Genomic DNA, 144,179 nt, shown 5'->3' with positions numbered 1-144,179 from the left:
GGAGTCGAGAATGACCCCTAGGTTGCGCGCGTGGTCGGTGGGTGTTGGAACTGTTCCCAGTGTGGTCGGCCACCAGGAGTCGTTCCAGGCCGAAGGGATGGATCCGAGGATGAGGACCTCTGTCGTGTCCAAGTTCAACTTCAGTCGGCTGTTCCTCATCCATTCGGCGACGGCCTTCATTCCTTTGTGGAGGTTGGTTTTGGCTGTGTGGGGGTCCTTGGGAGGGAGAGGATCAGCTGGGTTTCGTCGGCATAGGAGATGGTGTTGAGGTCGTGCAGTTGGGCGATATGGGCGAGCGGTGCCATGTAGATGTTGAACAGCGTTGGGCTGAGGGATGAGCCCTGGGTTACGCCGCAGATGGGCTTTGTGGCTTTGGAGCGGAAGGGTGGGAGGCGGACGCTCTGTGTTCTGCCGGAGAGGAATGAGGTGGTTGTTGTAAATGAAGGTAATCGATCTAGGTAGATAGATAGAAGATATTTATTAGGTACTACAGAGGATAACTGGTGTTCCCATCAGAAAGCAGGGAGCTAACTGACAAGACAGAATACAAAGACAGTATGACATCAGAAACATAGAATGTGGGTCTTAAAGCAATACAACAGAATAGGAGAGATGAGAATACAACATATCCTCTCTCCTTCGCATAGAGAAACAGGCATAATAAAAAAAAATAAAAGAGAACTCATGCTCTTCAATACTGAACCCACATCAATGAGAAACAAAATCTTGTAAGTAGCTAGGAGGCCTCCTTTCCCTCTGACTTCTACCAGCAACAGCAGAACCCCCATTGACTGGTTCAGACACACGGTTAGATTGAGGCAACTCAACTTTTTTCTCAGCTTTCTTATACAATGCTACCCGCCTCAAGTTCCAACTCTCACCATTAAATAGAGTTACAAACCTTTTATGAACAGACTTAACTTTAAACGGACCCCTAAACTTCGTCATCCCAACACCAACTCTTCCCGGTTTCACTTTCACCCAATCATTCACCGAAAGATTGCACTGACTCTCCGACACCTTCCCGCCTTCCAACTTCTCCAATACCTTTCTACCTTCGTGCTTCTCAAACACGCCAGTACTCAAACACTCCTTCATCCATGCAGCAACCAGTTTGGTACCAGCCGAACGTCCTCTCATCATGCAAAAGGGGATCTTCCCTGTCACACCATTCTCGGTAGTCCTATAGGCCCAAACCAAGTCATTAACCAAATCTCTCACATTCGTTCTGGATGAGAGGGCCATTTGAATCGCACCTTTAACCATGCGGTTTGCCCTCTCAACTATGCCATTACCCTGTGGGTTGTAGAGTGAGGTTCGTGAATGTACAATGCCACATTCTTCCAAAAAACTAGCCATTTGTACGGAAGTCAATTGCGTTCCATTATCTGTGATAATTCTCATGGGAAAACCATCTTCTCTGAAAATATCCTTCAACGCAATGATTGTGCTACTGGTGGTAATTTCCTTCATAAACTTGACTACCAACCACTTTGATGAAACATCCACAACCACCAGACCAAACCTCATATCCTGACTCAACTGATAAAAGGGGCCAATAAAATCAAGACATATAGTGTGCCACGGACACCCTGGGTCTTCTATCGTACCACAACCGGTCTGACCACCCACCTTAAGTCTCTTCTCACTCTCCATACAATCTGTACACCTTTCCACGCAGTCAGAAATCTCGAGGTCCATGCCTGGCCACCAAAAGTGCTCCCTCACTCTCCTCTTGGTAAGAGACTGCCCTAGGTGACCCTCATGAGCTAACTTGAACAAAGTAAACCTCACCTCCTGTGGTGGGATAAACTTATCTTCTTTCAGGATGACCAAGCCCTCCTTGTCCAAAATAGACAAATCTTCTAAAACCTTCAGATATGGACGAAGGGCAGGAGAAACACAACTCTCTCTCCGTGAACCCTTTACAATAAGGTCTTTCACTCCTTTCAACACCTCATCCTTCACCATAGAAGCATTCCACCAACTCCTACTAATCGCCCCAGCACACATCTCTACCAGCTCGTCCACAGCTGCTACAGACCCTTCCGAATTGAGTGATTCCACTCCTAGCTTATCTACCATCTCCCAAGGTAGAGGAAGTCTGGAAAGGCCATCAGCTTGGCAGTTTTTCCAACCAGGAATATATTCCACAGTGTACAAGTACTCCTGGATTCTTGCAGCTAGTCTGGCCAACCTCGCTGATCCCTTCCCAGCCCCACCAGGTGACAAAATCTTAACTAGAGGTTTATGGTCCGTTAACAGTGTAAATTTGAACCCCCACAAATACATTCTATAATACTCGCAACCCCACGCCGCAGCAAGGGCCTCTCGCTCGATAATAGAATAATTCCTCTCTGTGGTTGTGAGAGTTCTTGACGCAAAGGCAACAGTCTTCAACCCGGAGTCATGCACCTGAGCTAGCACTGCACCGACTCCCACAGCACTTGCATCCACTGTTAAAACAGACTTACGACTGGTGTCAAACGGTGTCAAGATACCAGCCTCACATATTTCTCTCTTGATTTCCTGGAAACAATTCTCTTGTTCCACTTCCCACACAAACTTGCACCCTTTTCTCAAAAGGACCTTAATCTTCTCAGTTTTTCCTGCAAAGTCTTTTACAAATTTCGCATAGTACTCGATGAGGCCAAGAAAAGACCTCAACTGATCTTTGTCGCAAGGAACTGGTGCATTTCTGATGGATTCCAACAAATCCCTTTTTGGTCTAACCCCATTAACAGATAATGTATAGCCAAGGTATTCCACTTCTTCTACTGCAAACTTACACTTCTCCTTCTTCAATGTCAACCCTGCCACTTCCATCCTTTCCAAAACAGTCTTCAAAATCAGGTCATGTTCCTCTACAGTCTCCCCAAAGATCAAAACATCGTCTTGGAAGTAAACGACTTTGTTCACCCCCTTTAACACAGCACCCATCATTCGTTGAAAGACTCCTGCCGCAGATGCGAGTCCAAAAGGCATGCGAGTGAACTGATAAATCCCTTCAGTGGTTATGAAAGCAGTCAGTGCCTTGGAGTCCTGATGTAATTTAATTTGGTGGTAAGCGCTGCGGAGATCTAACTTAGAAAAATACTTCCCACCCTTTAGCGACAGGACCAACTCATTGATATTAGGCAATGGAAAATTGTCTACTACAATGTTCTGGTTTAAGGTACGAAGGTCCACACAAAATCTGAAATTTCCGTCAGGTTTGGTTGTGATGACGACTGGAGAAATCCAAGGCGATGTTTCAATTTGTTCTATCACCCCTTGATCTAACATCTCCTTCAGCATCTTCTTGACCTCCTCACGTGCAATGAATGGAACTTTCCTGACCCTGTGTTGTACAGGTATGGCATCATCACGCAGTACAATTTTGTGTACATAACCTTTCAATTTGCCGATGTGTTCATTAAACAAGCTCGACATTCCATTAACTATCGACTCAGTTGTTATACTGTCCACCACCATCACTTGTGGTACAGCCCTGGGGTTGATGACTATACTGAGATCGTACTGTTGTTCCCAACCTAAAATTGCAGGACCTGACTTGGCTACGTAAACCTTCCCTTTCGTGAAACGATCTTTGAAAGAAATTTCACACACCATGTATCCAATCAACACTATACTCTCCCCTTGATATCCACACGGACTAATATCGCTAGTCAACAGCTGTACACCTTCCCAATTTTCCAAGTACATATCTTTTGGAATGATAGTCCAGAACGACCCTGGATCAACCATTAACTGGACTTCCTTTTGATTGATGAGGAATTGAGCTTTGGGTCTTTGCCTCCTGCCAGGTTCTACTTTACTCATGCTTTGTCCACCCAAGCACAATAATTTATTGATGCCCTCAACCCCAATGTCATCTCTCATCACTTCCCGCTTTTCCACAACTGCTACTTTATCGCCAATCACCCCTTTACACATTTTAAAGAAATGGCCTTTTCTCCCACACTTCCTACACACCTTATCTAGGGCAAAACATCTCTTGTAATCAGAGGTATGGAATGTGCTACCACACCTGCCACACATTCTTGCTTGGAATCTATTCCTCTCAGTACTTTGAAATCCACTGCTAAATCTCTTAGTGCCCTTCTCTCCAGTGTCTGCACTTTTCCTATTCACAGCAGCAACCTCCTCCTGTTCCACACAAGAAACACCATTCCCATGACCACTCTCCTTCACACCATCCTTTTTTTCCATCTCTTTCATACATGCATTCGATTCTTCAACTACTTTAGCTATGTCAATAGCCATTTGCAGAGTGGGGTTCTTTGCTGCCCACAATTTTTCCTGCATTTTCTTATTCCTACACTGTACTATCAGCTGGTCTCTTATCATTTCATCTCTTATTTCTCCAAAATTACATTTGATAGATAATTCACGCAATCTGGTCACAAATTGATCCACGGATTCTTCTGCTCTCTGTGGTTGGGTGTAGAACTTGTGTCTCGCCATGACGATGTTTACTTCTTTTGAATACTGTTTCTTCATCCGCGCTTTTGCCTCAGTATACACATTGGACAGTGTTCTACCATCTTGGTTCAGACCCACTGGTAAGTACTTAAAAGAGTGCTGTCCCTCTTTCCCTAATGCACTTAATAAAAGAGCTTTCTTCCTAGTTGCGCTGAAATCCTTCCCATCAAGTGCCTCTATGTAGTTTTCAAAAATATCAATCCATTCATCCCACTCGATGGGTGGATCTCCAGCTGACTGTAAGAACATAGGCGGTGTAATGACATTAAGATTCTCCATGGTACCAGTTCCTTTGTGAGTAGTACCTCCTCGTAGTTTCTTTAATTTGTAGTGAGAATGCTAGTTTATAATGGGGACATTGCTTCAGTGAAGTGTGAAAAAAAAATTAAAAAAAATACAGAAATACGTGTAGTGTTGATAATCCAGATGAAAATTGCTTACTTGTAAAACAAAACGTTATCTTGTTTTAAATTCGGCACAATTTGCTGCTTCAATCGCTTCGTGTCGGAATGCGTCGCTCCGGTAGAAATTGGTTGCTTGGTAACGTGAAATAGACACAAAATGGCCGCTGCGTAACGTCGTTTCGTCGCTTCCGGTAATGACGTTGTTCCTTGCACGTCCAGCTATGTGACACTAGCGAGCGAGAAGAACAGCTCTGTTCCGAGGAAGATGCGGAGAGAGAGTTCTAACGGTGAGTGATCACGCACACCAGCGATCATGTAAACTTCTTTTTTTTTAAAAAATGCTGCGCTTAGTTGAAACGGCTTTGTGATTCCACCCAGGCTGTAGGTAGACCTCAGAAAACGCCCATATTCACCGGTGTGGTTCACTACGTTTGCGCAAACATCCGCACTGCTTCCAAACAAATATACGCTTTTGCCACAGTTTTAACCCCAATAGAACGGAAAACGGCAAGGTCCGTCAAACTCACCGGTTGTTTGGGGCACACTTGACGCGTCACAGGAACCTCCGTTTTATCGTTTCATAGCGACAGTCTTTTTGTCCTGGGCAAATGCGGGTGGGATGTAAAATATCAAATATCGCTGTGCTACACTCACAGTTTCCTTAGGTTGAAGTTTGCCTTCGGTTAAAGTATATTCTTCGTGTCTCGCTTTCGTAGAATTTCTTCAATTTCTCTCTTTCCTCAGCTTTGCATTTCCTCTTCTTGGTAACCAGTAACAGCAACTCGTTTCCAACCTCTTTACTAATTGGAAGTATAACCAAGAGAGCTTGCGTGGTTCTTTTCTCACCAGTGGAGTTTTTCCTCTCCCTCTGTAGTTGTTCAGCTCCCTCTGCTCATCGTCGCCATGTGTTGTATTTTTTTTTTTTTTCTGCGAATATTTTAGTATTTATTAAGTGCAGAGACTTATTTTTTTTGATCCTTTTTTTTTTTTTTTTTTTTTTAAATTTTTATTTTTTCATTGCAAACCAGTCAGATACATATTGCACAAGCATAATCAAACAAAAAGAAACACAGAAGCAATAATGAGAAATAGTGAAAAGTACATTTCAATTCTTCAGATATTCCAGTCCAGGGAGTCTACTGTATCCCTCTTTGCCGCTCTTTCCACTTACTTATTGGCTCCCATATTCTTCTCCCCAAACATCTTCCTCTCCTCCCTTTTTGAGCATAAATTTTTTCCTCTATTTTATATGCGTACAAAATATTTGCCAACCAGTTTTGCAATTTCGGAGGATTTTTATCTAACCAAGCCCTGGCTATTGTCAGCCTGTAGACAGCCATTACCACAAACAAAAATTCAGTGTGCAGATCCTGCTCCCGATCAGCCACACCTAGCATAATCCAAGCTGGAGAGAGAGAGATCACAATGCCCAAAGACCTTGCCAAGAACCCCTCAATCTCATTAATCAGTGTTTGTAATTGGGGACATGTTGCAAAGATGTGTATGCTATCTGCTTCCAGCGCATTACAGCCATGTGTTGTAAATGAAGGTAATCGATCCAGGTAGATAGATAGAAGATATTTATTAGGTACTACAGAGGATAACTGGTGTTCCCATCAGAAAGCAGGGAGCTAACTGACAAGACAGAATACAAAGACAGTATGACATCAGAAACATAGAATGTGGGTCTTAAAGCAATACAACAGAATAGGAGAGATGAGAATACAACAGTGGTCCAGTCTAGGGCATTCTCTTGGATCCCGGTGTTGTGGAGGCGTCTTACTAGTGTGTGGTGGCAGACCGCGTCGAAGGCGGCTGACAGGTCCAGGAGGATGAGGTCCATGGTTTCTCCATTGTCTAGCAGGGTCCTGATGTCATCGGTGGCGGCAATGAGGGCAGTTTCGGTGCTGTGGTTGCTGCGGAACCCGGACTGTGATGGGTCCAGGATGCTGTTCTCCTTGAGGTAGCAGGTCAGTTGTTTGTTGACGGTCTTCTCGATGACCTTCGACGGGAATGGGAGCAGGGAGATGGGCCGAAAGTTCTTGAGGTCCTTGGGGTCCGCCTTGGGTTTCTTGAGTAATGCGTTAATCTCGGTGTGCTTCCAGCTCTCCAGGAAGGTTGCTGTCTCGAAGGAGATGTTGATGGCTTTCCGGAGATGGGGTGCGATGGCGGTGCTGGCTTTGTTGAAGATGTGGTGTGGGCAAGGGTCTGACAGAGGTCCGAGTGGACGGTGTCCATGATCTTGATGGTGTCGCTATCATTGATGTTGGTCCAGGAGAGTAGGCGGTTGGTGCGGATGGTGGTCGTCGGGGCGGGGGTTTCAGTGGTTGTCGTGGCGGTCGTGTTGTTGAAGCTGTCTTGGATGTCTGAGATTTTGCGATGGAAGAAGGTGGCCAGCGAGTCCCACAGGTCTTGCAAAGGTGGGATGTCGTTGGTGATGGATCTGGGGTTGGTGAGTTCCTTCACTATGTTGAAAAGCTCTTTGCTGTTGTGTGCATTGTTGTCTAGGCGGTCTTTGAAGGAGGCCCTTTTGGCGGATCTGATGAGGTTCTTGTGGGCTGCGTAGCTGTCTGGCATTTGTTCACGGAGCCATTTCTTCTCCAGTTTTCGGCAGGTTTGTTTGGAGGCCTGGAGGTCTTCGGTGAATCAGCTGGCTTTCTTGCTGGTGTGACTGTTGGAGGGTTTCTTGAGCGGAGCGAGGGTGTTGGCGCAGTTGTTGATCCACTGTCTGAGGTTGCGGGCAGCGGTGTCGGGTTCGGTGGGGTCGGCGGGTGGACTCTGGGCTAGGGTGGTGGTTAGCTGGCCTTCGGTGACTTTGCTCCAGAAGCGGCGAGGCATCTGTAGGGTGTGGTGGTGGGCTTCTTGAAGGTGAAGTGGACGCAGCGAAGGTCGGTCCAGTGGAGTTCCGTTGTGTGCTTGAAGGAGACGTGGGGGCTTGCGGAGAAGATTTTACATGTTGTTTACTGTGAAGAAACGTGTGTGAGCTCAGCTTGACCTATACATTGCTCTATCCAGGTCGCCTGAATATACAAATGGAAGGAAAAGCATTTTTCTTAACAGATATGATTGAGACATGGAATTGGATTGAGAACTATGATGCTGGAGATCGAGGTCAGACAATGTAGGACCCAGACAAGCCAAGTGTGTCCCATGAAATTACAGGTTGAAGCAGAAGGTGAAAAAACGGTGGCAGCTGTGGCAACTTTGAGCAACTTAAGCCGAAGGCTCAGTCACTGGGCCTGAGAGCACAGGCCACTCTGACACTGCACTGCCTAGAGTAACGCCCAACACAGCAGACAAAATAATATGAAATTGTGCTACTTATCCATTGTGATGGAGATGCACACTTTGAGGTTGCCTGAATTGTGCTATATTCTTTGCTATTGTTTTATAGAGCAGCAGAGTAGCTGGAGGTTTATTGGCCACTATTCAACCAATCAATCAATCAATCAATCATCAGGGGTTTTTAAGCGTGCTACTCACCCGTGAGGGTCCCAAGGCATTGGAGGGGGGGGGTTGGAGATGCAGCTCCGGATCAGTCGAAGAGCAAGGTCTTGAGGCTCTTCCTGAAGGTGTGCAGAGTGAGGGAGCATCTGATGTTGACTGGGAGTTTGTTCCTGGCCTTAGCTGCAATGTAGGAGGAGGCTCTTCCACCTGCTCTGGTTCTGCAGATGCGAGGGCTCTCAGCCAGGGTGAGGTCGGCGGAGTGGAGGTTCCTTTTGGGTACGTGGAAGGAGACTCTTTCGTTGAGTTATTTTGGTCCAATGTTGTGGAGGAATTCATAGGCATGGGTGAGTAGCTAATACTGTTGTATTAGGTGGCTCTATATTTTTCTACCTCCTCGTAGTACCTTCTAGGGAACCTACAATGGGTACACCAGAGGTGCAGAGATAGTTCTGTTTATTACCAGTTTGGACAAGATGCGTTGTTGTCACAGTCCTGGGAGAGTAAAGTTTGGGAGTAATGTAGATGTTGTTTTGGTTATATGTTGGTTGGATGTTGCAAGTTAATATTGGAGTGAAAGGCTAGGGAGTGGTGCTGAGCATGTGTGCCCCAGGAGGGGGGGGATCCTTTTGTATACTTCTCACGTTATTGATTGATGCGTATGTTGGCCCAAATGTTAAGTGAGATTAAGATAATAGATGAATGTGAACACTTCAGCTCTCCGAGCAAGCTATAATGTACAACCTTACATTAAGAGACGGGGAGGCATCATTGCATTTCTTCAAGAGATGCATATTACACAAACCAAGTGGCAAACATTACAAAATAGAAGGTGGGTCTTTACGCATTTCACCACATACTCCGCACTCTGACATCAGTGAGTCCAGTAAAGACTTTTCAATCCTGGGCAAATATAATTGACCCAGAAGGGAGATATATCATAGATACAGGCAGGTTGGAGGACAAAGATATGTCATTGATCAATGGCTAGCAAATAGGGAGCAAAGGACTACTCAGATCCTGCATATCCATATAGAAGGGGCGCAAGTGGTATACTCTCAACTCAAGATGAATTCAGGCTTTAAGACTTAATATGCTGGCATTTACTTGGCTAGAGCATCCACCTGCACCCGAGATGTATTTTATTAGGTCATGCGCACATTACCCCCCAAGATCACAAAGAGGAAACAACCAATAAGGTGTTTGAAATAACATACAGTAGGTGAAGGCAGCTGTGAAAGAGCTAGCTAGAAGGAATGTGCCCAGGTCTGATGGGTTACCAGGTGAATTGTAGGTGGGACACATACATCTTTGCCCACCAAATTAGCAGAGGTTTTTAATGATTCTAGGAACATGGGCACCTTACCTCAAACATTGAGGGAGGCTGTAATTTTCTCAGTTCTGATTATAAAATCCTATGCAAAATTGTAGTGAATAGAGTACTCACTAGAGTAAGCAGCATTGTTCACCCTGCCCAAAATTGTTTTATCCCTAGATGCAGCACCATGTCCAACCGAAGGAGAACAATACAGATGCCCAGCATTGGGAGACTAATACAAGTGCTAGATGATCCCTTCACTGCCTGCCCGTCAGCTTTAGTGTTATCCAATGACATTGAAAAAGCTTTTCATTCCATTCAATGGGACATTATGTATACAGTTGTGTATTGGGCTGGGCCATGGTTTCTTCAAATGGACCAAATGTATACTGACTATTTGTCCAGGGTTAAGACAGGCATGGTCGTTTCAGAACTCTTCATTGTGCTGAGGTATATGAGGCAGGGATGTCCTCTTTCCCTTGTACTATTTGCCATGGCAGTAGAAGCACTAGCCCTGACGATCTGGAAAGGTCAGTGCTACCAGGGATACACACAGATATGTGTCCCATATATACATCTTGCTATACTTGGATGATATGTGTGCTTCACTTGTGAGGAAAGAAAGCATATGTGTGGGGTGCAGTATGTGCACTACAACAGTTTGGGGATCACTCTGGATAGAGTGTAAATTGGGATAATTCAAGTGTTTTGGGTAGGGAGACAGAAGGAATGGACAGACCACAAGCACTTGGTACTGTCATTAAGAACTCATTGTCAGGTGTATAGGTCTCAATATAGACTCCTGGAAGGGAATATTATGGTGGTAATTAAATCCTTAAGACAGTCTATTATTTTTTGGGAACTCATTGTCAAATTCAGTTTTGGGGAGAATAGCCCTTTCAAAAATGATTATATTACCAAGATTATTATATTTCTCTGCTTCTCCCCCATACATGCATTATAGAGAACTCATACAAAACTACTCTATGCAAAGCAAATGCCTATATTCTCCCTTATGGCTTAGCCACACCAGGGGAATTGGGAAGGGCTGCACTGGTGGGCAGGGAAAGGTCTAGTAGTATTGGGCAGTTTATTTGCAGGAGATGAAAGCATCGACTTTCAAGAACTTTGAGAAGAATATGATTTACCAATGGGTACTTTCTGCTGCAGGGGGCCTTATAGGGATGGTACTTAGATGATGGAAGAGGAGAAAGGAAGAACCTCCCAAACATGAGTGCCTGCATTACATTTATATAATTGATGGTAGTACTAGAGCGATTACGTTCCTATATCGCTAATTTTTTAAAACTGTGTTAGGAGACTTATAGGTGCTACACTGTAAATAGGCTATGAATATGGGTGTGCCAATTTCTGATAATGATAGGACCACCACTTTGAAGAGCTCCTATAACGACTCCAGAAATGCAAGGTCTAAATTAATTGAACATTATTACTTGCACCATGTGGACATCACTCTCAAGAGAATTAATCTCACGGTTTCCGCTGCACAGGTAGGATACCCCAGATGCACTGGTGTGGTGCAGACGTTTATCACATGGTCTGGAGTTGTTTTTTACTTGGCACCTTTTGGGCCACATTCCACCAATAATCAAGGGCACCACGGATCTTTATATTGCCCTCACTCTGTTGGTATGTATATTAAGTAATTTCCCTAGAACTAAGGCCTACTTTGTGAAAATAGATGTATAGGATTGGCATTGGTGCTGGCCAGCCACAAAATAGCCATGAATTGGAAGAATTCAGGGGGCCCCTATTGATTAAAATGGAAGAGAAAACCTGGGACACTTGCTGATTGTGCAAATGTGATCCTTAAAGGGGATGAAGGAAGGGGCCTGTGCCACACTGCCGTAGCACAACCCTGGATTGCAACTGTAGAGTCTTGTCCACTGGTTGATCGCAATGGTCACCCGCAAGCACCACGGAATGATAAAAATGATATATCATTGACAAAGTTAGCAAAGAATATTTCACAACATAGCTATGAATTATGTTCACACTGGTCAGGCAATACGCTGTTTTCGTTCCTGCCACTTGTAATGTTTTGTTTTATTTATTTTTTCTTTCGGTTATGATTGAATCCAGACATGGGGCAACATGTTGGTTAGCAAATACTACTGGTAATTGAGATTTATAACCTTTCAAGACACACGCTAATGTCTCTTCAATCTGATCTGAAATGTACTCTTGTTCCTTATTTTTTAAATACTTGGCTTAATGTTTACTGTGAAAACGGAAATTTAAAAATATTAAAATTGTTTTTTTTTAATTACTATAGAGCCAGCTTTATTGGTAGGCTTAATCACTTAACTTTGGCCATTTTTAATAATTGTATGTTTCCCATTCTAGTAGATTTTTTTTTTGCCTTGGTTTTTAGATCTGAAGGGCAACTTCTGTACCTCTTTCAAACCAGTTTTTCCAACAGATAAAATATTTTACAGGTACCTCTGCTCTTTATTTTAAAACGCTTTCCCACTTTTTCGGGATACTTTGATATTGCTACCATTGTTTAGTAAGCCATTTGAGAGTATAGGGATTAACAGTATCCCCTTAACCGACTAACTGCCTTGGTGGCCATGGAACACACAACGAAGAATACCAAGACAGTGTCTTTAATGGGCACTTCTACTTCTGTGGTTGCTAGGGCCCCGAGAGCTGGTAAAATAACTTCAGTGGTTGGGGGCAATTTGGATAAAGTTAATCTCTGAAATAACTGGGATAAAATAGTAGAAGAAGAGTAGAGTTCTAACCTAAGGAGCTCTCTCTTTTGGTCTAAGGAATTCAGCCCTGCCAAGAATGATCATTAGATGTAAACAGTCTGATTGCTAAAATTGACTCCTGTCTAATACAAAAGCTGAGAGGAAACATTCTAGCCAGCCTGGACCTTATGATGAACTACTGTGGCCAGAAGAATCATGTACTTCAAAGCCAGGATAGTTTGGAATCAAAAGACATGGATCCTATAAAATCAGCTGTTCAGAAGAACAAGGAGCCATACACCTTTTTGAAAAAGCTTGATAATCCATCTACTTATTTGAACTAAGTGCTATTTGGGAACCCTACAGGATCTGTTTTGTGAACAGGTTGAATTTGTACTGCCCTACAATGAAGATGACTTCAGTCTTCGTAGGCACCAACCAGGACAAAGGGAGCAGTGATGGCCTTCACAAGCTGCTGAACGGAATACTGAAGGACGGCCCACTGAATAGAGTAAACCTGTTTCAAGAGCTGACACCTGAATAATTTTTTTCTCGGCTAAATGAACAATTTAGCTGTCTTCAGTTCTAATCCAAATAACCACCTATTCTCCCACAGGAGTTTGGTTTTCTGAAGTCTTTGCAGAGAGCCACTTTGACCATAAACATATGAGGTGATAAATACAACCAATGACAGGAAACTCTAGATTATGGCTGAAAGAGAATTTGTGGAAACAAGTCATGTAATACTGTGCGTTTAATTGATGGTGACACACGTTCAACCTATATTACTAATGTCTACAAATCTATAGGCTTCCATACACCAGCTAATATCATTTACTCTAATCCTTATGACGTTTGTAAATTATTGATTTTAATTAGTGTCTCTAAGTTTTCAAATGCTGTTTGTCCAAAAGGGTGATCCATTAAAATTCCCAGGTGGAAACCATTATGGAGGATTCCAATAGTCAGTACAAAAAAATCAACATATCTGTTAGAATACAGCAGGTATTCAAAAAAGGACATATTGGATCCAAGCAACTATTGCCTATAAGGTATGAAAATCTTTCACACCATATTGGCTACATTTCTTTTTGGAAGATTTTATAATATGACATAAAAAATAGCATAACTCCACCAACCGACAAGGATTCAGAAAAATGGCATTACATCTGGTACAATGAAATGCAACTAGAACTCCTAACCAGTCATGCAGTAACTATTGGGTGCAGTGTCTTTAAATTAGCATTTATTGATTCTAATAAAGCATTTGATTGCTCAAATAGTGCCCTCTTATGAACAAAATTGCTAAGAATATGATATCCATGCACTGTTGTGTACATACGTTCTATGTTTTACTCTAACACCTAGACTCTGGTCTCACTGAAAAGTCTGAAATTAATCTTGAAGGGCGAACTGGGGTAGAAAGTCTATTTCAGACTCTGGGCCTTATTTTGATGTTGGGTGGAAGGCCTTCCTACAGCTCGTTGGTGGCGTTCCACCTGACATCTGAGGCATCGGTCCGACTGCCGTATTATGAAAAAGGCGGTACGATCGATACCTGTAGGGGGGATTCGGCTCCACCTCCAACATGCTCCAGGAGTCTGTCGGGCGGAGGGCAGATCATAATCACCAAAATTGAGGTGGTGCCTGCTCAGGCACTGCCGTGGGGATTGTGATGTACGTTTCTGACAGCCTTTTTATGTTGGTTCTTCCATCATGAAGAGGCTGGAGGATATGGTCCTTTGGGACCTAGCATCTGTCATCCATGCCCTCATCTTTTGGGCCCTGGGGGGCATCAGGTGCCATCCTAATCATCCATGCATCGTGTGGCATGTATCGCATGGTGCCTGCCACATGGTGCATGATGTTTAAAAATAATATTTTTCAATTGTGGCCTGTGCTGCAGCCCGCAGCACAAGCCGATATAGGAGATATACATAATCCGATTGCCGTGAAGGCGGTCGCATCATAATTCGGGAAGCTGGACTGCCGACTCCTTGTTGGGCGGTCTCGTTTCTCAAATGATGACAGTTGGATGCTCGTCTGACCGGATGTATGACAGTACATCGCGGTTTTCACAGCGCTGGATTGAGGATTAATATGATTTTCTATTCCAACTCCAACCCACATAACAGTAGGGAAGGTGTTAGAATAGAATATCACACTATTCCTTAACCAAGAGCGCCATCCAGCGCAACTCGTAGTAATGACTTGCATTGTAATGGCTGCGTGGTGAAGGTCGTACGGTGTAAACACCGTGTTGTAAACTATGTTTTCCCATCTGACCGCATAGTCTTGAGGCCCTAAGTGTGTATATCACTTGTAATAGAATGTTCAAACATTGTTATTCTTTTTGTAAAATAGAAAATACTATTATTATCATTAAGAAAATCTACCTAGAAAATGTAATAGGTTTTGTGTCTTAATAGCATCATCTGATTGCAAATCCTAAATTAATCTGTAACTTACTATGTTTTAGACTTACAGACATGAACAGATATTGTATTCGCTGAGATATTCTCCAATTATTAGCAAGCATGATGCCTGCTTTCAAGTGTTTGAGTTATCACAGTTCGATACCTGACAAGTAAGCAGCACTGCAATGTAGAGATCCTGAAAGGTACTGTCATGACAGTGACACGAGCTACAGGCGGGGAAGCACGGCACAACAAGCAGAGGAGGAGGTGGGTACAAAAGTTGGTCATTTAGGGGTGTTGGTAGAGGTAAGCAGCATGTGCACTGGTAGCAATCCCCCACCTCAACAAATAATCCCTATACATTTCTGATCATTGAACACTACTGATATAGTCCAAAACCTAAAGAAATACCAAAATGTGTAATTTATGGTAATCTCTGCAACCCTGACTCCCCAATGTGCTGCGCATGGCATCGCCCATTCAGTGTTGTATTAAAGATTTTTGGGGCCCTGGGCAAGACATAATTTAGGTGCTCCTGTTCACAACAGCTTTGTATTTTATTGCCCATTTTAGCACATGACGACTAGATGTCATCACAAATTATACTACCAGTGATATCCTTGATGCCACAGATACACCATCACCATTGATGTTAACAATGTCATAATTGGACCTACAAACATTTGCTGTTCTGCACATATTTGATGACAATTCAGATACACAATTAGTTATTTATCTATTTATTTCAAGATCTGTGTGCCTCCTGACAGGGTCAGTTTATTTGTTGATTCATGTTTTGTCCAGCTCCATTCAGGAAGTGGAGGGGATAAAAGGTGAAGATCTAAAAAGGTGTTTTCTATTTTAATTCCCATACAATGCAGTAACATTTTGAATGGAATTATGCAAAACTTGGCTTCAAACTAGAACTTTACCTGAATATAATTCTTGAAATTCTTGTGAGCTATACAAACTGTTTTCTAATTTCAAAGCAAAAACATGGTATATGGAATACTTTGCCCCTGAGAAAAACTTTACATCTCAAGTCCAACCAATACATTTGGAAAAGGATCTGTCAACATAAACCTCTGATCATATGTGCAGCTACTAGCATAAACATCATTTCAAATGGACTGTATTTGGAGTTCTATATCCTAACCCCAGAGAGGGCGACATAGACTGACTACTCTTAAAAAAGTAGCCTTTATGACCATGACATTTGACAATGTGTGCACCAGACTGAATGAAATGTCATCGCTACATAACCTCTATTTGGAAAGCTGAAGGAAAATTACCATCTAAGGTTTCTGTTGGTCTCACCCATATCCTTTTGTCCATAGTCCATGGGTTCAAGAGTGAATACCACCGAGACTGTCAATCCACCTTAGCCCAACCCCTCCCTCCCCCATCTCTATAGATACTTTTCCTGCCATAGCAGAAATAAATATCACTGCATAGTTAATTAACTTGTCATCCGAGTACAACGGCATGAACTAACTCCGTTCCTCTCCTTTCCATTTCCCTTAACAGGGTCGGACCGAAATAAAATTGACCCACTTAAACTAGATAGCCAAATAAGTGGCCCATATTTGCAAATTAGGACAGTTTTGAACTAGCAAAGACTGTATGGGTATTTTGCAAGGTATGGGAGACCTCACGCGTTTGTGTTTGCAGCAAGCAATGTTTGTTTAAGTGTAGAAAGATGACTCCTTGTCTACCAAATATCCTAGTGCAGAAATAAATTAAATACAGTTATATTATTCAGTCACTCGTGGATAACATAATGCTCAGACTCCATCTTGGCTTTTCTTGAAAAATGTTTTCTTCATTCAAGATCTTCTTTTTTTAGAAATCATTCTTCTACTATGTTGACTTAGCCAATGTGTTTCATCCCCATGCAGAGACTTCTTCAGGGCTAGAAAAGGTAGATAATACATATTTGTTTTAAAATGACTACAAAAAATCATTATACACAAAACGCCAACAACCTACACGTAATACGTGCAATGTTGTGTTGAAAAAAAGAAAACATTATTATGCTGTACTGTGTTACATTGATAACCAGTTAAACTCCTACTATATTAGGACAAATTCACTGTACACAATGCAAATTTGTCTAAGCTTTATTTCATCTAAATCAGAAGTTTGATTCTCATGAGGCTTTTGAACATTGGGCTATGTCACCATAGTCTAAGTATCAAATTGTACTAAAAACATATTCATCCATTGCTGATTATGGCGTTATTTTAAGATATCTAATCAACCAGGACTGTCTTTCCATGTGCCCATGGCATTATGCGTAGACAATGCAAACACGCCCCTTCTTTTTGAATATTCATAAGGCATTTGGAGACCCAAGTTGTCACTAGAGAGTATGTTAAAGAATGCTACAAGTATATGTTGCAATTGGAGTTTTTTTGGTGTAAAATGAAGAACTTGTAGAGCTTCCTTGTGTCAGGGAATAGTGACTATGGACTGGAAAAAATAGTAGTATGACTCCACCAGGATGCTGGGCATATGGCTTCACCATTGGTGGGTGACAATAATTATATTCCAAAGCCACACCTGGATGCTTTTATAAAGCCATCGTAAGGAACACAATTGTATCTCTACACGGACCTTAGGTAGTACTAACTGCATGCATAGTTCTTAAAACTTATGGGTTCTTTTTACGACATGTACGTGCAGGGATGTAATCCTAAAGTACTGCATGAATGTAGAGGTGTTCTTTATGTCAATATATGTTACAGTGGGATGAATCCCAATGCATGAGAGCCACTACGAAGGGCCAGCACTGGCCCGACATCAGATTAGATTAATGTGGGTACAGTTAAGACATCATGGGCCCTTTTCAAGAAATTATGCAACAATTCCCTTATGTTTCATTGTGAACATTTATAATGTCTAATGTCACATACTTATGGAAAGACACATTATCTCACTTATTTTTGATTATTTGGGCACCCAGGTGATTTGGCCAGTAGCATCAAAGGTTCCTATGTTTACATTATATATGGGGATAATGCTATTAGTTGCCTGTTGCAAACCACGTCTCTTCTAGAATGTGGGGCACTGGGGTAAGCAGTTTACTGCATTGAACTAGATATATAATTTGTGATTAAATTAGGAATTTGACTGCGACCGTTGGATTGAGTGTTTATCATGATCGATTGTGAGGACAGTGCATGAAATTATAGGTCATATACAACATTTGTGGGTTCGAGGTTGTTGTTCTGGAATGCATGGATGATGTCAGAGCACTTATCTTTTTCTGAGAAGGTGTGTTTGTTATTTCTTTTAACAGATTCGAGTACCATCAGAGGTCCAGCCTTACAAAGAATGCATTATCCATGAGCATATGACATCAAGGAAGGGCACAGAACACTTTGAGTTTTTTAATGTATTTTGCTTTTTTTGCAGAGTTTTATATAGCAAACTTGGTCCGAATCGGGTATCAGAGCACTTAACATAGCACCAGTTGCGTTACATGAGGACACATTCATTTGTTGTTAGGCACGGGGAGATTAAGTGATTTGCCCAGAATCAAAAGATTTTCAGCGTTGTTGCCGAGACTCGGCACCAGTTCCGCAGATTCGAGGACGCCTGCCCTAGCCGTTAGGCCAACTCCCCTCCCCATATATAAAATATAAAAATATGTTTCATATCTCTACATACGGAGAGGATACATAAAATTAAGGTACATTTAGTTTACACTATTATGAATAGTTACATACGAACTAGGACTTTTTTTATTATGACTCATGACTTCAATATGTAGGCTCTCTATTTGTTATATGACTTGTGGACTTATCGTCACTCACCAATATTGAAGCCCTAGGTCCAGCATCTGGTGTAGTCATATTGCTCATTTTCCAGTCCATTGTCACTATTCCCTGACACAAGGAAGCTCTACATGGTCTTTGGTCTACGCTGACAAAACTCCAATTACAAGGCATACTTTTAGCATTCTTGAACATCATCTCTAGTGACAATCTGGGTCTCTGAATGCCTTATGAATATCCTAAAATAAGGCGAGGTTTGTATTGTCTACGCATAATGTGAAGGGAACATGGAAAGATGCTCCTTTTAGTTGGTTAGATATCCTAAAATCCCGCCATAATCAGCAATGCAACGACAACTTCCCTTTTATGATCTGAAAGTACAATACGTTTTTTCGAACAATTCGATACTTAGACTATGGTGTCATAGCTCAATATTCAATAGCCTAATGAGAATCGAACTTCTGATTTAGATTAAATATAGCTTGGATAAATTTGCATTATGCACAGTGAATGTGTGCTGAAATAGCAGGAGTTTGACTCCCTATATTCGTTCCAAAATTGAGGGCGACGAAATAGACCTTCTCCAACTGAGTGTATAAATGAGATGCCTGCCTCTACGGGCGTCTCTGTGTGTTTTAGGAAATTAAAGATCCTGTGGTGAGCGCTAGCCCCACCAATAGCTATGTGCAAGCAACCTTTAATTCTGGATGTGCTTCTCTAACAGTGTTAGCTGCCATCCAACACCAGTCTGGAACTGAAGTTTAGGTTCCCTATTGGCCAGGGTCAACAGTACACAAAAGAACCCATGTCCTAAAGATGGTCTTAGACATATCTTCACTATAAAGACCGAAACGTCCACTATCTGACCCATTTTTTTGTCATTTGTGTTTTAAGAAAAGTTCATTGATTTTGTTCCTATCCAATATGAGAAATGTGTTATGGCAAAAGTATTCATGATAGAAAAATATTTGTTTCAGTTTCTTTTGCCTTTTTGTGAATTGCAACATGTACCCTTTTTACCCAATACAACTATTTATATAAAGCTCATCTTTTTGAAGTATACACTTGTGTAACATAATTTGTTTGAGTGAATATCTTTCAGTTTAATGATTGAGTCGTTGTTTAAAGAATCAATTCATTTCCAACATTTGTTTCTATCAAGTCACCAATTGGGACTTAGTGTCAATAACTTTGTTAAATGTTGTTTTGATACCGATTCCAAAAAGAATCCCTTGAAGGCATCATTACCTGATGGCTTTCAATGTAGCACAGTACAGCACATTAATGATTTATTTTGTAACACACATTGTACGCATTACATGTAGGTTGTTAGCATTTTGTGTATATTGATTTGTGTAGTGATTTTAGAACATGTTTGTACTATCTATATGTTGTAGCCCTGAAGAAGTCCCTCCATGGAGATGAAATGCGCTGGCTACATCAAATTAAAAGAATAAAGATTTTTTTTACAGATCTTGAGTAAAGAAACCACTTTTTTTAGAAAAGCCAAGATGGGGTCTGTGCATTGTTATTCGTGTGTGACGGAATAATATAACTGAATTTAATTTACTTTTGCACTGATATTTGATAGGTGCGGAGTCATCTTTCTTGACTCAATTTACAGAGTTCTTCCAGACTCATACACCATTGTTTTCTACTTTTAAAACCCACTGAGTGATAGGTGCATTTTCATTACCTCAATCTCGCCTTGTAAATCAAATTTATCCTTTAGTATCAAAGAAATCTGCAGTGAAAACCAGCCCACCTAGCCATAAAATAGGCCCAGAAACTGATTTAAAAAAGGTCCTAAACTCTGATCTATGAGACCAGCTCATCAGACACGGCTTGAATGCCCTAAACGCCCGTCCGACCCTGCCACTTAAAACTCTCTTATTTCCATCAATACATCTCAAATTCACTACCAATAAGGGCCTTTGTTCAGTGTTACCGCCAAGGCAAATTTAGGATCACAATCCCCATAGTTTTGATCGACATACGCGACAGACAACATTTCCCAGGAAACCCATCTGGAAGATCATCGACCACTTCATGCACGCACTGACTACCAATCATCTAAATCCTTTCAAAGGCACTGCCGACACCCATTATGTGAAAAGGAGAAGCGTTTCAGAAATATCAAACAACTTATTTGGGACTTATTTGGGCCAGATTATCGAGTTTATATCACACGCTGAAACTGCATCATTTGTCCTAACCACATCATCTCCTTCCCACAATAAGTCTGACTGAAACTGGACTGCACACCCATGATGCAATAAAGCTACACTCTTATGCAATGTGAGCTTCTAAGCATCCATGCTCCATAGGTAATTTATTATCCGATTTATATACACAATTCTGGCACACTGCCACAAATCATTCGGATACGATTCTTGCACGGAATAGAATGCTAACTTACCACCATATCACCAGGTGAAGGTATGTGAATAGGCATTCGGTGACCACACCTTCCTAAAAGAACCCAATTACTTGCGACTAATGCACCCTTTTTGGTATATCTTACCTAGGAACGAACTTTGCCCATGTGATTTGACTACAACCAAGCTCGTCAAGAAAGTTCCAGAATGCTATTAGCAACAACCCCTTCTGTCCCTTCACCCCTCTGTGTAGGAACCCCTTTAAAACTTTTTACCAAGCTTTTCAGCAGTACAGCAGTCCTCATACTGAGAAGACCCTCAAGATGCTAGGAGTAGAAACGTGTTCACCCAAGAATACCAAGATGAATAGGACCTCACAAGTCATGAACATTAACCCCTTGCCTGCTTATGACGGAACCATGCCGTCATGAGCCACGGGCGGTGTGTGCTCATGACAGTGTGGTCCCGTCATGCGGCTGCCGCTCCGCCCACGCAGCATTAATTACCCCCCTGTGCCGGCGAATTAATGAGCAGGCGGGACCATGACGGAACCACGCCGTCATGTGCACACGCCGCCCGTGGCTCATGATGGCGTGGTTTCGTCACAAGCGCCGAAATGCCGCACCTGCCCCCTAGCCCCCCAGTGCTGCGACGGAATTCACACCACGGCCAAGGGGTTAAATGACATACAGACAACCAACTGCACAGAAACGATTAGGGTTGAGACTGACTTACAGTAGCAGCTCGTGGAGGGAGTGCCACGGGCAGTGGGGTGGGGCGGGGGAGGGGCAGGGTAGGGGGTAGTAAACTCCGGCTCGCGGCTGACCGGAGTAATGTAAAGAAAGAAATCAATAAAACGAATGTCATTGCGCGCTGAAAAGCCAAATGTGTTTAAGCGCGCGCAATGAAATTCCACGAGCCACTACTGCTGACTTATCAACCTATGGTCCCATCCCGTCCTTGACTAGTACAATTCAAAGTGAGGTCTGAATAGTTGCTGTCTATCCCAAATGACCTGCAAACCACTTACAACTGGAATCATTGGTTTGATGTTCAGACTACTGTATATACATCCAGAGGCCTCTCCATTTCTTCCAAGAAATTTGCTTAATTTCAGTTCACAAATTTCCGCTTCACTTGCCTTTTTCGCTGGTGAAGGATGCTTCTTTCATCCCCACTTTTCACAGTGATCAGATTGTACATATTGCTGACAGATGTACTCACACACTATATTCTCATTGATTTGTGATTAACTGCAATGTTAGCTATATGTTCTATGATAGCGGCAGTATGCTACTTTGAGTTTAAAAGATGAATTTAATCTTGTGAATTGAACAATAGTTATGTTATTGATTAATTTGAAACAATTTATTTTTCGGCATTGTTTTGAGAAGTGGCATTGAATGCGAGTAGCAGAGGTGTCATTAACTGCATAGGTCATGTTCGAAAGGTCTAACCTCTCTTGCTGTACAGGGACCAAACCCGATTTGTTTTTGCATTGCAGGTTACGAGGCAAAAAAGACTGTGGCATAAAAAAAATGACAAAGTGGCTAACATGGAGAAAGAAAATCTTCTACCCCCAGAGAGGATGTAAGAGATGCCAGTAGAGAAGATTCTGCCCAAAATTTAAACATTTCATTATTTATGCAGGGTTCATAGATCAAAATCCAGGCTGCGGATATGCAAATTCTCTGGTAGATCTGCAAATACTTAAATCAAACAAAAAAATACATTGGAACAATGTCCAAGACCAAGCACATTGGTCATGTACATTGAGCACAGCAGACCCATGGGCTCGCTCAGGACCTACCCATAGACACACTCTGTACCTAGAACCAAAAACTGTGCACAGTTGCTTTGGTGACACAGAAGCTGCCGCATGGTCTGGCCAGAGGTCATACCCTGCGCCCAGAAAATTCTGGGAATTGTAAAAGACCTTGCAAAATGCCTGAAAGACCATGCACAGCGAGATTTGGGTGTGCAAGATTTTGGGTGCAAGGGACAGAATACAGGCCAGACGTTGTGGACAAAGGTCGTGCACTGCACTGATTGTGTGGGTGGAAGGTTGGACACAGCTGTAGTGAGTTTTGAATGCAACAACATGCTATAAATTATCTCATAAAAATTATTTCCTGAAAAGTCTGTGTTAATGATAAGTTATGGCGTTTTCAGTTCAGAAGACATTAACATATTTCATGTTGGCTGAGCTGAAGTTTGGGTGAGCAGCCTTTGACCACTGCGCTCATCCATCGGCGAAGCACACTGTGGTTGGACATGCAAGAGGTTGGGTGCGGACAAACCCTGCTAAGCACAACAAAAGGCCACGTGCAGCCTGATCTAGGTGCACTGAAGGTTTGTGTAGGACCTGTGTGCAGCCACATTGGATGTTTGGAGATTGTACATAGAGCCTGGCACAGATCAGACCCCGAGCTCCAACCCTTGTCGGATAAGTGGCACAAGAAGGCTGCAAACTGGACTTGGCCATCCGCAGCACTGTTGGATCAAAGGGGTGTGAAGTACGCTGTTAATGTTATGATTTCTTCTCCTCACAAGATATTAAAAACCTTAGTAATTTGCTAAAACACATTTTAAATGAAGTTATTGTTACTAAGCAAAACTGGAAAACCCTGAAATAGCCAAGATATAGATAGCTGGGTAACTCACACCTCCGTGATGCACACCACCACGCGCACTCCAGATACAATGCTATGACCTTACAATGTGTATGCCAATGAATAACTGGACTTACCTTCACAGCATCCTTAAACAATGAGTACCCCAAAAAAAATGATACTTAATCTACAGTTATTTTATTGATATTGTCAAGATCATGTGGAATGTCACCAGTGATGTCATGGATGTTGTTTGTGATATTGTTTGATCCTTCAGTGCTAAGGTCACGAGCCTTGCATTTTGGGTGCGAGAGTGCGTTTAGGTGTGTGTATTTGAGCCACTAATATGCTGTGCTTATTTACAAGCCCCTTACGCCACCAGTACCTCACTTTTTAAGTGATCGTGTATTGCAGCGTGATGAGCCATTTAAACCAGTTGTTATCTATTTTCTCATGCTATCCAAACGCGAGCAATTGACACGGCTTTGTTACGGGGTGGCGTGCCTCGTGGCCATACCGTACGCCCCTTGGCAGCGCGAACGCGGGCACCGTATGGGCATTGGTGCTGTGGCATCAGGCATTCCAGTAAATCACTACGCAGTTACTTTTCGTATCCGCAGGCCGCGAACAGAACCTCGCTCGACTCTCAGCAGCATGAGACAGACTGCGCCGAGCTGCTCCCATCTGTACCACCCCGAACAGCAGCAGCTTTATCTTTCCCATAAAACTGCAGAGCCCCTGACAAAGGAGTCAATCTCTCGACTGCCTTTGTGTCTCCCCCTCGCGCTCCGCACTCTTTGCAGCGGGACAAGGAAAAGAGACAGCGGCTGATCCATCAACGTCAGCCGCATTCGTCACGTCAGCACTTTTGGGCAGCATGGCGGAGACGTGGCGGTCGGCGTCTTCCCCCGTGCACACGCCGCAGCGCTGAGGGCCCTCCAGACAGGCAGCCGGCCCCAGGAGTGCCCCTGACCGGGGCCTGCTTGATAAATGACCCGACGTGGACTCTCCACTGCTTGCAGAGTCCACAGAGAAGCCACGGGGATAAACAGAGGATCAAGCTGTTTCCTTTCCAGGCCTGCGGTGGGGCTTTGTGTGTTTTTAAGTAGGGGGAGGTTCACGAGGGGAGGGCAGAGAGAGAAGTTGGGGTAAATTAGCTGTAAAATGTAAATGAAACCCATTCTGCCGCCCCCACTCTCTCAAAAACAAATTTATAATTGAACTTCCACTGACATTTATATTGCTCGCAGGGGAATCCCTTTTCAGATGTCTGCTGTTCGCGGCTGTAATATGGTAAATGCTGCGCTCTTTCTGTGCGGGGCATGCTTCTGGCGGCAGACCTTGGGAATCTGTGCGTCATATGTGACTAAATGAGACCCCTTCGGATCTTTTGCCAAAACGAAAACATATAATAATTGGGCGTCAATCTATTATTATTTATCCAGTCTCGGTTGTATCCTTTTTCCTAAAATCCTATTTGCTTTTGCGAATCATCTATTTTGCTCATGATTTCTAAGGTAATTAAGATGTATTTGATACATTTCGATGATGTTTGAGAGAGCTTTTCGCCATTTACGTTTCTTTACAGTGATGGTGGTTTATTTCTATTCGCATGGATTCAGTTATAAACACATAGCATTGACTAATTGAAAGTTACCTGGCCTGAGAACAATAATAAGGTGCTAAGATTTACAGTTGCACCAGAATACACCTGTGTGAATATGGTACAAGCAACAGCCAAAAACCAGGTGTGTTCGCTAGGTCCTGGCCCCCACATGGAAAATTCATCCACAAAGGGAAGTGCCTGGTACGTGTCCGCCTCAATATGCTGCATCAGGAGTTCCATCACTTAGCGCATAATTTACACATTTACGTCACACTGATTGTCTCTCTTACTTTTCTTCACTGGGCTCAAGAACATCTGCACACCACCTAAAAGTAAACCCGGGCATCCAAGCACTCACTTCCAACTCACTAGTCAAACAGATTGTGGGACTCCAGGTATTTGTCCCACACTGACTTTTTCGATATGATATATATCGGTACATTATATATTAATATATATATATATATATATATATATATATATATATATATATATATATATATATATATTACCTACTGGCGGTCGCCAGTAGGTATATTTAGTTAGGATTTTTTCTCTATGGGATTTTTGAAAATTCTATGTCGAATAACTTTGGCGTTTGGAGACGGAATTGGCTGAAATTTTCAGGAAAATGGAACATTTTGTTTCTGAGCAGCCCCTGAAAATTTGGGGGGGTTTCGTCAAGCGGGGGCCGAGAAAAAAGTGGGGTCCCAAAACATGTTTTTAACATTGAGTTTTCCATAGGGCGGTTGGACTCACTTTTAGCTCGAACGGCTGAATGGATTTCCACAAAACTTGGCAAAATTGTAGGGACTGGTACCCCGATGTGCCTTTGCTATGTCTCAAGATATATGCTCCAGTGGTTTTTACGAAAATTAACTTTGAAAAATATATATTGGGCTACATTGGGCTATATATATGTTAGAGCCCAAATGTAGCCCAATGTAGCCCAATGTAGCCCAATGTAGCCCAAAGATGGCCACCAGAGACAAAAAAAAACAAATGTAGCCCAAATATCAGCCATATGTAGCCCAACTATAGCCCAATGACAGAATGTCCCAGAGTGTTCTAAAGAACAACTAGAACGCTAACAGTCTTACTTATGACAAAAGTATGGCACACCTGAAGTCATCTTGATTGGAATAAAGTGGTAACACTTAATACATTTAATTTGAAAAGGAACAAAATGAGGGGTTTCATTTTGCCATAGAAATGTTATATATATATTACCTACTGGCGGTCGCCAGTAGGTATATATAGTTAGGATTTTTTCTCTATGGGATTTTTGAAAATTCTATGTCTAATAACTTTGGCGTTTTTGGACGGAATTGGCTGAAATTTTCAGGAAAATGGCACATTTTGTTTCTGAGCAGCCCTTGAAAATTTGGGGGGGGTTCGTCAAGGGGGGGCCGAGAAAAAAGGGGGGTCCCAAAACGTGTTTTTAACATTGAGTTTTCCATAGGGCGGTTGGCCTCACTTTTAGCCCGAACGGCTGAATGGATTTGCACGAAACTTGGCAAAATTGTAGGGACTGGTAGCCCGATGTGCCTTTGCTAGGTCTCAATATATGTGCTCCAGTGGATTTTGAGAAATTAACGTTCAAAAAAAGATATATATCTGTAACAGCGGACCGGGCAGCGCTCCGGTTCGCGGACTTTACGCGTAACGGAACTTCGCGTAGCGAAGCTGATTGGCTCTCCGGCGTCTGTGAACATTCCAAACAGTCCGTAGCGGCCGCCATCTTGTCTCTCGGTAGGATCGAGAGACAAGAGGAGGCCAAAGCGAAGGGGCAAATGACCATAAGGGGGCATAGTAGATCCTCGCTGACCCCCTAGGTTTGATGTGGAGGTTTTAAAAGGGTCCCGCGGGGCAAAAAAAATAAATAATAATAATAATCGAACGGCTGAATGGATTTGCACGAAACTTGGCAAAATTGTAGGGACTGGTAGCCCGATGTGCCTTTGCTAGGTCTCAATATATGTGCTCCAGTGGATTTTGAGAAATTAACGTTCAAAAAAAGATATATATCTGTAACAGCGCTCCGCTTCGCGTACTTTTCGCGTTACGGAGCTTTGCGAAGCTGATTGGTTCTCCGGCGTCTGTAAACATTCCAAACAGTCCGTAGCGGCCGCCATCTTGTCTCTCGGTAGGATCGAGAGACAAGAGGAGGCCAAAGCGAAGGGGCAAATGACCATAAGGGGTCATAGTAGATCCTCCTTGACCTCTTAGGTTTGATGTGGAGGTTTTAAAAGGGCCCCGCGGGGCCAAAAAAAAATAATAATAATAATCGAACGGCTGAATGGATTTGCACGAAACTTGGCAAAATTGTAGGGACTGGTAGCTCGATGTGCCTTTGCTAGGTCTCAATATATGTGCTTCAGTGGATTTTGAGAAATTAACGTTCAAAAACAAGATATATATCTGTAACAGCGTTCCGCTTCGCGGAGATAAAATTATATCTGTATTACCTAGCTGTTGCTAACACCAGTTAGCGACAGCTAGTAGGAGATAGCGACCATCTTGGGCCCCACTTTGCATGTGAGTGATATTTATCACTAATGACATGCAAAGTGGGCATGCCAAGATGTTAGCGACTGGAAACAGTCGCTAACATCGCTATCTCCTATTATCAACTTTTGGAAATATTTGAGATAAGCGCGAATATCTCCAAAAGCTAGCACCTGCCCTGAGCAGTTCTTAGCCATGTTATCCAATGGGAGGTGGATAACATGGCTAAGAGCATTAGCTCGGTAATGCATGAATATCGCTGAGTTTTCAGCGATATTAATGCATTGCGGTCGTTTATTATCGTATTTGCGATAAACCTTGATAATAGCAAGGTTTATCTGCGATAATTTCTGATGATGCTTAGCAGTAAAAAAATCGTTGCTAAGCATCGTTAGGGATAAATATCGCTTAACTTTGGTAATATGCCCCAACGTCTGTTAACGTTCGATTCGAAGGAAATCAGGAAGTGTTGAAAAACATTGTCTGCGCCATCTTGTCTTTTTTCAAATGCCACACTTTTGTCGTGCACGGCAGCCATTTTAGATGCCTTGACCAGACCCACTCTGTGCACGCTGTCGATCCTTAGCATGGCTCCCCACCCTCGCAAGCATCTCCCCCAGGCAGTGGTCACCCCCGCTCTCTGTCTTATGCATGGGTAATAAACCTCCCCCCATCTGCGCTGCTCTTCCCTGAGAATCACACCCTGTGCCCGCCCGACACCTCCCTTTCGCCCTATTCACTACCGCACCCTCTGACACTCCTTTTCCTCTGTGTCCGATTGTCCAGGCTGGTCCTAGGGTATCAGCTAGCCCTGCAGATGTAGTTTATGGCCCCAGCTGTAAAGAATCACCCCTCTTCAAAGGAGTTATAGTAGATCAAGGCCCACACTCGATGAGATCCGTCACAGCAGAAGCGTTGCTATTATCTGAAAACCATCCTGTATTGTGATTGGGGAGGGGACCGAGCCTGAGGCGGAAGATTCCAGGGATGACTCTTTGTACATCAAAGTTTTTACAATTATGTGTCACATTAAAAATATATAGCACTCCGACAAAGTAGTAAGATTATAAAACTTTAATAATTTATAAATATATACAAGAAAACAAAAATAGTAATAACATATAAACATTTTTAGGGAAAAACAACGAAGTAGCGGTCGGCTGTGCGAATAGTCCCAACGCAGCACAACGTCCAGATTTCCGGCGTGGGGCGTCGCGGGGGGTGGGTCATCAGTAGCAAACTGTTGTGCGAATAGTTCCAAGGCAGCAGAACGATGGCACCAAGGTGATGTCCAGTAAGTTGCCGCACTGGTTTTGGTATCCTACAATGCTGCTCCGAATAACGGCGTGGGGCGCCCCGGGGGAGGCGGCGTGAACGGGCCTCTCCAGGTGGAGTGTCATCTGTTGTAGTGGGGCGCCCCTTTACCGTTTCAGTTGCCATTCCGTCCGTTTTTGGTCCACTGTGTCAAAAGCCGCAATTCAGCTGAGTAGCGCCCACTCTTGCGGTGCAGCGATAGGCGGCTGTCACAGGACTCTCAAAATGGCGGCAGGCTCTTTCCTTTTTGGGCCTGGTCCACTGAAATGGCCCTGGGACACCTTGGAAATCGGACGCTTGTCTGCTAGGTCTTGGACCCCATTCTCGAAAGCGTCCCCTCCGCCTTGAGGATTCATCAAAAGTTTTGGGGGCCCCCGACTCCTGGAGGCTTCTGGTGGGGAGCGGCTGCCATGATTGCTCGCGGAATGACCACGACGGAGCTACGAGATGGTGGTGCTCTCATGCTGACGCCAGCTTCAGTCTGAAACATCCAGAAACAAGGTGGGGCTTTCATCGTTTGGGAAAAAAAAAAGTTTTCATCCAATGAAAAGTGTTGTTTTTAGGTCATATGATCAAGCCTTCCATCATTAGGAAACCAAAAGTAAAATGAACCAATGAAAAGTTTTATAAACAAGTCACATGACCTGTTATGCGGCATAGGGTATAAAATGCGTAGAAAATACGTTGGCACGTGAGGCGGCGTCAGTAGCGGACCGATGTGCGAATAGGCCGAAGGCAATACAACGCGCCAAGATCCGGATGGCACCGAGGTGGTGTCCAGCAAGTTGCAGCACTGGTGTGGCCATCCTACAATGCTGAAAGTCGGCGTGGGGCGCCCCGTTGGCCTGTGAGTTTGCGTCAGTAGCGGACCGATGTGCGAATAGGCCGAAGGCAGCACAACGCGCCAAGATCCGGATGGCACCGAGGTGGTGTCTAGTAAGTTGCCGCACTGGTGTGGCCATCCTACAATGTTGAAAGTCGGCGTGGGGCGCCCCGTTGGCCTGTGAGATGGCGGCAGTAGCGGACCGATGTGCGAATGGGGCCAAAGGCAGCGCAACAATATTTTCGGAATAGAAGACACCACAAGGCGCTGAGATGCCAAGATCCGGATGGCACCGAGGTGGTGTCTAGCAAGTTGTGGCACTGGTGTGGCCATCCTACAATGGTAAAAGTCGGCGTGGGCGCCCTGTTGGCCTGTGAGATGGTGTCAGTAGCGGACTGATGTGCGAATGGGGCCAAAGGCAGCGCAACAATATTTTCTGACTGACACCACAAGGCGCTGAGATGCCAAGATCCGGATGGCACCGAGGTGATGTCTAAGTTGCGGACCGATGTGCGAATGGGGCCAAAGGCAGCGCAACAATATTTTCTGTATGGAAGATACCACTAGGCGTTGAGATGCCAAGATCCGGATGGCACCGAGGTGATGTCTAGCAAGTTGCTGTACTGGTGTGGTCATCCTACAATGCTGAAACTCGGCGTGGGGCGCCCTATTAGCCTGTGAGATGGCGTCAGTAGCGGACCGATGTGTGAATGGGGCAAAGGTAGCGCAAGAATATTTTCTGAATAGAAGACACCACAAGGCGCTGAGATGCCAAGATCCGGATGGCACCGAGGTGGTGTCTAGTAAGGTGCACTGGTGTGGTCATCCTACAATGCTGAAACTCGGCGTGGGGCGCCCCATTAGTCTGTGAGATGGCGTCAGTAGCGGACCGATGTGCGAATAGGCCGAAGGCAGCACAACGCGCCAAGATCCGGATGTCACCGTGGTGGTTTCATAGTTGAGAGGCACTTCATCTGCAGTGGGGCGCCGAGATCCGGATGGCACCGAGGTGATGTCTAGCAAGTTGCTGTACTGGTGTGGTCATCCTACAATGCTGAAACTCGGCGTGGGGCGCCCCATTAGCCTGTGAGATGGCGTCAGTAGCGGACCGATGTGCGAATAGGCCGAAGGCAGCACAACGCGCCAAGATCCGGATGTCACCGTGGTGGTTTCATAGTTGAGAGGCACTTCATCTGCAGTGGGGCGCCGAGATCCGGATGGCACCGAGGTGATGTCTAGCAAGTTGCTGTACTGGTGTGGTCATCCTACAATGCTGAAACTCGGCGTGGGACACCCCATTAGCCTGTGAGATGGCGTCAGTAGCGGACCGATGTGCGAATAGGCCGAAGGTAGCACAACGCGCCAAGATCCGGATGTCACCGTGGTGGTTTCATAGTTGAGAGGCACTTCATCTGCAGTGGGGCGCCGAGATCCGGATGGCACCGAGGTGATGTCTAGCAAGTTGCTGTACTGGTGTGGTCATCCTACAATGCTGAAACTCGGCGTGGGTCGCCCCATTAGCCTGTGAGATGGCGTCAGTAGCGGACCGATGTGCGAATAGGCCGAAGGCAGCACAACGCGCCAAGATCCGGATGTCACCGTGGTGGTTTCATAGTTGAGAGGCACTTCATCTGCAGTGGGGCGCCGAGATCCGGATGGCACCGAGGTGATGTCTAGCAAGTTGCTGTACTGGTGTGGTCATCCTACAATGCTGAAAGTCGGCGTGGGGCGCCCCATTAGCCTGTGAGATGGCGTCAGTAGCGGACCGATGTGCGAATGGGGCCAAAGGCAGCGCAACAATATTTTCTGAAGAGAAGACACCAAAAGGCGCTGAGATTCCAAGATCCGGATGGCACCGAGGTGGTGTCTAGCAAGCTATGCAGTTGAGTTGTGTGCGCACTTGCGGCGAATAGGTCGAAGGCAGCATAACAATGTTTTCTGAATAGAAGACACCACAAGGCGTTGAGATTCGGTTACCACCGAGGTGATGTCTAGCAAGTTGCCGCACTGGTGTGGCCATCCTACAATACTGCTCCGAATAACGGCGTGGGGTGCCCGAAGGGGGGGGGGGGAGGCGGCGTGAACGGGCCTTCCTAGGTGGAGGCTCGTCTGCTGTAGTGGGGCGCCCCTTAACCGTTTCAGTTGCCATTCAGCTGAGTTTCGGATGCTCTTGATGCTACAGCGACAGGCGGCTGCAACAGGACTCTCAAAATGGCGGCCTGTTCTTTGGATTTGGGCCTGGTCCACTAAAATGGCCCTGGGACACCTTAGAACTCGGACGCTCGATTTTTTTTTCCTTTCCTGTACATGCAAAAAAAGGTAAATGCCCGGTACGTTACACGCTTCATCTGCCACGATGAACTCTCCAGAGGAACCGAAAAAATATATAGTTATGGTAACTATACCATGCATCGTCATATGGAGAGGTGGCACCAATTAATTATAGTGCTGCATAAAAGAGAGATTTGGAGGAGAACCCCTGACCTGCTAGTACATTCATCAAAGAAGTGGCACTGACAGCATCAGAGGCAAGGGAAACGGTCCCAAATATTTAGAAGAACTTTGGAAAGATTAAAATGACATGTTTAGATTGTGGCAAATTAATTTCATGTGGACAGATGAGTGTTACTCTAATAAATACAGCATATGAACATCATCATAGTCGATGGTTGGTAGAGACATTTTGACTATATCCTGGACCTGCCCGTCCTCGCCCAAAATGGCGCCGGAATAAATGGGACTCGTAACTCCTTGTTGTGTACTGGTTGCAGAACCTTGAAATCACGAGATACGTATGCAGTTTTGAAGCACATGGCGGGCGGGGACGAGAATTGATTGAATATTTCGACATCCCTATTGATATTAAGTTCTGATGTGTTATTGATTACTGTACTATTGAAAGTTCGAATTAACGTCACCCATGGTACTTGCCCGCAAATGTATATCTAGATAATTTTATTGTAACTGGCCCTGTCGTATTTTAATTATAAAATGTACGTCCACCGATTCCGTAACTGTTAGACACCTTAGTTCTTGCAACCTAATGGCCCGCCCGTTACGTTCCTCTACAGTGTAAATGTCTACTCATCATATACGATTACAGTTTGCTCCGTGGCAGGCCCACGTGGTTATAGGCTCGTATTTGTATAATGAAATTTTCACAATAAAGGTTTTTAAAAGAAAACATGGTAGTAGTATATACATTGGTAAAGTTTTTAATAATAGTCACTGTTTTAGAATCATTAAAAGGCAAGTGAAATAAAGCAGACCAATTACATGAAGGGTAAAAGGTATAATACGAAGGAACGCAGTAAAGATAAATGGTCAAGGGCTGTTGTGTTTTCTATTCCTGCAACATAACAACGCAGGTCCAGAATATAGTCAAAATGTCTCCACCAACCAGCGGTCGGAACACAACCCCTTTCAGCAGGCTAAATAGTTCTGTTAAATGACAACAGAAGGGACAGGCAACAAGAACCATCAGTCAAAGAGGGGAGGGCTAGTTCTTCTCTACCGGGTTACATTGGGGCGCTACCGGAACTGATCGAATTGGTAGTCTACAGTGTTTCTGGATGTTTCAGACTGAAGCTGGGGTTAGCATGAGAGCAGTACCATTTCGTAGCTCCGTCGTGGCCATTCCGCAACCAATCATGGCAGCCGCTCTTTATCGTTATTTTGGGCGGAGTGGGTGGCGGAGCCGAGCTGTTTTGCAGCCATCATTGTGTGGAGTTCAGTTCATTTCACTAGTTTTGTATTTGTCATGAGGGGTTGTTCCTAATGTTTCTAATTTAGCGAGGTCAAAAAGAGATCCCGTTAGTGGCCTACGGATGTTGCTCGATTCCTTTTCTTTTTTTTTTACACGATTTTTCGTTATCTGCAAAGACTAAACAGAGTATTGCGACTCTGTGTTTGTTTGTAAATAGAGAATGAACCAAAGAGAACCAATTCTAAAACAGTAAATACTTGGATAACAATCAATCAAATGGAGAGAGAAGCAGGCACGACGTATTACAACGGGGGCAAAGGCCTGCGTTAACTACCCTTCACTATGTGCAAAGAGAGAGTACTCCTAATAGAAATGAGGGGGGGGGCACCATTCAAAGCAGATCAGTGTGCATAAACACGAAAATGTTTTCACTTACCACGTACTTGACATTCGACAGCTTATGATATTTGCTATTAAAAAACCATTGAAATTCACTGAAAAAACCATAGGTTATAGATCATATATAGTTAGGAATTAGCATTTACAAAACCTTGAAAATTCACTGAAAAAACCATAGGTTATAGACCATATATAGTTAGGAATTAGCATTTAAAAAACCTTATTTTACTCACACAAAACCATTGAAATTCCATATATAGTTAGTTGCACTAACTATATATCGCGCACCCGCAATCCACTGCTGATGATGTCACATATTACATCATTCATGACATGGTCAGTGACATCACTGATGACATCACTGATGACATCTCAAATGACATCACTGATGACATCACTGATGACATCTCATTTGACATCAATGACCACATCACTGATGATATCTTTCATGTGACAATACAATGCATCTCCTCATATTTTAATATAACCTCTGTTTCACCCAGTGTTAAATACAGAGTATAATTTTTGAAACCATTGACACACCAATACCAGTTACTACATATGTACTCACTGATTCCTACGTCTACACACACATTCACTCATTCACCCATACAATCATTCATACATACAATCACTCATCTTTACAACACTATCATATGCACTCATACACCTATACAGACACTCACACTCTGCCACTCATCCATGGAGTTACTCACACACCTAGTCAGTCCTGTAAAGAATCAATCACACTTCCATTTTCTTGTCTATATAGTTAAACATAGAGCACCTTATATTTTCAAACATATACTAACACATACTTACCTTGTTATACAATCATTGATATAAGTACACATTGATCTGCACAGAGTCACACACCTCCCAGCCAGCCACACACACACTCAGTCTCCCATACAAATACTTGGACAATCAATCAATAACCCATATAGTTACTCATATAGCTACTGATCAACACATGCAGCAGTTTACAGAACAACAGACATAATGATGCACAAATTAAGACAGTTTAGTCACTAACCCATGCACTCAGTGAGACACATTTAATCACTCAGTCATACAGTCAGTCATGCACCTACTAAATCCTTCGTCCAGACACTTACACATCCACTCATTCTTCAATATGTAAGACATATTTAAACTTTACAGAAACAAAAAATCACTGGATGTTGTTATCAGTCATGTCATCAGTGATGTCATTTGAGATGTCATCAGTGATGTCATCAGTGATGTCACTGACCATGTCATGAATGATGTAATATGTGACATCATCAGCAGTGGATTGCGGGTGCGCGATATATAGTTAGTGCAACTAACTATATATGGAATGTCAATGGTTTTGTGTGAGTAAAATAAGGTTTTTTAAATGCTAATTCCTAACTATATATGGTCTATAACCTATGGTTTTTTCAGTGAATATATATATATATATATGTAGATATTACCTACTGGCAGTCGCCAGTAGGTATATATAGTTAGGATTTTTTTGAATAGGGATTTCTGAAAATTCTATGTTGCATAACTTTGGCGTTGATGGACGGAATTGGCTGGAATTTTCAGGAAAATGGCACATTTTGTTTCTGAGCGTCCCCTGTAAGTTTGGGGGGGTTTCGTCAAGCGGGAGCCGAGAAAAAAGGGGGGTCCCAAAACGTGTTTTTAACATTGAGTTTTCCATAGGGCGGTTGGATTCACTTTTAGCTCGAACGGCTGAATGGATTTCCACAAAACTTGGCAAAATTGTAGAGACTGGTAGCCCGATGTGCCTTTGCTATGTCTCAAGATATATGCTCCAGTGGTTTGTACGAAAATTAACTTTGAAAAATATATATTGGGCTATATATATGTTAGAGCCCAAATGTAGCCCAATGTAGCCCAATGTAGCCCAAAGATGGCCACCAGAGACAAAAAAAAACAAATGTAGCCCAAATATCAGCCAGATGTAGCCCAACTATAGCCCAATGACAGAATGTCCCAGAGTGTTCTAAAGAACAACTAGAACGCTAACAGTCTTACTTATGACAAAAGTATGGCACACCTGAAGTCATCTTGATTGGAATAAAGTGGTAACACTTAATACATTTAATTTGAAAAGGAACAAAACGAGGGGTTTCATTTTGCCATAGAAATGTTATATATATATATATATGTATATATATATATATATATTCACTGAAAAAACTATAGGTTATAGACCATATATAGTTAGGAATTAGCATTTACAAAACCTTGAAAATTCACTGAAAAAACCATAGGTTATAGACCATATATAGTTAGCAATTAGCATTTACAAAACCTTATTTTACTCACACAAAACCATTGAAATTCGCATATATAGTTAGTTGCACTAACTATATATCGCGCACCCGCAATCCACTGCTGATCATGTCACATATTACATCATTCATGACATGGTCAGTGACATCACTGATGACATCACTGATGACATCTCAAATTACATCACTGATGACATCATTACATCACTGATGACATCACTGATGACATCTCACATGACATCACTGATGACATCACTGATGACATCTCAAATGACATTACTGATCACATCACTGATGACATCATTCATGTGATAATACGATGAACCTCTTCAGACTCTAATATAACCTTAGATACACTCAGTGTAAACAGACACTCACAGACTGTCACTCATCCATGGAGTTACTCACACACCTAGTCAGTCATGCAAAGAATCAATCACACCTCCATTTCCTCAACTATACAGTTATACACACCTTACTTATTCAAACATATACTAACACATATTTACTCTCTTATACAATCCCTGATACAAGTTCACAATGATCCATACAGCCACTCACACATTCACTGGCTCTTATGCACAGTTATTTATATATGTCAACTCTCACATGTACTGTGTTTTACATATGTACTTACTTTGACATGTAGCACTGAGATATCCATTCACTCACCAATACACTCATGCACACAGTCAACCGCCCATACAGCTGTTTCCACATGCACTTTTGAACCCATACATCTAGTGAATCAACTGCTCACACATCTATGCACAGAGTCATACACCTCCCAGCCACCCACACACACACTCAGTCTCCCATACAAATACTTGGGCAACCAATCAATAACCCATATAGTTACTCATATAGCTACTGATCAACACATGCAGCAGTTTACAGAACAACAGACATAATGATGCACAAATTAAGACAGTTTAGTCACTAACCCATGCACTCAGTGAAACACATTTAATCACTCACTCATACAGTCAGTCATGCACCTACTAAATCCTTCATCCAGACACTTATACATCCACTCATTCTTCAATATGTAAGACATATTTTAACTTTACAGAAACATACAGTCACTGGATGTTGTCATCAGTGATGTCATCAGTGATGTCATTTGAGATGTCATCAGTGATGTCACTGACCATGTCATGAATGATGTAATATGTGACATGATCAGCAGTGGATTGCGGGTGCGCGATATATAGTTAGTGCAACTAACTATATATGCGAATTTCAATGGTTTTGTGTGAGTAAAATAAGGTTTTGTAAATGCTAATTGCTAACTATATATGGTCTATAACCTATGGTTTTTTCAGTGAATATATATATATATATATATATAAATTCACTGAAAAAACCATAGGTTATAGACCATATATAGTTAGGAATTAGCATTTAAAAAACCTTATTTTACTCACACAAAACCATTGAAATTCCATATATAGTTAGTTGCACTAACTATATATCGCGCACCCGCAATCCACTGCTGATGATGTCACATATTACATCATTCATGACATGGTCAGTGACATCACTGATGACATCTCAAATGACATCACTGATGACATCACTGATGACATCTCATTTGACATCATTCTTGTGCTAATACGATAAACCTCTTCAGACTCTAATATAACCTTAGATACACTCAGTGTATACAGACACTCACACACTGTCACTCATCCATGGAGTTACTCACACACCTAGTCAGTCATGCAAAGAAACAATCTCACCTCCATTTCCTCTACTATACAGTTATACACACCTTACTTATTCAAACATATACTAACACATATTTACTCTCTTATACAATCCCTGATACAAGTTCCCAATGATCCATACAGCCACTCACACATTCAGTGGCTCTCATGCACAGTTATTTATATATGCCAACTCTCACATGTACTGTGTTTTACATATGTACTTACTATGACATGTAGCATTGAGATATCCATTCACTCATCAATACACTCATGCACACAGTCAACCGCCCATGTAGCTGTTTCCACATGCACTCTTGAACTCATACACCTAGTGAATCAACTGCTCACACATCTATGCACAGAGTCACACACCTCCCAGCCACCCCCACACAAACTCAATCTCCCATACAAATACTTGGGCAACCAATCAATAACACATATAACCTCTCGTATAGCTAATGATCAACACATGCAGCAGTTTACATCACAACAGACATACTGATGCACACATTCAGACAGTTTAGTCACTAACCCATGCATTTAGTACGACACATTTATTCACTCACTCATACAGTCAGTCACGCACCTACTAAATCCTTCATCCAGACACTTATACATCCACTCATTCTTCAATATATCAAACATATTTAAACTTTACAGAAACACACAGTCACTGGATGATGTCATCAGTGATGTCATCAGTGATGTCATTTGAGATGTCATCAGTGATGTCATCAGTGATGTCATTTGAGATGTTATCAGTGATGTCATTTGAGATGTCATCAGTGATGTCATCAGTGATGTCATTTGAGATGTCATCAGTGATGTCATCAGTGATGTCACTGACCATGTCATGAATGATGTAATATGTGACATCATCAGCAGTGGATTGCGGGTGCACGATATATAGTTAGTGCAACTAACTATATATGGAATTTCAATGGTTTTGTGTGAGTAAAATAAGGTTTTTTAAATGCTAATTCCTAACTATATATGGTCTATAACCTATGGTTTTTTCAGTGAATTTTCGAGGTTTTTTAAATGCTAATTCCTAACTATATATGGTCTCTAACCTATGGTTTTTTCAGTGAATATATATATATATAACATCTCTATGGCAAAATGAAACCCCTCATTTTGTTCCTTTGCAAATTAAATGTTTTAAGTGTTAACACTTTATTCCAATCAAGATGACTTCAGGTGTGCCATACTTTTGTCATAAGTAAGACTGTTAGCGCTCTAGTTGTTCTTTAGAACACTCTGGGACATTCTGTCACTGGGCTATAGTTGGGCTACATCTGGCTGATATTTGGGCTACATTTGGGCTCTTTTGTCTCTGGTGGCCATCTTTGGGCTACATTGGGCTACATTGGGCTACATTGGGCTACATTGGGCTCCAACATATATATAGCCCAATGTAGCCCAATATATATTTTTCAAAGTTAATTTTCGTAAAAATCACTGGAGCATATATCTTGAGACATAGCAAAGGCACATCGGGCTACCAGTCCCTACAATTTTGCCAAGTTTTGTGGAAATCCATTCAGCCGTTCGAGCTAAAAGTGAGTCCAACCGCCCTATGGAAAACTCAATGTTAAAAACACGTTTTGGGACCCCCCTGTTTTCTCGGCCCCCGCTTGACGAAACCCCCCCAAATTTTCAGGGGCTGCTCAGAAACACAATGTGCCATTTTCCTGAAAATTTCAGCCAATTCCATCGACAAACGCCAAAGTTATTAGACATAGAATTTTCAGAAATCCCATAGAGAAAAAATCCTAACTATATATACCTACTGGCTATCGCCAGTAGGTAATATATATAACATTTCTATGGCAAAATGAAACCCCTCATTTTGTTCCTTTGCAAATTAAATGTTTTAAGTGTTAACACTTTATTCCAATCAAGATGACTTCAGGTGTGCCATACTTTTGTCATAAGTAAGACTGTTAGCGCTCTAGTTGTTCTTTAGAACACTCTGGGACATTCTGTCACTGGGCTATAGTTGGGCTACATCTGGCTGATATTTGGGCTACATTTGGGCTCTTTTGTCTCTGGTGGCCATCTTTGGGCTACATTGGGCTACATTGGGCTACTTTGGGCTACATTGGGCTCCAACATATATATAGCCCAATGTAGCCCAATATATATTTTTCAAAGTTAATTATCGTAAAAACCACTGGAGCATATATCTTGAGACATAGCAAAGGCACATCGGGCTACCAGTCCCTACAATTTTGCCAAGTTTTGTGGAAATCCATTCAGCCGTTCGAGGTAAAAGTGAGTCCAACCGCCCTATGGAAAACTCAATGTTAAAAACACGTTTTGGGACCTCCCTTTTTTCTCGGCCCCCGCTTGACGAAACCCCCCCAAATTTTCAGGGGCTGCTCAGAAACAAAATGTGCCATTTTCCTGACAATTTCAGCCAATTCCGTCCACAAACGCCAAAGTTATTAGACATAGAATTTTCAGAAATCCCATAGAGAAAAAATCCTAACTATATATACCTACTGGCTATCGCCAGTAGGTAATATATATATATATATATATATATATATATATATATATATATATATATATATATATATCACTTTGTCTCTCCTCACCACAACTCTACATGGACGGAGTCACGGCACTGCAACAGGTTAGTTTTTAATATATTTTATTCACACACCATGTGAAAAATAAAGTGCATCAGCTAACGGTCTACGCGTTTCGGCTACTCCTAGCCTTCTACTGGACCATATATATATACACACACACACACACACACACATTGATACTGGTGGTCGCCAGTAGTTAGTTATAGTTAGCACCATGTTTCCAATGTAAAAGCGTTTTTTGACTTGCCTATATCTTTGGCGCTGTTTGACGAATCTTCACAAAATTTTCCAAACAAAGTGTTCTAGTGATTCTTGCTGTGCATGGAAAATTTCGGCGTGACCTGTCAAGCAAGCGCCGAGAAAAAGGGGTGTCTAAAAAGGTGCATTTTCCCATGTTAATTCCCATAGGACCTTTAGGCACACCTGCAGCTTGAACTGCTGTACTGAATGACACCCAATTTGCAAGAAAGCTAGCTTTTGGTCCGCATATTATGCTTTTTGTCATTTGGTGCAAATATGTTTAGTAGTTGTTGAGAAATTAAGGGTAACATTTAGTGATATCTGTGGCCGCAACAATTTCATGAAAAATAATGAGCTTGTGCAGGGAAATGCAGACCTGATTGGGTGTTAACTCTTCATCCAGGAAGTGTTGGCAGTCAACTTGGGACTCTGTTTCAACTGTGTCCCCTTCAAAAATGTGAAAAAAGGGGCAGGTGTTGACCCCTGATCCCGAAGCCTTGCAGCTGCGGTGTCTCTGGAATCCACCACAGCAAAAAAATAATTTTTTTTAATTTTTTGCCGTGAATTCTCAACAACGTCGCGATAAGAAGCAAAACATTTTTTTTAAGGCGTGGTCGGCCACACTTCTCTGTAATTGAGCCCATGGGTGGGCAAAGTCCCAGCGGCATGTGAGTTTTTATTAAAAAAAGGAGGGGGGCACATGTGAATCCCCTCCAAGGTCTTATTTTTAGCCTCAGGACCATTACCTCACCGGGGCCCTATATGTATACGCACGGGCCCACTGGCCCTGCCCGTGCCCCACGGACCGCCTCCTCCCTGGGGCAAACAATGTAAAATAAAGGTGGGGACCCGCACAGCCCCCCCTCCGCTGCCCTGGGGACCACATCCTTACAGGGGTACTGTATATTATGTATGTGGGTGGGTCAGCTCCCCGGGGCAAACAATGTGTAATTAATGCAGTGGGCCCAAATGCCCTTCCCCCCTCCTACAGCTCTGGGAACTCCTGTTACCTCAAGTAAATCCCACACAGCTTGATTGCTGATAGGTCTTCTGAAGCCCCGTCCCATTTCTCCACCACTCTGCAAACACACCTCCTGGCGCACTACTGGTTGGGGGATGAAGTCCCCTTGTATGCTGAGAGTACTTGGAGGCCAATAACCTCTCCTGTTACCTCCAGTAAGTCCCACACAGCGGGATTGCTGGTAGCTCATTTGAAGCCCCACCCCCTTTCTCCACCAGTCTGCAAATGCACCTCTGGGCGCACTACTGGTTGGGGGATCAAGTCTCTTTGGATGCTGATGGTCCTTGGGGGACAAGAACTACTCCTGTTACCTGCAGTATGTCACACACAGTGGATTTGCTGAGAGCTCATGGAAGGCCCTCTCCTTTTTTCCTTTAATTAGGAAATAGAATTTAAAAAAAACTTGAAATTCGCGAAAAAAACAAAGGTTACAGGGATGTTATAGTTAGGAAATAGATTAAAAAAACCTTAGAAATTCTCTGAAAAAAACCAAAGGTTACAGGGACGTTATAGTTATGCTTACATTTCACTCGTACAAAAACAGAGAAAATCAGCAGTTATAGTTAGCTGTGCTAACTGTAACTTATGCCCCCGCAATGCACTGTTTATGACCTCACATATCACATCGCTCATGACATGGTCAGTGACATCACTCTTGACATCATTGATGACATCTCAAATGACATCACTGATGTGGCTCGAGGAGTATATATATAAATACAGAAAAAAGGCAGGGAACAGCAGGGGGATGGAAAGTTAGGGATGGTAATAAAATCTTACTTTACATTAAAACACCCGTATAAAATCACTGAAAAAAACATAGGCTAAAGCTACCTTATATAGAGTTGAGCATTTCAATTACATAGAACATTTTATTGACAGCATAGAGCAAACTTGACAACAGAAAAACATTGTCTACATTGCATATTACAATTCATTTTAATAAGGCAACAATTCTTCTTTTATTAATTGCAAGACCTCTTTAATAGGATTTTATTGTACTGCACACATTTAGCCCCTTAAATTTGAAACAAATATGAAAATGCCATGACGTGTAGAGCTGCAGAATGTTATATAAATATTTATAACCATTGGCACTGTGACTCACTTGAGGCTTTGTGTGTCATGTCACATCCCCAAATTTAGCAATGGTGATAAATAGCATAGTACACTCTATGCATCCTCTTTGTAATATATAAACACTGAAAAAAGTGGGGCATGGCAGGGGGTTGGCAAAGTTAGGTATGGTAATAAAATCTTACTTTACATTAAAACATCCCTACAAAATCTCTGAAAAAACAAAGGTCAAAGTGACCATATATATAATTGAAAATCTCAGTTACAGTGTAACATTTTAAATTCAGAAAAACATTGACATCACCAATTGTAGGTAACTTAATTAACTTTAACTTGCGCCCGTCATGCACGGTGATGTTATCAATGATGTTGTTTCAGATGTTATTAGTGTTGCTATTAATGATGTCATAAAACATGTCATGAGTGATGTAGTATGTGAGCTGTGCATGGTGAGTGCACAGCAGTTACTTGAGTTATTAATAAGTTGTGAATTTCAGTGTTTTTTTAATTCAGAATGCACTCAAGTAACTATATCTTGCATCTCTACCAGAAACAATGATGTCATCAATGATGTAATTTCAGATGTCATCAGTGATGGTATCAATAATGTCATAGACTATATTATGAGTGCAATTTGATAAACCGGTTAATGTAATCAGAAATCAATTTCTGTGTTAGATTCTGTTCTGGGGCATACAGGAGCTACTGGGCCACAACCATCACAGCAGAGACCGTTCTCTACTGGTTTCCAGCCTATTATGGCTCTACAGAATGGGCCAAGAACAACACTTTCAATACATGAATCTCAAGTTAGCAAGGGCGAACAGTCAAAGATGTAACATACACACTATCAGTCAATGAGCAACTGGAAAGTACCTCAGTCCTTTGTTAAGAGATAAGTGATTATTTTATCTCTTAATCATCTGTATAGACTTTATTGTACTCTGTCAACTACCCGACCATTAGTAGGATCTTTGAAAAAAATGTCTATGTTCAACTTCAAGATAACACTAATGCTTACCATTTTCTCCATGACTGCCAATCTAGCTTCCATTTATGCAGGAGCAAGGAGAATGCTACCGTACACATCGTAGACTATGCCCTGCTGATCATAGAGCAAGATGAACCCTCTTCCTTGATGCTAATGGACCTTTAGTTACCTTTAACACAGTTGACAATCTGACCCTCATACACGCTGTGGTGTCTCACAAGCGATTCCCTGGTTCTCCTCCTAACTTTCCAACCAACCCCACTTTGTTCATATGAACAACTCCAGGTCCCAAAAGATTTCTATCACCTGCCCCCTGAATTCCCTACTGTCTCCTTTCATTTTCAAACTTTATGTGAAGCTATTTGTGCTCTACACACAGATATCAGCATCAAGATTCACCCATATGCCGATGATACACAACTCTATTTAGAAATCTCTTTTGCTTTAGACATCCAGCGCCTCAAACACTGCTTATAATTAATCCAGACCTGGATTTCCTGTGCCTACCTGAAGCTTATCCAACCAAGACAGATTTTCACGGAACACCAATTCACTTGGATTCACCCTCAACACATTGCCAATAAAACAAAGACAGCTGGGTACCAGTTCTCTCTTCTCAACAAAGTCAAACTTCCTTTTCCAGAAAGTGACTTTAGTACAGCTGTTCAAGCCCTCATACTCTTCCATCTGGATGGTGGTAATGCCCTACTCTATGGCTCCCCAGCCGCCACACTGGCACTCCTTGATTGCATCCTACATACTGCCGGACATCTCATTCAGGACTGGACATATCACCCCCATTCTGCTGGGACTCCAGTGGTTCCACTTGCTAGTCCACACATCTTCCAAACTGGCAGCATCATTTACAGTGTCATTACAACCAGTAACCCTGATTCACCTCTTTAAAAAAACACTACATCACAATGCATTAAACTCCCACAACTTAGCTTCCTCTCCTCTCATTCATGAACTATATGCTTGTCTTTGACCATGTATAAGAGCTCTGCTACCCTTTGGTTTGGTTCACTCTGTATAAATTGCTTATATGTAAATGTAAATGTAGTTGAGCTTATATAGCGCACAGCTACCCGCAGTGGGTTTCCCGGCGCTTGCTTAGGGAACCCTTCCTGGTATTCCCCTGTGAGATAGCAGGGTATCCACAAGGTGAAAGTCAGGCATCCCGCCGCGAGGGGCCGTTGTGGAGATTAAGCAAGCTATTGCCCAGAGTCGCAGAGTGTGAACCAGTGAGTCGAGGAGGCACCGGGGCGAGAATTATCGAGTCTGTGGAATTTTTAGCCCAAGACCCGCCGAGGCGGGGAATTGTACCCTGGTCCAGGACTGATCTCAGCTTCCGATCTGCTGCCTCTAACCCCTGAGCCACACTTCTCCACAGACATACATACTCTCACCACCACTTGTGATTAAAAACTCAAAATGGCATTCAAATAAACCTTTTGTCTAGTCTGTGTTCCCTCCTTTCCAAGCTCATATGAGTCAAATTGCTTCTAATTTCCGGAGCAGCTGCGACAGAATGCAAATTCTTCACTGATTATGCAATGATCAAGAGGTAGTATTCAGAGACGACCCTTACTCCAATAGCACCCTGGTCGGAAAGAGACGTGCCTCACTTACTGCTTGTGAATAAAAATGAATCAGCAGTTCATTTTCACAGGTCAGTACCTGGCTTGCTACATCAAAGTAGTGACTTGCCTCTGAACACACATCTCCACACCTCCCCCATCTCACCTGAATCACTGTAGCTCCATCAGGCTGCTTTTAAGTTTTTGAAGGGGAGGTGGTGTGATGTGTGGTGGCAGATGATGAGAGGTAGATGGGAGAGCAAGGCAGGGGGCGGAATGAGTGCTAACAACAGATATTGCAGCACATTAAAAAAATTTGAAGAAATTTAAATGGAATAGCTGGAGACAAGGATGAGGGGCTTTTACGTGTGTAGATCTTTTATGCAGAGAGTTCTTTTCACCCTCTAATGATTGGTACCGTGGACTTAGGCCCAGCTCGCCCATGCCTAAAGTCAGCCCTGATGGTATTATTAGTAGGAAACTATCCAAATCCTTCGGTTCCATAAGCATGCTAGTGCCCCTGTTTAAACTTAGCAACTGTGTCTCCACATTCATTGACATCCGCTCCCTTGTCCATTTGTGGCGGTGTAACAGCAATATATGGATTTGATGTCTTTGTAAATGTATTCATTGTGGCCTGTTCTGATCGCTACATGCCTACGTACATCAGTCGTACATCTGTCGTTGTAATGTCATGATGTCACTGTGTAACTATCGTTGTTGCCTGTTCTTATCGCTACATGTCTACGTATATCTGTTGATGTGACGTCTTGATGTCACCGTGTGAGATGCTATGTTGTGTTTGTTCTTTTCTGATCCCTCATGGGTTTACGTGGAATGTAAGCTAAGTCAATAGTGACCCTACCTGTCGATGATCAGTCCGTTTTCTTCTGTAAAATGGATAACTTTGTAAGATTTTAAACCATCTTAGAGAACCCATTTATATACAATTTGTTGCAAGCTCCAATCGGATGGTATTAGAGTAAAATTACATCTGCGTGTTCCCTACTCAGTATTTTTGGGGCTGTGACCCAGATGCCCAATCTCAATCTGTGTTGCACTGTAAGTCTGTTGGGGTATTCCTGTCCTGATGTTGTCTAGGGGTTTAATAAAAGTTTAATATTATGAAAGACTAGGCCTTCACTTGGCTCATTATTTTTCTACAACAGTCCACTTAATGCTGTTCTCTGTGTATCTTTTATCCCAAAAAGTGGGTCATTAGATTTTCCATTAGTCTTCCACATCCAATGCTGCTCTTCGGTTCTTGGGTTCTGTGTGTTGGCAAATATTGCATGAGCCACAGGGTTCTTTGTTTAGGTTTTTGGGGTAAAAGTCTGTTGTCTGGTACGCCTGACCTAATTCCTGATTCTTTTGCTTCCTTTGACCGCAATCATGGTTATTGGTGTGCGTCCTCTCTACTATTTTCCAATGTTCTTTGATAGCTCTGATCTGAGTGGAAAGATTGGAAAAGGAAGTATCATACTTTAGGTGGTCACTTTATTTTTGGGTTGAATCTCTAATAGATCTGGTCGGTTTTCTGATCCATTTAATCCAGATATTCAGTCTAGTGTTCCTATTTTCGTTAGAAGCTCATTGCTTCTGCTGGTTTGTCATAAGTACTCAAATCTGAACAATTTCCTCCTAGCCTGAGACATTGACCTTTGGGAGGTCTTCTCTTTGTAATTAGGGGTGGTTGCTTTCAAAACTAAGTAGGGAGTATTTGTATGTTGGTTTTGAGAAAACCTCTCTGTGCCATCTGCGATTCTTAGCCCGAATGTGTAAATCTAAGAATGAGACTTGTATTCTATCCATATCTTCTGAACTGCAAATGTGGTCTGCTTGGGGAAGTTGGTCACCTCTGTAGTTTGGAAGCTAGACCCACAGTAAGGGGTGTTGACACTGAATGAAGGATATGGAGTACCACACGAGGTGCGTTGGGTGGGCAAACGGATACTGAGAAAATAAATGCCAGGAGTAACCAGAATGTAGGCCAGAATTAATTAAATCAAATAAGGTGAATAAAGGACAAGAGGATATTATGAAAGTGTAAAATTGGGACCAACAGGGAAAGAGAGAAAGTTTGAAGAGATGGTTCTGGGTTGTCTGTGAGAGTAGAGGTTTGGCAGTGGTGAGGTTTTTTTTTCAGTTTGCATCAGGACTAATGACAACCACACAATGCCTGCATCTTGTGACAGAGAGTACGTGGCCTTGAAGCAGATCGGAAATATTCCAGAAATAAACACAAAGGGCTGACGTGGAGGTACAAAGGCTCATGGAATGTTCACACGCACCTTTCACACAAATATCGGCACAAGGACCAGATGCTGAAACCTCTGGACTATCTCGTAGGCTCGCGGTTTTCTCAAAACACCATGCACTGTTTTAAAAAATTTGCATATTTTGCTGACCGCGTACTAATGTAATTTACAGAACGACTAAAACACAAGCCCCCTTTGGAGACAGAGGTCAAAACATTATGGCTGGCAATAGTGGCAATTGTGCCTGAAGCATGGCCTTCAAGGCACCCTGATGTGCTCCGACTTACCCCTCGCTCTGAATGCCGGCTTGAGGAGCTGTTTATTCACTGACGAGGATTTCGTGTGGTTTCTTTATTGTACTTTAATGATACACTGTTTATTCTGGGCTTTTAATTCTTCCCATCTATTATGTTTAGACAACTCATTAACAATCATTTGTTATCATTAGACTTCAATTTTAAGCTCCTTTTCCCATGGGAGGCAAACCCGTTCTTTTAAGCATATTTGTATAATAAACACTTGAAAAAATACTGTGTGTTGTCTATTTCTTCCCCTCCCCTTTCCTGAAATTTCAGAAAGCCGTAACATTGTGCCTGAAAAATTTCAGTCAGTAATCCCGCAGCAGAATTTGGGTGTTTTTATAACCAGTGAAAAATAACTTAGTTACCAACAATTTAATAATAACCTATTAAAGTGAAAGGGTAGCTAGTGAAGGAGCATAACCTGTGAGCACTGGGAGATGAGAACTGGGATGGAGTATAAGGCAATAATGTGTGTTCAGTCCACCTATGCTGAGAGCCAATTTAAACGTAAGTGATATGTTTATCAGGTCTTTGGTCATGACAGTCCAGCACTTACTACCAAGAAAGAAAATTGTATTCACTGTGCGTAATGTGTGGGTAACATTTACATCCAGGGGAGACTATGTCATAGGTTGCCTTCTTCGTAATGCCCATCGTTTCATTTTACAGCCACCATGAGGCTATAAAGGGACCATAAAGTACAGGTATCCTGCAGCCACCTTCCTACAGCCAACAAACACCTGTACATCTAAGCCAGGTCCAAGAAAGTGCCTGGGTTTGACCTGTGGTGTCCCTTGCATGGGAATGTGTGGACTGACAAGTGGATCAATCTGGCTGTTGGTGGATTAGCCACCTGTTCGGGCAGTTCTTCGGCTGGTTTTGACCTTTTCACTGTATGTGTTTGCATACAACATATCATCATTTCTAAAGCTAAAAATCAGCCTCCTGTGCTGCAGCTCCTCCCTTCCTGCCACCTTTTAGATAAACAATTCCCCTTGATAGACATTTCTGCTCAGCTCCTGTTCACAGTGTAAGGGACTGCTTGAGTGACCCTCTGCCAGGCTGATGAGGCTTCCCAGTAGGCTGCAGTGCTGGACGGAACTGTCCCTTTGGTACATGCTGGAACACGCCTCTTGGCCTATTCACACAGCAGAAAACGCCCCTCAGTTCCTAAGGACAGCCACCGTTGAATAAATTACACTCTACAAGTAATGGAGAAACAAAGAACCTTCCTTATGAGAAGTGGTTTGAGGTTTACCTACACTTAGGATGTCCATAAATTTTGAGTACCACAAGGAAATACCTCACTGTTCACATTTCTGAGGCTCTATCTACCTCTGTTTATTTTTTTACTTTCTTATATAATGTTCCTGTACCACTTTACATATAACATGTTACATGACTTCAATATTACAAAAATGGTAGAAAGAGGAGCATTGTGCCACACGAATCTACAAGGGTTGAGCGTTGCAATGTTTCTGCATAACCACAGTTGTAATTAGTGCAGTCATTCAAGTTTGTAGAACATTACAATGGGATCTGGGTGAAGAAGTCTGGTGTTTGGATGTTTTATGAAGTAGTCGTACCAATGAAGGATTGCTTCAGTGTTGATGATCAGTAGTTATGATTTTATGTACCGATGGTTGCAGGATATTTATGCTTCTGATTCCTCCCACATCATTGAAATTGGAGGCAGGTGTTTGTACCGTAAAGTATTTTTGTGTGGATGGATGGCTGTGTATATCAAGCAGCACATTTGATCCTAGCCATGGTTAGTAACCACTGTCAAAGACACAATTTGACGTGAAATTATCATGTTTGCCTAAGGTGGCGATGAGTCTCACTGTTAAATAGAGCCCGGCTTTGAGTGGTGCAATAGTTAACTGGGAGGCACTGCAAGCATGACTTTCCCAAAATCCAGTACAGAGGTAAAGAGGATCTGTACTGCTATTTACAAACAGTCTGGAGGGGGTGAACTGAGCTACCTGAGTGTTTGAGTGAGCAGAAATAAAAAATAATGCTATTTTGTCACAATGTTATTGTAAAGGATACCAACCAGTGAGGGTCGTAGAGTAAACCCAAGTTGATTTCACCATTGATGAGTGTGAGAGACACAACTCTTTGCATTGCTTGCATTTTTCTATGGTTTAACCTAAGGAAATTCATTGGCATCCAATTCTGCAAACTTTATGCAGGAGTGCAGGGTGTCAATGTCCTCAATTGTTGTATTTGTAGGTGTAATGTTCATCGGAGTATTGGTGAAGAGTGACACATGCACCTGGAGGATCAGACTTGTGGGCCCCATAGACAGATTGAACAGGCAAGGGCTAGAATTGATACCTGGGGACTACAAGGCATTGAAACTTTACCCTAGGAATTGTTTTCATTCTTCACCACTTACTTTCTGTTGGTAAGGAAGGAGGTGAACTAACTCAGGACCCACTTTTAAAAGCTTAAGTTATCTTCCTTTATTCGGAATAACATGGTAAGGTCATCTGTGAAGATGGCTACCAATAACTAACATTGTCGACAGAGACCTGTAAATTTCCAATCAACTGTTTTTGACCTCCAGATAATGGAATTGTTAATATTTTCATGAAGCAGTTTTTGTCACTCATCACAAGACACCTTTTCAACTCAGTTCTACTCATCATTTCTTATACTCACGACATCAGTAAATGAGACCAGGCTTGCTAACTCAACATTGAGGTAATGGATTGGTGATTCCACCAAGTATACAGCTGGAATGTCCTGATTGAAGAAAAGAAAACTCAGTCTGTATTCATCTGAGATAGAATTTTTGTGTTATGCCCACAGACCATTTGTTTTCGTCTGTTTTCTTTTATTACTTCATTTAATTGTATATTGCTGTGAGATGTGGGGTGGAAATTTAGGATAAAATATGATAATCCGAACTAAGGGTTCAGGATTTTTTTGCCCAGTTTTATTTCGAAGTCTCTTGTAAAAGATTTGGTACGTATATCAGGAAACACAAATTTCAGTAAGGCCTGGAAAGATACTTTTCAACTTCTTGTGAGGTTGTCTCTTTTCCCCTGGGTTTTGACTCCACTTCTCTTTTTTCCAGGTTTTGGATGGGCTAGCATCAGGAAACTCCACTCACTGCGATATTGTATTGCAATTGGTGCCTTGATTAACCTCACAGAAATTTTATTTTTGACTCTGTTTCCGTAAACTAGAATGGTGGGAGTTTTAATTGCTTGGGTTGTGTACAACTATGTCCTTTTTCACGATTCGTTTCGCTCTAGGATTTATCTCTAACAACAAATTCCCTTTTTGGCCACAAAATCATTGTTCCTTTCTCTCATTCCACCAGCTAAAAGCGAAAGTAAAAGAAAGGAAGAGAGGAGGTAAAATAAAATGAGGGCGTTAGGAGGAGCACAGTACAAGGTGGTGTATGTTACCAGGGAGAAACCCACATGTGAAGCCACAACTCTCCTGTGGGCCGCGGCGGGTCCTGGACTCAAGGAGGCCAGTTCTCCTGACCTGCCTAGGGTGACCAACCGTCCATAAATTTAATGGACAGTCCGTAAATTGGACCTCACGTCCATTGTCAATGAGGATCCTTTTTACGGTCACCTTTTGTCCGTAATTTTAGCCATTGCAGGGGAACAGAGCTCTTCCCCTGCAAAAGGCCTCATCCCCCTGATGGGGCCACCTCACACTCCCCTGAGCACAAGAACAGCCCCATCTCGCCCATTGTCATTCTGTGTGGGGCTGATTGCCACATACAAAATGGCAATGGGTCAGTCTGGGCTGGCATGGCATGTGGTGGCCTCCTCCAGCCTCAGGGCAGGGCAGGGCAGGGCAGGGCATTCTGTCACATCGAAGTGCAAAAACGCCCATGCTGCTGCTAGGTGAGAATCCAGTTAACCAAAGGAAGGAGGTAAAAGAAGTTCAAAGGAAGGGATTTTAGTTATGTTATAGCAGCCATGGTTGCTGGCTGCTTTTTTATTTTATGCAACTAACAACTATTGACAAAGTCAATAGTTCTGGCTTGTTGTAGGTGTAACGTTACTTGTTCTAAGTGTAATGTTACTTGTTCTAAGTGTAATGTTACTTGTTCTAAGTGTAACGTTACTTGTTGTATTATATATCTGGATGCAATGACAGAAGCAACAAAAATACCAGTCGGGCGGCACATTATATTTAGCACAGATTTTTAGCTTATGTGCTTTAAGCCACACATGTTATCACATTAAGTACCCTTTTGAAGAGACCCCCCTAATGTTTACATCTCACTTAAAGCTCTGGAAACAACACCATGTCACAGTCACCCCATGTCCAGACACTGTGCATCATGCATGCCTTCCACTTTTTCATATTGCCTAAGTGCAGGGGCATAGTGAACCCTGCCCTACCCCACCCCTTGCTTTAGGAACTACAGTGAGGGTGGAGTTCTTGATGGGTCTCATAATTAATGTGAAAAGGCGAGTGAGTAAGTAAGTGAAGGGATGGGTGGATGGATGGCTGGATAGATGAGTGAAATGATGGATGGATGAGTGCAAGGGTGGATGACGGGCGAGTGAATGGGTGGATAAATGAGTGAAATGATGGATGGTTTGATGAATTGATAAGTGAAAGGGTGGATTGGTGAATTGATAAGTGAAAGGGTGAATAGATGAACGGATGAGTGAAAGGGTGGATGTAAGGCTGGATGAGAGAGTGAAAGGGCGGGTAGGTGGACAAAACGATGGATAATTGAGTAAAGGAGTGAAAGGGTGGATGGATGAGAGAAAAGATGGATGGATGAGTGAAAGGATGGATGAATGATAGGTCCAATGGATGGATTCATGAGTGACTGAGTAGATGGATGGGTGGGTGGATGGCAGGATGGATGGCTAAGTGAAAGGGGAATTGAAAGAGAAAGGGGGATGGGTAAATGGATGACTAAATTGGTGGAAGGATGAGTGACTGGATGGATGAATGAGTAAGTGAAAGGATGGCTGGATAGGTAACTGGCTAGATGGAGGAGTGAATGGATGGATGGGTGGAAGAGTGGATGGATGAGTGTATGGATGGATAGGGTGAAAGGGTCGATGGATGGATGATGGATGAGTAAAAGGGTGTATTGAGGGATGGATGAGTGAAATGATGGATGGAAGGATATGTGATGGATAGGTTTGTAAATGGATGAATATAGACATGGATGGGCACACAGTTGGAAGGACAGATTGAATGGCGAAAGACTGAAAGATGGATGAAAGTATGATTACACATTGTGTAAGCCCCATTATCTTAAGCAAAATTTCCTATACATTGTCTTTCACATTTCTATGAGTGATTGTCTCTATATAATATGTGGGTGTTGTAACACACACCAACACTCTGCTCCACATACTTAGGATGAGTAGCACTAAAGAAGAAATTAAATACACATGAGAAAGGGTATATGTGAAGATGAGGGGCACCATAGGAGGGTGGTATCAAGGCCAGACTGGCCGGACCGTGCATCAGGCGTTTTCTCTGGGAGCTGGAAAGGTTGGGGCGGCTTTTTTACCACAAAAAGACCTGCACATTTGCTTAAAGCTGTGCGCCTACTAACAAACCATGAAGTGCACAATTGTCTCAACCTAATATAAACTTATTTTCACTTGTACTTTAGTAGTTGTCTATTTTACTTACTTAAATACTATTGCGCAACCTTCTCTGATTTGTCTGTAAAACTTACCTTTTGTCCTGAATTTTGACCTCCTGTCCTGAATTTCTGTGCTGAATTTTGACCCTTTGTCCTAAATTTTTACACTCACTGTCCTGAATTTGCACCCATGCCTGTTGGTCACCCTAGACCTGCCTCCTTATCTTGGGAGCACGTTTTTGCCTCTGAGGCATTTGGACATGGTACCAGGGACATCTTAAGGATTTTGGGTGCCCTGGGCCAAACGTAATTTGGGGGTTCCTGTTCAGATCAGATTCGAATGTATTATCCAATTTCAGCTCTTTCATGCCTTCTTTGGCCTGGTCACTGACAGTGCACTGGCATACTTGTACACATTCTTAATGTGTTTAAATCAAATATTCAGGGATAATGACATGTTTTTTTAAATATTCCAACACAGAAGCAGCTCTCTAATGTTACTGCAAATAATCTCTGTGACACCGTCCCATTTCTTTTATGTGCTGGGCGGTTTGATCTAAAATAAACTTTTTTAATGGATGTTGCATGAAACATAAACACAATTTTCGGTAAAATGTCAGTAGTAGATTCTCACTCATCACCCACATTGAAAAAAGATTAACAGAAAATTGTATTTAAAACATACTGTCTAAGGATTATGCACGGTCATTATGGCAAGATTCTCTGCAGAACAGCTGGCTCTATCGGGGGCCCTATGAAAGGCTGGGGACCTGGGCCAGAGCCCACTTGGCCCATGCCTTAAAACGTCTCTGCATGGTGCCGCATGTTGATCGCAGCCCGGCTTGTCGCAGCACTCAATGTCTTTAGTTGTGTCTCCATCTTCTCTGGGTGGCATTCCCACTCCTTCTATCTTTTCTTCTAGGACACGCCCTGTTTTTTAAGAGAACATGATGTGTGGAACCTCTATTCCTTGCTTCCCTTACGCATTTACTTTCCGGCCCTCTTTCTTTGTTGTTGGTCTCATGTCTTTTTTTCTACTGGCTTTTCCTTGTTTCCTCTTTCAGATTGTTGTGGAGGTGAGGAACTCATGTGCTGCTGAGGGACTGTAACCATTATATCAGGTAAGTATACTTCACAGTTGCCTAATCCCTTGTTCCGGATGATCCATCTGTGACCCTCATAAGGCTCATAAGACTGTGCCACACCCTCTAACCAAAAATAGGCATTGACTAAGTTATTTTCGTCCAAATTAAAGGAATAATGGTGTCACTCATTAACATGGTGCCTAAGCCCAGCTCCCCACCCACTTACATGGGATTGGTCCTCTGACCAGTGTAGGTCCTTTTGGATTCTCCCTTGCACCTCGATGCCCCCACCTCACTCCTTCTGAAGCCCTCTCTCTCTTTTTTTTGCTTCTTTTGTGATTTCTTCTCTCTTTTCTCACTTCTCGCCTTTCAAGGGCTTTTTTCAGCTTTCTGCTCTCATTTTTCACTTCAGTGCCTCTCTCTGTTTGCCTCTTTAACGTTCTTTCCTGCTTTCTGCTCTTTTTCACCACCTCCCTCCCTCCACTTTTGTGTCTCTCTTTGTGCCTTTCCTCTCATGGCCTTTCTTTAATTTTCTGCATTTTCTCACTTCAGACTCTTTTTGCTTTTGTGTCGTTTCTCTCTTCGTGCCGCTTTCCTTTTGCCCCGCTTGCCCCTTTAGGCCTTTTCAGACCTTATGTGTTTTTTCCTCCTCTCTTCCCCGCTCCGTACTTGCTTCCCGCATCTCCTTTCTTCTTCCTGTGTCTACTTTCTGCCCGAAGTAGCCTTGCCCATGACTCCTACTCCCTCTTCCAGGACCTACTTAATGGCAGCCGCTGCATGCCAAAGGCAAGCCTATCGGTGCCCATACGCTCTGTGCCGTGCACGTACAGGGCCCAGCGCCATGACCACTGGTCCAATCAGCCACTGCCACTATGCAGCAAAATCCCTCCGATCACTCGTCCCAGGATGCCATCCACCTGCTGCTGCTACTCTGCACCCCACACCATGGTCAGACCATTCACCTGCACCCATTGATTTACCTGCAGTGTCACACCAGCACACACTTCCGTGAATCAACACCCCCACCACCCACTCAAGCTATCGCCACACAACACCTGCATCTCAGCAACCATTCACATGCAGGCTTCTCAGCACCCGCTCACTCAGGGAACATGCTACTGAAATCTGGGATCTCCTCAGCAACAGCACACCAGACCTCCCTTTCCTCATGGAACCCAGGCTCAACCCAATGTTGACTCCCTACATTGCTGTGCCATCCTGGCAGGCTACAAGATCGCATGCCAAGGCCACCTTCACAAAATCTCTATTGTGTACACTTACACCATCAAATGTGCCATATCCACGGACACCGACATCCCCTACATGGAACACATGCACTTCTGCATCCAAACAAACAACAACTTTGCCTTGAAAGGAACCCTAGCATACTGACCACTTGGACCACAAACCAACTTTGGCAACCACATCACAGAATTCATTGCTCCCTTCTCCATCAACTACAAGGACTTCATACTACTTGGTGACCTCAATTTCCACCTTGAGGACTCCACAGATCACTGCTCCTCAGACTTCCTCAAGAGCGTGAACAACATGTGACTCTCCCCGCTCGTTGCAGACCTAATACACATTGCAGGACACTTTCTGGATCCAATCTTCGCCACCGGCAACAAAATCAAGCACTACTCCACTTCACCGATCACATGGACCGACTGCTCCATCATACACTTCCAAATTGTATTGTATTGTATTGTATTGTAGGCACATTTATATAGCGCATGGCTACCCGGAGGCATCCCAGCGCTTGCAGTCGCAGCGAGATAGTGTCACTCAGTTTGGGAAGAGAAAGGTTTTCAAAGCTCTATGAAAGGATAAATGGTTGGGTTCTGAGCGTAAGGGAAGAGGAAGAGAGTTCCAGAGTCTGGAGGCATTGGCTGAGAAAGATCGGCCTCCACTTCTGGCCTTACGAATCCTAGGAGTAATGGCCAGATTCTTGTTTTCGCAGCGGAGGGATCTTTTTGGCTCATAAGGCTGGATAATGCCTTGGAGAATAGGGGGACCTGATTTGAACAAAGACTTATGGACAATGCATAAGCTTTTGAACTTCACTCTCTCATAAACAGGCAGCCAATGAAGACATTTAAGGGCTGATCTGGCTGACTGATGTTTAGGAATACCCAGTAAAAGTCTTGCCTCACTACAACCCAATGCACCCACTGACATCAACCTGCCTAGACACAACTTGTATAAAACAACAGAGATGAACTAGCCCTATGACCTCGAAACAGACCAACTCACCAACACCCACAACCTAGATGAGGACATCGCCAACTTCAACCAATGGATCGAGATTTGTGCAGACTCCCTGCACCCATCAAACTTCACAGACAAAGAAGAACCAAGAAGCAGGCTAGCTGGTATACAGCAAATAGCTCGAACGAAAATGGATATCAAACCACGATGACGGCGCCAAAACCACCTACAAGGCTGCATACAAGATCTACTATCATCTCCTGGACACCAGTAGAAGAGCCCTAACTGAACATATAGAAGCAAGCTCCAACAGTTGCAAAGAGATTTTCTAGCTCATGAAACAGTTTACCAGCCTAGAGGCCACAACCAACACCACCACACCATCACAGGTAGTCTGCAACAATCTATCCAACTTTTTTCACAACAAAATCGAAATAATTTACAGCAATTTCCAACAGCAATTCAACCCTAAGGCACTCATCACCAACCTGTTCACCACCAACCAAGACACACACCTAACTGGTTAGAAAACACTCACAGAGGAAGACACCACAACAATCATGAAAACAGTCCACTAGGGGGCCCCAGAGGACCCCTGCCCTTGTCTTATCTACAACCGGGAAGGACAACAGATCTGCAAAATCCTTACCCACATCATCAACTCCTCCATTAAATCAACCACCTCCATGAAGATTGGAAACATCCAGCAGACAATGCCCTCTTAAAAAACAAATCGGCTGACCCCAGTGACCTGAGCAAATTCCGACCCATCTTCCTGCTCCTGTACCCAGCCAAAGAGATAGAGAAGGTATCAACTAACAATTCACCATCCACCTTGAACTTCACGTCCTACTCAACTGCACCGAGTCGGGTTTTCGGAGCAATCACAGCACAAAAACAGCATTCATCAAGGCCAAAGACAAAATCAGCACAATAAAGGACCATGTAGAAACTGCTGCCCTCTTCATAATCGACCTCTCTGCTGCTTTTGATACAGTTTCACACTACACCACCATCAGAACATTGCACAACAAAGTCATCCAAGGACTACCCCCCCAACCCCCACAATATGCTTCTTCCTCACAGGAAGAACACAGCGAGTCAGACTAGCACCCCGCATGTCGGAACCCAGGAACCTGATCTGCAGAGTCCCCCAGGAATCATTGCTCAGCCCAACCCTGTTCAACTTTGAAATGATTTGACTTGCCAACATCATCGGATCACAAGGTGTCTCCATCAATTCCTGTGCCAATGACACTCAATTCTTCCTATCCCTGACAATTCAGCACCACTAGAACCAGCTTCCTGACTGCAATATCAATGTAGCAGATTGGATGAAAGCCAACTGCCTGAAACTCAAATCTGACATATTCCAAGTGTTCCCCCTGGGAATCCACCTCATGACCACCAGAGCACAGACCCACACCAGCCACGCAAGACACCTGGGAATCATCCTCAACATCAAACTCAACATGACAGCACAGCAACACAGTCAGCTCCTCCTGCTTCCTTACACTCCACATTCTTTGCAAGATCTTCAAATGGATACCCCGGAATTCCAGATGTACAGTCACACAAGCCCTCATCACAAGCAGCGCTGGAATGCCTCCGGGTAACCATGCGCTATATAAATGTGCCTACAATACAATACAATACAATACAAGCAGACTTGACCACTAGACTAGACTACGGCAATGAACTCGACACCAGAATCTCCAACCACCTCCTCCAATGACTTCCGACCACCCAGAACAACACAGTAAGATTCATCCTAGCCCTCCAACAATGCACCCACATCACACGACATGTCAGGGAGCTCCACTGGCTCCCCATAGATAAACAGTGCCAATTCAAACACTTCATTCATGCATACAAGGCACTACACAACATAGAATCAACATATCTTAACAACCGCCTTCACTTCCACCAACACACCCCACACCTGAACTCAGCCTCACTCTCACTCATACCCCCCTCATATCCACAAAAGCAGAACAGAAGTTCTAGTATTCTCCAACATTGCACTCAAGACCTGGAATAACATCTCACTATGCATCTGGGCATCCGCCTCACTTTTTGAATTCCACAAGAAGTTGTAGAGTTGGCTCTTCAACTAATTCTCTTCAACTAATTCTCAGTGGCTGAATAAACTTCACCCTTAGTCCCACTCGTACACACCTGATCCCGCACCTGGATACTTTACTGGGTGATAAGTCGCACTATACACATCTACATAGCATAACATATCAAGCATTAATGGATACATTAACGGTCAATAACCAGCCACGGCCGGTAGTAGGTGTAACTGCAGGGCGGTGACGTGGGGAGGGGGAGGGGCAGGGTGGGGGGTAGTAATGTATAGATTACGGACTGCAGTTACACCTACTACCGGCCGCGGCTGGCAATAACATTGCATATATTAACCACCATTATTTGCTCCTCTTAGTTACCAGCTTAAATGGCCCCACCCACTAACTAGTATTAAAGCATGTACTCAGTAACTAGCAGTATAGCACCTACATAGTACTGCATTTATTGCCAAATGTCGCAAGCAGTGATGACCTGTAATGGCTGGACACAGTAATGAACATTAGTTGCCCTAGATTCATGGTCCCACATATGACAGCTGCTGCACTATCTCCCAGTTATCTGCAGACACAGCCTCTCAGCCTGGGGCAGCACTGAACTGGACTGTGGAAGGAAATAGGCCATCAGCAACCACAGAGGTGCTAGCGTCGATCATGCCGTGACATGTCAAGGTGGCTCCTCTTTCGGTAGCCCTCGTGATGTCTTATCATTGCAATACCTCTGTTCAAGTGAATCCACCTAGCTCAAAGGCTGGCAGAAGTTGGTAAAAGTTATGTTAAGTCTCACAGTAGACTTCAAGAGTAGGGCTAGGTCTACCCCCAGGCTGCAGAAAAGAAGACACAGTCTATGTAAGACAGAGTTGTCTTTGGTATCTATCTCATCTCTAGAGCCAGAACTGTAGTTCTAGTCACCAGGCGTACAGTGATAATATCCTGACTGCAATTCATCTCATTCTTTGGTGCATTTCAGAGTTTGAATCACGTCGGCAAGTCAAAAGGGATTGCACTGAGGCATGGGCATGAAAAGGGAGTCTAGACCCAAGGAATGCTGCTCATGGAGTTTCACATCTGTAAAAAACAATGACCATAGCATTTCCATCCATTAATTTTTTTGCATTCTTAATTCAACTGGAATGTTTAGATCTCCAAAGATGCCCGCCTCTTTTTAAACAGAACTCGCTATGTTTAGTGCTGCACCGGCTAGCTTCCATTTATTGTGTTTATCTTCCCCGCAAAAAATGTTTAGGTTATATCTTCAGCTTAGAAAAATATTACAAGGCATTAGAACCTAAATTACCTTTTTACACACCTGAGAAATGTGAGGCATGTTGTTTAGAAGTGAATTAAATTCGTGCAACCGTTAACAACTTGGCTGCGCCTCTCTCTCAATCTTTTATGAGTCCAAATTGTTCAGTAAGTCCTGCCTGCAAAACTATTCCAAATGAGAGGTATCTCACTAACACACTCCTCACTGAAAGGTAAAAGTACCAAGGTGGTATATATGATATATCACATGACAATAATTTAGTATCCAATGCATCATCCTATTACTTAGTAAGGTAGGTATATAATGACAATGCTTAATTGCATAAATAATTAATTCCTAGGACTAGTATGGGCTGCGTCAAGAATAGTAAGTATATACCTACCTTACAATGTAGTGGTAACTCAAAGTACGAGATGCAATATTACTGTATGTCGATAATAAAAGAAACTTGATATGCTGTCATAAAACTGTGCCAACTGCCAGGGTCGGATTGGGAATGAAAATCGGCCCGGGCACACAAAAAAAAACGGCCCACATTTGCATAAACACTCCTCATATCACTGCTTTGGTGTAATCTTATAAAAAAACTTTAGGGGGGTTAAAAAAAATGCACGTGTTAGTTTACACTGGTGAAACAAGTGAGGCCACTTCTACTGATGCCCCCTGCCCCGCTCAGTATGTGCACACATTAATGGGCCGGCCAGCGAGACAAAGGTAGTGATACCTCTGCTAAACGGAGGTAATGAGCGCCCATACACCTCTAGAAAGGCCACTCAGACACCCACTGGGCCGCTGACTGTATCAGAAGAACAGAGACAGCGCCCAAATAGCCCCCCAGACTGCTAAAAAAAGCAGCCCACAGCAGAACTCGGACACCGGCCCCTTGGGCATTGCCCGAATGCCCGCGTTATCAATCCAACGCTGCCAACAGCCCACTTACTTGACTGTGAGGCAGTTGTGATTATAAATCCTGTCTTAAACTGATACCTTTTTTTTCAGTACCAAACACACATTAGAGGTGTTCAACAGCTTGCTTTTAGCTTTTTGCTTTTGCCATTTTGGTATAGGTTCCATTCACACATTCCATCAGCCCCAGCTCGAACATAGAAATTCCTGCAGATTTGGACTTAGAGAGCTGCACTCCTCTCGTTGTCAGAGATGTTCCACTCACAGATCAACAACCTATTTATGTTATTTATTTGCCCTATATTGCACACCAAAATCCAGCAGCTTCTGGGAGCTTTACATGAATCAGAGTGGTTAAATTCTATATTATGGTAGTTTACAGATAACTTTGGAAAGCTAATATATCATGTTGCAAGAAACATTCGGTCCTGTTTGAGTGGTCTAATACTACATTATTTTCTATTCTAGTGATGTAGAGCTTAAACCGCTGTTCATCTCCTCCCCTAAAGACTTTTCCCTCTTGGGTTTTTGGAACTCGATGGATTGTGGCTCCCCCCATGTCTCCATCTTATTGAACTTCAGCATGCTCGGAATATGAATAATATTTATAATTATAACATAATAACATCGTATATTTGATTTGTGATATCAGAGGATGGGATTGATTAGGCTCAACATATACACACAGATGATTTTTCTCTTTCATTCTTTTGAGAAGACGTTTCTAGAAGATTTGCTGTTGTCAGTGCCAAGGTTCTTCTTTGTTGGACGTTTTGATGTTTGATGCGTAAGGTTCGACAAAGGGTTGCTTTTCATGTGTCTCTCGTGAATGAAATCCTCCATCTCCTAAGTCTCTTCTTAGGCATGTTCTATTTCCCATTGTGCAGGTACTTTTCCTACAGCATAGTTTTAATTAGTGATGTATGTCAATGACTGACCAACATGACTGACCACAACAAATCTGTAGGAAGCTCCAAGTTATTGGATCCCTCCATGTTTAACTCTTGGGCGCACTTTTGCAATTAGAGCTTGCTAACACTGCCCAGCAGCTGTTAACATGATTGGTATTTCTGTGGTATTCCCTTTTCCATTACATGGGATGGCTTTCTTTCCATACTAAGTTCAATTTTAAGGTAGGTACATTGTGGTTTCAACATTTCCATTGGAATTGCCTGTATTAGGAGGAATAGTCTCTGCCACATCTTTTTATGAAGAACCTCATTTGCTTGTATGAGCCCTTGTGTTGTCCAGAGTTCTACTCCTTTGGCAGGTAGATAGAAGACCATTTAAAAATTCCTCTTTACATTTTGTTATGCCTTTCTCTTCAACTTTGCCCTCCATGGTTCTAAGGGACATGTGACAGTTCCATACATTGAATGCACAAAATGTGATGCCCAGGTAAGTGTAAGTTGACAATGTTTTAAAGGGTATTTATAAAACAATACTCTTGCTTTTTTTGCTGGCTTTAATTCTATCAATCCAGATCACAACCTTTCATCTGCAACAACTTTGTTTATTGTTATATGTGTTTGGTAGCAATTCTGTCCTACGTGGACTAGAATTTGTTTTAATGAATTTGATTGGCGAGTAACCAGACTGAATTACCAGCATGATACAGGCTCCAATTTGCTGGTCAGATCTTTTTTAGAAAATCATTGGATATCCCACTGAGGGCATAAGGAATTATCTTTCAGTACGTTAGAGAGAGTTGCCACTGAGCCATCAGCTTTCTCAATGAATCCCTGAGGCACCAAACCAAGCCAGGAATCTATTCTACAAGCAAAACGCTTTATCTAACTCTTTTCCTCTTAAGAACACTCACTGAAGAACACTGTGAGGACCTTCTGATGTTCATTCTAAATTAAACAACATATCAATTTCCATCTTCAGAAACCCAGGGCCCTCTTTGTATCTCCTGCATCACCCTGCCTTAATTTTAATCCACATTTAACACATTCACATCCCTTGACAGTATGGATGTAACTAAACTAGTCCTTAAATGTGAAGGTATCTTTTGAGCCGTACCTCATTCCTGAAACCATTCAATTTCTATCCTACTCTGCCACAGTAAAATTATAGAAAGGAAGATTATGAGACCACTTTAAAAATCTGTCAAACCTACCTGTTTTTTAACGCAATTATCAGTCTCAAAATGGCACAGAATTTGCCCAGTCGAACATTAAAAAAGAAGTCATCCTTATCCTGGATGTAACTAAGAGGACCCTATGACAAAGTAGATCACAACATTTATTTAAGTATTTTTTATTTTACATTTTTATATATATTTATATACCCACAGAGGTGGATGTATTGTCTTATACAGCTTGGAGCTGTTGTAACATTATAGTTTCCATTTTTAACTTTCTAGTTGTGGAGAGCACTGCCAAGGTTATGCTGTAGAATGAATAGATATTCGCTTTACTAATCTCCTTCTTTCCTGGTCCTATTTCTGCATCACTACTACCTGGTACTGAGAATTTTCTATACTACAAACTTGACGTGGAGGAAGGGAGGTTGGGTGTTTCGCTAGAGAGTATGGATCAAGAATCCAGGCTTGTGGGTAATGGTGCCAGAGCTACTGATGGTACTTGAGTCTGCAGTATACAGTGAGCCAACAAGGTTTGTCCCCTTGATTTACTTTTGGAAGGAAATTGGGCCTGGATTACTTCACTGCGATGGCTGTTGATGGCTGTACCTGTGCGCATGCAGCTTCATAACATTCTTTGTGGAGCTTGCACACTCTGGTCTTACTCTGGCATACCCGTAGTGTAGCAAGGATGCTATGGGCCCAGTGCAAGCAAGCAAAATGTGCCGTTTGATTGCTGTTGAGGTAGTAAAATACAGCACGTATCATGGTTCAATGGGCCCCAGTTCCACTACACCTCCTGCACCAGTGGTACTCACACTCCTGGTGGATCTATGTCTTCTCATCAGGGGAAACAGCAAATACAATGACCACCGAACAACACGTTGCCTTTGCAATGCGGGCGGAATAACAAATGTTTCTGAAAAACGCTTTCCATTTACAACACAAGTCGTTACACCAACACACGTTAGATCAAGCTGCATTGGACTTTAAAGTCCAATGCTTTCCCTACTGTGAAGGTGACTGGAGTTGGAATAGTAAATGATACTATTCCAAAGTCCAGCACCCCCGTAAGGCAAGTCGTTGTAACGACTTGTGTTGTAAATAGAATGCTTGGTTCAGACACATTCGTTGTTCAGCCCGCGTTGTTAAGGAACACTTGGAAAATTGAGTGGTTGTGTCATACAACCCCTTATCAGTGACTGGAGTGTGCCACTAACGTGATGCAATAGCACCTGGGCTCGCTTCGTGGCCAGCATCAGCGCTAATTTGAATTCTTCAATGCCTTGGAAGCCTGCACCTTTCTCTGCAAGTACCTGTACAACATCAGCGATGGTCACACTGTAATACCACATATCGTGCCCTTAGCTAAGGTCTTCTGAGATTGGCACAATGCTTTTAGGTTTCGACCTGGCGAGGGCACTGCGTGCCCCGCCCAGGGCGAAAACTTTTGTCAACAGTATGGATGTTCGGCACGCCTCTGTTTACCATTGGCTAGCTCCATAAATGGACGCTAGCCAAACAGAGGCGTCCGTCATCCTGCGAGGCGACTCGTGGGCGTTCCTGTGATCTTTTTCTCATCCGGCCCCTTTTTGCTCGGCATGCGGCGGTGGGCGGGGCTTATTTTTTCTGACGTCGAGGTTTCATTTGGTCATTCCGCCACCGGAGGAAGTCCAGGTGAGTGCCTTTCTTGCCGTTCCCTCCCCCCTACCGCTGTCCGTGTGCCCGTTCTGCCCCCCTCCCGCTGTTGGCCGTTTCCGCCGCCCCCCCCTCCCGCTGTCCGTGAGCCCGTCCCCCCTCCCTGAGCCCGTGTGTAAATGCGTCGTAAATGCTTGTTTGCTGGTGTTTCTGTGACCAGTTTTGGTTGGCATTTTGGTATCAAAATTTCCTCTTCCCCACCCCTTACCCGGCGCTGCACTTTCGTGATGAGGGAAGGTGGCGCCGTCTTAACTGCAGTACCACGCACCTCACGGGCCAGCACCGGCCCTCGGCAGTGTAACTGCCTTTGTCCCTCTGCGGTCTGCCGCGGTGGCTGGCCCTTCACCCCTATTGAGGCTAACTTTGCCGATTTCTGACGTTGTGTTCGTGACGGTGAGCTGTGTCAAGGTTTATCGAGTCTGTGCCTCTCTCCTCTGACTTCAGCCCAGTGAGGAGGAAGCCAAGACGTCGGTGTCAGGCCAGGGCAGAGAGTCAGAGAGGGGGCACTGGAGACAGTCAGTTGCTTGGCAAGCCTTGTCGGTGCGTCTGCGTGCACACTTGAACTCTGCGTTGGAGATAGTTAATGAGCCTATACTGTGGCCCGCTCCTTTTACCCTATGTATTAGTACACCTACAATTATGTCATTTTCCTTATAAATGTGGGGTGTACTGTATGTCACTTTGGTAAATGTTAATATGCACACAAAAAAGTAGCCACATTAGGGTTGCTATGAAACAAATACTTCTGCAATTCTAAGTTTAACTCTCTGTATGACTCCACGGCTGAGCAGGTGAAGGTAGAGTCCAGGGCAGAGGGGTGGACCGTTCAGTTCAGTTCAGAACAGCGAGTTGCTCACACGAGCTCATGGAGAAGAAGGGTGCAGCCTGGCAGAGTCAATGCAGCTTTTAATGGGTTCAGAGTAGTCACTTCAATAGGTCTATTTAAAAGCACTTGACAATAATTAAGATCATCTGATAAGTGTACAAAAATAAAAACAGATCTATGTAATTTACATAAACCTGAATTACTGCTGACAGCAAGGAACGGACACACATATCGGCCTACGTAACACTCTAATGATCGTAACGTACTAAAGGATACATTGTCCTAATAGTTGTCACGTGTGGAGTGATGGACAGATACCGAGTGTGAGACATCAAGGGGTGAACGTTCTTGATTCTCATATATCGAGGTATGCAGACACGTCGTACTCTTGGTTGCCACCTCTTGAGTGACGGGCATAGATTGCCGAGCTCCATATACCGTGTCTGAAGGCTGGGGGTACGAGCAGGGCGGGGGCACTTTTAGGAATGCATTTTGCTGTATTTGGTTCTCGTCTATAGCGCTGTGCGGATTGACGGTGCTCCGCGGCTCTTAGAAAGTTGGGTCATAAAAGGGTTATCAGTGCAATGTTTGGTGTTCTTTGTTGCCCGTTACATTTACTGAAGGGCCGAAAGCAGGGGTCGGAGGTAGAGCGCCTCTCTTCTGTTTTTGAGCTGCTGTGTGCCCTCTTTCTCGGGGAAGCCTACCCAGTAAAAGGAGGTGGATGGGCACGGAGCAGGAACAGGCCAGGCAGACTGACTGACCCACTGCCAGACTGACCCACTGCAGATAGCAGCTTTCTGTAGTCAGGGTTCACCCCCTTCCCGGATGCTTCAGGTGGGTGGAGGTGGTGTAAACCCCCCACTTCTCAGTGAAGCTTGTCCCAGAGAGGGGCATGGATGGGCAAGGAGCAGGAACGGTGCGGACGAGCACGGCGTCCGGCTGCATAGTTGTTACAGTAGGGCAGGAGTGGCCCGCCCCTTACCCGGGGAGTACCCCTATCTGGGGATAGCCCTTCTCAAGGAGCACGGGTGGGTGGGCACCGTGCCAGAGCAGCACCCTGGGCCCCCCCTTTGTCACCCCGTTCAGTGAAAGGAGCACGGATGGGCATAGTGCAGTAAATGCAATAGTTTTCTGATGTGGCAGAATGCATTTTATAGTCTAATTTCAGGAGGCGCTGTGCTTAATGTGGGGGTACTCTTATACCCCTCCCTCACAGAGCCTCAAAGAGCAGGGACAGGGCAGGCTTTCTTGCCACACGTCTCGCAGGTTCAGAGATGAACACATTGTGACAGTGAGGGTTCAGGACATCCCCTGGTCACCGGGCCTTGGAGGGGTGCGCCGGCCCCTCCCTAGATGGCACTGAGCGGGCAGCCTCAGGTCTCTTGGGACATGCATCCGTATGCATCCGTGAAAAAAATGCACGCAAGTCAGTATGAAAAAGGGAGTACCGCCGAGTCTGGGATACTCTGAGACGCCCCTCGCATCCTACCGTACTTCTATTCACTCTTGTTATTATGTGTACCTCTACTAGCATAGTACAGCTGCTGCAGATACCAACATCCGCAGTAGTAATAATAACAATATAGCCAGGGCGCCATCTTTCTTGCATAGTGGTCATCGTGGCACAAGCTGTCAGACACATTGAATGTGTGTGTATTTGATTCGTTTTGCGCATGGTCATGAAATACGCCTCCTGTTGGGAAAGGCTGCGCAGAACACAACCTCCAGAAGAGCCCCCCTTCCTGCATACGGCCTGGTGGGACAGGGTGCGCCCTGTGCTGGTTGTTCGCGCCCCCGCGTCCCTCCCCCTTTCAGTCCTCCCCTCTCAGCTGTTTCTAAAAATGTTGTACATTTTCCTTTCCGTGTCTGAAACGAATCTTCAGTTCTCATGTCTGCCCCCTGTTTCTCGCTTGCTGCTATCCTGTCTAAAGCTGGTGCCTTGAACAGAGTCTCGTGTAATTTCCTAAATATAAGAGGTTGTCTCATTGTCTCTGTATCCTGTCGGTACATTCCAGCCTCTCCGCCTCCTGACTCAAGCCCTCAGGTGTGGTACTCATTCCCAGACAGATTTTTCTCATTCGTTACTCTTTTCTGTGCTAATGTTGTGGTGAAATGCAACTATCTTTTCCCCCAGCTGTGAAGGGCTTGTCCTAATGACGACGTTGAACGGTTTAAGATGGGTTTTTAGTAATAAGGGGTATTTGTTATTATCATCTCTTAGCAGATACACAATTATTGCAGTTTCCAGTTTTGCAAACCATCTTTGGGAGGGTGAAAAGAGAAGTAGGACACTTAGGCAAAGGTAGAAATCACACCGGACAGAAGATTAACATTTTTAGTGGAAGTAGCTTGTTTTTGATAGTGCACTTTATACAACACTAATACCACTCAAAGGTGCTTCAAGTTGAAAGTGTAATGGTATTTAGCCGGGTCTGGACGCTCAGTAGACTCATGCAGGCTCTGTGTGTGTGGGTGGGGGGGCTCTGTGTGTGTGGGGGGGGGCTCTGTGTGTGTGTGGGGGGGGGGCTCTGTGTGTGTTTAGGTGTCGGTCTGTGTGTGTGTAGGTGTTGGTCTGTGTGTGGCTTTGCGAGAGATTAAGCTCTTGGCATTGTAAATGACAATGCCATTTATTTATCCGTTTTCATAACCAACACATAAATGACAATTTTGTCATTTACAATGCCAATAGCTCTAACTTTTGCAAAGGCGAAACCATTGCATTGTAAATGCTTGTTTCACAGTGCCTGCACTTACCAATAGTGACTTCGGTGACAAGCACATATTTTACCAAGCCTGCAGGCAATTGTCCATTGTGTTTGCTCTGTTGTGCTCACAAACGGAGATAACACATCACCATGCGACATTCCTGGTACTTCAGTAAGTGATTGATTTTTTGGCATCAATTAACCGTTGGACCAATCCCTCTGTGTCATTTTCATTGTAGATGTACTGTGAGTTACTTGCAAGTTTTATATTGCGAACGTACTTGCTTTTTAAAACGTATTTCCTTTGCGTTTCTTTAAAATGTGTGCTTCATATGTGCATTTCTCTTAGTTTTTAGCGTAGAGCAACTCTTTATCACAATGTGTGCTCAAAATTTTACTTTGATGCCTCCCTCGGCATTTCTTCCTGGAACCAGTAATGAAATGGGAAGAATGGAATGATTATTTTTTTAATTGCAGTTCTATGATTGAAGAAGAACATCTGTCTGTGGAAATAGAATACAATTCTACTGTATTTGTTAGGACCAAAAGGTGTAGGACAGTACAATCGCATAGAAAAGAAATGAGGACGTCCGGATGAAAAGGATGTCTTTAAAAATGCTTTGCATGACTTGGATCTGTATTATTTTTCCGCTGGGTGTATGCATCGGCGTCCGGCACAGGTAAACACAGTGGGGTGGGGGTGGGGCAGGGTGGGAGGGGGGAAGTTGACAGATGACGGAATATGTATGACTAAATAAATAATACCTATTCAGTCATCTCTCGACTTCCCCCCTGCCGCGTCCTGCCCTGCCCCAACGCGCTTACCTGTGCCGGGTGCCGCTGAGTGTATGGATACAAATTGTTCCACAGGAAGAAACAAGGAACAATTTGATGACTAAGATTTTGCTATAAAGAAACCTTCAGTACTTTGTTGGCTTGGGGATCTCCATGACAAATTTATAAGGGATCAGGTTAATATGCACATTAATAATAACTCTGTGTTAGAAGAAAGGCTTATATATGAATGTGATTCACTACTTAAAGATGTTGGGGATATGGTGCGAAAGTCAGTACTAATCGCAAGGTGTGCGAAGAATACCTTAGAACCATCAAAACCTACGAAAGCTGTGCACAGTGAGTAGTAAAAAGCAGAGGTAAGGTTTGTCAACCAAGAGTAAAATTCCACAAGTTGTAAAGAATGAAGAGTCTTAAAAATGCAAACATCTCAGAATTGTGGTAAAGTGCAACAGATGTGGTAATGCCAACCACAATAACAAACTTTATAAAAATGTATGGCCTTGTTCCAGAAATGCTAAAGTTGTGGCACCAGTGGACATTTCGTAAGTGTGTGTAAAAAAAAAATACTACATTTTAGTTTTTGAAGTAAGCAAACTTCAAAGGACAGCCTTTGTAGTGCACAAGACCCTGTCTTTCCCCACCCTGGCTCCAGACACACTACAAGGGGGTGGAGACAGCTTTGTATGAGGATAGGCACAGACTTATTTGGGTGTAAGTGTCAACTCCTCCAACCACTCTAGCTCAGGAAGACACATCAGCCTGGTGATGGACCACCAGGATAGGCAGTGCACACCTCAGCTTCCTTTGTGTGACTGTCTAGAGTAAATGCACACACAGCCCAACTGTCATCCTAACCCAGACGTGTATTCAGCAGACAGGCAAAGGCACAATATGGTTAAAGTAGTACGATTTTGGACTCTGGCATTTTCCTGCCCTGCCTGGTGACTCTGGCGTTTTCCTGCCCTGCCTGGTGCTCTTTTTAAAATCCACTTGCAGTTTTAAAGTACATTATTTTGAAGGCTGTGATTTATATTTCCTGACTACGAGGAGTTTGAGCGGGAGCCCGGGACTGCGAGGACCAGCATTCCACCAACCATCCGCAGCTGGTGCCTCTTCCCGGGCGTGCCCCGCCTCCTCCTATGTATTTAATTGAGTTCCTCACGCGCATCGCGGGACGCGCACGGGACTCAGCCCAGGGTTAAGCCCGGGCAAAGGGCGGGCCGTCTAAGGTCGTCCGAGGTCGGCTGAGGTTGGGTTGGGGCACCCCCTTGTGTTTGTTTTGTATTGTTTAAATTGCTCGTGTTTGCTGGGGCTAAAATTGTTAATGTTACAGTCGCCTCTATTTGACACCTTATTTATATTCTTTTATTCTCCTATTTTTGTTTTTAATCTTACAGTGAATCATGCCCTTACGATCAGGGAAGGAAAGAGTTGTAAATATACAAACGGGTAGTGGGGTAGTAACTGGCCCCCTTGACGCTTTTATAACTAGGGCAACTGGCCTTTTAGAAAAGGAGATAGCCTTCGCGGAGAAACGATTATCGTTAGATCTCATCACAGGGAAGCGCTCCTCTATTGGTCGCCTTGCTACAGTGGCTAGCCCACAGCCATCCTCCTTGATTCCCACTATGTCTTTGGACTCATTACAGGTGGATGTCCATTCAGTGGAGGAGAGGTCACTCTTGAACTCCATTGGAAGCAGATCCCAACTTAGTGTTTCTACAGGAAGCCGTAGTGGAGAAAGTTTATTAAATGTGAGCCCAGACCATCCCGATTCTATTGTTAGGGAATCACAACGGAATATTCCCTCTAAGAGGAAGAGAAGCAAGAGCCCCCAGATGGGGGGTACCTCTAAAATAGCTAAAACTAATAGTAATCTCCAGTCAATCCCTACTCCTATAACAATAGTTAGTTCACAACCCCCCATGATAGTATCTAGCCCTTTATTCCCCTCCCAATTACCACTGATAAACCAGGCTATTACTACTGAGTGTTCTGGCAATGATGATGATGGTCTTTTACGAAAAATTGAATTGTTGGTTAAATCACTTATGCTTCCTCTACTTGAACGTACTAGACTCATGAACTCGAAGCTCGACCTTCTGGAAAATCTGGTTTTAGAGAATTCAGGGCTTCTGAAAAAGATAGTTTACGATCATCCAATACCACCTATCTTAGTTAGTATACCTAATCCATCGGATGCCGCTGATACAACTAAGCGGCCCCCACAGGCCCCCACCAAGCAATCTAACACCCAAGCATGAACATTCAATCCAGTTAAGGAAACATCCAGGGGTGGGAGTACGAAGATAGTTGATGCAAGGCATAATGTTAAAACTCCCATTGTTGCTCAAGCCCCTATCATCGCTAGGGGTCCCACTCATTTAGCTACTTTGACTAAACCAAATCCTAGAGCTATGGGGAGACAAGGTAAAAATATACAAGCCTCATCCCGGAAAGACCTCAGACGGGACTTGCCATATATCAACCTACCATCTGAGACTTCTCCTTTTACGATTGTTTTAACAGGAGTTGCACCCATTAAAGACGATAAAACGGAATCGTATCGGGACCTCAGAAACAAAGTATTTTTTTGGTTAAATAAAAACAGACCCCCTTCCCCCATCTTTTGCCCCGGAGATTTTGAGTGTAAGGCGGGTAGAATGGGTGGGACCCTGTCCGAAAGATTTGGAAGGTGATTGTATCATTATTAATTTCAGGGACCCACGTGTGGTGAACTTCATACGTAGGGAAGCCAGATTTGGGAGGGTGGGGGATGTACAGTCGCTGGGTCTTAGTTATTTCTATCCCAAAAGACATAATGTCCCTTTTGTTAATCCCCTAATGAGTAATAGATCTTTCGGGAGAGTTCCAGTTGAAAGGAATATCTATTCCCCGTCCATCCCTCACCTGTATAATCGTTTTGAAGCTCTTTCTGGCCTGGAGAGTAATGATTGACTCTCTCCTGTATCTAGTGGAGAGAGCTATCCCAATGATTCTGGAAAAGGGGTTGTTGACCCATGTAGTATAATAAGTCTAGCTAGACAAGAGGGGGTTCTCCAAACATGGAGGTGGTGAACGGGAGTGCCCCAATGGGGTATATACATGATGATCTTGTACCCAGTGTAATGGGGGTTTCAATTCACGAGTTGATGGTTTTAGATCACGTGGTCTCCTCTTATGAGGATTCGGGGTTGAAAATTGCTTCATAGAACATTGCAGGGCTCAAAGGGATACTAAACTTCAGATGATTGGGGAGTTTTTGTTGATTCATTTGATGTTTTAGTATTTCAAGAGAGCTGGGCCCCTGAACCAATTTTTCGTGTAGGTTATTTGAATTTTTATAAACCGGCAACAAAGGGTAATAAGGGTAGAGCCGCAGGAGGCTTAGTAATCTGGGTAAGGCAGTCCATCAATTGTAGACCGATGGAAATCCCTGTGAATAACCCCGATATCTTGGGGGTTAAGTTGTGTATGGAAAACCAGCAGAATATTATTCTAATTAATATTTATGGGAGATGCCCGGCCATTCTACACGATTTGGATTCCTACCTAGAGTTGATTGGGAGAGATAATTTTATACTTATAGCAGGGGACTTAAATTGTACTTTCGAACCCCAGAAGAATGAGGACGAGGGCTTGTGTTGGGAGGAAGATGCCATGTGGAACATCCAGAACTTGTCACATAATTATACCAACAGGAGTACTGAGGCTGCTTTGCACTGGCTGGGATTATGCTTAGAGTGGGGTATGAGAGCGACTAATGGTCGTACGGAGTCTGATAAAACTGGCCATCCTACTTTTGACAACGGGGTCAGTAAAAGTAGAATAGATTACATTTTGGTAAAAATGGAGTATTGGCCCCATGTAATAGACATGGAAGTTGTGGACCGCCCAGAGAGTGACCATAACCCGCTGTTTTTAAGTTTGAAACTCTCTGGCACCGTAGGTAGATCTCCGGCAGCAACGTGTGTTACTGCAGAAGCCGTCTCAACAAATGATAGAAGGCGGGTTAAATGGTGTAGGGTCCTGGCGGACCCCGCCATGATAGATGGTATTTCACAGGAGGCTTCTTCAGTATTAAAAGCCATAAATAATGTATCCTCCAATATGGAAGCGGTTCACCAGATTAGTGATCTACATGAGCAATGGTTTATTAAACTAAAGGCTCTTCTTACCCTTCCCCAGAAGCTTAGCAAAGAAAAAATACCCACCTTAAGTAAGAAATGGTATAACAGGGAATGTAGGGAGGCATTTAGTGGTCTTAAAAAGCCATTAAATTAAGAATAACCACAGATATTAAATTGGCAAGGCAAAGATATAAGAGGGCCCAGTGGGCGGCGAAGCGAGAGTGGGACGAGTGCTACTGGTCCGACTTATATGAGGCTAGTCTTTCTTCCAACCATATCAGGTTCTGGGAAGTCGTCAAATGGGGCAGAAACCCAGAATCACAGATCCCAGTCAACCATGTTTCGGCGGAAGCATGGGTGGACTTCTTCTCGTCCCAATTTAGAGGTCCAGAACACGAGAGTAGTTATACCCCAGTGACTTGGACCCTGTCTCATCCTTCGCATTGTCACCGTTTGGTGTTTACTAATGATGAGACCGAGTCCGCTCTCCGACTAGTTCAAGCCGGGAAAGCTCCAGGGATGGATTGCATCCCGGCCGACCTTTTTAAATCTAATCTCCAACTCTGGGTTCCTTACATCACCCAGGTTGCTAACGCTATTGTAAAGGGGGCAAGGATCCCAGATTCCTGGAAAGGGGCGGAAATTCTGCCCGTTTTAAAAAAAGGAGATCATTCAATCCCTAGCAATTATCGACCTATAAGTTTAATAGATTCCTTGCAGGAAATGTTTGCAAGGATGATTCTTGCTAGGGTTCAAGGGTGGATGGAGATGGAGAGTATTCTCTCTCCATTACAGGCAGGATTTAGAGTAGGTACTAGCACCATCGACCAAGTCTTCCGATTTGTTCTGATTTTTTGGAAGGTGGTGCTATTGGGCAGAGGGACTATCTTCGCCGCCTTCGTGGACTTTAAGTCCGCCTTCGATCTTGTGCCCAGGAAAAAGATGTGGGCTGTTTTGGACAAGATCGGTTTACCGCCTGAACTACTAGAGATCCTGATTAGACTGCACGAGGATAACTTTGCCAAAGTGAGGTGGGGGAGACAGGGGCAGGTAACGGGCAGTTTTCCAGTTACGAGGGGTGTTCGCCAAGGGTGTGTTTTGGCACCCACCCTCTTTTTATTATTTATTAACCAGGAGATTAAATTTTTCGAAAATACCCCAACTGATGCACCAATCTTGGGTGGGACTAAGTTCCCATTGCTCATCTTTGCAGATGATACATTAATCCTCTCTAAGACTCGTAGTGGTCTCCAAAAGGCGATTAATAGATTTGAGGAATTCTGTAAACTTAACGAACTGCAAATTAATTTGAGCAAGACTAAATTTATGGTTTTAAGCAAAAATCGCCCTGTTAAAAGTCATGTAAGCATGAATGGAGTCGCCCTAGAACAAGTGAATGTTATGACCTATCTCGGGGTGACCTTGGATTACCGCCTATGCTGGAAGCCTCAGGTTGAGGCACTCCACCTAAGATCTGTCCGCTTAATGGGTTGTTTGATCCAAGAACATAGATTGTCCCTGACTAAAAGGGTCTCACCAGTATTAAAAATCTATGAAGCAAAGATTAATTCTGCAATTTTGTATGGGGCCGATCTATGGGGTTATAAGGACCTAACACCCTTAGTAAGAGCGCAAAACAAATTTTTACGTAAACTGGCAGGCTTACCCCAATCCTCTCCAAATAAACGACTTTTGATAGATATGGGTTGTAAGCCAATAAATGAAATGGCACAATATCGGCTCCAGATCTAAGCCTCTTTGCTAACGAACTAGCGGAAGTAAGATCAATCAGGGGCTCAGGTAGTATCCCATGGCTCCGGGAAGTGAAAATAATCTTAGAAAGCATGGGACTTAGCTAATTGTGGGCCAACCCAGGGTCCACTGCATTTCCCTCTAAAAAAGAATATAAACTGCTTTTTTGGGCTTCTGTTAGATCCCGTTCTGTCGTATTGTCAGATACTCCCACTCTAACAGGTTGTTTCCTGGTTCACAAACTAGATCCCTTATTTGAGAACTATTGGGATGTTATTAGCAAGAGCTTTGACAAAAAATTATATCACCAATTTAGAGTAGGGTCCTTACCTGTGAGGTCCTTTACCAAGAAATGGGATGGCCACACAACAGAGTACTGTTCCTGGTGTACTGACCAAAAGGAGAGTGTGGGACATCTTTTCTTTGCTTGTCCGGCTTATTCTGCCGCAAGGAATAAATGGATCAGGCCCATATGTCGGAAGTTGAATATTGGAGGGTGTACTGAAGCATTGTGGGCTCTAAGAACAAATACTTCAGAGATTGTGGTCATTGGCGTAGCAAAGTTCCTAGGATGGGCCTGGATTATCAGAGCTAGACACCATCATGTACAGTGATTTTAACCTTCAAAATATGGTCCTTTAATTAATTCATACTGAGTCTTTAAAATTCGCTGTTTAATCGTTGTTTTAATGAATCTAAAGAATTTAATGAATTTGAAATGAATTGTGATGCTGCTACATTTTATTTGTATATATTATCTGGTCCTTTTAATCCTGTTTGTAAAGTGTCTTTTATGATGTAAAAATCGAAATAAAGATGTATGAACTGAACTGAACTGGTTAAAGTAAGAAAATGCCAACTTTCTAAAAGTGGCATTTTCTGACCTTCAATTGACTAGAAAATATATATTTTAATTGTAAGTTCAGAGACCCCAAACTTCAATTTTCTACCATTCCCCAATTGGAAGATACACTAGGCCTTGCTGTAGTGAAAAACGAAATTAGCAGTATTTCACTGCAGGACATGTAAATACACTGCACCCTGCCCATGGGGCTACCATGGGCATACCTTAGGGGTGTCTAACATGTACCAAAAGGGAAGGATTGGGTCTAGTAAGTGGTTGCACTTGCCAGGTCAAAATTGCAGTTTAAAACTGCAGACACACACACACTGCAGCGGCAAGTCTGAGACATGTTTGCAAGGCTCCTTATGTGGGTGGCAAAACCAGTGCTGCAGGCCCACCAGTGGCATTTGATTTACAGGTTCTGAGCACACCTGGGGCTGTGTTCCACAAATTGCCCCGGGGGAGCAACAGGCGTTTGTGCCCACTTTGCGCGCCCAGGGGCATTTTGGTATTATAGAGGGGAGCAGACACTTGTCTAATACTGATAGCGCTGGCGCGCATAGGGGGAGTTCTCCATGCAAATGAGAGAATCCCTTTGCCTCTGAGACAAAGAAGCTTAAGCAGCACACTGACAGTGCACCACCTAAAAGGTGGCGCACTGTCAGTGCACTTCCTGAGAGCAGCCCTCTGGATGGGGTCCCATAGACCCCCCCAGACATCCCCTTAAAGACAGATGTAGTGAGGAACAATCTCTAATCCCCTTTCAAAGTGCATAAGGGTTGCTGCCTGCACTGTGAAAACAAAAGTTCGCGGCTGCCCTGGGGGCAGCACATTTATCATAATGTGTCACATTTTCCTTCATCACACTGTGTCCACCTTTTAAAAGGTGTGCCCAGCACAGTGAAGGAAAATGCACAGCACTAGGCACTTACTAGTAATTCAAATACGCCAATCATGGAAAAACCAATCATCATTGCATTTTACACAGGGCGCCCTTGCACTTTAGCATTGGTCAGCAGAGGTAAAGTGCCCATAGTCCTAAAACCAGCAAAACGAAATGCAGCACACAGTCAAAAACAGGAGGTCCGAAGATGAAAGACAGGAGAAATCATGCCAGGTCTAACATGAGTCAAACCCCATTTTGTGGTACAAAACTGTTACCTCGGAGTTTGAAGGAAGAACATCTATTAGAAAGTTATACATTACATAGAATGTGTAGTCTGTTTTAGGAAGGGTTAATCATGCCAGTATCATTGAGAATTTGAGTCCTCTGAGTGGGGCGCTCTGTTAGCTGTAGCTAGAGGTGGCAGTAGCAAAATCGATCAACGTCTCGACCCAAGAGACTTAAATATAAACATTCTGGTTACTAAATTCCCTCTCTCTAGAATTAATAGGTTGTTTACTGCAAGTAAAAACCACAGCTGGTTTTCTGTGCTTGATCTATCATCTGCAAACCACCCAGTGACACCACATCAGAAAAGCAGAAGTTTAATCACTTTTAATACGCTGATAGGATGAGACAAGGTGGCTGATGGCAGATCACACTAAGTTCTAATTTGCAGAGCTCTCTTTCACATACTTAGAACATCAAATTAGCCAAGATGGTATGAAAATGAAGAAGGAATTGTTAGATGCCTTACAGTGAATTACCGGTCGCCGGATGAAAGGGTGAGTTGAGCTCCTTTATAAGACTTGTCGAAGTTTACTCAAAGTTAGTTGTGTGCTTTGCGGAACAGATACACACACCAAGACAGTTGGTGAAGGACAAGTCCAAATTTGTTTTTGCTGACATAAAAGAGGAGATTTGTAAGGGCTAACCCTTTGCATGTTTTTTATCTGAAGGCCAAAAGTATATTTATGACAGATGCTAGTTGTAAAGGATTTGGGGCCATATGTATCAAGCAAAATTCGCTGAATTTCAGCGTTTGCGAATGCAATTTTGCCAAATGGTATGTATTAAGGCAAAATAAGGAATCGCAAAATTTGCGATTCCTTATTTTGCGATTGCATTTAAGGAATCGCAAATTTTGCGATTCCTTAAATGCAATGTAAGAAGCACCAAAAAAGTGCAATTTGACCTTAAGGAATCACAAATTACCACCAACTTCAAGTTGGTGGTAATTTGCGATTTCTTGGGAAAATGCACTTTTTTGCACTTTTCAAAGTGTAATGTGAAGCACATACATGCCCTTAGGGCATGTATGTGCGCCACATGTGCACCCATGCTATTTTCAGGGGTGCAACAGGGTGTCCTTTTGACACCCCTGGACCCTTGAAATTGCATTCTCAATTTGCGATTCGCTAATTGCTAATCGCAAATTGAGAATGTCTTCCCAGTCATTCCTATGGGCCTCTAGGACCATAGGAATGAATGGGGAGGTATTCCTTAATTGCAAATCGCAATTTGCGATTCTCAATTAAGGAATATGTAGGATTCGCAACATTTATGGCAAATCCTACATACATAGCATTTTGCGATTCTCAAATAGCGATTCGCAAAAAATTGCTATTAGAGACTCGCAAAATTAATTTTTGATACATATGGCCCTTGGAGCGGTGCTGAGTCAAATTGAGGGGAATGGCAGCTCACTTATCATCACTCACTCCCACCGAAGAGCGATATCAATAATTGAAATAATGGGTGCTTCCGTGATTGTGTACTTCTGGCCATTTGTCTGGTGGACACTGAGTTTGTATTCAAAACTGAAAACAATTCCTTGACTACTTAAGGTTTGGCTAAGGCACCACGAAGGATCGAAAGGCTTTCAATAAGGCTACAAGATTATAATTTTCTGTCCAATATGTTCCTGGAGTGAACAATGGAATGCCTGATTGCCTTAGTAGGCTTCCTTTGCCTATAAATAAATACCCTATGGATGAATGGGTTTAGATTGCAAGGTGAACCAATGCTTGGAAGACACTGTGTTGAAGCAAGTGAAGAGATTTGTGAAGGAAGGGGGCAAAAAAGAAAACATCTGGAATGTAGCTTGAGGGTTTTATCTGAAATCAAGAGTGAATTATCGGAGGATTGTAGATTCTTAATAAAAAAGTGCAAGGTTTATCACTTCGAGACATTTGAGGATGAAAGTGGTAGATGTATGTCATTAAGGGCATTTATAAATTGTCAAGGGAAGTAAAGGATACTTATTAGTGCCTGGGAATGGACATTGAAATAGAATGTGTTGTGAGGTAATGTGCGGGAGGGAGCAATTCTCATAAATCTCGCAGACATCCACGACAGCTTCAACACTCAGACAGCCCCAACAGACAGCAACACAACAGACCCTCCGCACACCATCAACCATGACCCCCTGCTAGCCTGGGCCAGCGTGAGCATCGATGACATCACCAAGACCATGCGCACAATCCACTCCAGCTCTCCATCAGACCCATTCCCACACCATGTCTTCGACAGATCAAGCGGCTCCATCGCACCCCACCTACCCAACGTCATCTCTCCCTCGAGACCGCGATCTTCCCAGAGATCTGGAAACACGCCGAGATCAACGCCCTACTCAAAAAACCTAAGGCAGACCCAAGAGACCTCAAGAACTTCTGACCCATCTCTCTGCTCCCCTTCCCGGCCAAGGCCATAGAGAAAACTGTCAACAGACAGCTAACCCGATACCTCGAAGAAAACGGAATCCTGGACCCTATACAGTCAGGGTTCCGTAGCAACGACAGCACCGAGACTGCCCTCATCGCCGCCACCAATGACATCAGGACCCTGCTGGACAACGGCGGGACCGCAGCATTCATCCGCCTAGACCTCGCTGCCACCTTCAACACCGTCTGCCACCGCACACTACGCGCACGCCTCCAGGCCGCAGGGATCAGAGACAAGGCTCTGGATTGGACCACCTCCTTCCTCTCCGACAGAACCGAGAGCGTCTGCCTCCCCCTTTCCATTCCAAAGCCTCCGAGATCATCTGCGGCGCACCTCAGGGACCCTCCCTCAGCCCGACGCTGTTCAACCTTTACATGGCCCCGCTCGCACACGTAGCCCAACAGCATAACCTCAACATAATCTCCTATGCCAACGACACTCAGCTGATCCTCTCCCTCACCAAGGACCCCATCACCACCAAAGCCAACCTCCACGAAGGAATGAAGGCCGTTGCTGACTGGATGCAGACCAGCCGTCTGAAGCTGAACTCGGACAAGACGGAGGTCCTCATCCTCGGCTCCAACCCTTCAGCCTGGGATGACTCCTGGTGGCTGACAGCACTGGGGGCAGCCCCGACACCCCCGACCACACACGCAGCCTGGGAATCATCCTCGACTCAACGCTCTCAATGACCAAGCAAGTCAACGCCGTCTCCTCCTCCTGCTTCAACACCCTCTGCATGCTCTGCAAGATCCACAGGTGGATCCCGACAGATACAAGAAAGACAGTCACCCAGGCCCTCGTCAGCAGCAGGCTCGACTACGGATGTGCCCTCTATGCGGGAGCCCTGACCAAGCTCATCAAACGACTACAACGCATCCAAAATGCCTCTGCACAACTGTTCCTCGACGTACCACGCCACAGCCACATCACCCCCCACCTGAGAAACCTGCTCTGGCTCCCCGTCAACAAAAGGATATCCTTCAAGCTCCTCACCCACGCACACAAGGCACTCCACAAGACCAGTCCAGCCTACCTCAACAGACGGCTCACCTTCTACATCCCCAACCGCCAGCTACGCTCCGCCGACCTCTCACTTGCCATCGTCCCGCGCATCCGAAGAACAACCACCGGTGGGAGATCCTTCTCCCACCTCACCGCCAAGACATGGAACACCCTCCCACTGAGCCTACAACAGACCCAAGACCTGCCGACCTTCAGGAGGATACTCAAGACCTGGCTGTTCGATCAGTAGCGCCCCCCCAGTGCCTTGAGACCCTCGCGGGTATGTAGTGCGCTTTACAAATGATTGATTGATTGATTGATTGATTGATTGATTGAACGCTTATCAGTATCCCACCTACACCCAATTGAGCTCCATCTTGCCCCATTGCTCACGAGACCCAATTTTGAAAAGTTAGTGTAGAATAGTTTAGAGAAAAAATAATACTTCTCTGGCATTCTCAAAGAACTCCAGGAGTTCATCTTGATAGCAACGTGAGTTTGTTCTTCCCAGGAGTACTCACATTCAAATATATATGCATGAAGAGTTTCCACCAGGCTGCAAATTCTGCGTTGTTAACATTTAACTTATTTGAAGAACCTCCTCCCAACACTAACAGTATATAATGGATTTCCTATCCCTATTTCCTTCCCTGGATAAAATTAATCATGTGTGAATTAATAGCTTCAAGGACTAACTACAAAAGGTCCATAGATTTCCACAACCAGACACTTTTGTGAGTAGTTTTCTACTTTTGTACTTTATAGTTTTTTAAGAATCCACCCTAACTTGAAATTTACAAAATGTTTAATTGCCTATACCAGCACTGTTAGCCCCCAGGCTTATCGCTGGTAAATCCTGGCAGAATCAAAATTCTCAGTAAGATGTATCTGCTTAAAGTCTGGATCAACCATGATGGTCTCATTAATCCTGTTTTGGGCACAGGCTTGTGTTTGCACTCAAAATGGGATTACAATCTTGGTGCAAATCACAGGAGTTTGTTTGCTCCTATGATTTGCATTGTGTTTGAAATTCTGTTTTGTGATTGCGGGAGTACACCGTGGTGTAACAAAGATCCCCTGCAGTGCGGGTGAGTCGCCGAGCTTCAGGGGGTCCCGCTCAGCACAGTTCCCTGGCCTAAGAGCTCCTGAGTGAGTACAGAGGGGAGCCCTTCCGTGTAATTTGCAGGGCCCCCCCCTCAAGTTTCATTACGCAGGTGGGAGTAAATTGAGCAAAATGTAATTTTGTGTAGGCCTGGGCAGAATTTCAATTACGCCGGAGTAATCAGAGTAATTTTGGTAATTCTGTGTTACTCTTTCATGCAGAATTACTGTTAATTACGCAATTACTCCTCCTCGCATAATTAGCAGTAATTTGTAGGGGGATATCCGACTGAGCAAGCAAATGCTTTTATATCGCTTGTAAAAAAGGCAACCTAGTAATTGTAATGGTGGCTATCCATTTTCTCCCTGTTGCAATAATTGATTTAAATCATTTCTAGGTATTTTTATAACTTTTAGACACATGATGAAAATGCACATTAAACATGCATGTTTCGTTCTACAATTTGCTTTGTGCTGATGGCAGACAGGTGATTGTTCTGGATAAAAAGAACCAGGAGCAGATTAGTGTTATCTTTCAGATCCTTGGCAACTAGACCTTGATGTACCCACTATTTTATTCTTCACTTTTAAAGCAGAAAGAACAGATTTGGCAAGGCTACAAACGGGTTCCTTTCTTCTGTAAGAAACTTTTCAAGAGCAAACAGGTATGCATGTTGAGTTCTGCTGCAAAAATGTAAGTTGCTTGGCAATTTGTTGCAGAAATGTTAGGAAAAATGATTATTTAACAAGGGACCACAGCTAAGTGCTGGGAGATGTATTATTTAAGCTCTTTGACCAAACAAACAACGCATTCCGTATGGTATCTATAATAATTTCTTGCGAATATGGAATATTATCCTCCTTATTCCCAAATTGACCAGGTAGTTCAGTTTGAGGCACGATTATCCTTCCAGTTTACATCTCAGAAACACTAAGGGCCTGGTTAAGAGTTTGGTGGACAGGGTTACTTCATCAGAAAAGTGACATATATCCCGTCTGCTGTGTTACAATTTCATTATATCCTATGAAACCTGTATTACCACAAACGGGATATCCGTCACATTTGCGATGGAGTATCCCATCCACCAAACTCATAATCAGGCCCTAGGTCAAGAGGTAGTGGGGTTAAAGTGACTAGTCAGTTCAGGCTGTATCATTGTGTCGCCCAGGACCGAGGAAATCGCCAGACCTATGTCCAAATTGCAACCACACTTTGGCCAAAGCCCATGGAGCGCGCTGTTTTAGCAGGAACTAATCAACATATCAAAAGTATCTCTTATAAATTGATCTAATACATCCAGCCACGAGAAGGCCTGAAGGAAAGTTGCCACACAGGGTGAAACATGTTGGCTGAGGCTTGTATACATTCATCATCAGACTATCATCTGAAGAAGGAAAATTAAGATTTTATTCAAGAATGGCTAGCATTATGTTATATGTTCTAGAAGATAAATTATGAACATGAATCATTCAAATATGCTAATGAGTTTTGGGATTCTCATACTATAAATCATCAATAGAGAAATCTACATTAGCGAAAGGTAAAGGATCACATGACATTTAAATTAATTTGTTATATATGAATGTTATTACAAAAAAGACCCTGTAATATTAGTGCAGACTAGTTTAGCCATAATGACCAATCATCCATGGTTCCAGATACTGTCTCATCTCATTAGGGACCTTGCGAACTAGACCTGGAAGAAAATATTTCCACCATCTTGCACCAAAAATTGAGAACAACTAAAAGCATATTCACTACCTCTGATATGGACAAGTATGAGGCCATTGAAACCATCTATTGTTTCTCAGGAAGCAGTTTATTTGCATGGTTAGCTTTATAGATAATACCAAGAAACCATTCCTAAGTTTTTTAAATGTCTATGTTTGGATATGTATGTCTCTTGCTTGTTAAACAGGTGTATCACATTGTGCTGCAGTGATGCAACTACATACAATATCTGCCCAGCTCACACACAAATGCAGCATGAATGCTGAATCCAAGGCTTTGGTGGTGTTGCAGCAGGAAGCTTTGCGTGGCGGTCTGCTGCCACACTGCCAAAGTCATAATAAGGCCCTTACTATTCCCACTCCACGCAGTGGAACAGTAGGGAAAGCGTTGGACTTGGAGGGGTCACATTTACTATTCCCATTCCTGTCTGTGCAACACAAGGGAAAGCATTAAACTTTGGAGAGGTAACATTTACTATTCCCACTCCAGTCTGTGCAACAGTAGGGAACATGATGGACTCAGGAGGGATAACATTGACTATTTCTACTCCAGTCTGTGCAACAGTTGGGAAAGTACTTCACTTCAAACATATAACATATATGAAACATAACTCTATACATTTTTAACAAATATAAAACTTCATATAAACGTTATTAATTAACTAGAAAAAATATACGTATAAATATAAAAAAACAATTTACATTATCATTAAACAATTTCAGTTATTAATTAGCAATTAAAAAAATGTGTCTATTATTTATTTTTTACCCCCCCAAACCTTGCAGCCCACAATTAACGTACAACCAAAATAAATAAATTAACATAATTAATAATTACATATTCATTCATAAATTATTAACTACTCATTAATTAATATTTGTTTTTATTATTGATGAATTATTAATTAACTTCCCAATCTATACCCCTACAAACTCAGCAACCTGCACCTAATACATAACTTAAAAATATAATTATTACACAATTTACATAATTAATAATGAAATATGTATTAATACATTGTTCCTTATTTGTTAATTCATTATTACTTAGTTTTCTCACCCTATAGCCCTACCAACCAAGTAGCTCACACATAATATATAACTTAAAAAATATTATGATTACACAATTAACGTATTTAATAATCATTTAAATAATTAATAATACACTAATAATAATTATACTTAATTAACTTTCCACCCTACACCTCGACACACTTAGCAACCTGCTGCAACAATATAAATTACTATTAGCAATTATTATAAGAAATACTCAATCACTTAAAATTACAAACTATATTTAAAATATTATTAATAATCATACAAACAATAATAACCCAAAAAATAATATATAAACTAACACACATAAACATAAATAAAAAGAGTCCTCTTTACAACTATATTATTGAAAACGATATTGACAACAAAGATATTCTTGAAAAGGAAATTACTTACCAAAATATCGATATGCTTGACAACAAAATTTTGCATCGCTATCTTTTTGTATCACAATATATTTTTTCTGCTATTTCTGCAACCGATATTTGAAACTCAATATTTTTTTCCAAATACCCAAAGGCTATTCCACTTGTGAAAGTCCCTGAGTCACAGCCAAAAGCTGAAGAGCTATAATGCTATTAGACCGTCCCACCCCAAGAGGGTAGAAGGTTTTAAGTTAACAAGAATTAGCAAAGTCTATAGGTCTAACCTTTGTGACCTATTGGCTTGGTCAACGTTTTTTAAGTACACTGCACAGCATCCATGAGGCTGTCCAGCATGGCTAACCGTAAAAAAAAAAACAGGAGCCTTTGACTGCGTAATTTGACAGGCAGTTGCACCATGCATAGATGTGCCTACAAAATGACGTGGGAGATTTTTCTTTTTTAGGTACCAATCCAGTTTGAATCTGTAACTAAAAAGAAAAAAAGATATGCCAAACCATTTTTGTTTTTGCTTTTTAGGATTGTGCTCGGGGAGAGAAAGCAAAAGTGGGAAAGGTGGAGAGTAATGGTAAAGCAACATAGGGAGAGTGAGTCTGAATGGCGAAGCAACACAGGGGAGAGGGGAAGAATGGTGAAGCAACACAAGGGATGGGACGTGTGTGAATGACAAAGCAAGCAACATGAGAGGGAATGGAAAAGCAACACAGGTTCAGGGAAAGCAATATGGAGGGTGTGGGTGGTGGTGGGAAGAAATGGAGAGAAGCACACAGGTGAGTGCAAGAGGGAAGAGGTCAGGGAGAAGAAGTTGGGCAACAGTGAGCCACATGGAGTGTAAGGATGAGAGACATACACGAGGGAGGCAGACCAAAGAGACTGTAAAGTAGTAATGCTCCATGAAAGGGACAAAGACATGATTGACAAGCTGGGGCACGAATAAGAGGCAGGCAAATGAGAGTAACAAGGAAAGCAGACCAATAGTAAGCAATGGGCAGGCACCAGGCCTCTCAATGGGCCTGATTACGAGTTTAGCGCAGCGGCGTCTGCTCAACACCGGCTCCGCTGCGCCAAACCCGTGCATGGACCACTGGCCGTATTACGAGTTGTACAACTCATAATACGGTTGGCGATCCTTTGGCCATCCCCATGGCGGTGCCTTGAAAACAAGCACTGCAATGGGAACGGCCAAAAAGTTCCAGCACGGCATGGACGGTGACGTCCATGCCATGCTGGAACTGGGGGAATACAGACAAGGGGGCACATATTGTTCCTCCATGAATGTATCCCCATGGCGGGGGGACATGGGGGCCCTGTAGGGACCCCTTTGTTACTGCACTGGCAGCCTTTTCATGGGGGGCTCCGCCATGAAAAGGCTGATGGTCCAGGAACTCAAGATATGCTGAGCGGGACTGCGCCAGTCCCTGCTCAACATAGTGCGTTGTGGCACTCTTACGCCACCGTCAGGGAACAACTGTTCCCTGGCACTGCTGGCGGTCCACTGCCAATAGGATTAAGTTGTAATTGGCAAAACGGTAGACCGCCGCTCCTGTGCCACTGCAAGTCTGGCAGTCGCAAGACCGTCAGACTTGTTAACAGGCCCTATGTTCTTTGTAAGCTACAATATGCCTCACATTACAGAATGCATGCACTGTCAGTAAGGCGTGACCTAAAAAGGAGGAAACAGAAACACAAACATTAAAATGTTGGAGCAGAAGCCCTATTCTAGCCATTATTTGCTATGAACCATTTAGTTGTCATCAATGAGACACTTAACATTCCAGTGTGATAATTTGGACTAAATTCATTGTAGTATAGCCAGTGCTTTAAATGGGCCGGTATGCACTGGTACTGAGTTTTCTTTCCTAGAGTACAGGAACTTCTCTTTGTCTCAAGATAGTACCGGTACTCCTAGCGGCAAGCTGGGGTTGTTCTCTGGGGTATGGGATTTTATGCAGTGCAGGGGGAGCATGTCTGTGAGGCGCTCCAACAGTAAACAGTGAGTGTATTCGATTACTATATTGCTGCTGCTGCTGCCTTACACTCTTTACTGACAGCATGACAGGAATAAGGAGATGTGGCCTGATGGACAGAGCTCCCCACATCGGAACTTTTGTGTTGTCAGTTAGAGTGTATGGCTGCAGCACTGAAATACGCTGTCAGAGTGTCCAACGCCTTTGGCCAAGTCCAGCTCATGTGAACAGGGCATAAATAATACATTTGTGCAGTTATATATAGCGCACACTTGGCAGGAGGGTATTAAAGCACTTTAAATGAGAAGTGCAAGTTCTACACGAAAGCTTACTTTATTAAGTTTGCACCATATAAAACTGCACAAAACACCAATTATGTTTTTTAAGTTCAAGGAAAGATTTATTGGGTAAAGGAAGAGAAAACAAGGTGTCAATAAAAAGTACAAAGATGGTATGAAGAATAACAACAGTAATTAATAAAAACAATACAGCAATATCAATAGTAAGAGCTAATCATGGGCAATAGAATCAAACAAGGGAAAAATAGCGATTCAAAATATGACTATGCAAAAAAAAAATAAAGGTACAGGTTGTAGATGAAATGTGGCAGATGCGTCAAAGTAGAGTGTGATGGAAGCCATAAGGCCGTACGCTTCGCAGCCATATGAATTGGGAAGACTAAAGTAGTATCCAGCATATGATTGTGGCAGACATTGTACCACCAAGCTTTGAAGGAAATTTTAGAGAAGTTTTTCCAATTAAGTGTAATTTGCTGAAATGCAACAGCTAACAGTAAATCAACAATCTGGACATTAAGTTCAACATCATCCCAGCATGGAGAGAGACTTCCCAGGAAAATGTTGGAAAAGGGAATACGAGTGCGGAAAATCATATTGATTTGGGCCCAGACTTGTAGCCAAAAATCATGAACTGATTTACAGAGGAATAGTATATGATATAAAGTTGCTTGTGGGGAAGAACAAGACCAGCAAAGATCTTGAGAGGCTGGGAATCGTTTGTTAAGGTCAAATGGTGTAAAAAGGAGTCTATTATAAATGAAGAACAGAGATTGCGTTAGTGACACTGCTCTAGATGATTTGCGGATCTTAGTCCAAATTTTGTCCCATAAAGGGATCGGCCAAGATATAGCAAGGTCATGTTCCCATTGTTCCTCTACTTTGGATTTGAGTCTGGCATAGTCTTTAGCGTGAAGGTGCTGGTAGATAGAGGAGGCTTTGGGGTTTGTGCGCAGGAAGGAGTGAAGACGTGAGATATAGGTGGAGGTCGTGGGGGATTGTGTACTTGCAAAAGACGGGAGTAGGTCGTCATCACAGCCTCCTTGAGCAAGAGATATTTGGGGGCAAATGAAGCAGGTAAATCATAGGTGGAGCAGAGAGCGGAAAAGGGAATAAGAATAGAAAGTGAGAACAACTGGGAAATCCAGATCAAGCCTTTCTGGATCCAGGTTTTACAGTAAAAGGGTTTGTTATGAATCAGTAGGGAAGTATTATGCCAAATAGTGGAACTTAGAAAATCAGCAACTGTGGTAGGAGGAGTGGGTGCAGATGAGAGGAGCAGCTTGGTAGTGAATTTTTGAATGGGAGTAGGGACAGAAGAGGGTTTGCGTGAGAAGGAAAGATATTCAGCCAGAGAGAAAGGGGAAAGAAAAAGACGCTCAACGGTGGCCCACAAAGGGCAGGGAGAGGTAGGATCTTGCAGCCAAATGGAAGCCTGTCGCAAGAGAAACGCCTTGTTGGAAGCCGGGAAATCTGGAAAGTTGACTCCACCCAGAGGAGAGAACAGAATTAATTTTCTTTAAAAACTTGGAAGGAACGGGTACCGGGATATTGGAAATCGTATAAAGGACAATAGGGGATAGCATCATCTTGATAGTGTCGAGACGACCCCACCAAGAAAGACAAGCATTTACAATGCAACGGTCTCGCCTTTGCAAAAGTTAGAGCTATTGGCATTGTAAATGTCAAACTTTTTATTTATGCGTTGGTTTTGAAAACAGATAAATAAATGGCATTGTCATATACAATGCCAATAGCTTAATCTCTCGGAAATGCGAGACCTATTGCATTGCATTTCGCTGCCTGTGCAAGAAAAGTGTGGGGTGCAGGATGAGATACGACAGGATGCATGCATATTACGCTAACAAGAAAAGCAATAGTGCTGGGGTTTGACTTCACTAAGTGTGAGGGGGTAGAGGAAGAGGTGCGGGTATCTTTCCCGGGGAGTGGGGTGGGGGGGGTGGGGTAATTGGGCAGTTATCAGTTTCTGGACTTTCTGGGATATATGCCATTCTAAAGGAGACCCAGATGTTAAATGTCAAAGCCTGCCTGGGCCATGACTGCCTTATTCAGCTGTTGGGGGTCTGACACCCCCCTACGCCATGGCATGGTGTTCTCTCGACCAACAGGTGGAAACTGGGAGGAGTGGTTCATGAGCTGGGGTGGGGGGAGTCAGGCCTTCTTTGGCAGGGCCTCTCTTAGCTGTGACATCCTTGTCCAGGGAGCACGTGCGCTCTCAGGCCCCCTCCTCCGGCGGTGAAGGGGGAGCCGAGGCCTTTCCGCTGCCTCAGACCTGCAGGAAGGCAGCTGCACCCACCAGCTGCATAATAAATGTTTTCAGATTTCTGAAGTCTGTGGCCTTGTGCCCGGGAAAGGCTCTCTTTGAGAAGAGAGACCGGGAGACTGTTGGAGGGAAGTGCGCTGCCGAAGCGGGTCTGAGGTAGCCACCGGGAGTGAAGATGGGGCGAGGAAGAGAACTCACGATGAAGGGAGTTAGCCGCAGGGTGACATGTTCGCTGGATGAGGGGAACCCACGGGGTTGTCTCTCTCACACTGCTGTGTCTCTCACACTGCTGTGTCTCTCACACTGCTGTGTCTCTCACACTGCTGTCTCTCTCACACTGCTGTCTCTCTCACATTGCTGTCTCTCTCACACTGCTGTCTCTCTCACACTGCTGTCTCACACACAATGCTCTCCCTAGAACACACACACTGCTGTCTCTCACACTGCTGTCTCTCTCACACACACACACTGCTGTTTCTCACACACTGCTGTCTTTCTTACACACAATGCTGTCTCACAATGCTGTCTCTCATGCACACTGCCGTCTCTCACATTGCAGGTGTGGGTTGTGGGTTTCCAGCGAGTACACTTTTTTTACTGTACGCCCCCTTTTCCCACCCAGAAAAAAAGGTGTAGTCCTGTCAAAATATCCAATAAGCATGGGCGGATTTTGCGGATTCGCAATCCGCGAATTTGCGGATTTGCGTATTCGCGGATTGCGAAAATACGCGAAATCCGCGAATTCTCGCGTATTTGCGGATTTTTTGGGGGGGTGTGTGTTCGCACGGGTTTCTGCAAGTTCGCGAGGGTTTTGTACAATTTCGCAAATTGCGAACTTACTTGTCGGGTCGCCAGTTTTGCGAACTTGTTGTTTCTACGTGCCCAGCCTGTTTGCTAAGCTTTCTTCATCACTGCCACCCTCTGTCACCACTGGCACTCTCTTTGGTCACCCATGCTACCCTCTGGCTCACCCATGTCACCCTCTGTGTCATCATATCACCCTCTAGTTCACCAGTGTACATTATTGGGGCAAAGCAAAGCACTGCCATCCTCTGTCAACACTGGCACTCTGGTTCACCCATGCCACCCTATGGCTGGCACACCCATGCCACCCTCAGTGTCATCACAACACCCTCTGATTGACCACTGAGTGAACAAACACCTGCTAAGTGCTTTAAGTTTTGCAAACAACAACACCTGCCCTGCCCCAACTGACATTAATGAAGGCTGGCACCTGCTTGTCTGCTCCCTTTCCTTTTTGTTGCAAATGCAATGTAAATAATTTTTTTTAACAGGATGCAATGGCATACTTGTAACTATTCTGTGACTGTCAGAGCAGGGTCACACAATAGTTGCAAGTAGGCAACCGGATTCTGGAGGGCCCCTTCAGGAAGCACTACAGGTAAATGGTTACAAATGATGAGCTCGAACTTTTGCACCTGCTCGTTCGTTTTGCTTTTGCAAAACTCGTTTTTCGGTAATTTCGCCCTATTCGCGGGGCGCGTCGTAGTGCGAACTGGCCCGTGGAGGCCGCGAACTCGTGCGAGTTACCTCAAGGTTGAGTATGGGCGCCGCCATTTTGTTTGCGTGACGTATTTCCGTTTCCTCCCGCTAAGTGTAATCTCGCGCGACTCGCGCCTTGCGAATACAAGTTCGCACGAGTTCGCGAGAGAAATCGCGTGCGAACTTACTTACGCGCACGTGATCGGGCCGCCATCTTGTTTTTCATTCATTCCTATGTGTCTGGGTATGGTGTTTCTATCCTCTGTATATCTCTGCCATCCTTTGCTTGTTTTAATATTTTGTTGATCTATTTAACTTATTTTCTATCCCTCTATTTTTCTAGATCTATATTTTTGTGTTTTAGGCTACTTTTGTTTACTTTTGAACTACTTTTTTAAACTTTTATTTCCTTCTTCCCTACTCTTATTCTTTTTCATTTTTTCTCTTCTTTACTGCTAACACCTGCCCAGAACATGGTCAAGACAGCTGTCAAGCTGCCCAAGACAGGCACCGCAGCCCGTGCCCGGCTCCCGTGTGGTCGCTTGAGGGCGGAAATGGTGGTGCCCCGGGAGATCTTCAGCCCTGAGGAGGTGGGCGCACTTGTTTTTTATGTGCAGCGCCGTCTCCCCAGGACCATCGCGGCAGGCGGCAGGATCGCTGCTGGTTACACCAACAGCCAGGAGCGACGGAAGCGGTGGGGGCAGGTGTGCCGGGCCCTTTTTAAGATCACGGGGGTCCAGCGCACCTACAATCAGGTGACCCACCGCTGGACCGACATCCTGGACCGAGAGCGTGACCTGCTAGACGTGCTGGGAGTGGAGGTCCCCGGGCTTGGTGAGTAGTAGTAGCAATTTTTTCATTACTCACTACTCTGTTTTTTCTCCTGCTCTATGTGGCTGTGTTATATTGCAAATGTTTGCTTTAACTTTTTTACAAAGAGCAATAATGCTGCTGGTGATTACATTGATAGGAGAGGTAAATTACTATTTCAAAATCTTCTGTGCATTTCAGGTGCACTGTTCTCCTTCTCTGTGCCGGTGCCACTGCTTATTTGTTTTCTATTTTGTGTTCATTTAATTGGGCTGAGTAATGTATGAGTGTATTTTACAGAACTGCGTAATGCTAGACACAAAGGGGCAGATTTACAAGCCCCTTGTTCCACGTTTACACTGCCTTACCTGACGCACTGCGACGTAAACGTGGCGCATCCCTGCGAGTCATGTACAACGTGATGCATCTAAGGAGATGCGCCACGTGAAGGCCTGGGCCTGCGCCACAATGGGTGCGTTCCCACGCAGGGGGGGGTGGGGGGTGGGGGGTGCCGGTCAGGCAGATGTGTGCCTCGCAAAAGTGCCTGCGTGAAATCTACAAGATTTAACGCAGGCACTTCCGCGACGCTGCTATGTCAATTCTTTATGCCTGCTTGCTTGAAGCAGGCGTAAGGACTGATGTGGTATGTTGAGTATTATTGGGCAGCCCTGAGCACTGCTATAGTTGCATCGCGCCCGCGACGCGACTCTAGAGATGCGCCCCTATTTCGTCACGAGATGTGTCACGCATCTGCCTACCCTTGCGCCAGGGTTTGCCGCATTGTAATAGCGGCGCATCTGCCGTGACGCAAGGTTAGTTTTGCGTTACGCATTTGTTCTGGTGCACATCTGGAGGTGTCCAGCTCAGAACTCGTAAGTATGCCCCTAAGTGTCAGATTAGCAATTACCTGCGCATCCCTGCAAAGTGTGCGGCACGCCAGCACCACCCATGGTGCGCCGTATTTACAATGAAACCGGTCCGGTCCTCGGATGCTTGATTCCGTTCTGGGAAGGACATGGCTTTTGTAGTTCGGACTGGACTGTTCCCATGGGGCAACAGGGTCAGAGCTGATTTGCATATCGCCATTGTCTAACCCAGGGTGGTGTGGAGTGCAAAAAAACGATGGATTTGGGCCCAGATCTTTTGACTGGGGGAGTGTGTGACATTGATCCACATTCAGTCCATCACTTGTTGTTTTTGTATTTACAATGCGGCACACCATGGTCCCAAAACGTCACCGAAGCGTTACGCATCGGTGGCGTAAAGGCGGCTCATTGATGGAGTTGCGTTGCAACGATGGCGCAGCTCCAGCAATGCTGCGTCAAGCCGTTAGTCTGCTTCATGCAGGCGCAGGGTTTCAGTGACGCATCATTGTCCTAAATGACTGATTGAAATTTTATATATTCCCCATAACCACTTTTAGCATGCGTTCCTGCGCAGGAACGCCCTCCCCTGCGATGGAATGCTCCCTAATGGCGCAGGGTTTTAGAATGGGATGCATCTCCCATATGCGTCACGTTGTTAATATACGCCACACCATGGCGCCTCTCTTGTTGTGGCGCTGCGTCACAAAATTGACGCAAGAATGGAGCAAAAGAGCTGCAAGGGGCTTGTAAATCTGCCCCTAGAGTAGAGGCTCAAGTGCAGTCCTTCCTTTGTAGCCCTCTTTTTGGATGAAATAGTAGGTTCTTGTTCTTTCTAAATGTTTGATTTGGTTGACAAGGACATCGGCAAGCAGCAATCATCAATGTTTTCTGTTATTTCTTTCATGTTGTACGTCAGGTCCGCCCAGGGGCAAGCGGACCGAAAAATCTGATGCAGCAGTGGCTCCAAAGGAGGAGGATGCAGGCCAGGGCGGCGAGTGCTCCTTTGCTTGCCCCAGTAAGTTTTCATTTAAATATAGAGGACCTATTGTTGTCCAAGCATTCCTAATTTAATTGTTTCGAAATAGTGTTTAGATAGGAGCAAAATCAATAATCCTACTGTTGCAGGGACAATTCTCCACAAACTGAACTATGGACACCAAAGACCAGAGTAATAATATTTCAGAGTTGCGTGTTTGGCACACTGTATAAATAAACCTGGTAGTGTCAGCAGCACAGATTCCTCCTTGCAAAAATTGCAAAACTTTTCGCTCAGTCACTCTAGTCTGGACTCTCTGGGGGACTAAAAACTACAGAGTCAATTCAAGTTTAAAAGCTTTATTAAAAGTTTAAGTAAACACATATATTAAAATAAAGTTAGTTGGAAATGGAAAAGTGCTTGGTGCTGAGTTGATGAGTACTGGATTGGTACACATTTCTTGTGGTCGAGCCGAGCTTTCACCTGGTTTCAAGTTGATGTTCCTCTTGTCCTTAGAAGTCCAGTTTCTGTCTGTTCAGAGAAAAATAGTGTGTGTTAAAATTAAGCAAGCATTCAACAATTGTGACAAAAAAATGAAGCAAGACAACAGCTTTCCCTGGAAGGAGGGACATTTTTACTTTAGACTAGAGTAGACAGTCAATTAATTTTTCTGTTGTTTTCACATTTTTTCATTCATAGACCAAATACTAGTGGAGTGGTGTAATCTAACATTCTTAAATCTACTTTGTAGGTGGAACATCTGGTGGCGGGGCCAGCTCGGATGTGGTGGTCATCATTGACTCGGAGTCCGAGGGTCAATCTGGGGAGGAGGCGGCGCTAGAGGAGTCGGACCAAGAGCAAGAAGTACAGACTGTGAGGAAGGAGACGGTGGCGGTGGCGAGTACAGGTAAGCTGGATCATGGAGGTACTATCTGACTCTTAGATAGGATATGATGTGTATTCAGTGGTGGCCCAGTGACAAATTACAATATGGTAATTACAGCAGGCTGGGACCGACAGACAGATAGAGGCAGAGACAGAGAGAGAGGAAGACAGAAGGAGAGAGAGAGAGGGAGGGAGCCAGAGGGAGGGTGAGGGAGGGAGACAGAGAGAGAGAGACAGCGAGGTAGAGGGAGACAAAGGGAGACAGAAAGAGGGAGACAGAGAGAGAGAGAGAGAGAGAGAGGGAGGGAAACAGACATATCGCCTGGGCCTGGTGCAGATGATACGGTTGCTGGTGTGGTTAACGGCTCAGAGGAAAAATCACTCACTTCTGCCAGATCTCTTTCATATGAAAGAGCACCAAACCAAGGATACAAGTGAGTTGTGGGAAGGGAAATGGTGATTCAAGCGCCCCTCCCTGCGGACGCCCATGATACTGGCCTGAATAGTTTTGTACTGCCCTGGCTAGTTGCTAGTTGTACTGTGACACAACTTCCTGCTGAATCATTTTGTGTTAATCATATTCTTAAAGAGCATTGCTTACAGATTATGTCTTTCTTTCTTCATATAGTTGGCAATACTAAAACCTCCAAACCAACGAGGAGTATGCTGGCTGTACTGGCCCGGCAACGGAGGCTGGAAGCAACTGTTGCCGAATATCGGCGACTGGTGGAACTGGAGGGGGATGACACGCACTCCAGTGCATCAAACTTAACATCATCTACATCCTCTTCTGTTACCCCACGTTCTGCCGGTAAGCACAGTGCTCCAGCGAACCGGAGCCGTGCCGGAAGACGCCACCGCCGAGCAGCAAAAGCTGCACCTCGCAGCACTGTTAAAGGTCGCTTGCGCCGTGCACTCCGCAGAGTGTCCGACCTAGAGGCGGAGGTCCAGAAATGGCACAAATATCAGAATGTGGTGGAGGGCCTCCGCCTAGATCAAGCCATCCTCCAAGAAAAGTATGATGCCCTGGCCGTAAAGCATGATGCCCTGGAGGCCAAACTTAACAGCTTGCATCCCTAGAGTGTCCCTTGCCCCTTTTTTTGAGACTTTTGGGGGGTGGGAATTGGGAGTTGGTTTTTTTGGGGACTTTTGAGGACTATTTATTTGTTGGGGTTAGGGAGGGTCTTGCGGGAGATTATTTTGTTAGGGATATAAATATACTTTTTCAAACTTTATCTGAGCATACCTGTTTTTTTACTACTTTTGAGCTGGGTGGGTGGTGGTTTTGCAGTAATTTCATTTAACTGAACACTGTCATCGTGTTGGTTCACGTGCAATAGGCCAAATGTTTTCCTAAGTAAATGCCTGTCACAGAGTTTGTTAATTCAAGAGCCCTAGGACTTTACTACCAGTACCACTGTCACTCTCTCGCCTCTCCGAACACTCCATTATACTACCTCCCATCCAAACGCTTATCTTACCTGTAATTTGTGTTTGAGGGCTGGCTCCACCTGGAATTCACAGTGTCCTAAGGCGTTAGGGGACTCGTCAACGTAAGTTTCTTCATTGTGCAGAATCCAGGCATCAGCATTATGGGTAATGGATAGGGTGAGTCTGGAGGAGGAGGACTCAGGATAGACGACCAGGACTGAGTTCTTGTCAACTAACTGTTGTGAACCTGAGGAATGCTGCGGCATCAAAATCAAGACAGTTCTGTTGATGGGCTTGTTGTTTTATTGGTTGATTACAGTTTTGTTGGGAATGTGATGAAGCACTTGCTAAAGAAAGACAGACACACAGGAATAAAAGTGAATAAGGAGGACTATTTACAATTAATGAATGATTGAGTCATTTTCAGAACTCGCTGTCAGGGAAGCAGAACTCGTCCTCATACTCTGCTAAATCATCAGTCGGCGTTACTTCTGGTAACTGAGGAGAACTTTCCTCAGGTAGGGCGGTGTCCTCTTCTTCCTGCGTGCATTCTCGTACTCTGTAATCTGGTGGTATGAAGTGCTGGTTCATCTTTATCAAGGTGAGCCGCTCCACATTTGCGGGCAAGAGGCGGGACCTTTTGGAAGTCACAATGCCACCAGCAGAACTAAAAACACGTTCTGAGGACACGCTTGCGAGTGGGCAAGACAAGTAATTGATAGCCAGGTTGGTGAGCTCTCGCCATATTTTTCTTTTCCCATGCCAATACGCCAATGGGTCCTCAGTAATATTGACCTCTGTTGAGTCATCCAGATAGGCCTGCACCATTGAAAGAATGTCCTCCCGGATTCCTGTACTTTGCACTTCTGTGTCCTTTCTAGGACCAGGAAACCCTAGCTGAGTTAGCCAACTCGCTTCAGACATATCGCATGCGCCTGGTGTAGATGATACGGTTGCTGGTGTGGTTAACGGCTCAGAGGGAAAGTCACTCACTTCTGCCACAGGCACAGATGCAGCAGTGTTTTTTGGGACGCCTGATGGCCTGCTGATTCACTAGTAGTACTGTCTTCTCCTACAGTTTCCTTCCGCTCTCTTTCAAAACGAATGGCTGACTGAGCTAGCCAACCTTTGTACTCTGTAACATCCGATGTTTCAAAAGGAATTATTACTTTGCCAAACAATGGCTTTTTGTAACGTGGATCCAGAATAGTAGCACAAATGTAGTGCTGTTGTTTCTTGATATTTACAAGCCGTTCATTGCTAACTAGGCGTTGTAATAATCTCTGCGCCAACTCATGTGCTTCGTTCTTTCCAACGTCCTCTAATTGTGAAGACACCACCTTGACTTGGTGCTCGAGCTTCAGCAACAGTGGGATAGCTTTGCTCAAAGAACAGTCCTCCCTGCTGACGTCACGCGTGAAGACCTCAAAAGGCCGAAGCATGTCTGTCAGGCTTTTAACTAGCTGCCATTGCTCCACCGCTAGCATCATTTCTGTCGTATCACCACCCAGGTTGTAGAAATACTCATTGACTACTGGAAACAGCTCATGCAGACGCTCAAGCATGTAGAAGGTTGAGTTCCAACGTGTTGCCACCTCCTGGATAAGTGCTTTCACTGGCATTCTACGTTCATTTTGCTTGCGCCTCAGCTCCTTCCGGGCCTTAAAAGAATGGTTGAAATGTGTGCATATTCTTCTGCAGATGGTCAGTGTTTTGTCGACTGCACGTTCTTTTTTCAAAAGATTTTGCACAACAAGGTTGATACAGTGCGCCAAACACGGCACTCTGAAATAGAAACCGTCCTCCATGGCCCTAACTACATTGCTGCCATTATCTGTAGAAACATAACCAACCTTGCAATGTCTTGGGGGCAGCCATTGCGAGACCTTTTTGTTAAAGTCAGCCAAAATGTTGACTGCAGTATGACTTTTCTCCATGCCAAACATGGCTAATGTTGCATGTTTACGAGCACCCTTAAAAATCTCGACCAAGTCACCACCTGCATTTATCTGTTTTATGACTCCTGAAAAAGAGACCCAGTGTGCAGTGATGCACATGTAATCAAGGGCTTGGCAACTGGTCCACATGTCTGTTGTCAGGTGTATAGTGTGAACAGCACTCTCCTGCAAAGCTGCCCCCACCAACTCAAGCACCTCTTTATGTAGTGCTGGAACAGCAACCCTGGCAAAATAGAACCGGCTAGGAACCTTCCATTTAGGGGCCAGTGTTGCCACGAGTTCAAGGAAACCCACACCTTCGACAAACGAAAAAGGGAGAAGGTCCACCGCTAGCATTTTAGCCAGCTTAGTGTTATACAGGCGTACAGTTGGGTGGTTGCGTTGAAATTGCACATCTGAGGAGAACATGCCTGAAATGGTGCGCTGGACAAATTTACGGGATGATGCTGATGCCTTCTTCGACCCACTTTTGCTCAGTGTTGACATTTTCCGCATTGGTGTGTCTCCCAGACTCTCAGTGTGCCTCCTATGTGTTCCGGAGGGTGTGGTGCTGCCAGGGGTACAGGGTGCAACCGGACACATGTCTGACGCTTCTTCTACCTCCCCGTCATCTTCAGATGAAACACCTAGTATGGGTATATTTTGGCCACTTGCCCTTTGGGATCGCTTTCCCTTGACGTTTGCTAGGTGCGGAAACCATTCGACAGCGTGCTTTCTTTCAAGATGACCTATCTGGCCTCCGGTTCCATAGTTGGTACCAGTCTTACCACGGCTAACGCTAGTCTTACATATGCAACAAACGGCTATGTTATCATATTTTTCATGGACACTAAAAAAGTTCCAAACTGGGGACTGGAAACTTCTGGTTTTGCCGCACGAGGTGATACTGCTGCCAATGCCAGATGAAGCAGTGGTGGATGAGCCTTGCAGACATCTACTGGGTTGTGCAATTATTGCAGCAACCTTACTTGAGGGAGTCGAGCTGCATGGAGTCCCTCTCTGGGGAGAAAATATGGGAGCTGTAGGTTTTGTTGAACTTGTGGTACTACTTGACTGCGTTGGTGGTGCTACCAGTGGCACGTCGCCAGGGTCACGCTCAGCATGACGTCGGGATAGGGTGTAAATGTCTGTCTGCTGCATGGCCGGTGTGGCTGGACTGACATATGTGATGAATAGATCATTGCTGTCATCCTCTTCAACAACATCAGAATGCACCACTTCATCAAGTCGGACGTTCGGATCCATAAGTATGAGCTTTCCGGGGCCCTTCCTTTTAACATGTGATACCTTTCGCAGCTCATGGTGTGCCTCCCTCTCAGACGTCAGAGATGGTTGCCAATCTAGATCCAGATCATCATCTGATGGAGCGGGGCTTGAAGAGGAACTTCTACACACCCTCCTTGATCTTTTCCTTGCTGGGGAGCTGGGAGAAAATGAATCATCAGGAGGAGTGGCTTCGTCTTCCTGACATGATACCCCGGCTCCAAAGTCAATTTCCTCCTGTGCCCCTACTTCTGGAAGAACAACCATTGTGGGCACTTGCACCGCTCCATGCGCCGCTACATGGGCATCTTCTCTGACCTCTACTTGCAAGTCTCCATGGACTTCTCCTTCTCGGCCTTCTCCTTCTCGGCCTTCTCCTTCTCGGCCGTCTCCTTCTCGGCCTTCTCCTTCTCGGCCTTCTCCTTCTCGGCCAGCTCCTTCTCGGCCTTCTCCTTCTCGGCCTTCTCCTTCTCGGCCTTCTCCTTCTCGGACAGCTCCTTCTCGGACAGCTCCTTCTCGGACAGCTCCTTCTCGGACAGCTCCTTCTCGGACAGCTCCTTCTCGGACAGCTCCTTCTTGGACAGCTCCTTGCGCATGTACTTCTGCTTGTAGTAGTAGCCCATGCAGTTGTTGTTGCGGCTTTGGTTGTTGAATAGTACTTGTGAGATGAGTTACAACCTGTGTTGATGGTGTGCTGCTACTTTCTTGCGAGGAACCAACATCACTGGTCGTTGGTGATTCAACAACTAAACAGGCTACCTGTGCAGCACTCATGGTGGGCCTTTGTTTTTTTTGTTGTTGTTGCCCAAAATATTTATTGGTTGAGCCACCAGTCTCCTTGGTAAGTGGTGCCACTTGCTTCTTCTTCTCCTTAGTAGAGACATCTTTATTGCAAGAGGACCTACGGGCACCTCTTTTTGGAGCCATCTTCTTCAGATGTCGGAACAACAGGCCGCAGCAGCACTTCTTCCTGGCACTGATGCTCAACGATGATGCGGAGTTTTGTGCACCTAAACGCAAACGAAGACAGAGGAACATCAGTAAATATAAATGTTGCATATGTAGCGCTTGAATAAACAGTTTGCAAGTAGGCATTTATGAATACACACGTGCACACTGCACACCACCACACAATATGGAAATTTCAAAATTAGGATTTGCTAAATTTTTGGGAAACAGGAATTTAACATTGATCCAAGAGAGCAAACACACAGAGGGTTGTACTTTCATGTACCCCTGACTCCGCCTGGGCACAATGGGTGAAAGCAAGGCACAATGGGTGCAGGCCTATGTCTCAAAGCTCACTGCCTGCCTTCAAAATGGCCGCTTGACCCCCCCATCCACATGGCCAGGACCATGCCTCAAAATGGCCACCACCAACATAGCCAGCACCCAACCCCTACTCCAAAAAGTCAAAAAACACAACACAAATCAAATCACCACAATCGAATGCCATCCATCCATTTTCAGAAGGCTTATGTTATGCTGCCTGCTGGTGGTTTTCCGGTGCAAAATTGCAATTTTTACAATTTCGCGAGTGCGAGATTGTTGCTTCACGGTGCGAACGTGGCAAAAACCCGCAAAAACCACGAACATACCGATTCTGGGCCCCCCTGGGCATAATGGATGACATCAGAGCACAGTGGGTGCAGGCCTATGGCACAAAGCACACAAACTGGCTTACAAATGGCCCCTAGACCCCCACCCACACGGGACCAGACAATAAAATGGCCCCCACCCACATAGCAAGCCCCCAACACCACCCCAAAAAGTCCTAAAACACTCAAAAATCAGCACAATCCAATGCCATCCATGCCCTGGCCAGAATCATGTTAAAAAAAAATCAACAAAACAGTTGTATCATGCATGCACCCATAAATAAGCCTGGTGGTTTTCTATTCATGTGCAGCAGAATTGTAATTTTTACAATTTCGCGAGTGCGAGATTGTTGCTGCGCGGGACACGAGCAGTGCGAACACAAGCAAAAACATCCTCAGCTCGCGAACTTGCAGATTTTCCCCCCAAAAAGTCGAAAAAAAAGCAACACACACAAAAATCACCACAAACAAACAACATCAACTTACTTCTTTGTGAAATCAAATTTCGAATCCAAAAGTAATCCAAAAGGCCTCAAATCCAAATATCCAGCAGCAACCACAAAAAGTAATCCTTCCCAGTCAAGATCGAAATCAAAGTGGCCAGGAAATGGAGGAGCTTACTGGACAGGAACAGGAAGTTGGAGACTGGGGCACTTCCTTCACCCCACCCCTATGGGAGGAGCTTGCTGGACAGGAACAGGAAGTTGGAGACTGGGCCACTTCCTTTACTAATTTTTGTACTTTCGCTAGTGCGAGATTGTTCCTGCCCGCGCCGCGGACCGCGAGCAGCGCGAGCAGTGCGAACACAAACAAAAAATCCGCTTCGCGCGGATTTTGCGTATTCTCGCCGCATCCGCGAGAGTTCGCGGATTGCGGATTCTCCGAAAATACGAAAAATCCGTGAGCGTAACGGATTTTACGCCCATGCTTAATATCCAACCTTTTCCAGTGTGGAAAGAGAACACTGTGGAGCTATCAAATACCATCAAACATGCATTGGTAGATATTTACAGTTTCACAGTGTGTTCCAACCCTGGAAATATTGCTTTCCAACCTCAGTACATAGATTTCTGAAAAAATGGCGAAACACTAACATCTAACCCTTGATACAATGAGCCCTAGTGTAATCCGAGAGGTATTATCAGAGCTTAGATACAATATGAACGCAGCCGTAATGTGTCACCTCTGTAGATTGTATGAAAGGTATAAGTGGATTTATTTTATAAGGACCCAGAGTTTTGAAGTATTGTGACCCTTTAACTAGCAGATATTTAATAAAATTCCACACCATTGGATGGGGTACGGTTTGCTCGCAATGCACTGTTGATGGAGGTTTTGCCAGGCTTGATCGGATAGCGGGGGCTGTTTGTGGAGAGTTGGGAGGGAAGTGGAGGTTTCAGCGAGTGGCTTTGCGGCTCCAATTTGGATGAGTGAGGGAAGTGGGGAGGATCGCATGGCTCGGGAGCAGGGGGAGGTGCCTGTAGGGGGGAATTGTGTCCCAGACGGCGGGGGTTTCAATGGCAGTATAGGAATGCTGGCGGGCGGGCGGGGGGGTCGGGCGGTCAGGAGCACGTAGGGGATGAGTGGGTGGTGGAACTATTGAGGCAGTAAATAAAGAGGTACACGCAGACAGATCTATCAAGTCTGAGGCCCGTGCTCTTTAAGTTATTTCACGGACTCGAGTGAAAAATTTAAGTTTTACCTCACTCTGTCATCATTCATACCGCTAGATAGACCCGAAGGAGTGTTTGAAACTCTCCAGTCTGACCTCGAACAGCGGTGAGCGTTTACTGTGCCTCCTCAAATGAAATCAACACGTCTCCTACATATAAATCACTCAGTTCCAAGTACCTTCTTGCAATCCACTCTGCTGTCTTTGCCGTCTCTTTCAGGTTTTGAAAGCCTGGGCAGTTTCATATTTCCAAGTGAGGCATAAAGGGGGAGTCCCTGCACTACATGCATAGAGAAGCGCTCAAAGATCCGAAACATCAGTGCTATTAAATAAGGTGTTTACGGCCACCATGAAGTGCACCGTGCCCAGGCCCCAGATCATTTAAGCAATAATATCCTGCCAGGAGGTTCCTCGGAGGGCTAATTGTGGAAAGGGGCAAGGGGGACACTGTGTTTAGGCAGCCTGGGGAGGAGGCAGCGAGGAGTTTAGTTGTTAAGTTAGGGGGAGGGCTTGGAGGGCCGCATTTCTGCTGTTTTGGCTGCGGGAGGTTTGTGGTCAGGATGGAGGAAACGGATTGGGATGGGGGTGCGGTGGGGGAGGGGCGGTAAGTTGGACAGCTGGGGTGGAGGTAGCGAGGGGTCGGTGGCAGGACGGATGGAGGGGCGAGGCCGTAGCCACAGGGGACCTTTGCGGCTGAGGGGGATTGGGGGGGGAAGGAGTAGTCATGCTAATGCCTTTCATCCTTCAGAGGCCGGTTGGGTAGTGCCGCGGGCGCTCAGACATGGCAGGCGCTGTCTGTGAGGGGTGAAGAGGGTATAGCAAGGGCAAGGGAGGTTGTGGGGAGGGCCGAGGGTGATGGGTGCCGAGCAGATTGTCACCTTCAGAGGTGACATGGATGGAGTGACCTGGGTTAGCCGGGCTGAGGGTGTGCGGTTCTACGGGGCGCAGGGGGCGGCAGCACCCGAGGCTGGGCACATGGCCACGTGACGGACCTTGCAGCGAGCGCATGGAGGTTAGGGTACGGTTTGCTCGCCATGCAGTGTTGATGGAGGTTTTGCCGGGCTCGATCGGCTAGTGTGGGCTGTTTATGGAGGGTTGGGAGGGAAGCTGAGGTTTCAGCGAGCGGGTTTGGGGATCCAATTTGGTTGAGTGAGGGAAGTGGGGAGGGTCGCATGGCTCGGGAGCAGGGGGAGGCGCCCGGATAGGACACACAGACAGACATACATACACTCCGGCAATAAACTTGAGCATCACGTGTAATAATTTCAGGACAAGCCACACCGACTAAAATTACAAAACGGTGATAAGTGTGTTCTCTTAGACGAATACAGGGGCATGAAATGTGCATTGCTGAGGCTGCATCTTCCCTCCCGCATACATGCGAATCCGATGAAGGGAACGCCAGAGCGGCTGGGGCCTGTATGCTGTGCATGCCCTGTGCATTATTCAACACACCAGGTGAGCCTGCTCTGGTGCCCTCTGGGCGAGCCTCCACCCACAGCCAGCAATCACCTGGACGGGGGCTGTGTGCTTCAGAGACAACAACACTAAAACAAGTTTCCAGATGTCTGTGTGAGTAGCTCCGGGAGGGGGTGGGGGATCGGAGACATGGACAGCGGGATGAGGGGCGGGAACGGAGACACGGACAGCGGGAGGGGGGGCGGGAACAAAGACACGGACAGCGGGAAGGGGGGAGGGAACAAAGACACGGACAGCGGGAGGGGGGACGGGAAAAAAGACACGGTCAGAGGGAGGGGGCAGGATACAACCACGCGGGGGTCTTCAGAGGGGACCGGGAGCGGCAACAGAGACGTTACCAATGACGAAAAAACAGCCCTGTAAAAAAAAAAAAAGTAAGCGCCCCCCTCCGAATGACGAACAAAAAGGTGCGGGGCTTTAAAAAAAGCAAGAAACGCCCACGAATGTGCTCCAGCCCCGAGTGACACACATCTCTTCCAATGGCTAGCCTCCATTTACGAAGCTAGCCAATGGAAGAGAGAGGCGGGTTAAAGCCCCACTGTTGAAGTCATTAAATCTTCGGCTCCGCCCCCACTACTTCGCAGTGCGACGGTAGCCTCGACCTAAAAAGTCCGAACCAGAAAAAATATATATATTACTAAATTCAAGCTGAACCTACTCATTTATAACCCACAGACAACCCAAATCAAAACTTCACAGTTAAAGAGCTAGTATGGGACCATGATCCATTGCAATAGTGCTATATATGCCTTTGATATTTGATATTTATGTGCATTTGTATAGCGCTAACGTTCGCTCCCAAGGGGGCATCATGGCGCTGAGCAAGCTGCGGAGAATAACAGGAGGATGGATTTGGAACGGAGGAGACTAGATGGCTGACAGGACAGAGGAGTCTAGCTGTTGGTAGACCCATGTCTTGAGAAGTTTTCTAAAGTTGTTTTCGTTATCTACAGATCTGAGACTGACAGGCAAATTGTTCCAGGCTTTGGCGGCCAGAACATTGAAGGATTTCCCACCCTTGGTCTTATATTTAAATCTGGGGATTAGGACCAGATTTGTCCCAGAAGATCTCAAACAGCGCGGGGGGTTGTAGCGCATGAAACGCTTTGCAAAGTAGCGGGGCCCTGTATTTTGCATTGTTTTGAAAACTGTAAGTAGTAGTTTAAAGAGAATTCTTTTATGCAATGGCATCCAATGCAGCGAATTTAGTGCTGCGGACGCTGATGACCTTCTGGGGAGTTGTAAGACTAGTCGAGCTGCAGCGTGTTGGATGCTCTGCAGCTTTCTGAGAGTAGATTTTTTTACTCCGGCCATAAGGCCATTGCAGTAGTCAAGTCGTGAGAGTATGAGGGCTACCGCGACTGACTTTCTGGCTGCAATTGGGAGGAAATCGAAAAAAGTTTTCAGTGATTTTATTAGTCCAAAGCAGCGGCCGGCAGTGGTCTTGACGTGGTCATCAAAGGAAAGAGATGAGTCAAATTGAACGCCTAGGTTTCTGGCTGATGGAACTGCACTTGGGGGGGCCTCTGATCCAGGGGGCCACCAGTCTTTCGGGCAGAAAGAAAGGTTTTTACCTAATGGGATGATTTCCGTCTTAGCACTGTTGCATTTCAAATGGTTAATGTTTAACCACTTAAAGACATCAGAAAGGCAGTTTTTGAACCGAAGATCAGTGTCGGTCCGCTGCTTGTCAATTGTGACGACCAATTGAGTGTCGTCAGCGTAGGACGTGACAAGAATCCCATGTGATTCTATCACAGCTAAAAGAGGTGCCATATAAATGTTAAAAAACAAAGGACTCAATATGGACCCCTGGGGCACTCCAGATGTAATGAGTTTTTTGCAGGATAGGTGGGGTCCAAGGGACACAGTCTGAGACCTGTTTGATAAAAACGATGAAATCCAGGCAAGGGCTGTGTCAGTCACGCCAATCTCTCGCATTCGATTAATTAGGATGACATGCGAGATGGTGTCGAATGCTGCTGAGAGATCCAACAGGATGAGGACAGCCTGCTTGCCCTCATCCTGCAGGAACTTGATGGAATCAGCTAATTCGATCAGTGCTGTTTCAGTGGAGTGACCGGAGCGGAAGCCTGATTGCTGAGGGTGTAAGATGTTGTGGGCCTCTACAAAAGTTTTTAGCTCTTCATGCACTAAATGCTCCGTGACTTTGCCTAGGATAGGAAGGAGGGAGATGGGACGCATATTCGTCAAATCTGTTGGCGATTTATTCTGTTTTTTCAGTAGGGGTTTTACTGTAGCCATCTTCCATTCGGTAGGTACAAGTCCGGATTCAAGGGATTCATTGATGATAACGTTAATGTAGGGATTGACTGTGTCGATCAAGTGGTGAAGGATGATGGGGGGACAGGAATCGGTAGGCGCTCCTGATTTGCAGGCCCGAATTGCCTTGCTAGTCTGTTGCAGGGAGACAGATTTAAAAGCGGAAAAAAGGGGGTAGTTGACTGTTGCCTCTAAGGGGGTTGTCGGCGGAAGGGGAAAGTCTTTCTGAATATTAACTATTTTGTCGACAAAATAATCTGCAATTTGATTGCAGAGACTCTCTGAGGGAGGTATATCAGTGGTGAGGACTTTCGGGTGAGTGAAGGACTTGACTATGGTAAAAATAGTTTTTTGGTTTTGGTGTGCTTCCATTATAAGCTTGGTGTAGTATTCCTTTTTGGCTATTTTTATGTCAGAGAGATATAATTTCCTCTGTTGGACATACCTTGTTCTTGAGACCGTATCATATGCTTGTCTCCAGAGTCTCTCTAGTCTCCGACAGAGAAGATGACTCTCTGCTAGGGTCTGGGTGTACCAGGGGGCATTTGGCTTTTTCTTCTTAGGGGCCTTTTCTCGATAGTTGTTGGGCTCAGAATTAGCCGCAACAATTTGGCTCATCCAGGTATGAAAGTTGCGGGAGTCGATTTCGACATCACCAGTTCCAATGGGGGGTGGGGGCACCGTTTGTGACTCTAGTTTAATTCGTTCGGCCACTTTCTTCCAATTTACTGAGAAGGAGGCTTGGGCATGCCTAGGGCTGGGGCGGGTAGTAAGAGGTGTCGTAATGTTAAAAGGAATGAAGTAATGGTCGGTCCAGATTTGGGGTAATGGGGGGGAAGTGGAAAGGGTTGAAAGATTGGTGCATATGCCATCAATAGTGTGGCCGGCACTGTGAGTGGCTGTATTGATGCGTTGGGAGAGTCCAAAGATATTCAGGGACTGTAGGAAGGAAATGGTGTGGGGGTCGACGAGTGAATCCATATGTAGGTTCATGTCGCCAATGAGCGTAAAGTTAGGGTATTGTAACATGAGTGCTCCAAGCGTCTCATCCAGGGAGTTCAGAAAGGAGGTGGGATTGCCAGGCGGGCGATATAGGAGCCCTCCTGATAGGGAGAATGATGCGTTAATTTTAATAGAGAAACCCATGCTTTCCATGTCCTTAAGGTGACATAAGTCGAATGTGTGGCAGGGAAATGTTTCCTTAATGATAAGTGCTACCCCGCCACCTCGACCAGAAGGTCTATCCCTCCTGAAGATGGTGAAACCAGGAGGGAGGGCGATAGCCAAAACAGGGTTCGAGGAATCGTTGAGCCAACTTTCAGTTATGAACAGGGCGTCTAGTTCATAATTTGATATTAAGTCGTGCACGTCCTGGCAGTGGCAGGCTAGAGACCTGGCATTTACAAGACCTCCCTTGAAGTTGGTGGAGTAACATTTCGAGGGGCCAAGCATATCGGCTGCGTCGTTTATGGGCAGGGGGGGAGACCATTTACAACGAAGGCATACAAGGGGGCTAGACAGGGGGTCAATATGAGGGCAGTCAGAAAGGGGGGAAGCGAGTGGGGGGCGCAGGGACAGTAAATGATTTGGCTCGTACCTGATGATGGGTTTCAACCCGGTAGCGTGCCCAGCGCCCGGCGCGGTCCGGTCGCGGACGGGCGCAGACGGGCTTGGCTTAGGCGCGGCTTCGGCGCGCGACCGGCGCGCCCGCTGCGCCAGCCCGCTGCGCCGTCTGGGAGGATGACACATGATATAGGGAGGGGGGAGGGCTGGAGGCCGGCCCGACTTGAGCGCTGACCTCGCCCTCCTCACTCAAGATGGCGCCCACCGCCGAGTGATGCAGTTAAAAAGCGGCTGGGCTAAAAAGAGGAGGTACAGAGGGTGTAAGGAGTGTCAGAGTGCCTGATTTTTACAATTCCCATTAAAAACAATAGCCCCCAATGTAAGAACAGTTAAAAGCGGCAGTTGCATAAAATGATTAAAACGCTCCAATTTTCTGACAGCAAATAAAACAATCAAAGCGCCAAAAAAGATCGCGATTTATCTCCGCTCCTCAGCAGCTCGCAGCCCCAGTTCCCCTCACCAGGGAGAGCTTCTGTAGGGCGGGGAGCGCTGGGGAGGATGCACCTAAATACAGTGGGAGGGCGGGAGGCCGGCCCGACTTGAGCGCTGACCTCGCCCTCCTCACTCAAGATGGCGCCCACCGCCGAGTGATGCAGTTAAAAAGCGGCTGGGCTAAAAAGAGGAGGTACAGAGGGTGTAAGGAGTGTCAGAGTGCCTGATTTTTACAATTCCCATTAAAAACAATAGCCCCCAATGTAAGAACAGTTAAAAGCGGCAGTTGCATAAAATGATTAAAACGCTCCAATTTTCTGACAGCAAATAAAACAATCAAAGCGCCAAAAAAGATCGCGATTTATCTCCGCTCCTCAGCAGCTCGCAGCCCCAGTTCCCCTCACCAGGGAGAGCTTCTGTAGGGCGGGGAGCGCTGGGGAGGATGCACCTAAATACAGTGGGAGGGCGGGAGGCCGGCCCGACTTGAGCGCTGACCTCGCCCTCCTCACTCAAGATGGCGCCCACCGCCGAGTGATGCAGTTAAAAAGCGGCTGGGCTAAAAAGAGGAGGTACAGAGGGTGTAAGGAGTGTCAGAGTGCCTGATTTTTACAATTCCCATTAAAAACAATAGCCCCCAATGTAAGAACAGTTAAAAGCGGCAGTTGCATAAAATGATTAAAACGCTCCAATTTTCTGACAGCAAATAAAACAATCAAAGCGCCAAAAAAGATCGCGATTTATCTCCGCTCCTCAGCAGCTCGCAGCCCCAGTTCCCCTCACCAGGGAGAGCTTCTTACAAATGGGACAGCACTCAAAAGATGGTTTCAAGTTGATGACAGAGATCCAGTTTTAAAAAATCATACTTCTAGGAACCTTGCCTGCACTGTGCAGGCTCAAAGCAAATAGAACGAGGAGTAACGTGGGCTTATATATACACCAGAATTGAAAGAAAAACACAAGTACCCCCAACCCTCCTCCAATTGCCTGTAGTCCTTGGCACATAACTGGGCTCATAACATGAGGCAAGATAATTGATTTTTCCTCCAAGAGCTCATTCACTTTTGATCCTAAATAACTTGGCTGAATGCATATTTGGCAACCCTTAAAAACAAGTAGTGGAATAACGTGTGAAATTTAAAGAGCAACTGTAGAGAGACTGAAATTATCATACTATTGATAACCCTAACACAATCCTACTCGACGAATCTCTCACAGTGATCCTTATTGCACCCCGACAACGCATGCAGTTCAATCTTACACAGGCCTAAGCCCAAGTCCACAGTACAAAGATTAGAGAGAGAGGATTTGAGTCATTCATGCTACTACATTTAAAATTAAAATAAAACACCTACTATTCACTGCCATGCAGCCATTTAATATAACAAAACCGTTCCAATGAAGACATTTGTAGAGACATGAAAAGTTCAGAGGCCAGCGGCGTTATACCAACCAATCAACTAAAAATCAGTACGAATTATGCATGCCATAGGATTAACAGGATCTTTGCAGCAGTTAAAAAGTCAGTGTATATATTCATTTTGTGCGCCCGTAACAAATGGATCTAGTGATTAAGCAAGGTATTAAGGAATAACGCCCTTTTGTTCAACAAAGCCATTAAAACTGCGACTGATGCTCAAGTGAAATCGGATCGATCACACAATAAAGGGACCTGCGAAGCCGCCAGCATAATGTAAGTTACAAAAAAATGTGAACCTCACTTCCTCATCCTCGATACAGCTAAGCTCTGCGTTCCATAACACCATAGCCCCACCTTGGTGGTCCTCACGCATGACGTGGAAGCACTTCTCGCACAGGCTTAAAGCAAAGAAAACACATTTAACACACACCAGGAGCCTGTATGTAACACGTGCGGATAATCCTCAGTGCCCAGCGTAATGGTAGTAAGAGCTATACAAAAAGTATAATACAATGCGATACATATTCTGTCTGTATGCGTAAAAAAAGCTTCAAACCTTTTCCTTACTAAAGAGCTGCGTGAAAATACGTAGAGCAGAAACTTCTGCCAAGAAAATAGATACAGGGGAAGGGTACAGAGCGGAGAGGGACTGCTAACAAACTGTTTGGAAGTGGGTTCTAGTGACACCTACACGGAACTGGCGGGGATGCCTTAGAGACAGAGTCCGGATTTTATTTTTGGAGGGGGTTAGCGAGGACCGTTTCCTTTTAGGGTAATTTTATGCAGAAACAATGATCGTTTTGATAATTACAGTCCAAATAAGTAGCAGACACAGAACTCTCGTGGAGTCGATGGGAAAGCCTGATAGGTGCTCCCAATAGTTGCAGCACGGCTTGGGGGCAGGTAAACAGTCCCCGCCCGCAGGTGCCGGGCTCGCCCTGTCACACCCCGGGCAGGAGCTGTCATCCAGCGGGCTGGCCTGGGAACACACTGGGCCGCCCCCGGAGGGGCACTGACAGTTGCCAAAGTGAGGGGTCGCCTGAGCCCGCCACCCTAACTTAAAGTAAACATTGAAAGCAGCCCGACTGCTCTCGGGGACAAACTTCACTTTGCAAACCCACAGGCCGAGGTCAGCTGCAAGTACAGGTCTGTGCAGCCCATATTCTGTGCCGGGCACCCTTTGGCTCCACCGCCCCGGCTGAGATATGCACTCCACCCGGTCACTTACCAGCAGACAGTCGGTGTTGACTTGGCTGGCAGGGGAACGGAGCCTCACCAACCGACAAACATGTCCGCCTTCCTGTTTAAACACACGGGAGGGAAAGGGCCACGGCGCCTCTCTGCGCATGCACGACCGACTTGGCGGACGCCCAGACCCAGGTTCGCTCACCTCCGGCTTTGGGAGAGGCTCGTGCTCGACCGGCTGTCTGCTTACTGGAGCGGGCGCGGAAAGCGGAAGTGCGCGCACTGAACTTGAAGCTGTGTTCGGGTGATCTATTCTATTGGGAAATAAGCCGTGAGCGTGCACGCTCCCGAACTTCCGGTTTTGGGATGTACACGCTCACGGCTGTCGTGAGGCGGGAGCGGTGGCAGCAGGAGTGGCGGCGGGTGGCAGCAGAAGTCAGGAGTGGCGGCTAAGGCTAAGGCCGCTGATGCGGTAAGTGGGGCATAGTGGGGGGGGGGCGGTGTGTGTGTATGTGTGTATGTGTGGCTGTGTGACTGTGTGTGTGTGTGCGTGCGTCTGTCTGCGCGTCTGTCTGTGTGTGTGTGTGTGTCTGTGTGTATGCGTGTGCGCGTGTCTTCAGCTGGTTTGCATAAGCGCGTCCACAGACCAGAAACACCGTGCGTGCCCTGCTGTGTCTCCCTTCAGAGCCAACTCCACGACAATAGGTCGAGAGAGCTCGACCTAATAAAGGGGATGCCATTTAGCTGTCAAATCCGATATTTTTTGGGTACATTTGTTCAGACATAGTGAGACTGTATCTGAGATGGAAGGGGTAATGTGGACGCTAAGGTATTTGATATGTGAGGGGCTCCATGTAAAATTGGAAGCGCTGAAATCAGATTTGAAAGTAAACTTCGTCAAGGGCAAAATTTCACACTTGTCATTGTTCAATTTGTATCCAGAGATTGAGGAATAGTTATTTACCTCATCTAGAAAAGCAGGGATTGATTCATTTGGGTTGGATATGAAAAGTAATACGTCATCAGCGTAAGCCGCGAGTTTAATTTGGGAGTGTGCGGTCTTAAAACCATGGATGTGAGGGTTTTGATGAAGTTTAGACAGGAAGGGTTCCAAAGCAAGGTTGAAAAGAAAAGGGGATAGGGGACAACCTTGGCGAACACCTCTGCCAAGGTCAAAAAATGAGGAAACGAAGCCATTGGCGCAAACTGCTGCACGAGGATTGGAATACAGTAAGGAAATCAAGGATATGAATCTAGGGCCAAAACCGAACCATTTAAGGGTGTGGAAAAGGTAAGGCCATTCAACCCTGTCAAATGCTTTCTCAGCATCTAATGCGATTGCTGCAAGGGAATGAGGTAATTTGGGAGATTTTGATAGAACATTAAACAAAGGTCTAGTATTATCTGTGATAAATCGACCCTTGACGAAGCCCGACTGTTCCTCACCTAAGAGTTCAGGAAGTAGAAGGTCGAGACGTGCTGCAAGGGATTTAGCAAATATTTTATAGTCAATATTAACCAAAGAAATGGGTCTGTAATTTTTGCAATGTTGAGCATCTTTTCCTTCCTTAGGTATGAGGCATATGTGGGCATCAGAAAAGGAGCCAGAGGAAGCTCCTAGAGCAACAAATGTGTCTATGAGAGAGTGTAATTTTAGGATGAGTAACTTTGAAAAATGGAGGAAAAATTCAACAGTGAAACCATCAGGTCCAGGGGCTTTGTCTTTTTTGAGGTGTTGGAGTGCCACAAGCAATTCTCGCTGGGAGATGTCGGACTCTAGATGTGAGAAATCAAGGGGAAAGTGATCAGGCTGGCGTATGGTAGAGAAAAAGTGTTCTAAAGAATGTGGAGAGGGCTGCGTTTCAGAAGAATAAAGAGATTTATTGAAAAGGGAGAATTCAGTGAGGATATCAGCGTCTTTATGTTTGAGATTCAAATTGGTATCGTAAATGGATTCAATATTCAGCTTATTGTGCTTAACTTTCAAATAGTTAGCTAAAATCTTCCCCGCTTTATTTCTGCCCCCATAAAACTTTGCACTAGACTTCAGTAAATACAAGGATGCATCCTATGTGGACTTTTTGTTAAATTTCATTTTGGCGTTAACAAGAGCTGTCAGACTATCCTGTGAGTGAGATGAAAAATAGGCGTGTTCCAATCTCCTGATATCTTGAAGGAGATCTGCAGTAAAGGTACGGGCAGCTCTTCGCTTTTTTGCCACATATCCAATTACGAAGTCCCTTGCTTAAGCCTTAAACGCATCCCAGATAGTATACCTAGGGGTGGAGGGGTTATCATTAAACAAAAAAAACTCATCAAAAAATTCGGTAAAGGAAGTAGTGAATTTGGAGTCCAAGAGGAGGGCATTATTAAAACGCCACTGTTTGGGCCCGGTAGATTTGGGCAGTATATCAATAGTAATTAAGACTGGGGCGTGATCTGAAAATAAGATCGGGCCAATTTCGGCAGTAGTAAGAGTTTGGGCAACATGGTGAGTAACAAAGATATAATCAATGCGTGACTGGGAGTGGTGACAGGGAGAATAAAAGGTGAATTATTCCGTTGTTGGATTACAAAGGCGCCAAGCATCAATGAGTTTGTGTTGAGAAATGGCTTGAGTAAAAAACTTATGAGATTTATTTGGGATATAAGGAGTGGCGGACTTCCTGTCAAGGAAGGGATCGAGGGGACGATTGCAATCACCTGCTAAAATAAAGTTGTCATCAACAAATCGAGTGATATGTTGTGAGGCGGAATGCCAAAACGCAGGGTCACCACCGGTAGGGGCATAAACGTTGAGAAGAGAGATTGGAACACCTCTAAGAGACAGTTTTACATGTATCCATCGTCCCTCAGTATCCGACTCTTGGGAATTCAGCGAGTAAGAAAGGGAGTTACGACATAGAATAGCTACTCCATTGCGTTTACCATCACCCTGAGAATAATAAACTTCGCCAACCCAACCCCTCTTGAGTTTCGCAGATTCTGTGTCCGAGAGATGAGTTTCTTGTAAAAAAGCAAAATCAACATTCAATCTAGCAAGGTGAGATAAAATCCTCTGTCGTTTGATCGGTGAATTGATACCCTTAACATTCCATGTGATTATTTTCAATGACATAGCATATAAAGCGTAAAATGAAAAAGATAGCATGCAAATTCAAAGAGAAAGCCCATGACGAGTAGTAAGTAAAAGAGAAAAAGATGGGGCAGAAAGACAGAGACTAAAGAGAATTATATAAGGCATGAAGGTTCAAAAAACACCAATTATGACGTGCACAAATGAAGAAACTTGGCCGAAGGACACTATGGTAGGGTGACCAGATAAGCCATGAAAGTAGGACTAAAGCCTTTAATCTTATTTCTCTAGCTGGCCTGTCCCTTTTTTAAAAGCCTATAAAAAAAACACAAATTTGCTAGCCTATGTTTATAAAGCCTTAGCAATTGCAGGACCTCCACCTTGCGCACCCCTGCCCCCTCCTCTCTACTCTGTGTCTTTGCTGGGAGCAAGCAGGGACATACTCCTGTGCTGCCTGGTAGAAATAAATACATTATGGCAGACTTTAGAGGTGCCTGAAAGGAGAGCATACCTAAAAATTTGGCTGCACAAGAAGACTTATCTTTGTCCGAAAAACCGGGACATGTATTAGAAATTAACAAAAGTGTTAGGACACCGGGACAGTCCTCTGAAAACCCGGACTGTCCGGGGAAATCGGGGATGTCTGGTCACCCTACACAAGGGCGCTTTTGCATTGAATAAGAAAATTGAGCTATTGTTAAATACCTTCCTCTAAGCCACGCCCTCAGACACGCCCCTACCAAACCCTCAACACCCATCCCAATCACTTTGGTGAGTACCGGCACTTTTCTTTTTCCATTCAAAGCACTGAGTATAGCCAAGGGCAAGGGAAGGCATACCTCCTTGTTGACTCATGGATTGTGACTAGTCTCTTGCACCTACTTGAACATGCATATCTTCTCTCTCTCTCCCCCCCGTTTTGTCAACCATGTCTGTGCCCTTCCTCACCAAGCCATCATAGCACTGAGCTCTACCAGTAATAAGAACTGTTTTATTTTGCCCACTGATGACAAACAGGAATTTTTGCTTGCATTATAATGACAGCACGGATGGGAGATATATTATGACATCATTCATGTGATAGCCCCTTTAGGGGTTGCTTTTCTTTAATGAATGCTACCTGGAATAGTTTCTCGACCTGTAACTGACAAGCTGCCTGCCTAGTCGATTTCTGTATGGGGTCTAAATGTGGAAAATGTTTAGTATTTTAACATAATAGTAATAAGAATGCACAGAACATAGGGGCATATGTAGGTAGCCGTTTGCGATTCGCAAATGCCGAAATTCGCGAATCGCAAACGGCGTTTTGATATGTAGGTGCCACTTAGCAAAATAAGGAATCGCAAAAAATGCGATTCCTTATTTTGCTTATAGCATTTAAGGAATCGCAATTTTGCGATTCCTTAAATGCTATGTAGGGGTGCTTTAAAAATTGCGATTTTTTGCATAAGGATTCGCAAAATACCACCTACTTCAAGTAGATGGTATTTTGCGATTTCCTTCAAAAATGCTTTTTTTTTTTAAATTCAAAGTGCCATGTGGCGCACAGACATGCACTTAGGGCACCACATGTACTTACAGGCACATCCCAGGGGTGCAACAGGTGTCCTTTGGACACCCTGGCACCCTTGGATTTGCGATTCTCAAATTGCGATTTTCACACAGAAAATGGCAATTTGAGAATTTGAGAATGTATCCCCATTCATTCCTATGGGCCTTTTGCGATTCGCAATTTGCGAATCGCAAATAAGGAATGTTAAAGATTCGCAAAACAATTGCGAATTTTTACCTACATTCCATTTTGCTATTCTCAAATAGCGATTCCTTAAAAATCGTAATTTGGGAATCGCAAAATGGAAATTACCTACATATGCCCCAAACTGAATTGCAGGTTGGCCCTTACTGAATGAAAGAATGGGGATTTATAAAGTACACAGCTACCCCACAGAGTGTTCCAGCACTGTACAAACAATGAGCTGTCCACCTCCAACCACAAAAGAGTGATGCAAATAGGACACGTTTTGAGAGCTTTCCTAACTTATGATTCCTGAGAAATGTCCCTTAGTCAGACAGGAAGGTGATTCCATTCTTTAATCATGAGGACTGAGAAGGAGCGACCTTTACTCCTAGCCAGAAGGAATCTCAGCACCTTAGCAAACAAGGAGAGGTTGATCAGTGAATTCTGGATAGATAATAGTGCATCAATCAAGTACTGTGGACCACACTAGGTAAAGGACAAATGGATGAGGGTTAGAGCCTGGAAAAGAATGCATTTCTCAACAGAAAGCCAGTATAGACCATGCAAATGATGGAAAATGATTTCAGGAAACCCAAAATAAGGTGAGTAGCTGCATTCTGTACCACCTCAAGTTTCTTAATCCTTCTGTTTGGTATACATAGGTATAAGATGTTGACATAGTACGATCTCAAGGTTATCAATTGGGGACGGAACAACAAGGCATATAGGTCCCAGACAAGCACGGGATTTCAGGTAGGAGGTGGAGTCTATCACCCATTCTGACTCAGGGCTTAATGTGTGAAAGAAAGAGTGCTGGTGCATGAAGTTCTGCTCAAAAGCCAGCGTATACGAGATCAATTAAACGTCGGTGTGCTGAATGCCAAGGATGGTAGACTTTAAGCCACTACCCGACACCCTCTATCCCTTTTTTTTGCTCTTGTAGGCTCCTGCTTGTTCTCTTTGTTACGGTTTTGCCATCTTTCTCCTCCTCCATCTTGTCGATTTGTGTGTTTTCCCCTCTTGCACTAGGTAAACATCTGATGCAGAAAATAAGTGCTGGTACCTAAAAATAAGTGCCGGTGCCCTCCACCGGCAACCACCAGTTCAAATTAAGCACTGGCCTGACTCCAAGATTCTTGGCAATTAAGGTCGGAGCTGGGGAGAAGGGAGGCTCTCAAGGTTAGCAGGTGTTTAACCAGTTTTCTTTCACTTGCCCAAATAGGAGAATCTTACTCCATTTGTTCATACATTCATTCATTATTTCTCCAGAAATTGAATTGCAGTTTGGACTTAATAAAAGATTTGTAATACCCAGTCCACTGGCATTCATGTTTTATTCGATCTCAGATTGGTGGGAGGCTGAACAGAGCACTGGTTCTTAACCAAAGGGAGCCAGTGACTGCCTAGAAAATTAAATAATGTTAACAGAGTAATAAAAAGTGTATAAAGAAAGAAGCAAAATTGAAAATTGAAAAATTTAAATTGCTCTGTAAATGTAAAGTGATCTAAAAATTGAGGCTAAAAATGAAACTGGCATCCTCCGATTAATTCACTTGAGAAGTGTTTCGAACAGAATAGTTTGCAGGAGGGGTGGCCTCAACTGAATTTAGCAAAGCTTCTCCCTTCCCATTAAAAATAACATTTAGATTTCTTTATATTTATGAATTAAATAAAATATGTAATCTCTTGTGTATTTGATAACTGATTGTTTCTGTAAGTTTGTTTAGTGTTTTGTGGTTAAAAACATCAAAATTGCTTAGTCTTGGACCCCAGTTTCCAGTAATGATTCAGCGGGCATCCATGAATTCCTCTAATGATTCAGTGGATGTCCATAAATTCCAGTAATGATTAAGTCAGGGTCCACGGAAATAAAAAGGAAAAGAACCACAAGAATAGAGCATCCAGTCTTCTAATCTATAACCTCGAGTTTACACAAAGTTACTGTACTTGAATTAATTTAATTGGCTATCATACTGGCAAATAACGTATGTTTTTAAAGCTGTTCCTGTTTCGACTGATTACTCTACGAGAAAAGCTTACATACAAAAGCTATGTTATCATTAATTAGGTATGGGTGTATTTCCTATTTTTTTTACTTTCTTTTCAACCCTATTCATGCTCTACAATCGCAAGCCAGCTGGTGCGAATGTCCTTCTTGCAAAACTGGCCAGTATGCTTCTAGCATGAAGACATGATACATTCTATAAAGAATTAGAAAAAAGCTGCGTGGCTTTGAGAGACATGGCAAATCAAAAAGAAAACATAATGTACATAAAAGAGAAATGTTGCTTGAACTGAATATCAAACAGGCTGCCCGAAGATGCATAATATCTTTTTTAATCAGTATTGATGACCCTTCATAATTCACTCATGGATTTGTTTCACTTCTCGGATCTTGAGTTAACAGATCATCAATAATTTTGACTATGCAATGTTCTGTATCTGCAGTCAAGTCTTGCACTCTCCTTATCGGTGTTTATGTGGGGGAGGGGGACAAGCAAGTGTATCTTGTATGATCTATACTTTAGGGGCAGTGGGTATATTTATTATCAATTTATTCTATAGTTGTGTTTTTATGAAGAGTGCCCCGTTTTTATAAAGTGTACCTCTCAGGGAATCTGAACCATGTACAATATTATAAAGATATAGTGGCAAATAGGTGGGGATGTATATTCAGGTAAATGACTAGTAATTAACCTATATATAAGGATCTATAATCAGAGAAATGGTTCAGTGGCTGCATGAGGTAATTTCTTTTGAAGGAAAATGGCTGCAGAGCATCAGCATTTTCAGTTCTTCATCAATATAAAAGGATACTTATGGCAGTCATATGTAGAGCTGTCTTTACAGATAGTAGGACCATAGTCATAGTTAGTTTGAGTGTGTGTCCGGTATGTGAAATTTAGGGGTCTCGGTCTTCATGCCTCTAACAATTCTTTTGTCATCCGTAATTTTGAGCTTTTGTTCCAGGTACTCTGGGTAGCTTTAGTGAAATGTTGAGTAGGTAATGGCTTAATTGTGCAAACAATTGTATTTTCCCTGAAATGGTATGCAATGCTCATAGTGCATAACATAACTCATGTCATCTGCAATGTTTAAGTCTTGCTAGTGTGCGTTTTTTTACTTTGATGCTTGCATGTGTTTTACTCCTAGCATCTGCTAGGAGTAAAACCATGCAATTGTGGTGTGCATCGTGTGCCTTGCATACCGTAATTGGCTAATTTCGATGGTTTTAGGGATTGAGCCAGAACAATGTATCATTTTGTAAATATGGTTTAGCTCATATTTTTATGATGCACTTAATTTCCAACCTGTACTGACTGCAAGTCTTTTCTTTACTGGAAGACCCTCAGCTTTGAAGATCTTAAGGTACTGGGTCTTCGCACATGAACCAGGCACGATGATAAAGAGTACATTAAGCCCCGCCCCCTGACAGAGCCCCACCACCACTCCACAAGGCCACCTTCTCAGTGGCTGAGCTCATGGTTTATCAGGATGTCTTGCATAGAAATCTAAAAAAAACAATCATGGGGCATGAAGATTGGAAGTTGGTTCCTGTCATGCTTCTTCACAAAAAAAAACCTCTTCCAAACCACCAACTATTGCAATTTGCTTTGTACAAGTCGTGCTTCCAAAATTCTTTATACCTCATACCTTTTATCTGAATTCAGCTCTGTTATAGGATGTACAGCAGTATGAATTTTTGCACTGCAAGGCTGTAACAAAGATATATGATAAAATAGGGTGAATCTTCATAGATTGGGCATTTTGAGTCTTACAGTAACTGGATTCATAAATTGCTGTCTTACAAATGGCCCCACAAATTTAGGCTGAAATTCAGAGGTCCTTTTCAAATGCATCTTCGTTGAAAGCAACTACTCTTTCTCCTGCACAGCATACTGAGGAGCAGATCTTAAGTTCTGATCAGCATAAAACTCATAAGTGGCATTAGCTTTTTTCAAAGTCTCCTGAGCAGACCAGATCTCAGTTACGTGAGCTAAATGTTCATGCACAGAGGAAACAATAGCTGACAGATTGGTGCAGAAGAAATACACAAGGGTGATGACCACAGACACAAAGAAATTTGTCCTCCGAATCGAAGACTGCTCTATGTTGGTGCAGGGAAGTGGTTTATTATTTGAGGTGTGTGGTTGCCCACCTCAAGGGATAATAACACTAAATTGTCAATGTGAAACACAAAATAATATAATAACATCAAAAAGAACTAAGTGCCAATCATTAGTCTATGGAAGTGGTTGACGGAGACCTACGCATTCAGGCCAATGATGATTGAGCGTGAGTCTAATACCCCAATTGGGTTCTTCCTGGTCAAAGAATTTACCTTCTGACATAGTCTCTGTTATAGAGCTCAACCTCCTCCAGCGAAGTAAAAACTTATACTGTGAAACATGTATTAAAGTTGCACCACCTTACTATATAATTTGAATAATGACACAATTATGTATAGTCCATCCAATAAATGCAATTCCTTTTTTTGGGGTATATATTCTTCTTTTATTTGATCAATCACAGCCAACGCGTTTCGTTCTGAACACAGAACTTCTTCAGGGCATGTAGTGTTGTCTATCGCAGATACGTTTGAATGATTAGATTTACTTCTTCTTGTGGGCACAGATTAAATCCCATATTTTGAATAGTCCCTTTCGAGATAATCTGACAAATTCACTCCGATTCTATTTTCTGTTCATCTTCTTACGCCAAAATGTCCATTAATCCCAAGCAACCACAATCTTCTGCTCAAGTGTAAGGTCCGGTGACGCACCCACAGATGAGTATTCACTCCCATACCCGGCGTGTATATAAAGCCTAGAGCATGGGTTCCTACGTCCCGAAAATAAGACTGCCTAAGAATATGTGCATAATTTGCATTTTTGCCACATCAATTATAGAACCTTGACGCACAATTTGGACTTAAACACACAAATTAGTACTGTTTCAATTTAGGAGGAAACTTAGAAGTGTACTTCCTATTTCTATTTGGTTAGTACAAAATACGTGTTCAGATTTTCCTTAGATGTAAAACTAAACTTTCGTTTTTAAACTAGGAAAGGTCATCCTTAATGGAAGAGGAAACCTAACACACTTAATAGTGTCCTGCTTCATCATAGGGATCCTCTCTAAGTATGGGCGAAATTTGCGAATTCGCGGTCCGCAAATTCGTGCGAAATGGCAAAAAAATCCGCGAGTTCGCGAATTTTCCCGCGAACTCGCAGATTTTTGTGCCACTTGCACAAATATGCGAACACGTGTGCCTGTAACTTTGCCAGCACGCCAAAAGGCGCCGAGGTCCCTTGAGTGAGCTGGCCATTATAGTGGGGACGGGCGGGAAGACGTTTCATACCGCTAGTGTGTGGTGGACGGGGCCAAACGGGCGGGGCTTCTATGCGAGTACACATGCATCTTGTTTATAAAGGGTCAGAGACCGAGCAGAGCAGCAGATGAGGAGAAAGCAGCCTCCTGGTCATAGGAGCTACACAGGGATGGCGCCTGGGAAACTCATGGATGCAAAAATACGTTTGGCACAGGACCCCAGAATTCTTCAGATGTCCAAGATAGCTCTGCTGCGCGTGTTGGTACAAAGCCATTCTGATCCTGCTCAGTGGGTTCAGGCGCATGCAGCTGCTGCTGCTGGACAATGTCCCATCTCATACTAAACTGCCCCGTACATACATATGCTGGCGCTGGGCAGTAGGGTGCAGTGGCATGCGGGTGCTCCACACCTGGTACATGCGCATACCGGTGCCATGGGGGACACATGTTTATTGGTGCTGTGTAGCAAGTTATGACTTTACATTTTGACTACACCAGACGGTGGTACCACCTACACGGATCAGTAGCATCCAGGCACCAGACTTCATGGTGCAAGAGCATAATGGTGCTGTGCGGTACGGGTATATATGTACTGGGGGCAGGGGGGCACTTAGCACAATGTGTGCTCACACCCAGAGGGCTCCCAGGCAATTGAGCACGAATGATTTTCACACCGAGAGGGCTCTGGGGCAGTTCAGCAGCACGGGGGCTCACACCCACTGGGCCCCGGGGCAGTTCAGTAGCGTGTGTGCTCACAACCCCTGGGCAGCTCAGCAGAGTGGGGTCTCACACCCACAGGGCTCCTAGGCAGTTTAGCAGCGCCACCCTCTGGTTCATCACTGCCACCCTCTGGTTCATCACTGCCACCCTCTGGTTCACCACTGCCACCCTCTGGTTCATCACTGCCACCCTCTGGTTCACCACTGCCACCCTCTGGTTCACCACAGTCACCCTCTGGTTCATCACTGGTCCCTCTGGTTCACCACTGCCACCCTCTGGTTCATCACTGCCACCCTCTGATTCATCACAGTACCCTCTGGTTCACCACTGCCACACTCTGGTTTACCACTGCCACCCTCTGGTTCATCACTGCCAACCTCTGGTTCATCACTGCCACCCTCTGGTTCGCCACTGCCGCCCTCTGGATCATCACTGTCACCCTCTGGTTCATCACTGCCACCTTCTGGTTCATCACAGCACCCTCTGGTTCACCAGTGCCACCCTCTGGTTCATCACTGCTACCCTCTGGTTCATCACTGCCACCCTCTGGTTCACCACTGCCACCCTGTGGTTGATCACTGCCATCCTCTGGTTCATCACTGCACCCTCTGGTTCACCATTGCCGCCCTCTGGTTCACCACTGCCACCCTCTGGTTCATCACTGCCACCCTCTAGTTCATCACTGCCACCCTCTAGTTCCTCACTGCCACCCTCTGGTTCACCACTGCCACCCTCTTGTTCACCACTGCCACCCTCTGGTTCATCACAGCACCCTCTGGTTCACCACTGCCACCCTCTGGTTCACCCCTGCCACCATCTGGTTCATCACGCACCCTCTGGTTCACCACTGTCACCCACTGGTTCACCACTGTCACCCTCTGGTTCATTACTGCCACCCTCTGGTTCATCACTGCCACCCTCTGGTTCATCACTGCCACCCTCTGGTTCACCACTGCCACCCTCTGGTTCACCCCTGCCACCCTCTGGTTCATCACTGCCACCCTCTGGTCCATCACTGCCACCCTCTGGTTCACCACTGCCACCCTCTGGTTCACCACTGCCACCCTCTGGTTCATCACAGCACCCTCTGGTTCACCACTGCCACCCTCTGGTTCACACCTGCAACCATCTGGTCCCTCGACCCAGCCAACCCTAGCAACTATCGCCCGATTTCTCTGCTCCCATGGGCATCTAAGATCCTGGAGAAGCACGTCAATACCATTCTGACGCAGTTCCTCGAGGAAAACCATCTCCTCGATGCGTACCAGACGGGTTTTCGCCCTAATCATGGGACAGAAACTGCTCTACTGGCTGTGACTGAGGAGGCGAGACGGATCTTGGATCGAGGGGGGTCAGTGGCAGTGATCCTCCTCGATCTAAGTGCCGCGTTTGACACGGTACATCACAAAATTCTGATGAACCGTCTCGCCGACCTGGGAGTGTCCGGAGAAGCCCTGGTCTGGTTCGAGTCTTTTCTATCGGACAGAACCTTCCAGGTCTTTGACGGCACATCCATGTCATCAAGCAAGCCTTTGGGGTGTGGAGTCCCGCAGGGTTCATCCTTGAGCCCTACGCTCTTCAACGCATTCATGAGGCCGCTGGCTGGGATTGTTCGTCCGCATGGCATCAACATCATTTCCTATGCGGACGACACCCAGCTGGTGGTCTCCCTTGCGCAGAAGAGTGGCCTCCAATCACCGCCCAATTTAGCGACGTGCTTGGAGGAAGTAAGGAGTTGGATGATGAGCTCATGTCTGAAGCTCAACCACGACAAGACTGAGCTCATGCTCCTGGGCCCGGCGGCCCCCTCTACTATGGATCTGTTATGGCCCGCGAGCATGGGGGCGGCTCCTGCCCCCAGAGATAACATCAAAAGTCTGGGGGTATGGTTAGACAAGTCGTTGAGCCTCAATACACAGGCCACCAAGGTGTCAGCCACCTGCTTTGGCCTCCTCAGGGTGATCAAAAAAATTCTCCCCCTTCTTCCATTTGAGGCCAGACAAATAATCATACAAGGCCTTGTCCAATCCCGCCTGGACTATAATAATGCCCTCTACCTTGGAGCCCCCGACTATACCCTGAAAAAACTCCAGCACATTCAAAACTGTGCTGCCCGTGCGCTACTGGGAGTTCCACGAAGAACTTCAATAAAAACTGGCCTAAGAACTCTACACTGGTTGCCTGTTAGGGACAGAGTGAAGTTCAAAGCTCTGTGCATTGCTCATCAGACCCCCTGGAAATTGGGTCCAGAAATCAATCGTCCCCTGATTTCTCCTTACCTGCCCAACAAGGTGCTTAGATCCTCGACTGCATCACTGGCCAAGATTCCGAGAATCTTCAGAGCCAGAGCAGGAGGACGCTCGTTTTCATATAATGTGTCAAGATTGTGGAATACCCTTCCCTTGCATCTGAGAAGCAACCCCAACTTGACCAGTTTCCGGAAACAGCTCAAAACGTTTTTGTTTCAGTAACTACAGACCTCCTGTTCCTTTGAGGGTTTCTTGTTTATTTCAGCGCCTGGACGCCCCAGGGCAACTGTAGCGCTTTATACATTTTATTTTGATTTCATTTCATTTCATTTCATCACTTCCACCCTCTGGTTCATCACTGCCACCCTCTGGTTCACCACTGCCACCCTCTGGTTCATCACTGCCACGCTCTGGTTCACCAGTGCCACCCTCTGGTTCATCACTGTCACTCTCTGGTTCACCACTGCCACCCTCTGGTTCATCACTGTCACCCTCTGGTTCACCACTGCCACCCTCTGGTTCATCACTGCCACCCTCTGGCTCACCCCTGCCACCCTCTGGTTCATCACTGTCACCCTCTGGTTCATCACTGCTACCCTCTGGTTCATCACAGCACCCTCTGGTTCACCACTGCCACCCTCTGGTTCACCACTGACACCCTCTGGTTCACGTCTGCCACCCTCTGGTTCATCACTGCCACCCTCTGGTTCACCACTGCCACCCTCTGGTTCATCACCGTCACCCTCTGGTATATCACTGCCACCCTTTGGTTCATCACTGCCACCCTCTGCTTCATCACAGCACCCTCTGGTTCACCACCGCCACCCTCTGGTTCACCACTGCCACCCTCTGGTTCATCACGGCACCCTCTGGTTCACAACTGCACCTTCTGGTTCATCACAGCACCATCTGGTTCACCACTGTAGAATATGGGGAGAAAGCAAACCTGCCCAGCCTCAACAGGGGGCTGGTTAATGTGTTACTGAATTTGAGCTTCAAGTCCGGCATCTGCTTCCTTATCTGTAAGTGCTTCCTGTTGTGGTTTAATTTTTGTGACAGCCTGGAGCATTGTGCCATACTTGTAAATATTCTGTGACCCTGCTTCGAGGGTCAGAGCAGGGTCAGAGAATAGTTGCAAGTAGGCAACAACTCTGGAGGCACTGCTCAGGAAATGGTTACAAAGAAATTAGCTTCAACTTGGGCACCTGCTGTAACCCTGTAAGTGCTTCATGTACTTCAGTTTTTGAAAATCCGTCCCGCCCGCGATTTCGCGGATTTTTCTGCAATTTTGCGAGATTCGCGGACCGCAAAATTGCAGAAAATCCGCAAATTCCACAAACGGAGCGGATTTTACGCCCATGCTTAATCCTCTCCCCACCCGGTTAGGGCAATACCACGGAGGCGCACTCATCCTCCTTGAACACTGTAGTGGAAGGACGGAGTTCTTAAATAAATCTTACTGGACAACCCCGACCGGGAAGGGGATCCCGATTGAAAATGAAATTAAAAATACCTTAGTGTTCCCACGGCAATAGCTTTATTTGATGGGACACTAGGTAAGATTAAAACCTAAAATAAATGGGTATACGGAGATCAGTGAGTCACACCCGTTACCTATCTGCACAATTTTGACTTCCATTCCCATAATCCTAGTGGTCCCAACAATCTTAAAATGCTTCAGAATAAGTTTGGGTGCTCTCATTAGGATGATGAAATCCTTATTTCACAGAGAACCATGTAATAAATCACAGTTCTCCGTTTAATATGGTCCTGCATACAACACTCTGTGCAACATGCTGTGCATGGCCTTTGACTAGACTCCTGCCAAGTCTGGCTCCCACCCCTATGCATCTGGGTAACTGCATGTGTAGCTGTTGACCAAGTGCAGCAGTAGTGCATTGGGTAAATTTTGTTATTGTTTTTTTTTTTTTACATGAGTCACACATCTTATGCTGGTTTCATGATATCTGAGGGCAACAGAAGCATCTGAGAATCGCAGCTCTAAGCATAGGATTTGTGAATCCCGCGATAGAATATATATATTTGTTTTTTAGTCTGTGGGTGGTCCCTTAGAGGCCGTCGACAAGGGCCCTGCCGGTGAGGATGTACTCCTTCTGCTCCATTATGCCCTTTGACTTTTTATTTTTCTCAACACGATGCTTAGTGCAACTTGTTGCGTAATGACAGCCTCAAAAGAAATGGTTACAATGGATTTGCAAATCCGCAATGGAAGATGAAGGGTGGGGGGGGGGGGGGGGTCCTATTCCAATGTTGTGCCTTTATTTTGTTTTGTACTGTGTACATGAATCCTTGGTGGGTTTAAAAATCCACTGAGGATCAACAAATGAACTCCTGCCAGACAGCAGCACTTTTTAAATGCTAATATTTCTTCTTAAATACTGAACGGATTTACACCAAACTAACCAAATGTACTTACTTGATTAAAGTTCTATTTACATACAGAGTGTTGACTAATTTCATTCATCTGTTCTTTTCTGCATTGAGGAGCAAATAATCCCGTGGGAGTTAAAATGGGAAATATCACTTATGGGACCGTCCTTATTTTTAGACCCCTGTTGATCTGACAGAAACTTGCCATCAAGAACCTAAAACAGATTTTTTTTACGTTCTGTACACAGAGAGAGAAAGAGGAAGGTCGTGAAGAAAACAGCATCCTACCTAAGCAAAAATTGGAAAGGGTATGAATGCAATGAGTCACAAAGAAATGAAATCTTCAAGAAAGAATTGGCTCAAGCAGATAAACTCTGCCTTCCTTATGAAGTAAAAACTGCTTTTGAATGGCTTCTCAGCCGAAACTGCTGGATTTTCAAAATGTATCAAAAGTGAAAAGTCTAAATGAAATATAGAACCAATGGAGTCAAAGGACTTCTTGAGATATGAAGTAATCAGGTGGCATTGTCACTGATGTTCAAGCGATCTGAATGCAATGATTTCAAATTGTAAATGCAGGACATATTCTCTAGAGTTCATTTGTTCTGTCTTGAAGACATGTTCCACAGGGGAATGTTGATATCTGATAGTAAAGGGTCTTTGTGGTTAAAATACTATCTACAAGGCATGCGACATCAAATGGATACCATTACTTACAAACCTTAAGAAATATCATAACGGAACTCTATATTTAGGGAAACATCCTTTACAACGAAACTTTTACAACGCAGTGCTTTTACAACGCAGGTTTTACAACGAAAACCATTACAACGCATTGCGCTGGGGGGCGCTCTAGGATAGGGAATAGTTTTAATTTACTATCCAACACCTTTCCTACTATCCACGGGGACTGGAGTTGGAATAGTAAATTAAACTATTCACTATCCAGCACCCCAAAGCGCTAGGCGTTGTAACAGCATGCGTTGTAAAAACTGCGTTGTAACAGCATGCGTGGTAAAAGCATGCGTTGTAATGTCATACATCCCTATATTTAGTGTCCAGGGTGCACTCTGTAGTATCATGGTTTTATACATAGTTTGGGATTTGAAAAATAATGCTTTTGCCAGTTGAGAGTCTAGTATGCCATTGTAGTATACTAATTATTAGCAATTTAAGTAATGCATCTTTTATCATTAGGAACTCTCCCCTTTGTGTTTTATAATCGCCTGTAGAAGGTCGTATTAAACTTCTGAAGAAGGTTCTTAGGTTGGACTTCCATCGTTAAAATTTGACTCATAATATATACCATTTTCTGATTTGTATGTCTAACATGTGTTGTGGTACCATCTATCAACCCCTCTCTAATCACAGCTTTAGGGCATTCCGGATCGTACTTTAAACCAGGCCCTCAATGACGTTCTTGTTAAAATCTTGGACTTGCACTTACCAAGGCCGGTATTACAATTAGGGTGCACTGTACCTGTTTGCGCCATGGCGCACCTTTAATAAGGTGCACCAAGCACAAAGAAAAACAGTGCCCGATAGTATTTATAGTGTGCTCACCCCAAGGCAGCAACACACTTGTTCTGCCATGAGGGCAGTGCATTAGTGAAATACTTTTCTCAGTGCAGGCGACAGCCTGCCTGCACTTTCAAGTGGGACAGAGTTACCTCAGAAGGTGGGTGCAATGTGTGACTGCACCCACCTGCATATTGATCTCTAGGGACTACTTGAGGGATGCCTTCAGTGGAAACATTGAATGTGCCCCACCTCTTTGTGGTGGACAGTCAGTGTGCCTCCCGCGGCAGAAATTTAATGTTGTAGAGGTGATCATCATAGGAGATTTCTTTATTATGGTGTAGAATTGGTTCCAATTATTGTGTTAAGGGTTCCAATGATTGCTGTGTGTAAATGTGATACTTGGTAGTGATTTTTTGTGAATAATCTTTATCCCAGGTACATTTTATAGTTAATCGTGCAAATTTGAAGAAGCATTTTAACAGTCAATCAGCTGTATTATAAAAAGTGGTGTGGCAGATTTGCAGGAATAGCTACATTAAATGTTTCACTAAAGTCTAGCTCATATTTTCATCAGTTACTTTAATTTGGATTTCTGCTGAATACTCTTGAGAGAATTGTACGTCTAGACTTTGAGGTGAGTATATCCTTAATTATTGTTGGGATCAGCAGTGCCAGACAAAGATGGGTCAGAAAGAGGAAAACTGTATTTGCTTATAATGTGGATTATGTGATACAGATTGCCAGAAGGATTATGTCAGATTTTATAAATTAAGGCCCCATTTTATTTAAAAAAATAGAAGCATGAAATAGAAAAGAATTGTTTCAAAGGAAGAAGAACAAAGTGGAATTGAGTTTTGGGTCCGTCTACGCGTACCCATCCTAAAGGAAAAATATACTTTAAACATTCAACAACATGGTTTGAATTATTGAATTGGTGTTATTTAAGTTCAGATATAACCTACACCAAGATAAAAATCAATATGATTTTTCTTCACTCTTTTAATACTTTCTCATGTTTTCTCTACATTTAAGTAGAAAAGCTGCTAATGATAATTTATTTGATTTAAATGTCCAAAGCTTAATCTGAATGCTGGTCATATGACTAGCTGACATTTCGTTATTCTGATGTCCACTAAAACATTCATGACTGCAAGGATAGAAACAACTAAAGAATTGGAATGATTGATTATTAATGTTAAGATTTAAATATTATATAGTAGTAGACTATTTGTTTAAAAAGCAACAGAATACATGGAAAAACTCTAGCTTAAGTAAGATTCACATTTTCTCTAGTATGGTTTGAAAATAATAAAATTCATATGCTAAGGAAGACTGTAACCACAGCTCCCTTGAATATTTTGCTGTTGTCTTCAGACGTTATATTGCAGCTGCTATCAGCAATCGCACTATGGATGACTTCATTGATTAGGTAATTGATCACTTGACAGCATCAGTAACTCATTATTGACAGCACTAGTTGTCAGCAAAGATAACCAGTTGTGAGATTAGGAAAAACACATAATCTTGTGAATATCCTGTTTCCTGTCTAGTGTTGCATTCCAACATTTAGACAGTGTCTAAGGGTCTGATTACAGGTGACCCATTTATTTGTGAGCCTTGCTCAAACTCCTGCGCGTCAATTGAAGTACTCAGCTCAATGAAGGACACAGGAGAGCCTAGGAGTAGCTGTCAAATTAAGATGATTTATTTCAGAAGAAGATCCCATCCATCCTGGCGTAACTGGCCTGCCTTCAAACCATAGCACATTCTATCTCCTGAGCATGACGCTCTAGCTGACATCATGGTGTTCCATGCTCTAGCAGACCCATCATTGCTAGGCTACATAACTCAGTCTACATAACTCAGTTACCACACACCTCCTCTCTTTGCTAAATAAACAAAAGTTACCTACTATACTTTATTTATTTATTTATATTTAAATTTATAATGCGCAACAGCTACCCACAGTGGGTTTCCCAGGCGCAAGGGATAGACTGGAGAAGAAAAACAGACCTCTCAACAGCACCATGAATCAGCCAAAGAGGCATGAAGATCATTGGAAGAGTATAGTTTTCAGTTTTTTCCTAAAACATAAAAGGATGGTTTCTGATTTCAGAGAGATGGGTAGCGCGTTCCAATATTTGGGGCCTAGATGGGAAAAGGCCCGACCCCCCATCCTTACTAGCTTGAATCTTGGGACAACGAGGTCGCAGTTGGCAGAAGATCTTAAAGTGCGACTAGGCTTGTAGGGTTGAACCAAACTCTGCAAGTATTTTGGAGCCGAACCCTGCTTAATTTTAAAAAGATAACATAGGGCTTTGAATTTAATACGGCTAGAGACCCTAAGCCAGTGTAGATCGCGAAGAGCCTGTGAGGCCGATGATCTCCTCGGGATGTTACATAGAAGTAGGGCCGACGAATTTTGAACAACCTGAAGTTTGTTAATGGTAGCAGCGTCGGCACCGAGATAGAGGACATTACCATAGTCCAGGCGAGATGTTACTAACGCCTGGACAACGGTTCTCCTGGTAGCATGAGGCAGCATCCATAGAAAGGCCATCGCAAGGTGGCAAAGCAGATGGCGGCCACCTTAGTGGCCTGCTGTCTCATAGAGAGTTTGTCGTCTATGAGAAATCCGAGGTTGCGGACCACAGAGGTTGGCTGGGGAAGGGGTCCCATGTCACTGGGCCAATGTTGGGAGCCCCACAGATTTTTATGCTTCCCTAAAATGAGGATCTCCGTTTTGTCACCGTTTAGTTTGAGGAGATGCCTCTGCATCCACTCAGCTATAGGTGACAGTCCGGCTTTCAGGATCGATACACTGTTGCACTCGCTGCTGGAAAGGGAGAAAACTATTTGGGTGTCATCGGCGTGTGAAAAAATAGTCAGCCCAGCGTCCTCCGCGATGGTGGCCAGGGGTCTCACATAGATGTTAAACAACAAAGGGCTGAGTATGGACCCCTGCGGAACGCCGTACGCCGACGGACATGTGGCAGATGTGGCTTTAGTGGAAAAGACTTGGAAAGTGCGCTCACTTAAAAAGGAGGCAATCCAAGCCACGCCGGACCGTCCACTCCCAGGGACCGAAGAGAGTTCCAAAGAATGGAATGGGACACGGTATCGAACGCCGCGCTCAAATCCAAAAGGATGAGTGCAGATGTTTCCCCGCGGTCGATATCGTGTCTTAAGCTCTCCGTCACCCCGAGTAGAGCGGTCTCAGTGGAATAGTGCGCACGAAAGCCAGACTGGGAAGGGTGTAAGAATCCCGAACTCTCCACAAGATGTTTTAACTGAGTGTTAACATGCCTTTCCAGCACTTTTGAGAGAACAGGCAACAAGGATATGGGTCTGAAATTGGCGAGATTAGACACATCCGCTCCAGCTTTTTTTAGGAGAGGAACAACCATTGCGTGCTTCCAATCCTGTAGCACAAGAGACTCTATTAATGATGCATTTAAGAGTCTCATGAGAACCCGCCGAGGTTCAAGATCAAGTAGTTTTTTTTTTTGTTTTTTTGTTTTTTTTTTGTTCAAAAACCTTTATTTGAGCAAGCATAGAAAAATACAAGAATGGGCCTACAACCTCACGGGCTGGCCGCTAATAATAAGGCACAAGGAATAAATCAGAAATGTACTCCCGTGGTCAGGCACAAATCAAGTACCCAGCATTACTCCCAACATATCACAGAGCATATTGAATTTTGTTTTATACAAAAAGAAAAACAAACACTAAAAAGGCGAATGCACAGTAATCAAGGTCAGACCAAAGAACGGAGAGGATGGTCAACAATCAGGAGAACATAACAAGAGCCCTGAGGCTCTAACAAGGTCGGGGGGGGGGGGGCCGCTGGGAGAATCGGAAATTCACAAAACAGTATGAAAAGGTTCCGGGAACGCTCGCCTAGGGAGATAGAACAACATCAGTAGTGCCTACAAGGGGAGGGGTACAGATATCCCCACGATATTCATTCCACTGGCCCCAAATCTTCGTCCACGCCCTGGGTCTGCCCCTGGCCACATATACAGTCTTCTCACGAAACATGGACCAGTCCATGTTGTCCTCCCATTTCGAGACCTCAGGGGGCCTGGATGCGCCCCAGAGTTGCGCAATATCCCGTTTCGCAATCATGTAACCCAAGGTAGCCCATCTGGTCTGGGCTACAGAGTAGTCAGTGGGCTCCCACACATTCAACAGACACCGTCGTGGCTCCGGCCGCAGGGCAACACCAGTCACAGCAGTCATCACCTCAAGCACAGCAGTCCAGTAGGCCGCCACAACTGGGCACTCCCAAAGAATGTGTAAAAAAGTAGCACTCGACCCACAACCACGCTTACATAACCCATCCAGGGAAAAGCCCATTATCACCAGACGCGGACCAGTGACATACACTCGATGAAGGATTTTAAGTTGAACCAAACGGAGACGGGCAGGAATGGCTACCTCCTTGGGAGAAGAGAGTGCCGATTGCCAATCCTCGTCGTCCAGTTCCAACCCATCGCCGACCCAAACCTCCCGAAGTCGGACCATTAAGTCCGCCCGATTATTGATCAGCTTCTTATAGATCAGGGAAATAGTGCTATCAGGCAGGTGCCCATCAAGGACACGATCTTCGAGGGGGGAAGACTCGGGCAGGGCCTCATCAGGAGTCAAGACTGAGGCGAGGGCGTGTCGGACCTGCAGATAACGAAAAAATTCCCTACCATTCAAACCGTATTCCGCCTGGAGGGCCTGGAACGACTTCACACTACCTTTCGAACAGACATCACCCACCTTACATATCCCAATCATATCCCAGCGGTCGAAGCCCTTAGTAGACCAGAGACACCCCAAACGTTCCGAGGCATAAAGCGGCGTCGCCAGTGTCATTCGATCCTCCCATCCCAAACTCACATTCGCGGCTCGCCACACAGTTACTGCAATCCTGGACGGGCCCACAAGATGGCGCCCGGCTGATCGAGAATAAAGCGCTCTATTAAAGTCCCCACCCGGCAGCTGGAGTCTATCCATCTCGAATGCAGGATTTCGACCCGGTGAAAACATCACGTGATTAATAGCAGACAACTGGGAAGCCCAATAATATCGCTTGATATCGGGGAGCGCCATGCCCCCGTCGTACCAAGGGATGGTGAGTTTCGCGAGGGCAATACGTGGACGCCCGTCCCAAATCAATTGCCTTTGAAGACTCTCGATCTCTCGGAAATAGGTCTTGGGGATGTCGTCATAGGAGTTCTGGAGCGCATAGAGGAACCGCGGCAAGGACATCATTTTAAACAATGCCGCCCTGCCCAGAGGAGACAAAGGAAGTTTACGCCAACGGGCCACGTCCAGTTGCAATCTAAGCAACGGGGGGAGGAGATTACGCTCAAATCGGAGCGAGGGGTCCAGCGTAACGAAAATCCCTAAATATTTGAAGCCAGACTGGACCACCTGGATAGGAAGTCTGCTCGGCAATGGGGGTAAAACGCCCGAAAGAACATACACGCAGGACTTGGCCCAGTTAATAACGAGGCCTGAGTTGGCACCAAATGAGGTGAGAACATCAAATAAAACAGTCAGAGATGTACGCGGGGAGGTGAGATATAAAAGAATGTCGTCCGCGTAAAGCGAGACGCGGTCCTCAAAGTCCGGTGACCAGCGAATCCCCTTGAGCGAAGGCTCCCACCGAAGCCATGCAGCTAATGGTTCCAAGGCGAGTGCAAAAAGCAACGGAGACAAGGGGCAGCCCTGACGGGTACCCCTGCCAAGGGTGAAAGGGGCCGAAACTCTACCATTTACCACTACTTGCGCCAGAGGTTCAGCATATAATAACTGGATCCAACCAATAAACTCAGGCCCGAAACCAAATTTCTCAAGAGCCGCCCAAAGATAAGGCCATTCCACAGTATCAAAAGCCATCGAGGCATCCAACGATGCCAAAATGGCCGGCTCCGTCAGAAGCCCCGCCCTCGCAATCGCACCGTGGAGACGACGTAGGTTAAGAGCCGTGTTGCGATGCGGGATAAATCCGGATTGATCTGGATGGACCAAGCCACTAATGACCGTCAGGAGGCGGGACGCCAGGAGTTTCGCCAATACCTTGGGCTCAACATTCAGCAGGGATATGGGCCTATAGGATGAACAAAGGTCCCGCGGTTTACCATCCTTGGGGATGACAACTATCGTGGCCAGTCGCTGATCATATGGGAGAATACCCCTTTCCCGGGACTCCAGAAACATGGCGCGAAGATACGGCGCCACTCTGTCGGGTCGCAACTTGTACAGTTCAATTGGCAACCCGTTCGGGCCCAATGCTTTGCCCGAACGGAGTGAACGGATGGCAGTAGCTATCTCATCAACAGTAAAGGGGGAATCCAACGCTACACGATCCAAATCGGAGACACTGGGCAGAGCTATATCACGCAATAGAAGGCGAGAGTCAGCCACATCCCTCACAGACACAGGGGTATATACCACATGGAAGTACTCAGCAAAACAGTCAACTATTCCAATCGGGTCCGTCACACTCTCACCACTCGAAGACTGAATCACGGGCACCACACGATTAGCTCTCTCCTTCTTATCCAGCCATGCCAGCAATTTACCCGCTTTGTCCCCCACATCATACAAACGACCCTGTTGCTCCCGAAACATCACTTTTGCAGCATCCGTGACCATAGATTTATAGGCAAATTGTTTCAGACCCAGGGCGTGGAGTTTTGCAGACGTGACACCCGAGTCCAAAGCATCCTCCAATGCAGAAATCTCCCCCTCAAGGTCCACCACCTCCCTATTCCTCGCCCTCTTAGCTTCAACAATAAGGGAGAGGGCCTGCCCACGAATCACCGTCTTAAAGGCCTCCCACAGGGACACCGCTGAGGAAACCGACCCCTCGTTATCCAGAAAATATGCGTCCAAAGACTGAAGCAAAAGGCTGCGGGTCTCAGGGGAGGTAAGGTACCACGGATTGATGGGAGCCACCCGGCCCGCTGCCTCCACTCCAACCTCAAAACGGAGCCAGAGCGGAGAGTGGTCAGAAATACCCCTGGGTAGGTGTACAATCTCACGCACCGCTGGCGACTGGGCCGCAGGCATCAGGAAATAATCCAGTCTAGACAGACTCCCATGGGCCCCAGAGTGAAAGGTGTATTGAAGCTGAGTAGGATGCAAAAGCCTCCAGCAATCCACCAAGCCAAAGGTATCCAAAAACCCGCCCAACCACTGTTGGGCCGCAGGAGTATCTCTAGGGGGGTGGCGATCGTGGAGACCGGAGAACACCAAATTAAAATCACCAGCCAGAAAGAGAGTACTATCAGGGAGGTCCAACAACACACGGCCCAAATCGGAAAAGGTAGAAGTCTGCAAGCCGGGGGGCACGTAAACAGTAAATAGGGAGAGGGCACGACCCTCATAGCGACCCACAAGGACAGCATATCGCCCCCGATCATCCTGAATCACATCATCAATAGCTAGGGGGAGGGAAGCCCGAACAAGGATACCCACACCCCTAGAACCCGAGGTAAACCCCGAATGTGCTACGAGGCGATAGCCCCACCTATTCATCGCATGACAAACATTGCCTACCAAATGAGTCTCCTGCAGAAAAACAATATCAGGAGATAAACGTCGTATACATTTCAACACCACACTCCGTTTGATACGATCCCCCAGACCGTTAACGTTCCATGAAACAAATCTCAACCCGCTACCCCCCATCCCACCCAGCAAAGCCAAAACCCCCCACCAATGAGCATGACACAAGAAACATCTTCAAATACAGGATAAAGTCGCCTTGAGAACAGAACACACAAACAACGAACTTCCCAACCGCCCACCCCCCAAATAACAAGAAAATACCCCCCACCCTGCACCCCTGCAAAAAGCTAAAAAGCCACCCCAACCTGCAGTGTGCCTGTCGCCCAAGAACCCCTATTCTACACAAAGACCCCGGAGGAGGAAAGGCTCCGTCCCACCCGCCACCCCGATCAAGACCAGTAACGAGAAAAAGAACATACATCAAATCACATAAGCAGTAGAGGAACGTAGGCATACACTCCTGGAAAGAGTTATTCAAAACAAGGCACCAGGCAAAGACGAAATGTTCAGCTCTCTACACCACCTTCAGCACCGCCCGGGTGGGCTTCGGACTCAGTCTCAGGAAGTCGGCCAGGCAAGGAGTCCTGCCAGTCATTCACAGCATCCGGCCGATCAAAGAAGAAAGTTCGGTCATTATACTCAACCCGCAGCCTGGTCAGAAAAAGCATAGCGTAGCGCATCCCCATGTCCCTAAGACGCTTCTTGGCACCACGAAATCCCATCCGCTGCTTCTGGACCTGTTGGGAAAAGTCCGGATAAAAGTTCACCGTGGCATTCTCAAAGGCCACCGGGCCCTTCACCCGTGATGCCTGCAGGATAGCGTCCCGATCCCTATAGTGGAAAAGTTTTGCAACAATAGGTCTCGGCGGGGCACCTGGCTTACCCTGGCCCCCCGGAACACGATGTGCACGCTCCACTGTGAAAAATTTACTAAGGCCAGATGGAGAAAGGTGGTTTTGGATCAGGTCTTCAACCAGGAGATCAACCGAGTGGGGTTCTGGATTCTCCGGAACACCAACCACGCGAACATTACAGCGACGTGCCCTGTTCTCAAAATCTTCCAAGCGCCGGGTCATGAAATCGTTCACCCTACGGAGATTGCCAATCTCCGTCTGTATCTCAGAGACGTCTGCCGTGAGGCTGGATGATTTGATGTCCAATGACTTCACCTTTTCGTTCGTTTTTGAGAGATCGGCTCGAATTAAGTTCACATCGATGGCCACGGTGTCAATTTTGTGGGCCAAGGTTTCATATTGTTGGCCTATCGACTCCCTCATGCCAGAAATGGCGCCCATGATGTCCTGCAAGGAAGGCTCCGTCGACGCATCCACGACGTGGTCAGACGCACTGGGACCGGGCAGGGCAGCACCGGGGGACCCCTTAGATTGGGTATAACGGTCCATGACGTTAGATTGGACCGGACCCCCGCGCAGAGGTGTCTTCGTCTTCCGCGTCTCCCGGTCCCCTCTGCCCGCCATTTTGGAGATGCGTCACAAGGAGATTCACCAGGGTCAACGGACCGGGCACCAGAAAGGGAGGCCTCGGGACCAAAAGACCGCAACAAGGGTACCACTAGGATAGGGACAGCCAAATAGGAGAACAGGCCAGCCAAAGGCCCGACAGCCGACTCGTGCCCTGGACCCAGCTCTGGCCCGACCCTCTCGCCGATGTCCCAGTCAGAGGCAGAATCGAAACCGAAACTTAAGAAGGGGACCCACAAGTCCAATCCCCCTGCCGTTTTTGTTCAACTCCAAGACGGCCACTGAACCTCACCCAGTCCCGGGCGCACCTCAAGGGCGGAGCCCAAAAGTTCAAATCACCGTAACTCAGGCACCCGGTGTCAAAATAAATTTCTGAAAGGTCCAGGTAGATCAGCCCAACGTCCTCTATACAAATCCTCGTGAAAAATCAGGATTTATGCAGGATATTATGCCGGGAACGGCGGGGGTCCGGGGAGCGCTGTGCTCACGCGGCCATCTCGGATGCCCGCCAAGCTCCTCCTCAAGATCAAGTAGTTTGAGAATTTTCGCAGGTACAGGATCACGAGGTGAGCCAGATCTTACACTGCTTAGGCAGGAGAAGAACGAGGTATCATCGAACAGTTGTCAGTTTGTAACCTTCGCCGTTGGAAGTGGCTGTTCGATACCTACAACCTGTCCCGATTGATGTTCATTTACTGTCAGGGAAGGGCTCATAGAGTCGTATATGCGCTCAACCTTGGCAATGAAAAATTTCGCAATAGACATACTTTTCCTTTCCACTGACGGGGCTGAAACAAATGGGAGGTAGATCTAGGCAGCAAAATCCCTGACAAGGTGTGGGCTGAGCTGATTGAACGACCGTGGAAAAGCACTCGGAATGCTTGTTTCCAACTGGTACAATTTTTTATTTTACATAGGGCGTATCTTACTCCAGAAAAGATTAATAGATATTTTGATATGACTTCTGCCCTCTGCCCGCGCTGTAGCTCTGAAGGGGCGGATTTCCGTCATATGATGTGGAGCTGCCACAAACTTGAAAATTATTGGGAAGAGGTGATGGCGGTGCTGTGCGAGGTTACGGAGCGAGATATTGAACATGCTATTGGGCCTTGTTTACTTCACTGGTCCCCCACACCTCCAGGACCAAAATCACTAGCAAGTTTTTAGATCTGGTGATGCAAGATGGAGGGCTAACTTCATTAAAAGGGTGGAAGGTGAGGGCACCATCAGGTTACAGACAGCTAGCCTCACACACAACGAGAAAGCATTGGAAGCTGCGAGGGCATGGGAAGCGCTAACATTTCTGTTGAAAACCTCATCGGCCGATACAGATGCGGAATCTTCATCTAGTGAACCGCGGGGCTTGCCTTGATAGTCCTATGTTTAGCACATGTATGATTGAGCTTGATCTCCCTGACTACATTCTGTTCTCTTGTAGTAGAATTATCCTGTTAAGTACACTAAGGTCTAGTCATGCTGTACAGGACTGATGCACAGTGACGTACTACACTGTTTTATAGAATATATATTATCTTGTCCTGTGTGCCACGCAGAGAGTGGAGAGTTGGGAGAGTTGGGAGGTGGGGAAGGGGGGTTTATCAGGTTAGTTAATTGAATGTTCAATTCAGGCGTCCTTATTAAGATCCTCCTTGTCTTTCATTGCTTGTATTGGGAAGGGGAGACATCAATTCGTCAGGCTCGAACTGGTGCTCCAAATACGTGAATTGGAATAAGTAATGATAGCTCCAGAATGCTTCGCTAGTGTAAATGAGTGACCAAGGTTCATAATTGCCTGATGGGCACCTGAGAAACTTTGTTTCCTGTATGTGCCAGATTATATTGTGTTTATTTATTCTTGGTTTCTTTTTTTGATTAAAATCAATAAATATATTTACAAAAAATAAATAAATACATACTTTTCCTTTAACCTACACTTCACACCCCACAAACCCAAAAGGAAAGGGGGCAGGGAATACATCAGAGAATAACGAGAAGAACAATAACTATAAAACAAGAAATCAGACATAGACCTTCAAATACTCCGGTTTGTTTGTAGCTCTGCCGGAGCTCCTTGTTGTCTTGCATTCCACATCATTGTTGTCCTCCATCCTTTTGTACAGAGCCATCCTACAGGTTCCATATTCGATGCTCCTGGGTCTTAATCAAAAGTCTTAATGACCTGAATGGGTTTTCCAAACTTAGTGGTCGATTAGGATAGCGGACGGACGCCACCCCCGAGGTGGAGGGACAGACCGCAGGGGCAGCGGCAGTCCCTCCGTAGCAATTAGGATGTGACCGCCACCCTGGCAGTCACATCCCGTATATTTTACATTGTGGCTGGTGCTGCAATGTAAAATATGCATGTTTAACTTTGGCATGCACAACTTGGCAGGCACCGCGTGGTGCCTGCCACCTTGTGCCTGCCAAGCAGGGGGGCACCATAGGTACCCCCATGTGCACCCCCCACCCCCCCAACACCCTGGGGGCTCGCAACGGGCCCCTAAACACAAAAGACCACATGTTTTTCCACGGCAGAAAAGCCGCTGTGGAAAAACATGTTTCCGCCTGCATCATAATATGGCTGGCGGTGTCTTGCAGACACCGCCACCATATTTGGGTACACACACCGCGGATCAGCGGCGGACGAACTTGCCGTCCACCGCTGATCCCACCGCCATCCCACCGCCATCCTAATGTGGCTGGTGGTGTTTTCGCAGTCCAAGGCGGTGAATCCGCATCCTCCAGGCCTGCGGTGGCTTCCCCTTAGGGAGGGAACTCCCCTTCCCAGGACATCGGACCATAAGGAAATCACCAACCTGCGCTTCCGTTTTCTTTACAGCCTTCCTAGTATCAAACTATTTCTTCCTCAATCTCGCATTCTCCTCTTCACGTTGGCACTATTTATCACAGCCAACTGCTTTCCCCAATTTTGTCCCACAAACATTGACCCAGGAAGGTTCCACAAAGGTATTGGGAAACCTACCCTAAAAAGTTCAAAATGGGTCTTTCCAGTCATGCAATGAGGGGTGACCCTGTACATTTCAACCATCTTGACCACCTTTTCCTTCCAATCCAACACGTTGGACTTGGCAAGAGAGATGGTCTCCTAAGGACCCTGTTCAGCCTTCCAATGATTCCATTTGTTTTGAGATGCACACTTTTTGTGCTTTATTCCTCTGCCACTCAGAAATCCAACCATTTCTTTGGAAGTGAGTTGCACCCCATTGTCCATCAGCAATGAGTGTGGAAACCATTCCCTGGCCATAAGATCCTTATGAACTTTAATGGCATCCTTGCTCTCTATGGAGCTTGTGAAGAAAACCTTAGTCCACCTTGAATACATGTCCAGCACAACATTGAGAAAAGTCTGGTGCCCCTGGCATGGATAGGACCTACAATATCCAGCGCAGTCTCTTTCCATGGTTTTACAGGAAACTCTCTGATAACCATGACTGAACTCTAGTTTCCCTGGACTTATCACTAAAAGCACACATCGAACAATCACGCAACCACTCTTTCCACATGTTTACCCATGCCAGGCCACCAATACAAGCTGTGCATTCTCTCCTTACTTTTGGACATGCCTTGGTGTGCTTCACGGATAAGATTGAACAACTCCTCCTTGCTAGTGGACAATTCAACCCTTACACATCAGTAGTCTAGACAACCCTCAGAACGCTGTCTTCTGTACCTCCACTCCTGTTGCACCAAGTTCATCACTTCCTTGAGAACCTCATTCTTTGCCAACTGCTCACGCCACCTTTCCTCTGTAATGACACTGACAGCACAGACATATTCCGAATCCTCATTGAATGTCCCTTCAAGATCACGTTCTTCACACTCAATGGGAACTAGTCTAGAAAGAGCATCAGCAACTGTGTTTTGTACCCCTGGGAAGTACTCAATGGAATTAGTCAAATTCTTGTAAGGCAATGTGTGGCATCTGTGTCTTGGATTGCTGAGGCTCTCCATGGTGATGATAGAATGTAGACACTGGAGTGGCATCTCTGTCACTGGTGGGTTGGAATGTATGTATTTAAAACTGAGGAGACTGTTGCTGGTCCCAGCTGCTGGGATATGGATGGGATCTTCTCATTAGGGATGAAATCTAATTGTTACACTACAACCTGCCTTCACTGATCCTCTCTACCAACTGGATAGCAGAACCCTACACTGGCGTAGTCAGAAGCTCAAACTCAGTGGAGAGAAGATCCCAACAAACCACATCTTTGATCTAGGATTTCACTACCCTGTGGACAATCCTATTGGACAAGGATTTCACCCAGAGTGGCCCTAGAGGTCTTGAGTACTCACTTATTTTTGGTGTCGCAGTGTTCGTCTGCACGTTTGTCCCTCGATGTGTCTTTAGGTGCTGCCATTGCTCAATTGATTTCACATTTTGTTTCCTCTCCGCGGGGCCCTCAGTGTAAGTTGAAGGCTTTACTTTGCCCCTCTGTTGCCCTGAGCCTCTGTTTTCATTCCCCAGAGCTGCCTTTCACTGCAGGGGCCTCTTCCGACGTGGTGCGCTTTTCCGGCTCTACATTCTCTTCCGTGCTCCCTTTGAGGGAAGTGGAGGGTTGGAGTCTTGTCTGATACCTTTGTCTGTGCCCATCTTGGCAATGAGAAACTAGACCGCTAACCATTTTCTGTAAGAGATGGGCCCGCACACTACATTTTGTTAGGTATAATACTGAAGGAAGCTGGAGCGTGAAATTTTGCTTCATCCCAGTGTTATTCTACTCTCGCTGAACTTCTCAGGTCTTATTTTTTGGGCACATAGATTTGGATTGCCTACACAGTGATAGGCACACTTAAATACACTGAATTACAATTTGGTGTGACAATTAAAACGTATTGCCTGCTCAGTGGTGCATGCTGCCTACTCAGTGATAGGCACACATGATACATACTTTCTTTGGTGTGACAATTGAAAGTTATTACTTCCCAAGTGGTCCATGTTGCCTACTCAGTGCATATTCCACATTTGCCTACTCAGTGATAGGCACACTTGAATTGTTGACTCTGGATTCTGGCACCTTCATTGTGTCTCAGTTGATGGTGGTTAAGACGTCTGCACATTGTTTTATTTTTTTTTACTCTTAATTTCTCTGTGAAAATGCAAAATGTTACTGCACCTCCCTTCTTTCTAATGACTCCAGGTGAGCTGCCTATCAACAGGCAAAAGTGGAAGAAAGTTTTTGAACGTTATGCAAAAGTTTGTGGGGCGTCATTGAGTGCAGAGCGCAGGGCTTCACTTCTTTTGCATTGTTTGGGGTCAGAGGGTCAAGAGATTTTTGATCATATGCCTAAATTGAGTGGTTCTGAATCTGAGGATTTAAACAAATATGACATTTGCATAAAAACATTAAATAAGCATTTCCTTCCAAAGGTCAGCACCATACTGGAACAATATCATTTTGCCGGGAGAATTCAAAATGATGGGGAATCAGTTGGGTGTTATATCACTCGACCGAGGAAGCTTGCTTCTTCTTGCAAGTTTGCCAACCTGCTGGATGAGAGGATTAGGGACCAATTCATGCTGGAATGCAATACGAAGAGAATCAGAGAGGAATTATGGATGAGAGATGAACCCTCTATAAATGAGGGGATACAGTTGCGTAGAGAGTTGAACATTCTTTAATATGTGTGGATACTATCAAGACAGATAATGAGCAGACTGTACAGGTGGTCAAAGAGTATTGTAAGAGAACCACTGTTAAAATGGAAGGAAGTGGAGTAAAGAAAAAAGTTACAATGTGCAGGTGTTACAGGTGTGGTAAGACTGGTCACTTAGCTAATGACAAGAGTTGCCCTGCGTTAAAAGTGATTTGTTCAAAATATAAAAAAGGGACATCTTGCCATTGTGTGTAAGGCAAGACAATCTAATCTTCTTCTAATGTGAAAAGTGTTGAAATGGAGGATACTAAAGAGGATTTTGTATGTGGGCAGATTGTTGTGCAAGTTGGTAATGCTGATGGGAAAAGCAAAACATGTCCCATTGATACCATCTTAGTGGAAGGAGAGTCCACTAGGGTTTTGTTTGATTCAGGGGCCAAAATCATGATTGTTTCAAGGTTGTTCTTTCAAAACAAGCTTGAAAACAAACTTTCCTTATATAAACCGGATATAAACCCTTTTGCTTATGGTGGGGAACCAATACGTTTGAGAGGGTGCTTTGTAGGATTGATAGAGTACAAACAACATTATATTTCAGGGAAGATATAAGTCTCTAAAAAAGGGATAGTATTATAAGTTGGTTTCACCAGGGCGATTTGGGTGGTATGCTTGACCCAAGTAGCAACTTCCCCATACTGTAGAAGGAAAAAGTGAACATGATTTCAGCATGAGATACGCTCTGTTCTGGGGCCTAGCCATTATGCTGCAAAGTGAGGAATGTACCCTTGGCCATTAGGAATGAAATGCAAAAGGAAATAAAAAAAAACTTAAGAAGGGCGGAATAATTGAAGAGGTTGAGTGGACTGAATGGTTGGCCCCTGTTGTGGCCGTTTGCAGGTCCAATGGAAGTCTTCGCCTTTGTGTACACTTAAGACATCTTAATTAGAATGTCATAGTAGATTGGTATCCCCTTCCCAATATATCAGAGTTATTGGTGCTGCTTGATGGGGCAAGGGTGTTCAGCACCATTAATCTGGCACCGCCTTAGCACCAGGTAGAGTTGAAGGAGTCTTCAAGAGATTACACGGCGTTCGTCACACACCGTTTGACACATACAGATTTGTGAGGATGCCGTTTGGCTTAGTGTCAATGGCGTTAGTCTTTCAACTTGCCATGGAGAAAGTTCTAATGGGTTGCGAGAGGGTCTGTGTTTATCAGGACGACATCCTTGTGTTTGGCAAAGATGAGGAGGAACATGCTCGTTGTCTTAGAGGTGTGCTGGAAAAGCTGAATAACTTAAATGTAACCATTAAGGCTGAAAAGTGTCTTGTTGCCACTAATACCATTAACTATTTGGGTCACACTGTCACTGGGGATGGTGTCATGCCAAAGACTGAGTTGGTGAATACCATTTTGTGTATATGTGCTCCTACTTCCAGGGAAGAGTTGATGAAAGTTTTGGGAATACTAAAATAAGTTTGTGGACAATTTTGCAGAACTAAGTATGAACATGAGGATACTTCTCAAAAACGGGTTGAGTTCATCTGGAATGATGCCTGTGAGAAAGAGTTTACGGTCCTGAAAGAAAAGCTCAATAGTGCTCCAAAGTTTAAGAGTTTTGAACCTTGCAAGGTGTCTATAATCACTACAGATGCGAGCCTTAAAGGTCTAGGTGCTGTGCTTCAACAGAAAGGAACAGAGTA

The sequence above is a fragment of the Lissotriton helveticus genome, chromosome 5_1 (genome assembly GCF_964261635.1).
Source record: "Lissotriton helveticus chromosome 5_1, aLisHel1.1, whole genome shotgun sequence".
Taxonomy (NCBI): domain Eukaryota; kingdom Metazoa; phylum Chordata; class Amphibia; order Caudata; family Salamandridae; genus Lissotriton; species Lissotriton helveticus.
The sequence above is the reverse complement of the archived record's forward strand: the minus strand, read 5'-3'. Positions refer to the sequence as shown.